At 42.9% G+C, this 144179-nt stretch overlaps 3 protein-coding genes across 4 annotated transcripts in view; 1 reads left to right on the top strand and 2 right to left on the bottom strand.

The window, feature by feature from the left end:
- HAPSTR1 (HUWE1 associated protein modifying stress responses) overlaps window positions 1–120 on the bottom strand; it is a 26690-nt gene extending 26570 nt beyond the window's left edge. Inside the window, 1 exon segment of the mRNA XM_087973115.1 lies at window positions 1–120. This exon segment is cut by the window's left edge and continues 300 nt beyond it. The gene's annotated coding sequence lies outside the window, so the exon portion shown is untranslated.
- Window positions 121–35074: 34954 nt separating this feature from the next.
- Window positions 35075–127100, top strand: USP7 (ubiquitin specific peptidase 7). The gene is given in 32 exon segments (XM_087973134.1): window positions 35075–35821; window positions 81120–81224; window positions 87815–88013; window positions 89561–89699; window positions 90690–90778; window positions 92705–92813; window positions 99402–99532; window positions 100945–100999; window positions 101912–101992; window positions 102078–102168; window positions 102976–103058; window positions 104577–104686; window positions 106481–106518; window positions 106521–106636; window positions 107213–107357; window positions 109231–109361; window positions 112357–112491; window positions 112647–112748; window positions 113313–113418; window positions 114724–114816; window positions 115171–115238; window positions 116961–117061; window positions 118649–118802; window positions 118958–119025; window positions 120037–120145; window positions 120243–120320; window positions 120917–121017; window positions 121329–121428; window positions 122981–123100; window positions 123989–124060; window positions 124647–124737; window positions 125340–127100. Coding segments are annotated over 32 exon segments (3342 nt in total). The 5' UTR covers window positions 35075–35706; the 3' UTR covers window positions 125447–127100.
- Window positions 127101–132832: 5732 nt separating this feature from the next.
- The window catches only part of LOC113424210 (lipopolysaccharide-induced tumor necrosis factor-alpha factor homolog), a 13497-nt gene continuing 2150 nt past the window's right edge, over window positions 132833–144179 (bottom strand). The window contains exons 2-5 of one of the 2 annotated variants that reach the window (XM_087973114.1): window positions 139700–140022; window positions 139155–139229; window positions 136587–136746; window positions 132833–134120 (exon numbers count right to left, since the gene is read on the bottom strand). In XM_087973114.1, the coding sequence (XP_087829240.1) occupies window positions 134012–134120; window positions 136587–136746; window positions 139155–139229; window positions 139700–139949 (594 nt within the window). In that variant the 5' untranslated portion in view covers window positions 139950–140022 and the 3' untranslated portion in view covers window positions 132833–134011. The remainder of the gene's footprint in view (window positions 134121–136586; window positions 136747–139154; window positions 139230–139699; window positions 140023–144179) is intronic. The other variant, XM_026685817.2, reaches the window with a different exon arrangement.

The raw sequence follows: 144179 nt of genomic DNA, 5'->3' as shown, positions 1-144179 counted from the left end.
CCGGGCCGCCTCAGCGCGGCTCCGGCTACCTCCGTCCAGCCGCGCCCGGCAGCTGCGGCGACGCCATGAAGAAGAGCCGCTGCCGCCGCCGCATCCCCGGCCGCTGCCGCCGCCCACACTGAGCCCGAGACACCGCCCCGAGCGCCCCAAAAGGCCTCACCCGAACATGCTAGGGGGAGGGGACAGAAAACGACAACCCCGCCCGCGGCAGAGCCCGCCTCCTTCCCTCCGCCGTCGCCGCTGCTGAGCGACTCTTCGGGGCCTTGCCGCGCGCCCATTGGGCGGCTGACGCGCCCATCAATGTCATAAAGGAGGAGGCGGCGAAGACGAGGTCATCAAGGTTGGTTACGCCGGCAAAATGGAAAAGAGGAAGACGGGGATGGAAGCGGTGGAGGGGTGGGGTGGGAGCAGGACCCGTCCGCGCAGGCGCGGTCGAGGAAGGAGAAAGGTATGCGCGCGCACGTCGGCCTCGCTGCGCCTCCGCGCACGCGCAGCTTCTGCGCGTTCTTGGTGCTAAGTTCGTCGCCGGGTGCGGGTCGGCTTCTCCCTTGTGGCTGTAAATCAAACACCGTTTGCAAAAAAGCAGGACAGCCCCAATGCAGAGATTTGGTGCTTTGTTAGCATCATGCATGGGCCGGGTACGTTCCTCTAGAAAACCATAGTTTAACCATGGTGCCTAGATGAAACCATGCAGTGTGCAGGATAGGCTAAGCTGCAAGAAGCTAAAACCTGGATTTTGGCTCAGTAGTCTGTAAACCCCCCCTGTGGTGCTTTCTCAACCCACCTGGTCCAGTAACAAATGCCATTGCAAAAAGTCTGCACAGATTCTCAGTCACTTGCGTCCTGGTTGTCCCAAAGGTGTGTTTTTTTTTTTTTTTTCCAGGAGGCAACTGGACTTTCTTGCTTTTTTCTTTGAAGATGTTTCACTTCTCACCCAAGAAGTTTCTTCAGCTCTGACAGGAAGGATAGTGGGGAAGGAATCCGCAAGAATAAAAAGCCTTCCATTTCCCACTATCCTGTTAGAGCTGAAGAAGCTTCTTGGATGAGAAGGAAAAAGGAAAAACGACGTCCAGTTGTCTCCTGAAGAAAAAACACCTTTGGGACAACCACGACCTGGAGGACGGAGAATCTCTACAGACTTAGCTATGCAATTTGGGATGAACACCCTTGGAATGGTGTGGGAATAAGAAATGAAACTGCAGACTACAGGAACACTACTCAGGTGACCCTGAGGACACATAAACCTCCAAGTGGCCTCAACTACCTGCTAAAAGGATGCAAATGACCAGCTGTTTGCAAGGAGTATATAAATCCTTCCACTCCCCACCATCCAGTCAGAGCTGAAGAAGCTTCTTGGATGAGAAGCAAAACATCTTCAAAATAATAAACAAGAAAGTCCACTTGCCTCCTGAAAAAAAGCACCTTTGGAAATGTCATTGCAGTACTGCATCCCTAACTCCGTTGTGGGGGGCGCTTCGACAAAAGGAAAGGAAAAGTAAGGATTGCCTGTACAGGTAGTCCTCGACTTATGACCACAATTGAGCCCAAAATTTCTGTTGCTAAGTGAAATGTTTGTGAAGTGAAACTTCTGGCCAGGGGTGGGATTCAGATTTTTTAACAATCAGTTCTGTGGGCGTGGCTTAGGTGGTGGGCACGGCTTGGTGGTGATGTGACTGGCTGGGTGTGACCAACTCAATATCACTCACATGGAGGCACGCATCTCCTCACCTGGCTTCTCATGACTGTGGGGATGCTGCAACAGTTGTAAGTGTGAAAAATGGTCTATGGGATTTGTTTTATCAATGGTTGGACAAAAAGACATGGTCATGTAATAGACTAGATAATTTTGTGATAGAAATTTAATAGACTGATAGAAGACATAATATAGACATATATAGCCATTGGTTGAAAGTATAAATTTTAAGATAAAACTTGGAACATCTTGTATAAAATGATGGAATACATAGTTTAGTCATGGATGATTAATAACTGATAAATATATAAGCATATGTTAGTTTGACAATATGAAAATTGATATAAATTGTGAGTAAATGACTACAAAAAGATAGCACAAAAGATTTGTAACCAACTGAACACTGTATGTATATAAAATGGAAGATGGTTTTATGTTTTTATGTTTTTATGTTTTGTATGTGTATGTTTTTAAAAATAAAAATTCTTTTTTTTTTTTAAAGAAAAGTGGTCATAAGTCACTTTTTTCAGTGCCTTTGTAACTTTGAGTGGTCACTCCCATTCAAAGGGAAAAAAAACCTCCAGAGAAGTTCCTGAGACAGAAAGTCTAGTCCTGCCAAGAATGTAATAAGGGTTAACGGAGAGGCAGTTTCTGTAAGCAACCCCAGCATGTTTCCTTCTTGACTTCCTTACAGGATTAGGCCAGTAATTTCTTCTAACAACCGGTTCTCCAAACTGCTTAGAATGTTAGCAACCGGTTCTAGCAAATAGGTGCGAACCGATAGAATCCCACCCCTGGCGAGGGGCGCAGGAGACACTCGTGCATGCGCAGAAGCATGTGACACACATGGGGTTGCACGTGCATGCACAGGAGCATGCAGCTCAGGTCACACAGGTCACGCACGCATGCACAGGAGACATGGGGGTCTGCGCGCATTGCCTTCTGGATGATGGCACGCGAGCACGAGCAGGCAAGCGCATGCGCAATTATTGGCATGGGAGCCCAAAAAGGTTAGCCACCAAAACCCTAGCCACAATAGAAAACCCCAGCTACAGAATTATCAGAGAAGCCATAGAGATTGAAAAAAGACCTGAAAGCATGAATAGAAGAGATGACTCCATCAGACTGTCAATTATCTGGAAGCCTGCACTCACAAACAAAAAAATCTCCACACCACAAGCCAAGCAAACACCTGGGCACAAACAGACCCCCCCCCCCATACCTCCAGCCCAAACACATCCCAACCAGGCACCCAGATGAAACCTAGCTTCCTAACTAATGATAGCCGTCCATTTACCCGGAGCCAAGCTGCACTAAAAGCCTTCAATACAGGAACACAATGTTTCCAGCCAATCAAGACAAAAAATGCTACAAAACAGACAGAAGATATTAGAAACACCAATCAAGCAGAACACAGCAAACTCCAAGACCAATAAACATAGACCAAGACTCCCAACCAATCAGGATGAAGAAAAAACCATTCTGGCACAGCAGTAGGCTAAACCTACCCCTTCTCCTAGGAAAATGAAATATTTTAGAATATACTTAAAAAGGCAGAATATTTCCCCTAAAAAGAAAAGTAAAAACTCAGAGAGGCAGAAACTCACACACACCCCTTTGCTAATGGACCATTACTCTGGCATAGGCCAGCCTATTCTACATAACAAAGATCTACCACCTTCAGGCAGAGCTATAATAGGAATTGCCCAAAGCCCTTTCATGACATCATCACCCAGCAAGGCTGAACCAAGCCTGGGACTCCAAGCCTGGGACAGCCTACAGAGTTGCCCCTGCGTGGCCCCATGGGAGTCTGACAACCAATCAGAATACAAGCTCAAATTCAAATCCCAACAGAGGGCATAAAACCCAGGGACTCTCAGCATCTCTTCTCTTTTTTTCACCCAGGAGCTCCAAGGCATGTGATCCTGTGCACCATTAAACCATCTTTCCAAGCAGTCACCATGTTTCCAGTGTCTTTCTTTCCCCACTTGGAACTGAACCCAGAAGGATATTTCTTCCAACACTCAAAGAACAAATTTATTGGGTCTGTCATGTTGGCACAGACTGGTGAAAACCGACTCTAAAGGTTCCCACGGTTTTCACCTTAATTAAAAGTAAAAGTTTGTCTCCCTTTCCCAAACAATCAGTCACATGGTCCAATCAGGGTGCTGTCTGGTTGCTTGGAAACGTTACTCCTCCTCTTTCAGCCACCTGTGGGAATGTCCTTGGTTCTCAAGGGAAACTATTTTGTTTTGGCTACAAAAGCCCCAGCTATCTCTATTCCCCCCCACCCTATCCCTCAGCACCATTGTGGCAACACTGAAGCCTCCAAGATGGCCTCACTCAGGCTAACTTCAGAGTTGACCACTGGGTTTTTGCCCATCCAGTTTAGCTGACAGTCGCTTTCCTCTAACACAGGGGTGTCCAACCTTGGCAACTTTAAGACTTGTGGACTTCAACTCCCAGAATTCCTCAGCCAGCTTTGCTGGCTGAGGAATTCTGGGAGTTGAAGTCCACAAGTCTTAAAGTTGCCAAGGTTGGACACCCTGCTCTAACATGTCATAGGCAATGCCTATTGGGAAGGAGATGGGACAGCTTGCCACAGCCAACTTGCTGCAGCCAACTCACCCTGGCTCGACTCACCGCAGGACAATTTAACAATTCTGTTTAATTATTTAAAATGAATAAAAAAAATTGTTTTGATTTTTGCCATTTCATTCTGTCCCTCCTTTTGCATCCTTTCTTTAATGATTATATTCCACCATTTCTTTGATATTAGTCTAACTCTTGTCCCACAGGGAGTTGGCCATGGTGAATTGTCATAGACCCATTGGGAATGGCTGTGGCTAAGTCACCAGGCAGAGAAAAAGGATGGAGTGAACTTGGTTTGCTTTGTACTGAAGTGTGAATTTACTTAGTTTCATGTTTTTCAAACCACAGTGCAAATTGAAACACATTCACCTTTCAAAATCTGGACTTTTTTTCCATTTTTAAGCCAGCTTTCAAATGGAAAACAGTTGCATTCCTGAAGCTTCTGCAGTTAAAAAATAGTTTCTTTTTGCGTGAAGACTGATGCAAAGAATGAATTAAGCAGCTCTGCTTTCTCCCTACTGCCTGTTACTTCCTTGCCACCTTCTCTCTTTAGGGGACCAACCGTTTCCTTGACTTTTTTTCTTGTTATTAATATGTTGAAAGAATTTTTTATTATTATCTTTGACTTGCAAGTCTTTGTTCATTCTAAGTCTTTGCCTTCCTGGCCATCTTGGCAGATTCTGGCTATCTGCTGATATTCTGTCTTAGTTATGTGTCCATCCCTCTTTCCACTTTTTTTTTTGTACTCGCCCTTTTTGTCTTTCAGTTTATCAGAGAGATCTTTGTGCAGCTATGCTGGTTCCTTCTTGAATTTCTTGTTTTTTTTTTTCAGTGATATTTGGACTGGGCTTTTATTGATCGCATTGTTGGAAGAAATATCCTTCTGGGTTCAGTTCCAAGTGAGGAAAAAGACACGGAGGCTGTTTGGAAGGTATAATGGTGGACAGGAGGACCACATGGCCTGGAGCTCTAGAGTGAAAAGGAAGGATGATCACATGCTTCAGGGTGAAGGAGGAGATCAAGAAAGGGCTGAGATGCTGAGAGTGCCTGGGTTTTATAACCTTTGTTGGGATTTGAATTGGAGCTTGTTTCTAATTGGTTGACAGACTCCCATGGGGCCATGCAGGGGCAACTCTGTAGGCTGTCCTGAGTTCCAGGCTTGGTTGAGCCTTGCTGGATGATGTACTGAAAGGGCTTTGGGCAATTGCTATAGTTTTATCTGGAGATCTTTGTTATGTAAATATTCTGGCCCAGGCCTTAATGGCCCACCCATTAACAAAGGTGGGGGTGAATTTCTGCTTCTGAGTGTCTACTCTTTTTAGAGGAAATATTCTGCCTTTTTAATATTTCCTAGGCTATTTCAATTTTCTAGGAGTGGGGTGGGTGCTAACTTCCTACAACATTTTTCAGAGTTTCTTGTTTTCCCTTTTAAGATTTTCATCCATGGAATCTTTCCTAGAGGCTCTCTCTGAGTTTGTTAAAATCAGCTCTTTTGAAGTTTAAGACACTGCTTGGATGATTTTCTATCTCTTGTGTTTGCATTATACTGAATTCCAGAATTACATGGTCACTCTCACCCAAGGTTCCAGTAACTTCAACTCCCTCCATAACTTCTTCTCTATTTAGTAAGAATTATGTCCAGTGTAGCTTTACTTCTAGTTCCCTTCTGTATCTTTCAGATGACAAAGTTGTCAGCTAGGTTGGTTAAGAATCTGTTTGATCTCCCTCTCGCTGCGGAGTTGGTCTCCCAGTTGATATCTCATTATGTCACCCACTGAATTGTATAGGAGCCATACAGGTGAATACAACACCCTGAGCTAAAATGTGTATAGTACATGATGCAAACTGGACAATTGACTTGGTTCAGTAGACAATTGTCCAGGAACAATGAGTTTGCATTTGTTCCCACAAATCTGAGAATTTCTTTCATCCAAAGAGGAGGAAAAGCAGGAAAAAAAACGTTAACATAGACTGCACTTTTCACAAGAGACCACCTTTACAACCTAAAACGAGACAAGATTGCCAATTATCTGTTAGACAGGTAATCCTCAATTTAAGACTACAATTGAGCCCAAAATGTATGTTGCTAAGTGAGAAATGTGTTAAGTGAGAAATTTGCTAATTTGCTCTTGCCACATTTGTTAAGTGAACCGCTGCAGTTGTTAAATTAGTAACACGGTTGGTAAGTGACTTTGGCTTCCTCCATTGACTTTACTTGTCAGAAGGTTCGTAAAAGGGAATCATGTGACCCCAAGACACTGCAAACCGTCATAAATGTGAGTCAATAGCCAAGCATCTGAATTCTGATCACGTGTCCATGGGGATGCGGCGATGGTCAAAAGTGTGAAAAACAGTCATAAGTCCCTTTTTTCAGTGCCGTTGTAACTTTGAACAATCACTAAGCAAACTGTTATAAGTGGAGGACTACCCGTACTCTGTGTTGAAAACAGTCCTGGCAATTCATATATTTTATTTGGGGAGGGGGGTAAATCCACTTCAGACTTTCTCATGCTTAATGCAGTGTGAATAAAATTTATAAGCATAGAACATTGCATCCTGAAACTTCCCAAAATTTTAATCCACTGCAGGATTTTTGAATCTTAGCAAGTTTAAGATGCATGGACGCCAACTCCCAGAATTCCACAGCTGGCATGCTTGATAACTATACTATTTACTTTAAACAGTTTCTTATTTGAAATCTTTCCTTGTATATATTCCTATGTTCTAAACCTAAAATCTAAATTGTATTTTTAATGTTCCCAGTGGTGATGATCTTATGGAGGTCAAAGACTAATAAAACGTGATCCTTATTAAAGCATTACTTATTATTTCCTGCAAAATTGAAAAACAGGATTAAAGACATGAAGATTTTCAGCACAGCACAGATACCCAAGCCTTTTCCCCTTTGATCAGGAATCCAGTTAGAACTGGAGAAGTTTGCATTTGAATCTTCACTTAACACTTAACGCTAAAATTTGGAATTTGGAAACAGTAAATTCCTCAGCCTATTTTCCCTTCCAGAGGTATTATTATATAGTAACATGGGGGAGAGGGAACATTTATAACTTGGAATAGGTATCTTCTCTTCTAAAAGAGAGAGACAGGGAGGGAGGGGGAGAGGGAGAGGGGGGGAGAGAGAGAGAAGATGCTGAGTTTGTCCATCAGAAAGGTCGGCCGTTCGGCGGTTCGAATCCCTAGCACCGCGTAACAGAGTGAGCTCCTGTTATTTGTCCCAGCAGCTTCTTCCAAACTAGCAGTTCGAAAGAATGTAAAAATGCAAGTAGGAAAATAGGGACCCCTTTGGTGGGAAGGTAACAGCGTTCTGTGCGCCTTCGGCATTTTGTCAGCTTTGTAACGGAGATGAGCACCACCTCAAGAAGACCAAACATCTCCATACCAGCAATCCAGCACCCAGATGAGCAGATACTAATTCCAAGATTAACATCAGACCAACAATCAAATAAACAATACCCCAAGCAAGGAACAAGCAAACAGTAAACAGCCCAACCTTATTAAGCCCTGGGGGCGCAGTGGTTAGAATGCAGCATTGCAGGCTAACTCTGCCCACTGCTAGGAGTTCGACCCTGACCGGCTCAAGGTTGACTCAGCCTGCCATCCTTCCGAGGTCGGTAGAATGAGGACCCAGATGGTTGGGGAAAAGATATTGACTCTACAAACTGCTTTGAGAGAGCTGTAAGCTGAGAAAAGTTGCAGCATTAAGACTATGGAGCAGTATATAAGTAAGTGCTATTACTATCTACTGTATTTCTATTTCTCCCTCCCTCCCTCCTCCTCTCTCTCTCTCTCTCTCTCTCTCCCAATTTCTATTTCTCTCTTTCAATTTCTCTCTCTCCCCCCCTCCCCTGCAGTGCTTAGAATGCAATATTGCAGGCTGACTCTGCCAACTGCCAGCAGTTCAATCCTAACCGGCTCAAGGTTGACTCAGCCTTCCATCCTTCCAAGGTGGGTAAAGACCCAGATTGTTGAGGGCAAGAGGCTGACTCTGTAAACCTCTTAAAGACGGCTGTAAAGCACTGTGAAGCGGTATATAAGTCTAAGCGCTCTTGCTATTCTGTGGAGTGGGTAGCCACTGCAGAAAAGCCTGCCCTACATCCTGCCCAGCATGGCAACCAGGTTGCCCAAACTCTTTGACCAACTGGGTCCACAGGTTGCCCTTTCTGCCAGATCGAGTGGGACAGGCCAGGGAAATGCAGAATTACAAAGAGATGACTGATTTTAGCAGGCAGCATAAAGTTACGTGTATGTGGTATTTATTTTACAACAAGGGTCTCCTATCTGTTAAATATCAAGCATGAAGGAAAATTCAGTGCTAGAGAATGATAAAACATTCAGTATATCCAAGTAACACCTGAAAGGTCCAACTCTTGTGCCAGACTAAGCAATGATTTGTGAATAAATCATAGTTGGCAGGGCTTAAACCAGGGCATGATTTACACACCCGAGTGGATTCACACATAGAGGCAAGTGTAGGAAGGACATAAAAAGTCACAATGACAGCCAGAAGTGTGCAATTCAAACCCTGTCCTTTTGGTACAACAAGACGCAGAAAAATAGGTGGAATTTTTGATGGCTGAATTGCCTCTTCCCTCTTGCCTTTTTTCTCTTTTTGGACACCTTCCACAGGTGTAGAGATGGGAAGGCCTGGAAAAAAACAGGAAAAATTGGGAGAGAAACAGATTTTTTTTCCTGTTTTTTTTTCCCTCAAAGCCATTTCCCTCCTGTTGGAAGAATTATCCTTCTGGGTTCAGTTCCAAATGGGGAAAAAGACACTTGAAACATTGAGGCTGTTTGGAAAGATGGTGGACAGGACCACATGGCTTGGAGCAGTGGTGGGATTCCATTTTTTTTACTACCAGTTCTGTGGGCGTGGCTTGGTGGGCGTGGCAGGGGAAGGAGACTGTAAAATCTCCAGTCAGAGGTGGGATTGGCCGGTTCTCCAAACTACTCAAAATTTCCGCTACCGGTTCTCCAGAACTGGTCAGAACCTGCTGAAGACCACCTCTGGCTTGAAGCTCCAAAGTGAAAAGAACGATCACATGCTTCAAGATGTTGGGTGAAGGGAAAAAAGGGGCTGATATGCTGAGAGTGCAATTGTTTTATACCCTCTGTTGGGATTTGAATTTGAGCTTTGTGTTCTGATTGGATATCAGACTCCCATGGGGCCACGCAGGGGCAACTCTGTAGGCTGTCCTGAGTCCCAGGCTTGGTTGAGCCTTGCTGGGTGATGATGTAATGAAAAGGCTTTGCGCAATTCCTATTATGGGTCTGCCTGAAGGTGGTAGATCTTTGTTATGTAAAATAGGCTGGCCCAGGCCAGAGTAATGGTCCATTAGCAAAGGTGGCGGGGCTGAGTTTCTGACTCTGAGTTTCTACTTTTTTTTAGGGGAAATATTCCGCCTTTTTTGTATATTCTAAAATATTTTATTTTCCTAGGAGAAGGGGTGGGTTTTAACTTAGAACACCCCTGAAAAAAAGGGGGGAAAGTGTGGAATGTGTTCTTTTCAAATGATAAATAACATATATGTAGGGGGCATGCATAAGCGCACCAATTGTGCCTACCGTCCCAGTCCTATTGTTTCTTTTTATTTTTCTTATATGTATCCATCACATGTATTCAAAGCTACGTTTATACTTATACCTGTTATCTTGTAAGCAATTGACAAATCAAATAAATAAATTATACATACATGCACACATACATACATACATACATACATACATACATACGGTATTCAGCTTTGTTTGGGTATTTTCCCACATCATTATAGTTGTGCTTTTAAAGTTGTAGCAACGTTTCGGCAGAATCTCATCTGCCATCATCAGGCTCATGTATTGGGTTCGTCTGTGAGTCAGACTTTCACAGCCGTTCCTGTTTTAAATTTGGTGCTGGCCTCATGCTTTGTTAGAATGTTTTTTTCTTCATCCTGATTGGTTGGGAGTCTTGGTCTGTGTTTATTGGTCTTGGAGTTTGCTGTGTTCTGCTTGATTGGTGTTTCTAATATCTTCTGTCTGTTTTGTAGCGTTGTTGTTTTTTTTGTCTTGATTAGCTGGCAACGTTGTGTTTCACGGCTTGGCTCCAAGTAAATGGACGGCTATCATTTATTAGGAAGCTAGGTTTCATCTGGGTGGCTGGCTGGGGTGTGTTTGGGCTGGAGGTATCGGGTGGGGGGTCTGTTTGTGCCCAGGTGTTTGCTTGGCTTGTGGTGTGGAGATTTTTTTTGTTTGTGAGTGCAGGCTTCCAGATAATTGACAGTCTGGTGACAGTCTCTTCTATTCATGCTTTCAGGTCTTTTTTCAATCTCTATGGCGTCTCAGATGATTCTGTAGCGGGGGTTTTCTATAGTGGCTAGGGTTTTGGTGCCATTGAAGTCGATGCTATGACCTGTGGCTTTCATGTGTTGGACTAGTGAGGAAGTGTGTTCCAGCTTTTTTAACTGTATTTTTGTGTTCGTCAAGGTGGGTATTTATTCTTCTATTGATCTGTCCGATGTATGTGGCAGGGCATGATGCGCAGGGGACTTCATATATGCCTTGGTTGTCCAGGTCAATTTTATCTTTGGGGTTTCTTAGGATAGCTGCTATTTTTCTGTCTGTTTTGAAGGCAGTTTTGATTAATGCCTGTGTAGTATCTTACTGATTTTTCTGTAGTACCTCTTATGTAGGGCAGGACAGCTGTTCCATGGGTCTGTTCATCTTCTAGGTCTTTATTGTGTCTCAGTGTGTTTTTGTGGATTAGACCTGTGATTTTGCTTTTGTGGAAGCCGTTGGCTGTCAGTACTTTGGTCAGGGTGCATAGTTCAGTCTTTATGTGTGTCTTGTCTGCCAAGTGTTTGATTCTGGCAATTAGTGTTTGGCCACGGAATTTATCTGTGCTGGGTGGTGGTGGGATTGGGCATTGAGGTAGCGGTTGGTGTGTGTTTCTTCTGGTGTATAGTGTGTCCTAGTGTGCCATCTGTTTTTTTGTAGATTAGTACATCTAGGAATGGTAGTTGTTTGTTTCCGTTTCCATGGTGAATTTGATTTTGGGGTGTGTGCTGTTTAAGTGTGTTAGGAAATTGTTTAGGTTTTCTTTTCCATGGGGCCAAATAACAAATGTGTCATCGATGTATCTTAACCATAGCTTGGGTTTGTGGGTGGCATTTGCCAGGGCTCTGGATTTGAATTCTTCCATGAACAGGTTTGCAATAATACACACACACACACACACACACACACACAGAGTGTTCAAACTATGTAACATGAAGACCTTAATAAAAGATTTCTGAGACTTTTGGTTAAGTATTAAATTATTGCAAGTTCTCTCAGCTGAAAACAAGCAAATCCTGAAACATAATTCAAGTAACGCTGTACTTTTCAAGGCAGTTCTTAAACAAGAGAAATATGCATTTGTGCCACTAGGGGGCACTGCAGGGAAGGCTCCAATTTAGTTTGCTTGTGTGTACAGTACCTCGGACCCGAGTAATGGTTGGTATAAGAGGAAGAAGAAATGGAAAATGACAGCAGTAGTTCAAAAAATGAGATAGAATAAATTGCATGTATACGTTGTGTCTTCTGTTTCTTTTTTTTAAAAGCATCACTCAAAAGGTAAAACTTTTGTGGAGCTGAAATGTTGAGGTGGACCTTAACTTTATTTGCTATTGGGTGCCAAGGGGCAAATCTGATTATTATTTTTTTATGTTGATGGTTTCTTGATTTTTTTTGGTTCCTTAGATGGGAAAGTGGGTTTGGTTACCTGTTTATTGCAAGCACAATACTTTTATATACATTGCATTTCACGCTATTTGTAAAAACTACTCCACACTGAATTCCCCCCCCCCCAATTTTTCCAAAAATTTCTATTTTTTCTCGAAAAAAAACAGAAGGAAAGATGGTTTTTTCTCATGGCTTCAAAATTTCCAGAAATTTTACATCTCTACACAGGCGTCACACTTCACACAGCCCACTAGGCCAAAACTATCCAAAGCATAATGTTGGACCAACATCTAAGTTCTGGGATAGAGGTCTCCAACCATGGCAACATTAAGACTTGGGGACTTCAACTCCCAGAATTCCCCAGACAGCAGAATTCTGGGAGTTGAAGTCCACAGGTCTTACTGTTGTCAAGGCTGGGGATTCTTTGGGATCATCTGTAGAAGCCTCTTTCTTCTAGCTCTACACTCATGCCCTTGCCAGCAGCCCAGCTCCCTCCGTGTGCCAACCCGGTTGCCATGCTGGGCATTCTGTTGATGGAACCGTCTCTTCCTTAGCTGCGACTCAGCCAATGGGGAGCCAGGCTGAGATCTCCACATTCCATCCCATTTGTGCAGGTTCTCCTTTTGGAACATTGATGCCTCACACCCCCGGGCACACCATGCCAATGTGCTTGGCGTGGCTCGGAGAGACCAACAAGTGAGGAACGGAGGAGTTCGTTTCCTGAAAGCCTCGTGCCAATTATAGCCCAGGTACGCCTCCAACACCAAGCCCCAACCCAAGAAGGGGCCTCAAAGATTTCGCCAGGCAGAGAAAAATGTCTCTCCTTGTTCTCATTCTGTTGAATGAAATGGTGTTTTCTTCAGAAATGTCTTCCTAAAGCAGAAGTCACCAAACTTGGCAACTGTAAAGACTTGTGGACTTCAGCTCCCAAAATTCTGGGAGTTGAAGTCCACAAGTGTTAAAGTTGCCAAGTGTGGGGACCCCTGTCCTAAAGAGACATTCAGGGACTCCTGCTGGGTACAGTAGGTTGCTCTCCCGGGGTGGGATTTAACTAGCATTACTACTGGTTTGGTGATTACATTTTACGCATAGCAGCTGAGGTTGAAAAAGCAGGAAATAAAAGTCAGGTAAGCGCCCGGGCGGGCAGGTGGGCCAAACAGCAGCAAACACAGAACCGGTTCTGTGTCTGCTGCTCTTCAGTGCTACCAGCTCTATAGAACCGGGCAGAACCGGTAGCATCCCAGCCCTGGTGCTCTCCCACTAATTAAAGGATGGTGGCCAATAAGAGATTTTGAGTGGCCATTCCTTTGTTGCATAATATTCCCTGCAGCCTCAGTGGCTTCCCACCGTTCCATGCTGGTCCCAGGTGACTCCTTCCAGAGAGTTTCTCCAGGTGTGCCATTCCTGGGTTGTCTACACTCAACACCATCCCAGTCAAAGGGTTGTCCAGTCTATTTTTGAAAACCTTCAGTAATGGAGCACCCAAAACTCCAGAAGGCAAGGCGCTCAATTGGTTAACTCTTCTCACTGTAAGGAAATTTCTCCCTATTTCTACTCAGATCTCTCTTTGATAATCTTCCACCTATTATTTCTTGTCCTGACCTCCGGGGCTTTGGAGAAGAAGTCAACCCCCTCCTTTCTGTGACAGCCCTTCAGAGGTATTGGGAAACTGCCATCATGCACCCCCTGAGCTTTCTCTTTGGTAGGGTAGACATACCTAGCTCCCTCAACCATTCATCATAGGATTTAACCTCCAGATCCCTTATCATTGTTATTGCTCTTCTCTGCACACTTTCCAGGGACTCAACTTTTTTTTGTGGTGACCAGAACTGGACACAGTATTCCAAGTGTGGCCTCACTAATACTTATGAAGTGGTATTGTCACTTCTGATGATCTTGATACTATCCATCCGTTGATGCAGCCCAAGACGGCACTGGCTTTTTTGGCGGCTGCAGAACAGTGCTGGCTCATACTTAAGTAATGGTCCCTAGGACTCCTAATCCCTCTCACAGGTACTGCTGTTGAGCCAGGTATCACCAATTCCACACCTGTGCATTTGGTTTTTCCTGCTTAAGTATAGGACCTTACTTTTTCACCACTGAATTAGTGAAATCCAACTTCATTCTAAATCGTATTTTATTCCTATTTCATTTTAAATTGTATTTTATTCGATTCCATTTTAAGAAATTTTTTATCAGATTTTAGTAATAATTTGTGTCTGGAACTCTGCACTTTGATATGGCCCAGGGGCTAACCAATAAACTAAACTAAACTAAACTAAACACCACTGAATTGCATATTGTTGGATATGGCCCAGTGCTCAAGCATTGGCATATCAAGATGTCAAAATAATATAAGTTCTCCTGCGTAAAAAGGGAGTAGGATCAGAAGACTTCCAAAGTCCCTTCCAGCTCAATTCTGATTGATTGATTGATTGATGATTGTTCTGGAGCTTAAGCCCATTTGCTAAAGCTATTCCGCTCAGTTTAGTGTCATCTGCACATTTGATCAGTTCCTCTTCTATCCCTTCATCTAAATTATTTATGATGATGTTGACAGTACTGGGCCGAAGACCGAACCTTGTGTTATACCACTGCATGCTTCCCTTCGTGTAAGTATAGAGTAGATCCATTGAGGACTATCCATAGAGTGCCATTGGACAGCCAATTGCGGATCCATCTAAGGGTGCCTACTCCATATTGTTCTACCTTACCAAGACGTAGGTTGTGCTCTACTATGTCAAATCACTTGTCCGTCTTTTCTCCTTGAGTATTTGGTGGAAATGTGACTCCAGCTATGTTCTAAAAGATTCTGCATAATCAAGGATTTCTTTGCTAGCTTCTTGGAACTTCCTGAGTGATAGCCAGAAAACTATTTGGTGTTTTCTTACCAGGATTACTTTCCTGGTTAACCCTACTGGTTACTTACTGTGTATTCCGGAGTTCCACATATCAAGTGCATCCATCATAGACTGTGGCAGGCAACAGCACCAACCAATTCATTTTAAGGCTATGAAAAATCAGAATAATTGCTGCTCCTCTTTAAACTTGATTCATTTGGGGTTTGTTTGTTTGTTTTTGCAGCAAATTTGCTTCACAGCATCATTTGGCAAAAGAGAAGAAAAAAAGCTTTATTACAAAACCACGGAGCTCTTACAACTTACACAGATTTCTTTTTGAAAAGGATGGGGTGGCCTCTGCCAGGATGCTAGCTGCTCCTAAAGGGATGAAGCCTCCTAGACCTCGGATAAAAGGCTGCCTGCCTTCGGGGATGGTTCAAACATTATGCTAAACCACAGATGGGCCTTGCACTTAAAACACTGTGGTTTATGTTTTCATGTGGCAACGAGGACACTCATTAAGTACGGTGTTCTGATTCACACATTAAAACATGAATCAGGACAGGCACAAAAACCTGTTGATAGCGGTCACGTGTGCATGCTTCATCGTATAAACAAAAATATTAGCAACAATGGCCGCAAAGAAAATATTTTGCATGTAAATATTAGAATCATAGAGCTGGCAGTGAAACCTTGTGGTTCAACCGCCTGCCCATGGCAAGAGATTTAATGTCATCCCAGACAAATGGTCACCCAAGCTTTCCTTTAAAACCTCCAGTGATAGAGAGCTTTGGGAGGCCAGCTGTCCCAACGGATTGTTCCCACTGTCAGAAAAGCAAGGTCCTGCACTTCGGCAGGAAAACCCAATGCACAGGTACAAAATAGGTGGTACCTGACTCAACAGTAGTTCCTGTGAAAGGGATATAGGCAGGGGTGGGCTTCAACGATGTTAGCAAGGGGTTCTCTGCCCAGTTGCTGGGTGGACGTGGACATAGTGGGGGTGGCCTAGTCGGCCTCTTGCACCACGGCGGGGTGGGGGGCGTGTTTTTGCCCTCCCCGGACTCCTGAGGCTTTCCTCGAGCCTCCTGGAGGGCGAAAACAACTTCCTGGGCTCCGGAGGCTTTCTGGAAGCTGGAAACAGGCCCATTTCTGGCCTTCCCGAACTTCCGGGAGACCCATTTTTCGCCCTCCCTGAGCCTCCGTGAAGGCCCTGCCCTTACCTGCATCCAAAATGGGCCCTGTGGGGACCCCTGGGAGGGGAGGGGAGGGGTGGGCAGGGCCAGCCAGGAGTGGGATTTGGGGGTTCTCCAAATTGCACAGAAACTTAGCTAGGGGCTCTCCCGAACCCCTGCGAACCCCCAGCAGCCCATTCCTGGATCTAGGTGTCCTGGTGGAACAGTACTTAGGTGTGAGCAGCAAGGGGCTAATGCAATCCTAGGCTTCATCAACAGAGAGTTAGTATCAAGGTCACACGAAGTGATAATAAGAGAATAACAGAGCTGGGAGGGACTTTGGAGGTCTACTAGTCCAACCCCCAGCTCAGGCAGGAAACGCTTTACCATATCAGACAAGTGGTTGTCCAGTCTCTTCTTAAAACATCCAGTGTTGGAACACCTGAACTGAACAAGGAGAGATTCACCCTGGAAATCAGGAGAAACTTTCTGACAGTGAGGACAATCAACCAATGGAACAGAAGTTGCCCTCGGAAGTTGTGGGAGCTTCATCCCTGGAGGCTTTCAAGAAGAGACTGGGCTGCCATCTGTCAGAAATGGTGTAGGGTCTCCCGCTTGGGTGGGTGGGGGTTGGACTAGATGACCTACAAGGTCCCTTCCAACTCTGTTAATCTGTTAAACCTACAACTTCTGAAGGCAAGCTGTTCCTCTAGTTAATTGTTCTCACTGTCAGGAAATTCCTCCTTAGTTCTAAGTTGCTTCTCTCCTTGATTAGTTTCCATCCTTTGTTTCTTCTCCTGCCTTTCGGTGCTTTGGAATTTGACTCCCTCTTCATTGTAGCAGCCCGTCAAACATTGGAAGACTGCTATCCTGTCACCCCTTCCCTCTTTTCATGCTCTGTACTGCACTAGTGAAGTTCCACAGGGAATATTGTTTTTTCCAACTTTTGTGCTAAGAAAGGCTCAGCTCCAAAATTGCCATCTTCTCTCATTAAGAACAGATAAGCCAAGATAATGATTTGTGGTACCCTTGGCCCATTGGAGCACTTACTCAAATTATTCTTCCAGTGCAAATACAGGAAGTCCTTGACTTACTACAGTTCATTTAGTGATCATTTGAAGTTACGACGGGACTGAAAAAAAGTGACTTCTGACCATTTATCACACTTATGACTGTTGCAGCATCCCCATGGTCACGTGATCAAAATTCAGATGCTTTGGCCACTGACTCGTATTTATGATAGTTGCAGTGCCCCTTTTGGGACTTTCTGACAAGCAAAGACAATGGGGAAGCCAGATTCCAATAAGACCAAGGAGAGCTTTTAGTGGACTCTAGAAGGAACAGATCAGACCTCCAGCCCTTGCTTATCAATGGAGATCGAGTGGAGCAAGAGGCAGTTTTAAGTTTCTGGGTTTTACCATAAAAGGGGACCTGACCTGGGGTGCCCACATTGCAGCCCTGGTCAAAAGGGCCCAGCAGAGATTATACTACCTGAGGCTTCTCAGAAAACAAAAACCGAATGAAAAACTGCTGGTGACCTTCTACCGCTGCACCATAGAGAGCATCTTAACTTCCTGCACCTCTGTATGGTTTGCCAATTGCACAGTGGCAGATAGGACGGTGCTCCAGAGGGTTAATGTCATTGCCCAGAGGATCATGGGTTGCCCTCTCCCCTCTTTGGACGAGCTTTTTTTTCTTTTTTTTGAAAAAAAGTTTTATTGATTTTAACAACGAACAAAAGCACATAAAACATAAAACATAAAAGCATCATCCTCCTTCATAAATTTACAGACAGTGTATCGGTTGGTTTACCACTTTTTTTGTGCATCCATTTCAGTCTCCATTGTAGTTATATTAAATAATAGCTCATATTATCAATCAACAATTATATAGCCTGATATCATTATTAAACAATCATTTGACTATAATTTTATTAATTCATACTTTAACGAGATAACTATAATTTACTTAATTTATTTTATAACAAATCATAAAGTCATACCAAGTCTATCTTGATAAAATTTTATAAAAATAGTATCAAAAAAAGAAAAAAAGAAGTATATATTCATTATTTCCTAAGTTTCTAAATATTCTATTATTATATTTTATTATCTAGCCATTGATAGAAAAGGTCCCAAACTTCATAGAATTGTTTATCTTCTTGTTCTCTAATTTCAAATGTCAATCTACTCATTTCAGCACATTCCAATATTTTCTTAATAATTTCTTCCTCTGATGGTATTTTCTCACTCTTCCCTCTTTGGAAGAGCTTTATACCTCCCGCTGCCTTAAGAAAGTTCAAAACATCCTTAAAGATCCATCTCATCCTGGGCACCCCTCCTTTTTTTTTAACTATTACCATCTGGCAGACGGTACAGGATAATAATAAAAACAAGGACAAATAGGCTGAAACACAGCCTCTATCCCAGAGCAGTAGCTCTACTGAATTCTGCTGTATAGTGCAGTGTTGGTGCGGTGTCGGGGTGGGGGGGTTGGTTCAATGCGTGGAGGGTGAAGGGTGTGTGTTTGTGTTTATTTTCATGGTCATGATGTGCACTGAGGATGGTGTTTGATTTCGTTGTACGAGGTGCAATGACAACAAACTAAACTAAACTAAACTAAACTAATTCACTTGACACTAGTGTTAGTGTTACTAACATAACAATTGCAGCAATTCACTTAACAATGGTGGGAAGAAAGGTCGTAAAATGGGGGCAAAACTCACTTAACAAATGTCTCATTTAGCAACAGAAATGTTGGATTTCAGTTGTGGTTGTAATTCAAGGACCACCTGTATGGGCAAAAAAGCACTAACACCTGCACATCAACCGCTTTTTATTTCCTTTGTTCGTGTAGACCTGGATTTTGCAAATGACATCCTTCTTAAGCAGCCAGCAATAATATAAATAATAGGAAAGAGGGAAGAATTATTGAAATATTTAAAATTAGTTCTCGTATTATTCCAAGTCAAGGCCAGTTTATTAAAAACCTTTGGTATGGAGGTCAGTCCCCCTTTAAGTGAAATTATTGTGAGTGGCCAAAAGGAAATAAATTTTGTTTAGAACTTCTTATTTTTTGTGCTAGTTCTTCTTTGTCTATTATTTCCATTTTGTGCTTTGTTAGTTTCATTTTGTTTTGTAAATCATTTCTTTGCAGATTTCTTTGAAGCTCCTTCTCCAGCTTTTTATAATCTTCTACTACTATTTTTGTGCCTGTCTTTTCTTTCTATTTTTCTTTCCTGTATATGCTATAGTAGTCCTCTAGTATAAGCTTTTGCTGTATCCCAAACATTTTGTAATGGAGTTTCCTCTTTTCTATTTTATCAAAGAAAAGTTCCAATTCTTTTTCCATCTATTTAATGTACTCCTTTACTCTTAATATTAAATTGTTCATTGTCCATCTTGACCTCTTTTTGTGTCCCTTCCATATTACTTTAATCAGATTATGATCTGCCCATTTTTTTGTTTCAATACTTATTTCTTGTATGTTGAAAATTAAATCTGTTGATACCCACATCATGTTAATCTTGGACCAGGACAAATGTCTATTCAAATAGAATGTATATTGTTTGGTTTTGGGATGTATTTCTCTCCATGCATCTTGGATTGCTAACTCTTCCGTCATCTTAAAGGAAGATTTTGGTAATGTTTTCGTATTATTTTTATTTGTCTTTTGCGTTTTATAGTCTATTGAAAACCTTTGGTATGGAGGTCAGTCCCCCTTCAAGTGAAATTATTTTGAATGGGTTAGAGAGTCAGTAGTGTCATTAGCGACCACAAAAGTGGTCAAAAGGAAATAAATTATTTGACTGCCAGCGATCATGTCACTCCTATTTCTTTCTGTTCGTTAGACTAGACATATCTGCATACTGCAATCATTAATGGTATGTTTTAACATGCAATCCCCTAATCATCTGTGTTGCTCTTCTCTATACTTTTTCTACTTTTGTGGGAAAAGGGGTGTATTGTATTGTATTGTGGTTGACCAAAACTGGGCACAGTATTCAACATGTGATCTCATCAATGCAGTAGAAAGTGGCACTAACACTTTATTTGATCTTGATGTTATTCTTCTGCCAATGCAGCCTAGGATTACATTAGCTCTTTTGGCAGCTGCAACATGCTGCTGGCTCATATTTAAGAAGTTTTTCCACTAGGAGTTCTAGATCATTTTCACAGTTGCTGTTGTTGAGCCAAATACCACATGTGCTGGGTTTTTCTTCTTGCTTTGGTATAAAACTTTACTCTTCTTACCACTGAATTGCATCTTGTAGGACAGTACTCAGGTCTGTCAAGACCCTTTTGAATCTTGCATCTATACTTCTACATACAACTGTACTTCAGGGCTCAATTATATGGCAGCTGTTAGCTGTACCAGGACAAGAAGCTCAAGTTTATAGCATTCACTGAAGTAGAAGTCTTCCTTTGCTCTAAATTTAAACCAAGAATTAAATCTAAATGAGTGCAATGGAAGACAAAGCTGCAATAACCACTAGGGAAGAAAGCTTTCTTACCTAAGTCCAATCAAACTACAGGAATATCCCTCGGGTGAAGTCCCTAGAATAATGGCCCCCAAACTCTTCAGTTCATCAACCCCTTCATGAAGTTTCAGATTGTTCACTGACTCAAAAAAAAAGTTCTATGAAAATAATGTAATAAACTTTTAAAATAATAATACTGTGTTTCCCCAAACATAAGACCCAGTCTGATTTTCTTTTGGGCCCCAAAATAAGCGCCAGGTCTTATTTTCAGGGATGTGTTTACCTGCTTACCTTAGGACCACCACAGCCAGGCCTCCCACGCCCCGACACCTATCATGCCCCTGCCCAACATATTGTGCAGCCACTGGGGCCACTTGCAGACAGACACCGCATGCTTGTCGCGCTGGTGCTGTTGCTCACAGCAAGAGGCCATGTAGTACATTGTGCTGTTGCGTGCACAAATGGCAGTATCATCGTGACGTGCCACACAGTATCCTGCTGTGAGCAGAGGCACCGGCACGATGAGCCATGTGGCCTGCCGTGAGCGGCAGCACTGGTGTATGCACCACGTGGCATCCAGCCAGGAGTGGACACAAGCGGACACAGAAGAAGTCAGGCAGCGCGGCGACAGGTGTTGAGGCTTCAGTGGTCCTAAGATAAACGGGTATGGAACACGTGGGGCAGCTCCATCCCTCCACCCTAACCCTAGCTTCATTTTTATGTATGTGCCTTGCCCCACCTCGTACAATCAGATGGTGGGCACGACTTAACTAGGGCTTATTTGGGGGCTAGGTCTTATATTAGGTGCAGGCATGAAAATTGGGCAAGGGCTTGTTTTGGGAGTAGGTCGTATTTTGGGGGAAATACAATATTATAAATAATAGTTCTTAGTAGTAATATAGTTGATAATTTACTAAAATCTGCACATAAAATTTTCCATCAACAATTATAAAAGGATTCTCACATATGTTATGGCCATATATTACTACATCCTATCTTCTTGAAAAGAACATGATGTGCATGAAGGTTAAACCCAGCTAAAAAGACTGGCAGCTGTGACTGCACCTTTTAGTGCATGTAATAAAAGAATGATCATAGGCCAGTAATGAAAACAAAACAATGTATTGAAGGTCACAAATTAAGATTTGGAAATTGAAATGGACATATTATGGAATAAACCAACTGTGTTGGTCCCGGTGGTTTGACAGTTTGGGTACCCTAACAAAAAATCCTGAACAGCACTTTACAAAATCTGTGCCTTGACAAAATTTCCATCAGACAATTACAAAAAGCCACACATTTGCTATGCTGATACATTATGACATTCTAGGTTCTTGAGAAGAATTGGATAGGTGTGAAGGCCAACATAAGAGCCGGCGGCTGTGACTTCACATTGTTTGTATGTAGAAATTCCAAACGTCTGGATACAACAAGAATCCATAATTACAATAATCCCTCAGTGAGGCACTACCCCGATGTGATTGTGGGGTTTGTGTGCTCTGAGGAAGATTAGGGTTATGCCCGAGGTTCAACCATACTGGACAGCTATCAGCAGAAGAGCCAGAGAAAGTGTGTCTCTCCATTAACAATACGGTGAGAAATTATTTACAGAAACCCCGACCAAACTGGTTATCATCCAGGCCACTAATGATTGCGCTAACTGTTGAAGTTTCTGGACATCTTGGGGCAAGTGGACTGCAGAATTCAGGAGTGTTATTACAAATCAAATCCAATGAGAAGAGGATAACTGAAAAAAAAATGCATTATTTCTGGAAAGAACAATGTTCAACCCCAGCAATAACAGAACAGAGGCTAGCAGATCAATGTCAATTTATAATACGAAATAAAAGTATTCCCAGAAGCAGAATGGGAAGAATTGCAGAGGTCTACACAGGACAAAGACATCAAAGTTTCTCAGAATATAGAGGCAAACCAGGAAGAGTCAGAAATGCAATAAGTCAGCATAGCTATTGACACATTTTTTTCCTTCCCAAATCAGGGACCTTCTCCTCTGCCCTTTCCTCAGAAACAACAAACTAACTAGAAAAGAAGAACTGAAACAAACACTAATTGAACATCTAAAACCACACAAGAACAACAGAATGGGGTTGGCTGACATGAACAGCTAGCAGAACTATTAAAAGATGCCAATATTTTAATATTAAATATAAACACTGGCTCAGTCAACTAACATAGGGCACCATTGCAGAAATAACTGGATACCTGGGATGCAAAATCAACAAAGAAGGAAAAAAGGCATACACTGCACTGCCGAGATAGAAGATAAGATCAGCATGCAAAGATTAGATGCAAGCAAGTTGGAACAGATGAAAGAGAAGAAGCTGAAGAACGAAGAACACCTGGTGAAGAAAAGTCATCTGGAAACAAGGAAGTTCAAGGCAGCACCGGAAATAATAAAGCAGCAAATGACAGGTACAGCCAAGAAGATCAGCAGATAATAAGCTCAAATTGAACTCTATGGGCAGAATCTCCAATTTCAATCCAGTCATAAATATTTCTACAAACCCATCGATGGAGAGACTGCAGAGAACCAGTTAATACTTGACCAAGAAGGCACCAGGTGAAGATGAAGTGCATAGTTTTTGGTTGAAACATCTGTCTCGTTTACACCCACTCATGGCCAAGCAATGTAACAACACATAGGCGGTCCTTGACTTATAGTCGTTTGTTTAGTGACCAAAGTTACAACGGCACTGAAAAAAGGGACCATTTTTCACACTTCCAACTGTTGTGGCATCCCTGTGGTCACCTGATCAAAATTCAGACACAACTGACTCATGTTTACAACAGTTGCAGTGTCCCAGGGTCACGTGATCAATTTTTGTGACCTTCTGACAAGCAAAGTGTCAGGGCTCTGGTAGTTACCCCCATTTAAATCATGAGTCTCTAGCCAGATTTTCAAAGCTCAAAGAAGATTTATTAGGAGAAGACATGCCGGTGCTGCCTGGGTGTAGCCAACTCTGAGACACATCATTCATTGTCACCCTTGACCCTGGTTTCCCCCCCACCCCCTGGGTGTATCGTAATTCATATTCTCCAATGGGACACCTCCATAGCCAAGAGTCATCAATCAGGCTCTCCAGTTAGAATTTTGCTCCATAGAAACTTCAGTCGCCTAGAAACTATCTATGAGAACATTTATGGAATGCAAGTTGCCGCACTGCTCCCCCCTCCCTTTCTCTAGGCAACTCTAAAAGACCGGAGAAATATTTTATGAGTTGACAAAAAGTCAATGGGGAAGCCAGATTCACTTAACAACCATGGTGTTAGCTTAACAGCTGCAATGATTCACTTAACAACTGTGACAAGAAAGGTCGTAAAATGGCGCAAAATTCACTTAATAAATGTCTCACTTATCAATTGAAATTTTGGGCCCAATTATGGTCATAAGTCGAGAATTACCTGTATTGCAAGGAGGTGGATTTGAAGAGTGGCTAACCTCGGACAAAAGGAGTAGAACCAGGCAACTGTAGGCCAATTACCTGTTTGTTAACAACTTTCAAATTTCTATCTGCTGTAGTGGCTGGTGCAGTCCAGAGGCATCTATTTCGAAATAAGCTATTCGTACCTGAGCAGAAAGTAAACTGTCCAAATGACAGAGGAACAAAAGATTGGCTCCTAACTGACAAAGATGTTTCAGATTAACAGAATTGGAAGGGATCTTGTAGGTCATCTAGTCCAACCCCCTGCCCAAGCAGGAAACCCTGCACCATTTCTGACAAATGGCAGTTCAATCTCTTTCTGTCAGAAAAGTTATCCTTATTTCCAGGTTGAATCTTTCCCTGTTCAGTTTCTATCCATTGTTCCTTGTCTGGCCTTCGGATGCCTTGGAAAATAGCCTGACCCTCTCCTCCTCTCTGTGGCAGCCCCTCAAATATTGGAAGACTGCTATCCTGTCTCCTCTGGTCCTTCTCTTCCTTAGACTAGCCATGCCCAGTTCCTATAACAAGATGATTTTGGAAAAACTGCAGGAGAAGGAAGACCAACTTGAATGAAGCTTGGATTGAATACAAGAAGGCATTCAATTATCTGCCACATGATTGGATAACCAAGTGCCTAGAAATAACAAGAGTCCGTAGAAGCATTAGAAGCTTCATGCAGAGATCAACAGCACAACAGTATCAGTAATCACTGATAGTTATTGCTATCAAACATCAAAAACGTTGGCCAGGTTAAGGAAATGGATGATCTGAAGCTGCAGGGAAAAACACCATCTGAAATAGAATCACTGCTCAAGGAGGTCCATATATATAGCAAGAATATTGCAATGGAGTTCAGACTGGACAAGTGTCCCAACTTCACCATCAAGAGGGGAAAATAGTTAAAATTGAAGGAATCAAGATGGTAATTATATCAAGAGTCACTCTGGATGAAAACTATCACTAACAAATTGCTGGGCATCTTTCAAACTGTTATCATCAAGCACATTGAAGTCAAGATCAAACAGATCAAACAGATAATCAGAGTTGGAAGGGACCTTGTAGGTCATCTAGTCCAACCTCCCACCCAAGAGGGAGACCCTACACCATTTTTGACAAATGGCAGTCCAATCTCTTCTTCAAAGCCTCCAGGGATGATGCTCCCACAACTTCCGAGGGAAACTTCTGTTCCATTGGTTGATTGTTCTCACTGTCAGAAAGTTTCTCCTTATTTCCAGGTTGAATCTCTCCTTGTTCAGTTTCCATCCATTATTCCTTGTCTGGCCTACAGGTGCTTTAGAAAATAGCTTGACCCCTTCCTCCCTGTGGCAGCCCCTCAAATATTGGAAGACTGCTATCATGTCTCTCCTGGTCCTTCTCTTTACTAGACTAGCCAAGCCCAGTTCCTGCAACCTTTCGTTGTATGTTTTAGCCTCCAGTCCCATCATCCTGGTTGCTCTTCTCTGTCCTTTTCTAGAGTCTCAACATCTTTTTTATAATGTGGTGACCAAAACTGGATGCAGTCCTCTAGGTGTGGTCTTACTAAGGCTTTATAGAGTGGTATTAGTACTTCCCTTGATCTTGATTGTATCCCTCTGTTAATACAATTTAGGATTGCATTAGCTTTTTTGGCGGCAGCTGCACACTGCTGGCTCATATTTAGCTGGTTGTCCACTAAGACTCCAAGATCCTTCTCATGGTTACTGCTGTTGAGCCTGGTTTCACCCCAGTCTATATGTGTACTTTTGGTTTTTCTTGCCTAAGTGTAAGACTTTATTTTTCTCTATATTGAATTTCATTTTATTAGATATGGTCCAGTATTCTAGTCTGTCAAGATCCATCTGGATCTTGAGCCTATCTTCTTGGGTGTTAGCTATTCCTGCCAGCTTAGTATCATTTGCAAATTTGGTAAGTTCCCCTTCTATTCCCACATCTAAGTCGTTAATGAAGATATGGAAGAGTACTGGGCCTAAGACAGAACTTTGTGGCACCCCACTGTTTACTTCCCTCCATCAAGAAGAAGGTTAGAAGAATATCATGGGAGTGAAGGAGATATTTGAAATTTAGGAGCTATGAAGAAATGTCCTAACGGTGAGAGCAATCAACACATGGAACAACTTGCCTTGAGAAGCTGTGGGTGCTCCATCACTGGAGGCTTTCAGAAAGAGACTGGACAACCATTTGTCCGAAATGGTATAAGGTCTCCTGCTTGAGCAGGGGGTTGGACTAGAAGACCTCTGAAGTCCCTTCCAACTAACCCTAACCCTTCCAACTCCTTATATTTTATTCAAAGTCCCTTCCAAATCTATTATTCTATGTTCTCTGATAAAGTCCAAACTCAGTGGAGAAAATACCATCCAGACAATGAATACCTGGGTAATGCTAGACATTTGATACACAGCTGGAATTTCTGGGCACTTCTATCTCAGAGGATCTCTTATGGACTATGAATGCTAACATGCTTGTGAAGAAGGCACAGAAGAGGCTGCCCTTCCTGAAAATGCTCAAGAAGATAAATCTATCTCAGCATCTACTTCTGTCCTGCTACTGCAGCACCATTGAGAGGGTCCTGACATATGGCATTCTTGCATGGGATGGGAGCAGCTCTGTAGCAGACAAAAAAGCTCTACAGAGAATCATTAAAACTGCCCAGAATATCATTGGGCTCCAGCTACCAGCCCTGGATGACATCTTCGCATCTCGCTGTTTAAGGAAGTCGCACAACATTCTCAGAGACTCTTCCCATCCTGCTCACAATCTTTATGAACTGTTGCCTGCTGGCAGAAGATACAGAACCATTAAAACTCGGACCACATGTTTCCTGAACAGTTTATATCCCAAAGCTATAATTGCACTTAACAATGAACTTAAGGACCATCATCAGTGAGCTGTTGGACAGGATTACTTGGTCTGTTGTGTGGAGGCTTGTGTGTGTTTTTAGGGGACGGGGAATTTTGGGGATTGTCATGTATGTGTGCATGTTGGGTCTGGTCTCTGGGTGTTATGTGAATTTCATATGTGTATACTGTGTAATATACGCACAATGACAATAAATTGTTATTGTTGTTGATAATAATAACAACAACAACAACAACAACAACAACAACAGACAGGACTCAAGTAGAATTAAATGTCCTGGATAAGTAGACCAAAAAAATTAGGATAGTGAATCATCCCAAAGGTGCTTGTTTTTTCAAAGACAACTGGTCTTAGAATAGAAAAACAGAGTTGGAAAGGATCTTGGTCATCTTCTAGTCCAACTTACTTGATTTTTCTTCCTTTGAAAATGTTTTGCTTCTTATTCAAGAAGCGTCTTCGGTTCTAACTAATAAGTAGGAAATGGAAAGATGTAGATTCTTTGCGGTCATCCTGTTCAATGTCATTGAGGTCACTTGGGGGCATATCTGTCCTCAGGGTCATCTGAGTAGTGGAAATGGGTGTGAAGTGCTGAAAGGACTGTGTTGTAGACAGGAGATAGATGATGTCATATTCTTCCCCAATCGATTGAGGGAGGGCTGTCCAATTTTAATATAGACGGCCCCTTTGACTCCTCTTTCAAACCAGCAGTCCCCTCTGTCTAGACCAGGGGTGTCCAACCTTGGCAACTTTAAGACTTGTGGACTTCAACTCCCAGAATTCCTCAGCCAGCATTGCTGGCTGAGGAATTCTGGGAGTTGAAGTCCACAAGTCTTAAAGTTGCCAAGGTTGGACACCCCTGGTCTAGAATGTGAACCTTGTCAATGCCTTCCCTAAAAATTTAAACCCCCAAATGAACACAAACGAACAATGACAATACAATGAAACTTGGGGAGAGGAGGATTTATTTTAACCTAAAAGGTTCTTCACAGCTCCCTCGACCCTTTTCTGTACCTCCCCACGGGAGATACACCTCACAGTTTGGGAAACCTTCTCTATGGGACTTTCGCCCATTTAACAGAGAATTCACATCCTAACGCCGTTTGCCTAGTTTTATTCAAGTGGTTTAAAAGCTGATTTAGGGAAGTGTGTGAGATTCAGAAAGTGCAGAGAGTCCTAAGTTATTCATCACCAATTCAGGGATACAGCAGATGGAAGGAGAACACAGCAGGTTAGGAATAAGGTAAAGGTAAAGGTTCCCCTCACACCTATGTGCCAGTTGTTTCCGGCTCTAGGGGGCGCTGCTCATCTCCGTCACAAAGCCGAAGAGACAGCGCCCTCCGTGGCCGTGTAGCCGGCATGACTAAACGCCGAAGGTGCATGGAACACTGTGACCAAAGGGGTCCGTCCCTATTTTTCTACTTGCATTTTTTTTACATGCTTTCAAACTGCTAGGCTGGGACAAGGAACGGGAGCTCACTCCGTTACGCGGCGCTAGGGATTCGAACCAACGAACTGCTGACCTTTCTGATCGACAAGCTCAGCGTTTTAGCCCCTGAGCCATCGCATCCTCTAAGGAATAGCTGCATGCAAAATCCAGTTGAAGCACCTGCAGGAAAAGCAGATAAATCTTCCTTTCTGGAAATCTGTGGAGATACTTTGTTGATCAAGTCCTATATTCAGTCCCAAACCAGCTGTTGTACCTCCAAGGCTGTGGACTGGGTTAAATATACAAAATATACCTTGGTTAAGAGCAACATCTTGTGCAAACACTGAGTAGACAATATGGAGTTCAGAAGGAGCCTTCCCTGAGTTTGCAAAGCACAGCAGCCCATGCTTTAGATGGGCATTTGATGGCAGCTTAATCCTCGGTGGCACAAAAACAGGACATTTTATGAGCTGATTTCAGGGGTGTGATGACAGGGTTGTTAAAACCGAAGGATTCCATCACCGTTAGAACATTGACTGCTAGAATGAATTCAGTGCCTGGGGTTTTTTGAGGAACACAATGCTGAGGTCCATGGCATGATCATGGCCAAATTCCAGGTTTTCTGGGTTTGGTAGAGGAAAGAGGTGAGTTTCGAATGGCACAACATGCCACTGCTGACAACTCGCCATGGCCAACCTGCCATGGGACAACTTGATGCAGCACAAGTCAATAATTCAATGTATTTATTTTAAACCATTTTTAAAAAATAACACATTTTTTTGTTATTTCACATTCATTTTGTCCCTCCTTATGGCATCTTTTTTTTTTTAATGATTCCATTCTAACCATTTCTTCGATGTTGGTGTAACTCTTGTCTCATGGCGAATTGTCCCGTGGTGAGTTGGTGGCTACAAGTGGGTCACATGAGTTGTCCTAGACCCAGTGAGTTTAGAGGGATTTGTCTTTCTTTTTCAAAACAATCATCAAGAATTAGTAAGGCTCAAATTGCATTCGGAATAGGGGCAGCGGGCAAGGGAGCCTGGTTTTCAGCACTTAGGGAGGCAGAGGCTTGGAAGTGAAGGGGGGATAAACCATGATCAAATCATGATCACTCAGTTAAAGATTATAGCCATTCCTGTTGGAACTGTGGTGGCACAGTGGTTAGAATGCAGTATTGCAGGCGGATTCTGCCCACTGCCAGGAGTTCAATCCTGACTGGCTCAAGGTTGACTCAGCCTTCCATCCTTCCGAGGTGGGAAAAATGATGAGGACCCAGATTGTTGTGGGTGACATGCTGACATTGTAAACTGCTTAGAGAGGGCTGTAAAAGCACAATGAAGCAGTATTTAAGTCTAAGTGCTATTGAGATAGATGATAGATAGATAGATAGATAGATAGATAGATAGATAGATAGATAGATAGATAGACAGACAGACAGACAGACAGACAGATTGAGTGAGCAGTCGTTAAAATACAGCATTGCAGGCTGACTGTTCACTGCCAACAGTTCAATCCTCACTGGCTCAAGGTGGACAGCCATCCATCCTTCCGAGGTGGGTCAAATGAGGACCCAGATCGTTGGGGGACAATAGGCTGACTCTGCAAACCGCTTAGAGAGGACTGGAAAGCACTGTGAAGTGGTATATAAGTCTGAATGCTATTGCTATTGGTTTTAGCCCAAAGGTATGACTTGGTTTATATTTCTAACTTTTTGCAGGAGAATCCATTCCTGGAGAATAAAGTGATACTTACTCATGTTTGGGAAGTTGATCCACACGGCTCTCTCTGCAGATGACTGGGACTTTACAAGGATACTCTCAAGTAATTCTTTCTTTAAGAAAATAGCCTGGGAAAAGTAATATATAAATTGTTATTGGAAAAGGCACTGATCTTATTATCTTTTAAATTTCAAGGATATTTTATCATATTTTTTTGCCAAAGAATCCTGGGAACTTAGTCTAACAATTAGACTAATCCCCAACCAATCAAAGTTCATAATCTGGTTTTGCTTCATGTTTTGTGTGCCCGCCCACACTGTGGTTTATTTATCAGGGTTTGTAATTTAACATGTATGATTAGACTTAGAACATCATAGCAACCCAAGAAGTTACAAAGGGAAAAACTGATTTCAGAAAATCGACTGGCTTGTGAAATATCAGACTTTTCAGGTTTGGAAAAAAAAAAAACACCTTTATCTCTGGTTCCACTTACACTTATAACAAGCATTGCAGAACTGACAACTATTTCAGTTCAAATGATTGTTTGAGGAACAGGTGTTTAAGCAACAAAAATGCTCCACTTTCAAGCCATGTAGACTTCAACTCCCAGAATTCCTCAGCCAGCATGGCCAAAACATGGCTGACTAGGGAATTCTGGGAGTTGAAGTCCACACGTCTTAAAATTGTCCGGGTTGAGAAACACTGCTCTAGTCTAGACAATATAATGGAGAGAAGAAGGTTTTGGAATGCGACTAGGAAGACAACAGGTTTATTTACTCTATTTATTTTGATTTACTAGATTTATATCCAACCTTTATTCTGTACAATTCAAGGTAGCACTGATCATGTTCTCAACTCTTTTATTTTCACGATAACCATCTTGTGAGATAGATTGGGCTGAGAGACCTAGCTGCCTTCTGTCTCTGAGGGAAACTTTGACTGCATAACCTTCAGTGGGGAGACTTTTGGGGGGATCAACTTTCACAGGATGATTATTTTGGGATCCTATTGAATTGATACACACTTCTCCTGTCGACAGCCCTTGCCCTCTCAAGAGAAAATAAATAAAAACAAGCACTTTAATCCACAGATTCCCTCTTATATGTCAAATTAAGGCTTACAGACTGGCAGTACCCCCTTTTGCAGAAACAGAAATTCTCCCCTCAGATATTTGGAAGCTCGTCAAGGGAGGCAATGCATTTGGGGGTTCATTAGAACATAGAATAACACAGGGACCTTGGAGGTCATCTAGTCTGATCCCCTGCTCAAGTAGGAGAGTCTATACCATTCCAGACAAATGCCATCTAGCCTCTTCTTGAAAGCTTCCAGTGATAAAGCCCCCACAACTTCCGAAGGCAAGCTATTCCACTGGTTTATTGCTCTTACTGTCAGGAAATTTCTCCTAGGCTGGTTCTCTCCTTAATTTCCATCCATTATTTCTCTTCTTTCTTTTTGGTGCTTTGGATAATAATTTGCCCCTCTTCTTTGTGGCAGCCCCACAAATATTAGAAAACTGCTGTGCTATCATGTCACCCCCTAATCCAGGGGTCCCCAAACTTGGCAACTTTTAAGACTTGTGGACTTCAACTCCCAGAATGCTCCAACTGGCTGGAGAATTCTGGGAGTTGAAGTCCACAAGTCTTCAAGTCGCCAAGTTTGGAGACCTCTGCCCTTGTCCTTCTTTTCGTTAGACTACACATACCCAATTCTTGTAACTGTTCATGTTTTAGCCTCCAGCCCTCTAATCATCTTTGTTGCTCTTCTCTGCACTTTTTTTTTTTCAGAGTCTCAACATCTTATTTATATTCTGGTGCCCAAAACTGGATAGTGCATTCCAAGTGTGATCTTACTAAGGTTTTGTAAAGGGGTCCTAATACTTCACATGGTCTTGATTCTGTCCCTCTGTTAATGCAGCCTAAGATTGTTATCAGCTCTGCCCTCCAATGAATGAATTCAACACCTGCCTTTTAATAGATTCATTTTAACTGGATTTACCTTTGGCCAATTTTTCAGTATAACCATATCTCATTGCTGTGAGATCAAGTGAATCAGTCAGAGCTAACACACCATGTAGATATGTGTGCATGTAAAACTGTGTTATTTTTAAACTGTGTTAACAATACAGGTAGTCCTCATTTACATTTAATGGCTTTTCAGTTACAACATGGGAAAAAGTGACTTGGGACCATTTTTCCCGACTTACAACCGTTGCAGCATCCCTGTGGTCACGTGATCCAAATTCAGAGGCTCGGCAACTGGTTTCATATTTATGACAGGTGCGATGTCCCAGGGTCACACGATTCCCTTTTGCGACTGTCTGACAAGCAAAGTCCATGGGGAAGCCAGGTTCACTTAACAGTTGTGCCACCAACTTAACTGCTGTTATGATTCACTTAACAACTGTGGCAAGAAAAGTTGCAAAATGAGTCAAAAACCACAACTTAACAGAAATTTTGGGCTCAGTTGTGGCCGTAAGTTGAGGGCTCCCTGTAAGGCACCAGCTTGATTTATTGAAATGACCAACCTGCCTTGGGTTCATACAGCAAGCTGCCCAGTAAACAAATTATCTTGACTACTTGGCCTCCTTCAGGCATGAAAGCCCACTGGGTGACTTGGCCCAACAATCACTAGGAGACAGGGAGTTCTAGTTCCACTTTAGGCATGAATGACGGCTGGGGGATTTGGGGCCATTCCCCCTCTCAGCCTAACCCACTTCACAGGGTTCTTGTTGTTGGGAAAATACGAGGAAGGAAGAGTATTAGATATGTTCGCTGCCAGAGTTGATTGTCTTTCTGCAAATAAATAAAAGGTGGAATAAAAATCTCGGAACTTTAACACAGCACCTGATCTGCACAGAGCCCTTTCGCTCTGTCCTCCCCCACCCCACAATCCTTATCAGCACCCTCAAATTGCTTATCTTCTTGTACTTCTCCAATTACATGTTTTCTTGATTTCCCCTCCCCCACAACTCCTCCTCTCCTGGATCCCTGCCTCCTTCCCATGGAAAAGTCCTGCAAAGTGCTGCTTTAATGCATCTCCACAATATAAGTTGTGCCAAACACAGCATCTAAGAAAAAGCATGAAGAAAGTCTTGATGATCACTGCTTAAAAAATAATACAAACTCTGTATCTTTATAAGCAGGTAATTGTTTTCTGCTGAGTAATTATTATAAGGGCAAATGAAAAATGTGCCATGCAGCATTCTCAGAATAGGCATCTCCGTAGCAGAGAACAATAAATCCAAAGATGATTCCCATCTCCACATCCCCAATATTTACATAAGAGGTGCAAAAAATCTTTTAACAGCTATAGATGCTAAAGAGGTGGATAAGTCAATGCTTAGATCTACACCGTTGCAGAGGCTGGAAAGGTTTGTTCTCTTATATTTGGGTTACTCAGTTTTTTGCAGAGCTCAGCAACGTACCAATGAGTCATTTGTCAATGTACATTAGTGATGGCTGATTATAGTGAATTTTGGTTTATTATTCATTGAAACCTTTAGCTAGAATGTTTATATATGTACTGTATCCATATGTCCAGTTTTTCTTTCTTTGTAACTCTGGGTGCTAGTTTTCTTTCTTATTGTTTCTTGTGTTCAAGTAAGGAGTTGTCATCTTCCAGTAGAAAAAGGAGTACCAGATTTCAGCTGCAAAAATTCCAGATGATTATTAAAAGGCAGTGATTAAGTTTTGGAACGTAGTGCAGATTTTTGCAGCCCAATTCGGAGAGCCCATTATTGCTTTCTGAAAGTATCACCTAAGTTTTTTGCTCCTTTGGCCTAAACATGGCTGGCTGGGAAATTCTGGGAGTTGAATTCCAACATCTTATAGTTGCTAAAGTTGAGAAACCCACTGCTCAGGCAAGGTGTTTCTCAATCTCACTGGTTAAATTCTCAGAACCAGCCCCTCCAAAATATACGGTACCCATCTCCAGATTAAGCCAGCTTTATGGGTGTGTTGCAAACAGTCTATGTGTACTGTATTTGCGTATGCACACATGCAAGGTGATAACAGGTTTTGAAGTGGATTTGGGTGAGAAAACAATTGAAGAGTAATTGGTGAGGTGCAAAGGACGGTTTAAACCTGATTGAAGATGACTGGACAGGGAAATTCATGTGCTTTCTCTTTGTAACCCAGCAATTCATTTTATATTGGTACCATGTTTTGCATTACATAAATTAGTGGAGTTCTCACTCCAATGTTTCCCCCTCTCAAAAAAAAAACAACTGCAAGGGAGAATGACTTACAACAGTTCATTTAGTGACTGTTTGAAGTTACATTACTGAAAACAGTGACTTATTTTTCACACTTACGACCATAGCAGCATCCCCATGGTCATGTGATGCAAATTCAGATACTTGGCAACTAACTCATATTTATGACGTTGCAGTGTCCGGGGGATCACGGGATCCCCCTTTTGCGACCTTCTGACAAGCAAAGTCAATGAGGAAGCCAGATTCAGACTAACAAGTCACGTTGCTAACTTAACAAGTGCAGTGATTCCCTTTAACAACAGTGCCAAGAAAGATCGTAAAACGGAGCAGACCCACTTAGCAACAGAAATCTGGGGCTCAATTGTAAGTCGTTGTAAGTTGAGGACTGCTTGTAGTTCTGTCCTGAAGACCAGCAACCCAGGAAGAGGGCAGGAGACGGTGTGGGGTGGAATGGGGTGCCCACTCACCCACCCTCCGTTCTTCCCCCCCCCCCCAATCCGCTTCTCACCAAACCCTACACCATCCTGCTTGCCCTCCTTCTGTGCCCATCTGCGGGGGTCGCACTTATTGGGGGGGGGAAGCAAAGGGGGGTGGGCAATCCTCCCCATCACGCCCTGTACTAGCCAGCCCAGCTATTCTTCCCCCTCCCCCCAATTTTGTCACGCTGGGGGGGTATGCCAGGGCACTCCTGAGGGACCCCTCCTCTTGCCCTTGCAGGCCCTCTTAGGGGGAGGGCGCCAATCCCCCTGGCCCCATGCCACCCACCCACCCACATCCCAGAGAGGCTGAAGGGGGTTGTGAAGACCCTCTCCCAGTCCGGGCGCGGGGCGCGCGCGCAGGCGGGAGGAGGGGTTGCCCGCCTCGCCCATGCTCCCCTCACGGGGCGCGCACCGCCCTCCCCTCGGCTCCTCCTCCTCCTCCTCCTCCTCCTCGGCGGCGGCGGCGGCAGCAGCAGCGGCGGCGGCGTCGGTTGCTGTTCCCGGGGCGGCCGCGGCGCTGCTGCTGCTGCTCCTCCTTCCTGGCTGCTCCCTCCGCGCCTTCTCCACTCCCGCTGCTGCCCAGCGACCCGGCCGGCCGAGAAGCAGGCAGGCAGGCAGGCAAAAGCCCAAGCAGGCCGGCAAGGCGGCAAGCGATTCCGGCGGCGCGGCGGAGGCCCGGGGCCCGAGGGCCGGCGGGCCTCCCTTGACTGTCGTGGCGGCGTTGGCGCGGGCCCGGCCCGGCTCGGCCGGGGCGCCCATGCGGATGTGACACTCGGCGGCGTCGGCCATTTTGAGAGCGCGAGGAGGAGGAGGAGGAGGAGGCGGAGGAGCCGCGGCCGAGCCAGGCGGGCGCGCAGAGGGCCGCTCTCCCGCCGGAGCCGGCAGCCCTCGCCGGGTGGGCCTCGGCCTCCCTCGGCTTCGCCCGCCGCCATTGGGCGCATCGCCAGCAAATACGTGCGCGTCTCCCTGCCGCCGCCGCCGCCGCCGCCGCCCCTCCTGCCCGCTGAGGAAGGCCGCGAGGAAGCCCCCGCCCCGCCCGCCGCCCCGCAGCGCCCCCGCCCGAGGGGCCCCGGCGCCCGCCATGAACCACCACCACCACCCGCCGCCGCCCCCGCAGCAGCAGCCGCCGCCGCCGCCGCCGCCGCAGAAGCCGGGCGAGCAGCAGCTCAGCGAGCCGGAGGACATGGAGATGGAAGGTAGGCGGAAAAAAAAAAAACCCGCGCCCCGCCTCTCCCCGCCGGGGGACCCCCAATACACCCCCTCGAATCGGCCTCCCGCTGCCGGAATCGGCCTCCCGCGCGCCTCCACCTGCGCAGGTGAAGCGGGGCGCCTCCCCCCCCCTCCCCTTCTTGCTTTCGCACCCCGCATCCCTGGCGCTGCTCCGACGCGCCCCCCAACTAAGCGCTTGATCGCCCTAATCTGGAGCCGCTCCAGCTCTCCAGCATCGCCCGCCGCGCCGCTCGGGGCTGCAGCCCCTCCTGGCTGCTGGGAGAGGGGTGGGGGCTTCCGATCGCGTCCCTGGACCCCCTCCCCAGCTGTGCTGGGGGTTGCCCTGTCCCCCACCCCCTCCTCCTCCCCCCCTTTGCCCCGATCCTCCTGAGCCCCCTCCCCTCCTTGGAAGGGGGAAGAGCAGCCCCTCCGCAGCAACGGGCCCCGGGCTTGTTCCCCGCTGCGTGCGTCGTCCGTCCCCCTCCGATCCCCGAAGCCCCTCCTGGGCCACGTGCGGCTGGGCTTGGCGGAGGTGGGGAAGGGTCTCTCCGGGCAGAGCCGCCAGCCCCGTGCGCGGCATCTGGGAAGACCTTCCCGAGCGCCCCCCTTCCGGGGGGAGGCGCCTGCCGTCTCGCGCGAGGCCGAAGTTTAAAAGTTTGGCAGCGCTGGGGGCGGAGGCTTCCCCGCTTGGGCGGGCGGCGGAGGGGGTCCCCGGAGGCGTCTTCCAAGCAGGGGTGGGTGGGTGGGTGGGTGGCAGGGATCGCCGCCTGCAAAGGGGAATTATTGCGTTGGGTGGGTGGGTGGGTGGGGGCGGGGGAGAAGGAGGCTGCCCCTGCAGGAATGCGCGGCCGCTGGGCCCCGCGGAGGCGCCGGCAACCCGCTCGGCCTTGGCCGGGGGGTTTTCTTTTAAAAAGCCTCCTCCGGCCCCCTTCCCCATTGTAGCTTGCACGCAGCCAGCCACGCGAGATGCTCGCCATTTTTAATTGGGGCGCCGCTGCTGCTGCTGCCAATGCTGCACGGAGGGGTTATTTACAGAGAGCGCCCCGGCTTTCGGGGCGGGGAAGCCAGCCAGCCAGCCAGCGGGCGGAAGGAAGCAAGCAAGGCTGGCGCTGCGCTGCGCTGCTCGCCCGGAGCCAGCAGGCCCCTGTCCTTGCTCAGTCATGCCGGCTGGGGGAGGAGGGGGGTTGGTTGGAGAGGAGGAAGCCTTCCCCCCAGGAAGATGCTGCTCCTGACCTCCCAGATCCGATCTCTTTCGGTGCTGCTGTCCTCTTTCCATCCATTAGAATAGATCTGGAAGGGACCTTGGAGGTCTTCTAGTCCAGCCCCTCTGCTCAAGCAGGAGAGACTACGCCATTCGGGATCAATGGCACTCCAGTCTCTTCTTGAAAGCCTCCAGTGATGGAGCACCCACAAACTTCTGCAGGCAACCGGTTCCACGGGTGAATTGTTCCCACTGTTAAAGAGAACAAGCGGGATGGTAAAAGGTCCCTATTTATATGGCCCAGTGACAAGGTTGCGTGCTTTCAGAAACCAGAACCATCTGTTTCTAAAGAAAGTAAGTGGTGGGGAATCTTATGGCCTTAAAATGATAGATGAATGTTTGGGCTACTTTGGATGGTGTGGTGTACAACACGCCTAGTTTTCTGTGCATAGGAACCTAGCTCCACATGAGAAGAAGTAGGGTTGTCTGTGGATGAGGAAGTGGTCAGTCATGCAGTCAAAAAGCATACAGTTCAGACATGCAGGATTAGGATTTCAGCAAAGACTAGAGTTGTGTTACTTTGTGACAGCTGAGAAAGGCGCAAGTTGTGGAGTGTAAAACGCGTCCTGACCTGCATGTCATGGTGCACGAACTTTGCTGCTTCATCTCGGTTCCTCATTTTAAGACTTGCTTAAACCTCAGTGGGTCATTCTTATTTCCTTCCCATTTATGTAAAACTTAAGGATCATTCTCCTTGACATCCTAGTTATTATTTCAATATTTAAGGAACTGAGTACTTCTTGTAAAATGAAATGAATTTGGATATAATTCAGCTTAGTTTTCCCCCAGCGTAGCTTACAGGTCTTCTGTCCAAACTGTTCTCACCTATTATGTTGTCCAGTTAAACAACAGTAACCATGAGGTACGTCGGGATCTTCTCTGTTTATTTTGCTTCAGATGAATTAAAAACTATTTTAAACTCTTAGCTTTTTTGTGTAATCACCATAAGCAGTTTGCTGAATGTAAAGTAACATTTTCTAAAGTAACACTTTCTTTGAAGTCCCAGAGGTGCTTTTTTCCCAAGAGGCAACTGGACTTTCTGGTTTTTTCTTTGAAGATGTTTCGCTTCTTATCCAAGAAGCTTCTTCAGCTGTCTCTGAGGCTTCTTGCATGAGAATCGAAACATCTTCAAAGAAAAACCAGAATGTCCAGTTGCCTCTTGGGAAAAAAGCACCTTTGAGACAACCATGACCTGGAGGACAGAGAATCTCCATTGACTTTCTTAGAAGAATATGTATTTTAAGAAGATAACATATTTAGAAAGTCAGTTATTTCACCATCCCTGAACTGAAATAATAATAGAAAAGTACAGTATTTTGAGATTTTGTCTGGGCTTTTCTTTCTTTATCCCAACGCCAACAAAATCCATCTTCACCTGTTCCTAGTACATGATGCCTCTAGGACAGTGTTGGCGAACATGGAAGCGCGCAAGAAACCTGGAAGAGTAAGGGGCGACGGCTGGCATGCCCGGAGAGATGGCTCTGCGTGCCACTTTCGGCATGCATGCCATAGGTTCGTCATCACGGCCTCTAGGACGTGCAATGAAAGTGGCAGGGGCTCCTTAGTCTTCGTTTGCATAACCCAGTATTCAGTGGTATACTGCGACTGTCCATGGAGGCCTCTGTATAGATCTTTAATGACTGTAATAGCCATGGATAAACCTATTTGCCAGGAATTTACCTAATCCTTTTTCAAAGCTGCCTAAGCTAGTGGATTTTATGCATGGTGATGAATTTATTGCTTGTTAATGTGTACCCTGTCTCTCTTGAGCCCGGCAACAATAAGTTGTATATTTTGAGAAAACTCTTGGCTTATCCGCTGTCTCCGTGCTGTTTATTCCTTCCCTTATTTATCCTCCTATGAGTTGCCTTACAAACCAAGAACAGGTTGGAGTTGTCGGGTTTATTTGTGGGATGATCACACAAATATAAATAGGATGGTTGAGCTCTACTTAATGAAACGGGGGTATATGAAAGTTGTTGTGTTGGTGTTTTTGGTTACTTTAAAAAAACATTTTTGGGCAGCAAATCTTTCATACGAGAAAAAAAAATGAACAAAATTCTCATGTTCATACAGTAAATAAAAAGGGTTGTTTCAAGTTTATTTAGTAAATAATATTTTGTTGGCTTCCATTCTGCATAATTACAACTTCAGTGGCAGTTAGATGATGATGACAGCAACAACAACAGCACTTAGCCTTATATACTGCTCCCATAGTACTGTACAGCCCTCTCTAAGCAGTTTACAGAGTCAGCATTTCTGGGTCCTCATTTTACTGACCTCGGAAGGATGGAAGGCCGAGTCAAGGATGATGAAGGGGGATGATATCCATTCAGTCGTGTCCTGCTCTTGATGATTCTTTGGGCCAGGTCTCCCCACATCTTCTGCTCTTTCTCTGACTGGGGTCAGCTTTGATAGCGTCCAGCCACTGTATTCCTTCATTGCCTGGTTTCCTTTTGCTGCTAACTCATCCATACATAATTGCTTTCAGTGAATTCCCCTGCATGACATGGCCAAAATAAATGATATGTATGACATTGGACCATTTTCATGCCTTGTTCTTTGAAGGGAACCCTAATCTGGATTCCTGGTGTGAAGGTAACAGTTCATTTATCCCACATACCATTTGGGTGCGGTTGTACTTAGCTTGCTGCCAGTTAAAGCCAACCATATACCCCACATTTTTATAACGAATGATATTGATAGTCCCGGACATACAACCACAATTGCACTCAAAAGTTGTTAAATAAATCATTGCAGTTGTTAACATCAGGGTTGTTAAGTGGATCTGGCTTCCCACTGACTTTTCTTGCCAGAAGGTTGCAAAAAGTGATCACATGGCCCTGGGACACTGCAACCGTCACAAGTGCGATTCAGTTGCTGAGCGTCTGAATTTTGATCATGTGGCCATGGGGATGCAGCGACGCCCGTAAGTGTGAGAAGTGGTCATAAGTCATTTTTTTTCAGTGCTGTTGTAACTTCGGTCACTATATGAGCTGTTGTAAGGTGAGGACTACCTGTACATGCTTATCCAAAAGGATTCACGGTTCAGTGGGAGGAACCGATTTAAGCAAAGGCAGAGTGAGGAGGAGAAAATTGTGGACTTACTTCAGTTATATAAACTTTAGGTTAATTACAGTAAGAGATGAAGGGTTGCAGGGTAATTTTGTTTTGCTTTTGCCAAAGGCTCCACATTAAATTTAGATTTGAGGAGGCATTTTAAAGGTAAGAAGTGGATGAGGCAATTCCAGCCATCTAGGACAGCAGGAGAAAGAGGGAGAATTGAGGAAGTAGAAGAAGTTTGCATAATTGGAAGTGGAGAAACTGGATAGGCGATGGGGCAGGAGAAGAAGACGTCCACTGAGTATCGTGAAAAGGAAAGAAGGATAAACAGGAAGGGAGTTTAAACAGATGCCTTGTAGTCTGACTGAAGGCAGGTGTGATGAATACATCTGGGTAGAGAATTTTGAATGGAGAGTGTGAGGTTTTTTAAAACAGATAAGTTGAGAGATGTCCAGGATGTGGAGCTCCTTATTTAGGCTAAAGGAAAGATAGATTTTGCAATGTTATCAAAGGAGAAAATATGTGATTTGAAAATAAGGAGTAGTAAATTCCGTCGGATTTGGGATTATCAGGGCGGTAGATGGGATACTGGAAACTGAGCTGAGCCAGAAACACTGTGTGGAAAAAGGAATGATGGCAGTTCAAGAACAATGTCTGGAAGACATCCCCACAAGGACAAAACAGCTTGGAGGCCAGATTATCCATTTTGAGTCCTGAGGGTCATGAGTGGAGTTATCCACATGACCGACCAGATTTTATGATTTTTTTTTGAGATGGTCATTAAGTGATGGATGGCAGTCGTAAAGTGAACACTCCACTCGTAAAGTGAGTCAGTGGGTGGGTTTTTTTTTTTTTTTTTTTTTTGACAAACTGGTCCCAAAGGCTGGAAACCAGCAAAAAATACATCATAAATCGGGATCAGGTGACTGTGGATTGCTGCAATTGGCTGTAAAATTGTATAATCCCCAGTCTCCAAAATGGGATCATGTGATGGGGGCATATTTTCATGAGAATTCTGGAACAGGATGGTAAGGTCTTTTTGGGGAAGGGTCTGTCACAACCTCACTTGGCTGCTAAGTGGCCAGTCATTAAGCAAGGGCCACTAGTCATAGATGAAAGTTCTTGCTTCAAGTTTTGGAAACAATGAGCAGAGAGGCAGGAAGAAAGTAAACCTGAGAGTAAATTACAAGGATGTGTAGCAAAACGCAAACGCAAAGCAGGAGAGCAATCAGTTGTATAGAGATTAAAGAGGAAAAACTGCAGTAGACTGTCAAAAACACCAGCATTCTGAACTTGAACTGTGTTACAGAGGTACCAATTGTGATTGTATTACATATAAATATAAATTCTTGTGCTGACATTCTAACCAGTATAATAAATGAAAATGCTGAGATAATTTTCCAGCAGATACTGCTTGAAGGCTAAGTGGATATTTTCTTTTCCTTCAGTTCTGAGAATGTGAGCAATACATTTTTTTTAAAGCTTTGGTCAGGTGTCCATTCCAGCATTTCTGGAAGGGTGTTTTTCATTTTGCTGCGGACACTCATGTTAACTTGTACCTTGATTAACTCATGTTAATCAAAGTACAAGTCAAATCCTTGATTGCTTCAATTTTGTCCTTAATTCCTGCTCTTTGAAGTAAACCAGTTTAGAAAACAAATCCACCTATGTGCAGTGTAGCTATTTGGTTTTACCACATACTTTTCCATTTCTTAGACTTCGATTCTTGAAGAATAAATAACTTTGAACCTGTAGCATCAGACTGATTTCTAATGAAACTCTAGATTTTTTTTGTTTTTGTGAGTTGGTCAGAGGCAGGATTTGGGTTCATAAAACCAAAATCGTTTAAATAAAAGGGTAAATTTGTTGCTGATGTGAGAGGAACAAAGCAACCTAAATTGCACAAAGTGAAAAAAAGTAGAATTTTTGCATTGCTCGAACAGATCAGAAAGATGTCAGTGAGAAATAGTCTCAATTTTTTCCAGGGACTAAAATATATGGTAATTTCTCTGAGATGAAACTATTCACAAGACTAATTTAACTGAAATTCAACCTTTTTGACATCATGTAAGAATACCAGAGATGCTGCTCCATCATATAGATCAGGGGTGTCTAACCTTGGTAAGTTTAAGACTTGTGGACTTCAACTCCCAGAATTGCTAGCTGGGGAATTCTACAAGCTAAAGTCCACAAGTCTTAAAATTGCCATGATTGGACACCCTGATGTAGATGCTGATTATAGCCTTTTACTCCTGGACTGTTTGCACCTTGGAAATGGACCAGACAGAATGCAGGACATCACAAACATTCTGTTTGGTTCTTGACAAACCACATTATCAAACCAAAACTGAGTTGATTATTGATGTGAAAATACTGGAAAAGGGTTGGGATTTTGTTCCTGTTTCTGCTTTTATTCATTAGTGAATGAGGTACAGTACTTAGGGCAGAAGTGGGGGCTTGCTTTATTAATTTTTCAGGTGTTTAAATTGTAGGTTCTGAACATGAAGTAAAATCTCAATAGGTTTTAGTTTATTTTACAGTTCAGCAGGTTTAATTGAGATTGTTGAAAGTGTCAATTCCTTTCCTATTTCTACTAAACCTCATTTCCCATTCATGTTATTGTCCTCCAAATAATAATAATGGACAGAATCACCATTAGTCAATTGCAAAAGGCAGTTTGACTTGGAACAGCTTAAATCCCGTGGTGATTTTTTTAATGCCATCAAACAACAACATCTGCCTGTCCCAGGTCCTTTGGAAAGACTCAGTAGGTGGATAAAAATGCCAAATCCTGTCTAAACATCTGTCTGACTGTGACCAACTATAATTGTCAATCAGAAAGACAAAAAAGTCTGGAAAACAGGTGTGTCAGTACCTGGAGACTGTCAGAAGAGAAAAGAAAGAACTGGGGTGGGGATCACAAAACACAAAGAGCAGCAAATAGAAATGGAATGATTGTGCCAGAAGAAAGCAAAGATAGTCCCAATAGTAATAGGTGCAATCCCAAAACATCTGGAGCACCACTTGAACACCATCAACATGGACAAAATCCCTACCAGTCAATTGCAAAAGGCAATTTGACTTGGAACAACTTACATCCTACACGGATATCTTTAATACCATCATAACATTTGCCTACCCCAAGTCTTGGGAAGGTTTCAATCGGTTGATAAAAATGCCAAATTCTGTCTAAACATCTTTGTGATGAACCATAATAAATTCTTTGATAGTTAAGAGCCCATCACTTGAGGATTTAATGTGTCTTTTCTATTTTTAGCTTTTCCTGCTATTTCTGAACTTTAAAAAATTGGTTGATGTTAAGAGTAACTTACAGCATTTCGCAAAACAAAGCATGTTTGGTTCAGGCACAAATAGGTTCTTAATAAAATGTTTTGTGTGTTTGATCTGTGGTGGTATATTTTTTTAAATAAATGAACTGACTTCTTTCCTACATTTCAAGATTGGCTTATTATATCATAGGTTAACTAGCCATAGTTTGTGCACATATGAGTAGACTAAAATTCATTGAAATGGAAGCTGTTGACTCCTGAAATTGCCTCCGAAGAGACTGAGCCTGAGGCTCAGGATATTTGATAACCCTTCAAGGATATGAACCCGACCACCGTATTGTGGCTGCAAGTAAGTTTCGTTGGGTGTCATAACGAGTCATTGCTAAATCTGAACAAACCTTGTCCTCCTTTTCGGGAGGAACCATTAAGGAGGATGAGTGTCTCTGAATCTCCCACGTAGATAAACAGAAAGTGGCCAAGCATTTCCATTAATAAGATGCTCTTGCTTGGGCTTACATAACATCTATTTAAGTAGTTTGTTTCATGTTAACATTTGTGCTGGTGTATATTTTGATTATGACCATTGTTTGGTACAAAGCTGGGAAACCTTATCATTATTGTGTCCTTTCTCTGGCTTTTATCTTCTCTGCATTAACTCAGGGCAAAGGAAACAGAATAGCTATTTCTTTTTCATAACATGTCGTGGACTTGATTAGCCCAATTATGTACTTGTATCTATGTAACCAGCGGAAGACCGAAAGCCAACACGGTTATCAGACTTGTGTATGGCAACGGGCATCTCATAGGACCAACTGCCAGCTGGTTATAAGGACGTGAGCATACTGTGTTAAATTCCTGTCTGTTGGGGAACTATTTTGGGAGAGGGGGTGAAGGTACTGGCTAGAAGAAACCGGGGGGAAGGAGAGAAGTTTCTTCCCTGCAGTTTCTTGGGCCACTAACTGTAATCACTCCCCTGGCAGAATGGAGAATGCAGATCTTGTAGGAAAATGGGTGTCTGAGGAAATACTTCATATGAAAGAGCTCGTCCTGAGAAGAAGTGGGGCATTCCTTCAGGAGATGGAAAGCTTATTTAATGGCTTATTTAATCATTAGAAATTGTTACTTGCAACAGGTGGAGCCTGCCCGGAAATGGCCTGCCTAGGGAATGCTGGGGTGGAGACTAGTTATGACTCTTGTTGCCACCAATGACATGAGGAAATGTGAGGTCCTGGATTCCAGTTGGTTGCTTGGAGGTGGTTGAGAGCTAGGATCTTCTGTCTCTGGAATTCTTTCTTCCACATGAAAACATCAGGTAGACGAAACTAAGGGTCTTAATGGTAGCATAAAGGGAATGGGGTTTAAATTATTTGGGGGAGGGGGATTGGATTCATTGTGGGCCACACAGGACCTGCGTGAAAGGGCATATAAGGACGAAGCAGGAACTGAATGGGATGGGTTCGTGTTGATATTGGAGGAGACAAAATGGTAAGCTAAAAGCCTGAGAATGTCACTTTTCAGCAACATCACTTTATGCTAGCATAAATGCTAAGTCTGAAAGGTAATTTTGGTACTAAGACACGTTATACTGACCCACCAAATTATTCGGCAAAATATTTAAAGGCGAATGAAGTCAGAAACTTCTGTAGTAAAAGGATAGTAATGGTTTTCTTAATTTATTGTTCCGTATACTGGATAAATGTGTGTTACAAATAAATGACATGTTTAGATAATTTGAACTAGAATAGCTCATGAAACTGAACAGAGGAGCGTGAAATCTAGCACTGGCTACTATTGGCTTTCAATAGTAGGTGTCATCAAATGTTAAGTGAAAAACTGCCAAGGAAACGCAAAACAAAAACAAAAAAATAGAAATCCTTTAACCTCATTTTCAAATGAAGGCATTGGGAGCATCTTTCAGAACATCTAGAAATGATTGAAGAACATATTTTGGAGGGTGTCTGGTTTGGATTACCTGCAGACATCTAGAATAAAGTTCTGAATTAAAAATTATGTGGAACAATCCAACATGGCTTTTTAATGATCTGAACCAGAAGCAAGAGATACATATTATTTGGGGAAGGGGGGGAATTAAGCCAGTGCATGTGGAAAAATAGGGATGGTGGTCACCTTGCTTTTCCAGTAGAAGATATCTGGGTGAGTGCGCTCCATATGTAGACTGTATAATTATCCTTTTCAAATGACCTCATGTAAGTAGTACTTTATTTGATGTTAGAACAGTACTGTAGTGTTGTAATATTTTCAGGATATTGGACAAAGATGTAACAATTATATTGAAGCATTCTCAAGATGGCTTAGTTGAAATAACTTTCAGGTTGTTATCCCAGGAAAATGATGCTGTGTATATAAAGTGCAGAAGAGAAACCAGTTGGACCTGTACTGCTTTGAATGTCAAAACAATGTTTGGAAGTGGCTGCAAAGGTGTGGAGGCAGAAGTCACTTGGTGATGAGTTCCAACTTGCCCCAAATCCTTGGATTGTTACAGGTTCATAAAGATAATCGTTAGGAAAATGGGGACAAGGACAACAACCTTGTGAAGCCTCGTAGCTGGTCTGCCAGTGCCGGAGACTTGTACAATGGAATTAAAGGAATTAAAAACATTGAAAGAATTTCCCAAGGCGCATCTCTTCCCTCACTGAAATTTTACTGGTACTTCTATTGAGCATGCCAAATTCTCAACTCCGTTTATGTTTTGACCAGAACAACAGTGGCAAGTTGTGCATAATGTTAATTTATTAGTTTTACTCTCATCATCAAGATAGAAATCAGCCAGGTTCCCAGTTCATTTGTTTATTTATTCATGGCCCTTTTGGTGTTTATTTGTTTAGAGACCCATCAACTCTGGATGGCTTACGTGGTAAAAGACAAAAGAAGGGGGGGAAATCCTGAACAGTTGAAGGGATAAATAAAATAACCTAAAGAAAACTGACAGGCACTTAACAGCTGACGTTCCCCAAACCTGGAGCAAAGCCAAACTTTCAGTGACTTGTGGAAAACCTTCGGATTGGGAACCATGGGATATCTGAGGAAGAAATGCTTCCTGGGTGACGCTGTGCATTTGCAGCCCCAGAATCCCATCTTAGTGGACAGGCAGACAGTATTGGAGATCAGCTGTCCCTCAACTAGTTAGGCCATTTCCCATGAAGGGCTTTAGAGGTGATAACCTACACCTTGAGGTGCATCCAGAAGGCAACTGGTAACCAACATAAATAATAAAAAAAGGACTGAAACATGGGCATACTATGGTATATGTAACTGTAAGCCACCCAGAGTTATCCAATGTCAGAATAGCACAGCATAGCATAGCATAACAGAGTTGGAAGGGACCTTGGAGATCTTCTAGTCCAACCCCCTGCTTAGGCAGGAAATAGCAAATGGTTATTCAGTCTCTTCTTTAAAGCTTCCGGCATTGGAGCAACTACAACTTATGAGGCAAGTTGTTCCACTGATCAACTGTTCTCACCGTCAGGAAATTCCTCCTTATTTCTAGGTTGCTTCTCTCCTTGATTAGTTTCCATCCATTGCTTCTTGTCCTGCCTTCAGGGGCTTTGGAGAATAGCTTGAATCCCCTCCTCTCTGTGGAAGCCCCTCAAATATTGGAAGACTGCTCTTATGTCTCCCCTGGTCCTTCTCTTCACTAGACTAGCCAGGCCCAGCTCCTGCAACCGTTTGTTGTATGTTTTAGCCTCCAGTCCCCTCATCATCCTGGTTGCTCTTATCTGCACTTTTTCTAAGATGGTAAGATAGGCGGCCAATGAATTAAAATAAATAAGTAAATGCATGCATGCATGCATACATAAATGCTCGCTTCCATATTCTGGACCAGCTGTCACTTCTAACTGATCTTTAAGAACAGCTTTATGTCTAGCACGTTGCAGTAATCCACTCATCAGGTGAACCAAAAATGCCACCTTTTTTATAATCTGAGGGCAACATTTGTATGGGACAACAACTGTAAATTTAATGTGGGCTTTATTTATACAATTAAATTAGGAGGTTTTCCCCCCCTATTGTGTCTGAATCCTGAAGACTACCTGGCCAAGTCCTTGCAGACTTCTTTGGCAAGATTTTCCAGGAGTACTTCCTCATTGCTTCCTTCCCAGGGCTGGAGAGAGAATGGCCAAAATCACTGGGCTGGCTTTGTGCTCAAGGCAAGATCAGAACTCACGGTCTCCCTGTTTCTTTCTAGCTGGATGCCTTCACCTGTTGAAGCTTTTGTTTGGTGTGATTTTCAATGACACTATTTGATTTGGATTTGGATGTGCAATCAAACCAGAATTAGTCATAACAAAGTTTTGATTTGGTACAATGTTGAACTATGCGTATTTTCTCAAATATGCATTTTACTGTCTTTGAATAGTGCAATTAATATGCATTGAAATTCTCATTCTATCTCAGTATGCTTGCATTTATACAAAGAGGGCACAATCTGTCCTTTTCTACTTGTTTGATTAAAATGGTGTATGGAACATATTCTCAAAGGTTTTTAGATTATGCTGGAAGTGATATGAAAAGGCTCACTTATGTTTATTTTCATTAATAGTTATTTACTATGTTCAGATAATGTACAGGTGAAACTCAAAAAATTAGAATATTGTGCAAAAGTTCATTTATTTCAGTAATGCAACTTAAAAGATGAAACTAATATATGAGATAGACTCATTACATGCAAAGCAAGATAGTTCAAGCCATGATTTGTCATAATTGTGATTATTATGGCTTACAGCTCATGAAAACCCCAAATCCACAATCTCAGAAAATTAGAATATTACATGCAATCAATAAAACAAGGATTGTCCATAGAACAATATCAGACCTCTGAAAAGTATAAGCATGCATATGTACTCAGTACTTGGTTTGGGCCCCTTTTGCAGCAATTATAGCCTCAATGCGGCATGGTATGGAAGCTATCAGCCTGTGGCACTGCTGAGGTGTTATGGGAGACCAGGATGCTTCAATAGCGGCCTTCAGCTCTTCTGCATTATGTGGTCTCATGTCTCTCATCTTTCTCTTGGCAATGCCCCATAGATTCTCTATGGGGTTCAGGTCAGGCGAGTTTGCTGGCCAATCAAGCACAGTAATCCCACAGTCATTGAACCAGGTTTTGGTGCTTTTGGCAGTGTGGGCAGTTGCCAAGTCTAGCTGGAAAATGAAGTCAGCATCCCCATAAAGCTTGTCTGTGGAAGGAAGCATGAAGTGCTTAAAATCTCCTGGTAGACGGTTGCGTTGACCCTGGACTTAATGAAGCACAGTAGACCTGGCATGACATGGCTCCCCAAATCAACACAGATTGTGGAAACTTCACACTGGACTTCAAGCATCTTGCAGTGTGTGCCTCTCCATTCTTCCTCCAGACTCTGGGTCCTTGGTTTCCAAATGAGATGCAAAAGTTGCTCTCATCAGAAAAGAGGACTTTGGACCACTGAGCAACAGATCAGTTCTGTTTTCCTTTAGCCCAGGTAAGATGCTTCTGATGTTTGTTGTTCAGGAGTGACTTGACAAGAGGAATACAACATTTGAAGCTCATGTCCAGGATCCGTCTGTGTGTGGTGGCTCTTGATGCACTGACTGCAGCCTCAGTCCACTCCTTGTGAAAGTCCCCAACACTTTTGAATGGCCTTTTCCTGACACTCCTCTCCAGGTTGTGGTCATCCCTGCTGCTTGTGCACCTTTTTCTTCCACACTTTTCCCTTGCACATAACTTTCTATCAATGTGCTTTGATACAGCACTTTGGGAACATCCAGCTTCTTTTGCAATTACCTTTTGAGGCTTTCCCTCCTTATGGAGGGTGTCAGTGATGGTTTTCTGCACAACTGTCAGGTCAGCAGTCTTTCCCATGATTGTGATTCCTACTGGACTAGACTGAGAGACCATTTAAAGGCTCAGGAACCCTTTGCAGGTGGTTATGGCTTAATTAGCTGATTAGAGTGGGACACTTTGAGCCTAGAATATTGAACCTTTTCACAATATTCTAATTTTCTGAGATTATGGATTTGGGGTTTTCATGAGCTGCAAGCAATAATCATCTCAATTATGTCAAATCACGGCTTGAACTATCTTGCTTTGCATGTAATGAGTCTATCTCATATATTAGGTTCACCTTTTAAGTTGCATTACTGAAATAAATGAACTTTTGCATGATATTCTAATTTTTCGAGTTTCACCTATAGACATTTCAGAAAGAAATTTTAAATACGCTGGTAGCAGGCCATGAAAGCAGGAGACTGGGAATTCAAGTCCTGCCTTAGCCATGAAATCCAGCTGTTGGGCCAGCCAATCTATCTTAAAGGGTTGTTTTTATGGGGAAAATAGGAAGAGAAAGGTGCATTGGATATGTTCGCTGCCTTGAGTTATTTGTAGAATTAATAAAGCCGGAAATAAACAAATAAATAAATATATTTTAATGGGTTTGAATCAATTCCCTCTGTATCCAATCATATCTGTATGTCTAAAAGAGCTTTTTAGATACTGGGATAATTTTGAAGGTTAGGTGTGAAGGGTTGAAAGTTTCAAGAATAGTTTTTACTATATTACAGAATAGTGGTGCCATTATTTAATTTATTAAAACCCCAGAGGTCATAGGCAAGCTTTTAGCTGTACCTACGGAAATGTTTTAGATTTCCATGAGCACCTGTTGGTCTGCTATTGATATTGTCTACAAGAGAGCAGATAATTGCATGGCTAATAAAAAGAAAATACTTTTATAAATCAAAGTGAGGTAGACCACTGGCTAGATGACTGGAATTGTAATTGAGCGACACACTCTTGCTCACATCTATTATATAGTCTGCTCACTAGGTAAATTATTTTTATTCTTAGACAACTCCATTGACGAAAAATAAAAGAAGGAACTGAAACTGAAGGTCTGACCTATTTAACTTTGTTATCGCAGCTAAAAAGATCACAACATTGATAAAGACTGAGGTTTGAGATAAGAGCTCTTTACCAACCATCAAGAAACTCAAACAGTGGGAGGCATTGTGTAGGGCTTGGTTAAGTCTGTGCTTTGGGCATAATATATCCAATTCATTTTGGCCATGGATGGTACGCTGATTAAAAAAAATATATAGGTTGAGTAAATGGATCTTCCATTCTTGTTTACCCTGAATCCTAAACTCCATTTAGAGCTGCATGGGTTTCTTCCTGCAGTAATTAATATCAGGCAGTGTAGCCAGGAACAAACAAACCCAAAACATTGGAGGTGGTTTTGGTATGTTCATCCTGCTATGCTGGCTGATAAGGGGAAAAAATCCACACAACTCTAAATGGAGTTTAGGATTCCAGGTAAACAAGAATGGAAGATCCAGTCACTCCCCTGTTTTTAAAAAAATGCTCTGGGTTCTGGGAGATACAAGCTGAAATTCTGAATTGGGTACTGTGAGTAAAATAGATATTAGCCATTCTATTCCTCCATCATTACTGAGATCTATAGGAAATTCTGTCAATTAAAATAAACCAGAGCTAATCTGAAAAGAGTGTACTTTCCTTTTTTTCAATTTCCTGAAAGCAGAATTATCAAAATAATAGTTAATCACAAGATAATCTTAAGACGCGTTATTGATTTTTCTCCTGATCAGATAACTATAAAATTATCAGATCGGATAATGTTATAATCAATTAAATTATTACACTTAAGAAGTCTTACCCAGTGTTCAAAATGCATCAGTGCATTTTCTTTTTTGCCCTTGTTTCTGCACTAGAGAGGACATAAATGCATTTTACTATTATTAGATTTTAACGAAGAGGGTTGTCAGTTTTTGTGGCGCTGTGATACCCTAAAATGATAAATGAATTTATATGACCCCTTTATGAGTAACTTTGATGGCTTTATTACAGGCAGCCTTTAGCAAGATGTAAATATAAATTTTTAGTATCACTGAGGTTCTCAAACAACGGCTGCAAAACCCAGAGAATGGCAGTTATGCTGGTTTGCTTTCGAAAGCCTGATCAAAATTAAGGAAGCTGCCCCCTCCTCCCCAAATTGCTCATGACTCCTCATTGCTTATCATAACCCTCAACTTAAGATCTTATGCTTTAAACTAAAGGAGCGTATTTTACTCATGAACTAGTCCCATTTAATACAATAGGACCTATTTTTGAAAAATGTGTAGGAGTATACTGTAAAGTAGGGGTATCAAACTGGGATGCGTCACGCGCAGGCCACGCACACCTCCGTGAAGGGGGAAAATGTCACGATACGTCACATGACGGCAACATGACAAGGCGAGTTCGACACCCGTGCTGTAAAGCATTCATTTATTTATACATTTATTAAATTACATTTATATGCTGCCCATCTCACTTTCTAACAACTCAAGCAGCTTATAGTATTATAGACAATTAAAATAGACAATAATAAAGACAATTAAAAAGTTAGAAAATATTTAAGCATTAAGCACTAAAATGAAAACATCAACATTAAACTAGAAAATAGGATCGCTATGTAGGGGTAAAGATCAGATCTCATCTGGTAGCCACCTCCAAAATGGAGACACCCCCCCAATTTGGACCCCAGGCCAGAGTCAGGTTTTCAGGCCCTTTCAGAAGGCCCAGGGAGTGGGAGAGGATCTCACCTCAAGGAAGAAGGGGCATGATGTTCCGGGGGAGGGGGCCCATGGCAGAAGAGGCTCTTTTCTTGGCTCTCCCCCCCCCCCAGTTGAAATTCCCTGACTGGCGGGGTCTGCAGCGTAGCCTCCTCAGCCAGAATGAGTGATGTGGGCCAATCCCATTGGACTGGGTCCTCACAGCCCATGATCGGCTTATATGGAATTACGATTCAGTGAACAAATGATTGGATTCTGAATAGCCTGCATTTAGCTAAGGCACTTGGGAAAGATTTGCCTTACAATGGCCAACTCAAAATATTCCTATAATTACGGAAACACCCTCTGCATTTTTAATAAAAATGTGGGACAGTTCAACTTGATCAATAAGGCTTGATCAATAAGGAAATTTAGGTTAAGAGCATGTAATGTTAAAACTAAGATTTCATAAGGAAGCATAACTGATGCATCTCGTTCAGTTATCCCCTGAGTGTTTTTCTCTCCTTTTGAAAAAAAAAAAATTGGGAGAAAAGCAAGAAATTCTTAATGATAATTTGGGAGGGCTTCTACTGAATTATATACCTGCACCAGCTCTTATCCATTCCTCCTTTCTATAGTGTTGTGTTTGTCCATTATAATACCTCATGGATAATGTGTGAAAATGATCATTTCAGAAAAGCTTGTCCAGTCTAACACTATAAATAATTATCCTTTATCTGATACACTTGGGATTGACTTTGTAGGGCAGGCATACTTTTTTTCTGCAATTGTTCTTTTTTTCTTCGTCTTTTTTTTTCGGCCCATAGAGTGGTAGCATCACCATAATAGGCAGGGGGGAAGCCTTTTAAATATAATATTGAGGTGGCTTTAGAATTAAGGCGTCCTTTGTGATTCTTATTTAAGGGAAGAAGTTGAAACAAAAATATGCTGTTGAAAATTAGCTTTTTTTTGCCACTGGGAGATGTTTTAATGTTTTAAAACAAGTGCTGAAAGGTACATTTGACCCTTGATATGCCCCTATATAACTAGGGCAGGATTAAAAATAAGTCAACCACAACAATGGCAGTATAGACTTATAGATGTCATAAATTATGACATATCCCTTTACAATGGAAGGGTTTTTATTACTTATAGATAGCTGATCATTTGCATCCTGTTTAGGGAATCATTAAGGCCACTTTGAGGTTTATCTGTGACCTCAAGATCACCTGAGTGGTGCTCCTGGTTCCTGTAGTCTGCAGTTTTTTCGTGTCAATCATGATCTGGATGACTGAGAATCTAAGACTGTGGGAGAGGAGGTTTCCAGGAAAAAGCTGTTTAGCGCCTTAGACAAGATAAACCCCAATTTGGGATGAAAACCGCTTTGAAAGGTGTAGCAGTTAGAGCTGAAGGAGTTCAGATGAGGGGAAAACTTAAAAGAAAACAGAAGTGCAGTTGCTACAGGAAAAAAAGCACCTTGGGACAGGAGATAGACCATTCACAATACAATTTGGGATGACACCCTTGGAATGGTGGGGGTAGGAGTGGAGGACAGAGATAAACCCCCAAGTGGCCTCAACAACCCTCTAAAAGGATGCAAATGACCAGCTGTCTGCAAGGAGTATAAATCCTTCCATTCCCCACCATCCAGTCAGAGCTGAAGAAGCTTCTTGGATGAGAAGTGAAATGTCTTCAAAAGCAAAAAGCAAAAAAGTCCAGTTGCCTCCTAAATAAGCACTTTTGGGACAACCATGATCTGGATGACGGAGAATCTCTACAGACTAATCTAGTTTGTGCAAGTCACTGTGAAAAGTCCGAGCATAGATCTAATCTGTCTCCCTCATCTGAGGCATACCTCGGAGTCGCGTGGTTGAGATGGGCGGCCATAGGAATAAATGCCATTTTCTTCTGAGTAATGTTGCAAGGCTGCCTTGCAGAAGTTAGACTGCGCCTTTTGTATGGCATGTCCTTTGGTGTGCTGTTCTCCTCAGCCTATGAGCTGCTCAGAAGGGGAGGGGGGGCGAAAGAGTGTTGGGTTTTACCTGACTGAAAAACAGAGGTTAGAATAACATTTTCTGAAGCTTGATTTTATTGCAATAGCTTGAGACCATGGTAGAAGCCGTCTCTTAATTTATGGACCATTATTATCATTGTACTTTGTTTCTTAAACTGTTGAGGGTGTTAGTTAATCAGTTGTGAAGGGTGTGTGCCTTATTACCAGCCACTCAACCGTTCAAAATTATGATGGATTCAAAAAAAACAGATGGTGCAGTTATATTTCAGAACAAACGGCATCTTATTTGAAGTTGGAGGACATTGTACATATTTTTGTCCTAAGCAGATAGTTTCTTGATCCACTACTGAGTTCCAGAAGAGGGTTAGAACCAAGACATTCCACCTTGGTTACCCAGTTCCATGGAAGACACCACACCACAACCTACAGTGATCTCTGGAATAGCAATACAGTATCACTTAAACTTACATATTGCTTCCCAGTGCTTTTACAACCCTCTCTAAGCAGTTTACAGAGTCGGCCTCTCACCCCCAACAATCTGGCTCCTCATTTTACCCGCCTCGGAAGGATGGAAGGCTGAGTCAACCTTGAGCCAGTCACGATCAAACTGCTGGCAGTCGGCAGAGTTAGCCTGCAATACTGCATTCTAACCACTGCGCACCATGGAAGGAAGGAAGGAAGGAAGGAAGGAAAGAAAGACGGACGGACAATAGCATTTTGACTTATATACCATTTCACAGTGCTTTACAGTTTACAGAATAAGCCTCTCGCCCCCCAACAATCTGGGTCCTCATTTTACCCATTTCAGAAGGATGGAAGGCTGAGTCAACGTTGAGCCGGTCAGGAATGCAGAACAAGTTACGGTTTTCGAGTGAGATTCTCCCAAAATAGCATCTACTGTTAACAAACCCAAAGAATCTCTATGGTTTACTAGAAACTCCCAAGAAAGGAAGCGTTGATGCATGGAACGATAGTGGCAGAAGGCAAGGGGTAGCCACAGGTGCCTGAAGAGTCTACACACCTTTCTGCCCATATTGCCACAACAAGAGGTTATCCAGCAGATGTATTCAGGGTCATTTGTTCCTTTCTGCGGAAGGAGAAGCTGAAAGGCCGTGAAGAGTTCTTTCAGCGCTTTACGCTGCTGTGGCTGGTTGGCTGTCTTATTTTACTTGGCTGAATTGCAAAGGAAATTACGGGATTACCGTCCTGCACAGTAACCCCTCAAATGCTTATGAGTTTGTGGATCGTGATGAAGCAGAGAGCTTCCTCTGCAGCATCCGCTCAACTGCTTCCAAACCAGCACTTGGCTCCACTTGGCTCCTTTGAGCAGCCAGACAATGCGGGCGAGGGGCTGAGCTTCGAAAGGAAATCAATGCATCATTGAGGGAGGAGGGAGCAGTGATGTGCAGCTGCTTGAAGGGGCTCTTTCTGGATCCAGCTGTGTTAAAAAAAAAAACCTCTGTCACCCCGTGCCCAACCTTCCTTTTTAGGGAATATTTTATAGGAGAGGGTTGGCCTGCGGTTTCATAGAAAGCCGATGGTTCGCGGTGGTCAGAGAGGGGGGTCCAGATGCGGCATTGGTTTCCCTTAGTCCTAGTTAGAACAGAGATGGGAGGGACCTTGGAGGTCTTCTAGTCCAACCCACTGCTCGAGCAGGAGGCCTGTTCCATTCCAGACAAATGGCTGTCCAGTCTCTTCTTAAAAGCCTCCAGTGATGAAGCATCCACTTTTTGAAGGGAAGCCGTTCCACTGGTTGATTGTTCGCACTGTTCGGAAGTTTCTCCTCAATTCCAGGTTGCTTCTCTCCTTGTTTAGTTTCCATCCATTGTTTCTTGTGTTGCCTTCTGGAGCTTTGGAAAATAGGTTGCCCCCCGCTCCTCTTTGTGGCATCCCCTCAAAATATTGGAAGACCCTAGTCCTTCATGTCACCCCTAGTCCTTCTTTTCTTTAGACTGGCCATACCCAAATCCTGCAACCGTTCTTCACCCTAGTTGCTCTTCTCTGCACTTTTTTTCTCCCCTTTGAAATCATCTTGTGGGTTATTTCTGTGCAGGATGGAGGGGAAGAGGAGTTTCTTCTGGTCCTTTTAGTTGTCTCAGCACATTTGATGGTTTCAACTGATATTCTTTATTATAGACCAGGGTTGGGGTCTGGCACTCGTCTTCAGTGATTCTGGTGCTTTTTAAGAGGGCACTTCCAGTGAATAGTAGTGGAGAACCACTATAGAAGCCTCTGGCCATTCCACAGGGGTCATCATTCTCGTGTTTTTTACCATCTGATGAAACCACTGAGAACGGTCACCCATCAGTTAGAAATCAAGCAAGCCAGGTTTTCAAATAATCTGCTTCTCTAATGGCCCCTAATGCTTTCTTTGGATGGGATAGTTATGGGTCAAGGTCAGGGGTGAAATTCAACCACCTTGGCCCACCTTGGGAGCGGTGGTAGGGACGATTTGAATCTGTAAAAAATCACCCCAATTGCCCCTGGTTGCTATTACTATAATACCAAGCCATGGCCCCAACCATGCCCACAGAAGCTGGTAGGGGAAAAGATTGAATTTCACCCCCGGAGTAGGTCCATGACTCTTAGAGGTTCATCACTGCTTCAGTCACTAATTTAGTCTGCCCAGATTCTTGACTTTGAATTAATACAGGCTTGGCAGGTTTCAATTTTAGAAATTAAAGGACTGCAATGTCATGAAAGGGAGGGATCCAGAGTTTGCCATTTTCACACGGGGATCAACAAAATGCGGAAGATACAGAGAGCCTTACAGCTTCTCCAGGGATTGAAAGGACCAAATGTGTTTAGTAACCTCTAATAATACGTTGCTTATATAATTACCCAGAATTCTCTGAAATTCTGGTTTACTGCAGCAAAAGAATTAATTAATGTATTAATTTCAGGGTGTCTGGATTTATAACTTTGCACGGAAAGATGTAAAAGATAAGTGCTGGTATTATTAAAAATAAATAGAATAAAATTCTTCTAAGCTCTTTTCTCTGATATAATACTTTTGAAGAACGTTATCCTTTAATTCCTGTTAGGAACTTTGAAATAGTACATAACAAATATATAATTGATTGATTTGCATTCATTGCATGGTTTTTAATTTCTTTAAATTGGATAGAATGATACTCAATGCTTGAAACTGGACAGAGATTGAATCTATTCAGCTGTGGTTTGTTAGACTTGTATTCTATTTCTTAATATTTACATTATGGAGTTGCAAAGTTCCGATGAGGTGACACTTTCTTTACTAGGTTGTGCTAAACTGCAAGCAAAAGTGATGGCTGGGGCTCCCCAGCAGCTGTTTATTACTAGGCTTACTGTGAGGGTCTTAGGGTTAAATGATAGCACAGAACAACCTACTCTCTAATAAACAATTTGGTTTCAGAAAAAAACTATCCTGCAATCTGCAACTCTTACACTGCAAAAACATATGGACTACACAACTCGATCAGGGCAAAGCAATAGACGCAATCTACATAGACTTCTGTAAAGCCTTTGATTCAGTGGTACATGACAAACTACTCCTAAAACTAAAATCTTATGGTTTCTCTGGATACCTGCATAGCTGGTTAGAAGCATTCCTGTCAAACAGACAACAAATGGTCAAAATTGGGAGCGTCCTATCAAATTCTGTACCCGTCAAGGCAGTGTTTTAGGACCAAGTCTCTTCATACTCTACATAAATGACCTCTGTGATCATATTAAGAGCAACTGCATTCTCTTCACTGACGATGTAAAGCTATTCAACACCACCGACAATACTGCTACCCTTCAAAAAGACCGTGACTATGTATCAGAATGGTCAATCAAATGGCAACTTCAAATCTCAAAAATAAATGCTCTGTCTTACATATTGGCAAAAAAAATAAGAAAATAAAATACAGGCTGAATAGTCAAGACCTTGTTGATGATCCAAACCCTGCCAAGGATCTTGGAGTACTTATCTCTAATGATCTAAGTTCTAGAGCCCACTGTAACTACTTAGCCAAAAAGGCATTAAGAGTTGTTAATCTCATCCTGCGTAGCTTCTTCTCTGGTAATATCACACTATTAACTAGAGCATACAAAACATTTGCTAGACCTATGCTTGAATACAACTCATCAGTCTGGAACCCATACCATGTATCTGATATTAACACAATTGAAAAACTCCATTAATATTTCACAAGAAGAGTTCTCCGCTCCTCTACTTATTGCAGAATACCTTATGCCACCAGACTTGAAACCCTAGACCTAGAAAATCTAGAACTACGCTGCCTCCGGTCCGATCTAAATATAGTATATAAAATCATACATTGCAATGTCCTACCTGTCAATGAGTACTTCAGCTTCAATCATATCAATACAAGAGCACACAATAGATACAAACTCAAGGTAAACCACACCAAACTTGACTGCAGAAAATACGACTTCAGCAGCAGAGTGGTCAATGTCTGGAATACTCTACCTGACTCTGTGGTTTCTTCCCCAAACCCCAAAAACTTTAACCTTAGACTGTCTACTATTGACCTCACCCGCTTCCTAAGAGGCCTGTAGGAGGCGTGCATAAGCGCACCAATCGTGCCTACCGTCCCTGTCCTATTGTTTTTTATTTTTCTTATAAGTTTCTATCTCATGCATTCAAAACTATATTTATTCTTATACCTGTATCTTGTAAGCGATTGACAAATCAAATCAAATGTAAATGTAGAATAAGAAACTGTAGATAAAAGGATGGAACAAATATGATGCTTTTATCAAGAGCCTAGATCAGGGAATGGATCGGCCAGCGGGGTGTTTAGATCTGGCCCACAGAGCCGCCTTGGGAACAGCGAAGGACCGGGCCGAGGTGCCTCAGAGAAAAGAGCTTGGGAGCTCAGTTTTTGGCTGCGACAGCCTCCTGCAAGCGAAAACGGTGCTCGGGAGGGCTGTGAGCTCCGTTTTCGCTGGCAGAGCACTTGGGCCACCACAGGCATCCCCAACACAAGTGACGTTGAGCTGGACATGCCTATCCTGGCCACACACACACACACACACACCCCTCGCCCTCCTGAGGTGAAACACAGCCCTGACATGGCCTTCAATGAAATTGAGTTTGACACCCCTGGCCTAGATTGTCTTGCTTATTTAGCTTCTGGATGTCTGGAAATCTTGAAGATGGATCGGAAGAAACCAACTTAATGGTAGTAAACTAATCTCTGAGTGAAGCCACTGTGAAGATCCGGGAGTCTGCTAATATAGTCACCCCAGTACCACATTTTTTTTTTAAAAAAAAAGTTTTATTTAAAGAATTTATAATAGAAAAACTCTAGGAAGAAAACAATGCAAAATAAAAACAGTATGATGCAGTTGAATTGTGTAGGAAAATTCTTCCATAATGCATCATAAAGCATCTCAACATCGCTCCAATAACATCCTAGCCCTAAAGCTTGAGGGGAAGAAAACAGGCCTTCAGTGCCTTCCAAAAGCTGAGAGGGTTGTGGCCATTCAGATCTCAGGCTGTTCTAAAAGACGGGTGCCATAGCAACGAAGGCCCACCTCCGGGATCCCATTAGATGATCCTGTTTCACAGGAGGAAGACAGAACAAAATGCCGCCTCTTCCAGATCTGGTAAGATGAGTGGAAACCACCAGAGATAGATGGCCTCACAGGAAGCGTGGATGTTACCATGCAGGGTCTTGTAGACATCACCCAATACCTGATATGGCATCCAGAGATCTACTGGGAGTTAATGCAATTGCAACAGCACTTAGACTTATATACCGCTTCACAGTGCTTCACAGCCCTCTCTAAGCGGTTTACAGAGTCAGCTTCTTGCCCCCAACAATCTGGGTCCTCATTTGACTCACCTTGGAAGGATGGAAGGCCAAGTCAACCTTGAGCCTGGTGAGATTTGAACTGCCAAATTTCAGGCAGCAGAAGTAGCCTGCAGTACTGGACTCTTAACTACTGCATCACCACAGCTCAATGATATTAATGCTTCCATGTTCTCTTCAAGACAACTCTTACATTGAGCACATTGCACCATCCAACTGGGAGATAATGCATGAGTAAATGCAAGTACAGGTGGTCCTTGGTTAAGGACCACTCGTTCAGTGACCATTCACTTAAGATGGCGTTAAATGAATGGTACTTAGCATTGGTTCTTGTGGTGGCAGCACCCACATGGTTGTGTGCTTGGAGCCTGAGTGCTTGGCAACCGGCCCAGATTTCCAGCCCCCATGGTCATGGGTTCATCATTTGTCACTTTCCGTGCTGATTTCCCATAAAGTCAGTGGGGAAGCCGGAAGGTAGTCGGAGTTGTAGTCACATGAGGTCCTGGCTTAATGACCTGCAGTGATTTGTTTAGCAATCGTAACCAGGATCTGCCAGAACTGCTGTCAGTAATTGTAATGCTTTCCACCCCATCGCTTAGCAATGGAAATTCTGGTCCCAGGTATCATTTTTAAGCACGAGTCATCCAGTCCAGGAATGGGCACAATTGGTACACCAGGATGATTTTCTGTAAGGGCCATCCTGCCCATAACGGCCATGTGGTTCCTGAAATAGGAATTCTGAGTCCAAGAGGAGCTCCAGTTGTGCACCGATTCTGCTTGTAGGAGTAGCACCTCCTCTGGAATCAGCAACAGGAAATATCCAGATTCTACAACTGCAAGTAATCCTCGACTTACAACAGTTTGTCGAGTGACTTTGAAGTTACAACAGCACTGAAAAAAAGTGACTCAGGACCGTTTTTCACACTTAACGACTGTTGCAGCGCCCCCGTCGTCACATGATCACAATTCAGACCCTTTGGCAACTGATTCCTATTTGTGACGTTCTGCAGTGTCCTGGCGTCGCGTGACCCGTTTTGGCGACCTCCTTGACAGGCCAAGTCAACGCAGGAACCAGATTCACTTAACAACCGGGTTAGTAGCTTAACCCCTGCAGCAATTCGCTTAACAAGCATGCCATGAAATGTCACAAACGAGGCAAAACCCCACTTAACAGACGTTTCCCTTACAACATAAATTTTGGACTCAACAGTGGTCTTTGTAGGGTTGAGTCCTTCTGTGATGACCCGGGACATGGCACAAAGGCAACACAGTCAGATAATGAGTAAGAGTCCCTTTATTAGCTCCAACTTTGCCCCCAGTGTCCAGGTTACCTTCTGGCTGGAGAAAAACTCTCCCAGGAACAGCCTTTGGCTGCAGAGAATTAAGTCCAAAACGTGGTAAAAAAAAAACAACCTGTAACTTAAAGACCAAACAAGCCAAACTGAAGTAATTAGTTTGGTAGGGCAGGAGCAAGAATTCCAGACTTGAAGGCACGGCAAAACTCACACGGTTGGGAAGAAGCCAGGAACACAGATAAGCCACAACGATACAAGATAAAGTCATGTTTGCTCCCAACAGCCTGCCGCATGCAGCCTGCCTTTCTTATCAACTGTCTTCTCAGCTGTGGCTAATGAAGGGAATCAGGGCCCTTTCCTCCCCCTAAGCCACACACCCCACATTGCTCCCTTCTCCGTTCCTGCCTGCGTGCCCTAGGATGGAGAGGGGGTGGGCATGGGTCTTCCTCTGAACTCCCTCTCCCTTGTTTCCCCTGCTCTGCCCAACTGGACTTTGCCCTTCCAGTTTCCTCTACAGCCAACGTAGCCACACTCCCATTCCCTGTCAGCTGTTCGGCTTCCTCCTTGGATTCAGACTCCGACGGGCATGACACCTTCCTTCTTGGTTCATCCTTCATCCAAGGACCACCTCAGCAGAACTACTTGGAAAGGCCGGGGCAGATACGTCCAGCTGTTACTCAGCGTGCAGCTGATCTTTTCCTCCCGTGCCAATGAATGACCTCACCCAGCAGCTTCGTGTAGATGTTAAATAGGAGCGGGGAGAAAGTAGAGTCCTGAGGCAGACTGCAGTGGAGGAGTTGAGCTGGAGCCCTCTCTCCTCTCCTTTCCTCTCCTCTACCAACACTAATTGGAACCAGCCTCAGAGGAGAAAGAACCACAGTGAAACCCTGCCCCCCCACCCTCAACTCCTCACCACCTAAGTTATCCAGGAGCTCATCCATTGCTGTCATTCGTTAGATTTTAATTTTTTTAAAAGCAATGCAACGATACGTTGCAAAGGAGGCAAAAGAGCTCAATCAACACCAGATTGAACTCTCCTTCACCTCTCCAGTTCGATCCCTAAGGATTTCCACTCCAGGTGGAACTCCCGTGTATTTGTCATTCATGTTGCTAAAGCAGGGGGGGGGCAGCTGTTTGGGATGTGCCTAGGTGTCTTTTTGACACTTCTCTCCCCTTCCCTTTGGCCAAGGCAGTTTCTGTGCTTCACAACAAACCTCTCGGTAGCCGACACAGACACGGTGAACCTGCCTTCGCTTCTAAGAACAGGGGTCTCCGAACCATGGCAACTTTAAGACTTGTGGACTTCAACTCCCAGAGTTCCTCAGCCAGCTTTGCTCAGAGTTCCTCAGCCAGCTTTGCATTGAGCTTTGCTGGTCGAGGAACTCTGGGAGTTGAAGTCCACATGTCTTAAAGTTGCCACTGTTGGAGACCCCTGTCTTAGAAGGTTCTCAGGGAAACTGTAGGAACAGCTGGCCTCCCAAGGATGGGTCTGGAGGTATGTGCTGGCTGAAGTTTAGGTGATAAACAAGCTCTCACATTTGTCAGACCCTGCCTGACTGAAGAGTGCGTTGTATGCACCACAGTGGTGTTCTTTTCCAGTGGGAAGTTTGTGGTTGCTGAAGTGGCTCAGGTTCAGGAAAGGCGATTAGGAGTAGCGGGCTGAGCTGTATAGCAAATACTGTGTCTCAGGTAATCCCAGGGAACTGCAAAGCCAGCAGATAAATGCAGTTAGAATATATTTCCACACTCATGCTTGCACCTAATGTGCTTCATATACAAATGCTACCAATTTTGCTGAAGTTAACAGAAGTTTAAATGCAAAGAGCCACTACAGGGCTAATGTTTTAATTGGGTTTCTGAACTTCACACACTCCTGTTTGTAGTCTTATGTTTTTGGTAGATGTAAACCAAACGGGGAGAAGATCCTTGCTCTGGGTTCCCGTTGTTTTCCTAAACCAAAAACCTTTGAACTGTTTTGAGTGTTGATCCATCAGAGCTCAGCCATCCCGAAACATTCCGAAGGCCTGTTTTTTCCAGAACCACAAAATAAAGCATCTTTCTTGTTTTTGCACATACAAAATAATATCTCTTTTGTGGTGATAGAAATTGTGTGTCCAAATGAGTAAATGATTTTGCTGGTGGAAGGACCACACTTGTCTTTCTTATGCTGTTATTTGTACCTTGCACCAAAATCAAATAGCCCTTCCTATATACCCCAGATAAAAATGTAAAAACAGTTCTGAGGTGTTTTTTTTGTTCCTCCCTTTGCTATCTCCTTGCAAGTTACTCAGAGATTTTGTAGGCTAATAAGTATGGATTCATAAACATGTTCATCTTTATTTTGCCTTTCCATTTTCATCAAAGTATGGATGCAAATACAAATACTATATTGGATATACCAAAAGTTGTAAATGTAATGGGTGTATGGAGTAATCTTGCCTTGTGATACTGAGAAATGGGAAGAGACAAGACTCGGAAACTACAGATAGATTAACTTAATGTCTGTATTGCACAAGAGATTAGAATGAGTGCATGTCTCTGAGAATTTCAAAAACAATCCTGTTGTTCAGGAGCAAGTGTGGCTTTGATAAGGACAAATCATGTCAGACTCACCTTATCTCCTTTATTACAGAATGATTTCTTTGATAGACCAAGGGAATGCTAAGAATGTGGTCTATCTTGAATGTAGCATTTGAAAAGGTCTCTCATTCTCCCATGAGCTGTTCAGAGCATCCAGTAGTGGGAGGTGCTTCAGTCTCTGCATGTCTAGGCTGGGCTTAATTTGTGGAATGCTCCTCCTCCTCCACGGTACTCCTCCCCAGCATTCCCCAGTTTTGGCTCAGCCTCGTGAGAGATAGGCAGTGCTTGTGATTCTTCCTTGGCTGAAACAGGAAAAATTCTTTCCTTGTTAGCAGGTTTGAAAGTTAATCAGCTTGTCTTTAGAATCCTTTAGCCTTCTAATCGCGTTGCGATCTCTCGACGTTGGCTCGCATTACAGAGATGACTCGCATTACAGGGAAGCGCCAATTCGCACCCCAAAGGGGCGGGAGGCTTCGGCGCTGTTCCACGCCCCCTCCCCACAACCGATCTTTCTACCCCTGCCATTCCGACAGATTGCCGCAGAGTTTCTTTTACCCGAACAGCGGCGTGAGCTCTTTACTCCCAACAGAGTCGTATCGCTTTCCTTCCCCCTCTGAACGCCACTTGGGGTGGCGGATTCAAATGCTTAGTGCCTTCCACCCTTCCCCGCCGCTTAGCCTTATAGGAAAAGCCATCGGAGGCTATTCCTTCACACGGCGGGAGTTTGCTGCTGGGGAGCGCGCCAAAAGATTAACAGCCGGAGGCCATCTTTTCTTACAAGACCTCGTGGCCGCGCGCCTTTATTCCATTTTGTGCTGTGTGAGGTAACTCTGTTCCGAGCAGAGGTTCCCTTCAGGAACACTGGGGACCATTATACCCTCATCTTGGTTTTTTTCTACATTCGAGGCTATTCTTACAGTTAAATTGTTGGCTTAACCCCCACAGCCCAATCAACTCAGCGGCACAACAGCGAGCACCTAGGCCTGTGTCCGCCTGTGCAGGGAAGCTGTTGAAGGCCTCTACTCTTATCAATCTGGGCCTTTAGGTGTTCTCAATTTGGCTGCTTGGTTTCTCAGCACGTAACATCGTGCCACTTAATTAATATTCATTATCTATATCTATATCTATATCTATATCTATCTATCTATCTATCTATCTCTCTCTCTCTCTCTCTCTCTCTCTTATATATATATATATATATATATAGTTATATATAGTTATATAATACAATAATAATAATTAATAATAATAATTAATAATAATATTCTCTTCGGTATAATATTTTAATATCAATAAAATATTATTACTGAGATACGACTCATTATAGATAGGTATTATTCAAAAAAAAAAAAGAGGAAAGAGGGCAATAAAAACATCATCAGGGCAACCGGTCTGTCCTCAGATCAGGCACCTGGGCGTGCCAACCACCTTTGCATTGTATAACAAGCATACTGCAATTCCAACTTCAATCAAATGGCAGACGGTAGTAGCTCTCAGACCTCATCCTTGAAGGTCAAAGCCAAATCTCAGCACAAACCTAAGCAGGCTAAAGGGAATTCTAAAACTTCAGAAAGGGATGCCATCAGGCACCATAAAGCTTTACAAAAACAGATAGATAAGCGCACATGGGAGGCGCACAAGGTCTCACAGGACTTCACCTCCTCCAGTCCAGGTCCGTCTACCTCTTCCCACCCTCCTCCTCCCCTAGATCTCTCCCTCTCATCCAGGCGCAGCTTGGCTCCCCAAGGCCAACAGGCCCAAGTATCTGGGACACCGACCACGCAAAGGGCTCCCGAAGCTACATTCACTCCGACGGCTGCCAGTCTTCGTCAGGACGACATTCTTCCAGAAGAAGTTCCAGAGAGGATGAAGGCCTGGATGGAGCTGGCAATCCGCCAGGGAATCGCAGCAGGTCTTCAACACGCAGTTATGACCAGGGAATATCCTGTGATCACTGATCATGATTCCCAATCGCTGAGGTTGTTGACCAGGTTGGAGCAGCACTATACCCAGGTACATTTACAAGGGAGGTCCCCCTCCAAGGGCCGACAGAGGAGGAGGAGGAGGAAGAAGAAGAAGTGGATCAAATTGATCAAATGGAAGAGATTGAATCAGGATCAATACATGACAGCGAGCCCCTGTCAGAAGCAGACCCCTTAGAAAGGGGAATGTCTGAGGATGAGGGCCTTGTTCCTGACCAACCTGTTTTTACAGGCTTATTCCGCCCACAACTTTTTAGATCTCTCTTGTTTAAGGCAAAAAATATTGCATGCCTAAACAAGTCGACCCCTTCTACCACTCCAACTCCTTCGGAAGAGGGACCAGAAGATCTAATTTTCAACCAACCAGTAGTCAAAGCAGAGGTGATCCCAGTTCCTCCCATGTTTTCGGACCTGGTACAGAAACAGTGGGCCTCTGCAGCAGTGTACCCAGCCCCCACTGGATATGACAAGAAATATTTCAGTTTGGCCCCTGATTTCTCAAAATTATTGAATACTCCTGAGGTAGATGAACCTATAGTAGGATTAGTGTCCTCCATTCCCAGTGATGCGCTGGAGGCAATAAAGCCGGAGGAAAAATGGGCTGAGCTAGCCCTACGCAGAGCCCATCAGTCTGACGCGTGGGCCATCAGAGCAGCCACGGCCACCTCCTTCTTCACCCGTTCTTCTCTCAGATGGCTCCGCCTCTTAGGGGAACATGTCCCTAATTCCAACCTTAGAGCGCACCAAGATATTGCTAAACTTATAGCAGCTGCTGAATTCTCAGCTGACGCAACTTATCATGGAGTCAAGTTTTCAGCCAGGGCCATTACTTCACATGTCACAGCGCGACGCTTACTATGGTTAAAACATTGGCAAGCGGACTTTAAGCACAAATACAAGCTGGCTTCATCCCCAATTGTGGGAGACAGACTGTTTGGCCCTTCCCTTGATCCGCTACTAATTGAAACCCAAAACAAAAAGAAAATTCTTCCTTCCCTTTTTTGGAAGTCAGATTCTAGAAACCCTCAGTCCTTTCGGAGGAGATCCTTTCGGCCCTTTTACCAGGGATCCTTTTCACCCAGATACCAGAGACCTCCATCATTCAGACCAGACAGGGGGGCACACAGTCGAAACATGCGAGAAGCAGAGCGCTTGTGTCGTTGGGCGGAGAGCAACCTACTTTCCATCAGAGCAGAGCACATTTCAGGTCTGTCGAATACACAGGCAAACTGGCTGAGCAGGGCCACGATCGATCAATCGGAGTGGCGCCTTCATCTGACCCTGTTTCAAGAGGCAGTCAGGACATTTGAACAGCCGGTGGTGGACCTGTTCGCTTCCCCCCTCAACGCTCAGCTCCTGAGATTTTTTTCCAGGTACCCCATGCAAGGAGCGGAGAACTTCAATTCGCTCCGCTGTCGTTGGCCCCCGGGACTTCTGTATGCATTCCCCCCACTTCCACTGGTTCCCAAGGTCATCCAGAAACTGCTAGACGAGAGGGTGGAACTACTTCTAGTAGCTCCTTACTGGCCCAGACAGCCGTGGTTTGCAGACCTCCGCAGTCTATCCGTATCAACACCATGGAGAATTCCACCAGCCAGGGTCTCGCTAACCCGGGGACCCCTTCAACATCCGGACCCTCAATGGTTGCACCTGACCGTCTGGAGGTTGAGCGGAGTTGTCTGAAGAGCGAAAAGTTTTCCAACAGAGTTATCGCCACTATCCAAGCTGCCAGATGCCCCTCAACAACTCGCATTTACAATGCCACATGGTCCAGTTTCTGCAAATGTTGTACCGAGTCTCGAATTGATCCCATCTCTCCATTTGTGGCTCAAATCCTAGAGTTCTTGCAAGAGGGACTTGACAAGGGATTATCACCTAATACGTTGAAAAGACAGGTGGAGGCCTTGGCATCAGTTCTCACTTGTGAAGGTCTACTATCTCTTTCCCATCATCCACGCATATGGAATTTCCTTCGAGGAGCCACAAATTTATGCCCTCCAGCGGTACACCGTTATCCCACCTGGGACCTTAACAAGGATCTCGTCGCACTCACTAAGGGTCCTTTCGAACCCTTGAAATCATCAAGTCTCCAATTTCTGACGTATAAAGTAGTTTTCCTTGTAGCGATCACTTCTGCTCGTCGTATTTCGGTGATTGCAGCTTTGTCTATCAGACAAGATCTTTGTGTTTTCCATTCTGACCGGGTGGTTCTTCATCCTGATCCTACATTTATACCCAAAATTCACTTGTTTTTTCATAGGGCACAAGAGCTGATACTTCCTAATTTTTGTCCCAGACCATCCCAAGGGTTGGAACTACAATGGCATAGGCTTGATGTGAGGCGAGCATTGCAAATATATATCAACCGCACAGCGGTTTTCAGAAAAACGGAAGCCTTATTTGTGCCTTTTCAGCCCAACACTCAGGGATGCAAGGTCTCACCTTCTACAATAGACCGTTGGCTACGGGCCGCGATAGCGAAAACCTATCAGACTCAATCCCTTCAGGTGCCCAGGGGCATAACAGCTCATTCAACAAGGAGCGCCGCAACATTGGCAGCGTGGGCCACACAGGCACCAATAACTGAAATTTGTCGAGCTGTATCCTGGGCCTCTCCATCACCATTCATTAGGCATTATAAAATAGATGTGTTTGCATCTGCTGAGGCCTCCTTTGGCAGAAGAGTTCTGCAACGGGTCCACAGGGACCAGGAGGAGATTCCAGGCCAGACGGAGCCCCTCCCGTAGGACAGGCCAAGCTTTGGTATGTCCCACTACTGGATGCTCTGAACAGCTCATGGGAGAAAGGGCGTTGGTACTTACCTGACACGCCTGTTCTCTTTGAGCTGTGAAGAGCATCCAGCCCCACCCTTTTTTCCATCTGGTGGGGTCCTGTTTCGGCCAACGAATTGTTAGGGCATTGAGGACGAGGGCGGTTATTTCTCTCGTCTTTGCCAAAACTGGGGAATGCTGGGTAGGAGTACCATGGAGGAGGAGGAGCATTCCCCAAATTAAGCCCAGCCTAGACATGCAGAGACTGAAGCACCTCCCACTACTGGATGCTCTTCACAGCTCAAAGAGAACGGGCGTGTCAGGTAAGTACCAACGCCCTATCTCCCTGAGTCTAAGACAGAGATATGTTAACTGGTTGGTTCTGTGATACAGTTGAACCACATTGAAGGTTGTTCATAAATGGTTTTACGTCATCCGGTCAGGCTGTTTCAAATGGAGACCAGTCCTATTCAGCATGAGGTACAAGATACATTGGTTTAACTGCAAGACCAAATCACACTGCAAATGAAGCTTGAACATTGGGTCAGATCCAAAGCAGAGGTGGTGATTCAGCAGGCTCTGACCAGTTATGGAGAACCGGTAGTGGAAAATTTGAGTAGTTCGGAGAACTGGCAAACCCTATCTCTGACTGGCCCCGCCAACCCCATCTCTTCTCTGCCTCCCATTGAGTCCCAGCTGATCGGCTGGGTCTCCTTTGGTTGCCCTGCCCAGGAGAACGGAGCTGGAAAGCAGGTTAGTGGGCTGGGGAGGGAATGGGGAATTTGCAGTATCCTTCCCCTGCCACGCCCACCAAGCCACACCCATCAAGTCATGCCCATCAAGCCACTCCCACAGAACTGCTAGTAAAAGTTTTTGAAACCCACTACAGATCCAAAGACAAGAATTCAGCGGTGAAAACATTTTGTTCATTTTACCTGTGAAGAAAGTATCAAATTCAGGTTTCAGGTTGCAGAATGTAAGATAGATAGTGGTGTATGTGATCAGGATCTATGACTCCCAGTGGCCCACAATCTGAATTTAATAAGCAAACATCTGAAAGTTTCCGCGCAGTCAAACTGCTTTAACAGAAGAACGTATGGAAACCATAGGTTGCATTGTCCCCTGTGCTGGCTAGCTTGTACTTAGAATACTGAGCTTAGTTGTGGACGATACAGTTCAAAGGGCAGAAGTGAAGTGGGTTCAGAGGAGACAAGAGTGTTAACTGGGAGCCAAGCCCTGTATGCAACAGTTCAAAGAGCAGTGAAAGATTGGTGGGAGACAAATACTTTAAAAGATTGCTGTGTGCAAGAGAGGGGCATAAGCCGTGTTATGTGTTGAAAGCGATAGAAGGCTAAAAGATGGAAACTGATATAGATTCAGACAGCATTTTAGGAAGAATTTCCTGACAGTATGGACTGCTAAGCAGAGGAATTGTCTGACTACTGGTCTCTCCCCCCCATGCACATCTGCTGGTTTTTGCTGGAACATTTTTAGAGCAGCAGCCCCCAACCTCTTGGGCATCGGGGATTGGGTCCAGTGGTGGGATTCAAAAAAAATTACTACCGGTTCTGTGGGCATGGCTTGGTGGGCATGGCAGGGGAAGGATACTGTAAAATCTCCAGTCAGAGGTGGGATTTGCCCATTCTCCAAACTACTCAAATTTTCCGCTACTGGTTCTCCAGAGCTGGTCAGAACCTGCTGAATACCACCTCTGATTGGGTCCGTAGAGAAAAGGTTTTCCACGGACCGGAAAAACCTCCTGCTGCATCCCACAGATGGGGTTTCATTTGTTTGCTCAACCTGGTTGCTGGCATCCACGGCAGGAGTTGGGGACCCCTGTTGTAGAGTTTAGAAAAGTGGAATATAAAACATTTTTAAATAAATCCTGGCAGAAGTAAGAGGTTGGAATTTACCTAAATTTTATTTTTTATCCCAGATTAAAGAAAAATGTTCCCAATGTTGCTGATGAAGGTAAAATCACATGCCATAAAACATGATACTGAAGTGCGATAATCAAACTTCAATAAATGCAGCAAACACCAACAGTTCAAACTTCTTTCCACAATAGTTAAGACCAGAGCATTAAAACTCAAGGGAAGTTGTGATCAAATTAATAGGCTTATAAAAAGGCAAATATTTATATTTTACACTTTTAAAAGCTCTGCTATACCCTTAAATCATCTGCATAGGATGTTTTTAAGTCTGAGATTTGCTGACTTAACTCAATTTTGATATGCTCAAATTAAGGAACTCATAACCTTGGCTTGTAAAAACCCACCTGGTGATTATCAGCTTTTTAAAATAGCATCACATTGAAACACACCACTTTTTATTTCAGTTTCCATTTAAATTTCAACTCGCTAAGGAGGAGACAAATTACATGATGTTTAATAAGGACTGTTTATTACATGCCACTGCCTTGTTTTGTTCCCAGAAGTTATTTTGGGGGTTGTTTTTCTCCCATTCTCTCTTTCCTGTCCATGTGGACAAAGCAAGGAACCTCCAGAATTGTCTGCAATTGTAATAATTATGAAGGTGGTGGCAGCTTCTGAATCAGCGGCAATGGAATGTAAGGGATGGTTTGCATTTGGTAATGGCACTTTGTAGGATGTGGAGTAGAATATAGGGTTTGGTTGCATAGGAAGGGCATTGAGGAAAGCTGCTTCCTCTGCCCCAGCCATGTTGGAGCAACGCCTTTGCCTGACTTCGACCCGCATCCAAAGAATCTGCATTGGCAGGATACAGGGCTGGTTGTGGCAGCTCTCCTGCCTCTGGATGAATGCAAAGTAAGGCATGCTTGTGTAATGACGATAAGGACAGCTTGAAGGCCTTTCTGCGCATAATGTTCAAACAACTCTAATTCATGTTTGCTGCTTGCCTAGTGAGGGAAGTATTTAAAATTGACTTCAAAGCTCTTAGTCATCTACGGTGTAGAAGAAGACTTGGTAACCCAGGGTGCATGGCTGTGGGTGCTTCTTCCGGGGAATACTTTAAACATGGATCATTGCTTCTGTTTGCTTCGAGCTCCTGACATCATCACAATCAGTGGCTTTTCTTTAAACTGTGCCCATCATACCTGATCCAATGAAAGGTACTCGCCTCCTTTAGAGTAGTTATACCAGATGTACAACTTTTAATGTGAGTAGTTTGTGCAGTTCATTGAAATTATGACTTAAGGAATTAGCTTTTGTAGTCAGTATTTGGCTCCTGCTTGTTTCTGGATAGAAATGTCTTCTAATGTTTTATTGCACAATTTTATATATTGCCCATTTCCGTTGAAACTCGAGGTGGTTTTCAAAACAAAACAAAAACGATGTACAATTAAAATCTCCAAAGGCAACGATTGCATAACTAAAAGGCAACCATGCACCAAGAGGTACAGATATTTGGTACAATGGCTAAGTTTTCAATGGTTTATAAAAAAGCAGAGAGATTGACATGCCCTGTTTCTCAAGAAGTTATGTGTTCCATTGCACGGGGGCGGGGGAGGGCAGTTACAGAGAAGATACACTAGGGCCCCCATTCCTTTGACTTCCTGGGGTGGGACCCTCATGACCACCAAACTCGTAATTTTAAATCCCTCGGACCAGACCCTGGGAAAATCCCAAAAATCTGCAGGAAAATTCCCCACCCCGTTGGGATCGCAGGATACCGTCTCCAGCTCCATTCTCGCGTGGGGGTGGGGGGAGAGAGACTTTTGGCTTCATGCAAGGAAAGCAACAGAAGCAGCAGAAGTCTTTCTTTCTCTCCCCCAAATTCTGCCAGAAATGAGTCTTTGTGAGATTTGTCATGCTGGCGCAGCCTCTTGGAGCAGAATGCCTTGCAGGGTCCCAAAGACTCATTTCTGGTGGAGTTTGGGGGAGAAAGAAAGACTTTTGCTGCTTTCCTTGCGTGCAGCCAAAAGCAGAAGAAGAAAGAAGCAGAAAGAAGCAGCCCAGTGGCCAGGCGAGGCACGTGGGGTGAGTAGGGCAAATTCTCCCCCTCTGCCCTTTCCCCCCTCCCCTCACTACCTCGTGTTATTCGCAATGCAAGTGACGCAAGCCTTGCGTTCCCATGGTCCATGTGGGCAGCGCAGCCTTGTGTTCCCGTGCAGCCTGGATTAATTGCTTTCTCTGCAGACCACCAAAATTTTCTTGCCGACCACCAGTGGTCCCAGCTCACTGGTTGGCGACCCCCTGCTCTAGATCAAGGGTGTCAAACTCTTTCCCACTCTGGCCCATGGGGTGCTTAGATCCGGCCTGGAAACAGTGAAGGACCTGCCTGCGGTGCCTCTGCCAGTGAAAACGGAGTTTAGGAGGGCCACACACAGCCCTCTTGAGCTGTTTCCACTGGCAGAGGGTTGCAGGAGGCCATCGCAGCCAAAAACGGAGCTTGGGAGCCCATTTTTGCTGGCCGAGCACTCGGCCTGCACAGGTGCCCCCAACAAGAGTGACATCAAGCTGGCCACACCCACCTGGGCCCCAGAGGTCAAACACAACCCTGATGCGGCCCTCAGTGAAATGGAGTTTGACACCCCTGGACTAGATCAAGTGGTCCAGCTCTTAAAAGAGAGGGAAGGCCCTGTCCATATTAGAAGCCAAAGTCCCAGGGCTTCCAATTGGAACCCAAATAATTCAGCAGTCCTACGATGAGCAGTGTTCTGGCCCTCCAAATATTCTGGACATGTGCTGGTAGATTCATTTTTTCTAAGAGGCTGGCTCTGGCTCTTGAATCAACCCATATCTCCTGGGGGGAACGGGAAGACGAACAAACCTGCAAAAGAACAACAACAACAACCATGGAACAGGACTTCCAATAATGTATTTCTGCTGCCCAACCTTTTAGCAGTTGCTGTCTCTTCTTTGTAGCACAGTACATTTCTGTAGGCAGTCTCTACTATTCAACATCTTTATGGGATTAATCCAGGATATACGTGTGTGTGTGTGTGTGTGTGTGTGTGTGAGAGATCACGCAGGCAGATCCTGGAACAAGCCTCATTTAATTCAGTGGGACTTTTCACTAAACAGACACGTGCAAAAGGGCTATGAATATAACTGTATCTTGTCTTCACTGTTTGATGCAGACAGGATACTAAATTAGATTGTGTTTTCTTCCCCTTAGAGAGTAAACCGTTGCATAATATATCAAAGCTGGAAAAGCACTGTTTTCCAGTGAACATTTGGATGTTTTGATTATTCTTTTTCTGTTTTGTTTTTTTTTAAATTTACTGCAGATAAGAGCTTTCTTTTTTTTTTTTGGTTGGATACCTGGTCTTCAGCCATTGGCTGATGCAAATATTCAGCTACAGCAACTGCCATGGAATTCTGAGTCTCAGCATTCTGCTTTTCCCCCACGAAAGGATTTTGCATAGCAGCTATCCTGCCTTTCTTTCCCTCAACATAAAGCAAAACAAAACTAGTTACTTTCAGCAGGCTAAGGGGAACCGGAAGGTTACCATTTATAAAATCAAACCTAAGTTGTAAGATCCGTAACATGTCACAGAATGAGAAAGTGTGAACCTTTTTTCCTTGTGTTGCTCCATAGATAGGATCAGCTCAAGTAACTCCGGTTTCATATTGTCTTGGATTCAAGTTTGGTCGGGTATAATCATGGAAATCCTAGATATAAATAAATCAAAACAGTGAAGGTTACATTGATTTTTAGCAGGTCTATGCATGAGTTAAATCTGTAGTTTTGAGTTCTTTTTTGAGGGTTCTTGTATTTTATTTTCAGTTGCAGTAACTTGCAAACAAGTTTGGAATGATTGTTTTGAAAAATGCCAAAATAAACAGCAACCGTATTACTAATCGATATTTCCCCCTGTCATATTGCCCTCCTTTAGATTACTTATTTGGCTTATTCAGAATTGGACAAAAGTTTCCTTTTGTAATAGGAATTATTTCTAGATTTGGTAATTAGGCTGCTACATTTTTTCCAATAATTGCATTCTTCACTTGTAGCAACCATGTAAATGTATTCAACATAATCTCTGTATTACATGACAAAGGTGTATTATTTTAGGGAGGGGAGAAATACTAATCAATTGACTTGAGAGATGTAAAATCCCCCCTTCTTTCCTTTTAATTAACAATAATTTTCCCTTAGGCCAGCTAAATCTCCCCCCCAAAAAAAAAAAAAACCTCAGCATCTCACAGAAGGGTCTTATAGAACAGTCATACAGCTAAAGTTACTAAGAGCCATTTTCAGGATCATACCAGCTGTTAGGTAGTAATGCCGCCCAGTATATTGTTGACATAAAATTGCTTGTTGGGTTTTTCTCCTTGTCTTAACTTTTGCAGCTGCTGGCTGTTAACTAAAAGACAGAGTGGGTCAGTCACAAATATATCCCCACGGCACTCTTTACTTTGCTTGCCTTAGCCAAACGGTTTCTTGGAAGGTCCTTTGGTTCCTTCTAGCTGAACAGCCAGTCAAGACTGAAAGAAATTAATGGTTGAAGCACTTCTGCATTGTATTCGTCAGCGGGCCAAAACTTACGCTCCCCAATTGACAAAGATGTTTGTGCTTTGTATAGGTTCTTGCGTAGGAAGAACCTTATCTTGTATCTTGAGAACCACTGGAAGGTGCCCGGGTGGGTTAATCACTTCTCTTGCAACTCTCTAGGTGATGTAACTGATCTTCAAGCTGGTTGGACACACTAGATAGATGTTAGGCCACCCTTTACATTTCTGCACTGGTAGGAAGGACTTCCACCTGGCGCCATTTTTAAATCAACATGAGCCTGCTTGAACTCTATGTCTTCAACCCAGGTGAGATCTTAAAATCGGGGCTAAGCTTCACTCATGAATCAGATATTTCTCAACGTTCACAGAAATATTGGTCAAATGCAGTTGCCTGCTGATGCTGTTTCCTTCAGAATCCTCAGCTCTGGAATAAGGTTAATCACCAATTGCACCCCATGCTGTTTCCTCCCGTGAGCAGCTGGAGATGCGGTGCTTGCAACCATAGGCAACATTCAGACTGGTTGACTGTGAATATCATGGGCTGTGACTTCCAGCAGATTGATTTAATCTTCTGCTTGTACCACGCTCATCCAGTTGACCGAGTAGTGGTTGTCACAGAAGATTGGCTTTGTGTTTATCAAATCCGTTTTTCAGCAAATAAGGAAGATTTTATTTTTATTAAAATGTCAGTCAATCTCACTGGAAAACATAGTTTTCATTCTTCGACAGGAGCAGATCTTTATAGGCTGAGATTGATCAGGGATGGGTTTTGATTTTAGCCATATTAGAGACCTGCTTCAGGAGTGTGTGTGTGTGTGTTGATTTGTTTTTCTGCCAGAAAAATCTGAACTCTTTTTTTTCTACTGTTACTCCTCTCATAACTATGTTTGTACTTAAGGCAGCTATTTTTGAGATGTTGCAAATTTATTCGGAGGTGTTAACAAACATGTTTGTGGAAGTTTGCCTTGATGTGGCTATATTTACTACTTCTATTAAGCAACTTTATGCAAATTAAATGGACCTTAATTATTTTATTGAACCATCTGAAATAAGAAAAACGTACCTTTTACATAGGTGCAGATTGCAACAACTATAGGTTGTCAGTCTGTGAATGATCTGGAGATTTTATTTTCTCAATATATTGCTCTTCTAAGGTCCTACTGTCAAGATTTCAACCTCCCAAATCACTGAATTTTAGGTATCTCAAGAGATTTCTGTAAATAAATTCTACATAAAAGGACTTTCCTTGTGCCAGATCAAATGTGAAATAAGCACTCTTTTAAAGTTACCTTTGGATCCTACTCCCCTTGGTTTTTGAAAACATGTTGCGTCTTTTAACCTTAGTTCTTGAAACTGTTATCTAATTGTGTAGATTGTGGAGTCCTGCAATCATTTTGTTGCTTTCATTTTATGTATTGTTTTTTATTTTTATTTTATTTATTTGTTTATTTTGTCAAACGCTTACAATACAATAGAAATAAGAATAAACCTAAGTTTAAATGTAAGAAATTGGAACTAATAATTGGGGACAATAGGACAGGGACGGTAGGCACGATGGTGCGCTTATGCACGTTTTATTTTCATTTATTGAGTAGTACTGTAGATTAAATGCAGAAGGCATTGCTTTTTTGGACAGTGAGTTTGAAGTTGTAGTCCAATGAATGTTTATTTAGTTGACAACATAAAACTGTAATGAATAGCTAATACCTTAAGATTTTAAAAAAGTAATAAACTTGGGAAATGGGCTAAAAGTGACAGAATGAGTTTAATTGAGGCAATGAAGCGTTCTCACTTAGGTTAGGGGTATTACATTTTGGTGGCTGTGTTCCACTTACATTTTGGAGAACTTGGATTACCGTAACTAGGGTTGTGATTTATAGCTTTGGTGTTTGGGGTGGAGGGGGAGATTATTATTATTACACTTTATTAGGCCTAGTGTGACATTTCACTAACATCTTGGGTTTTTTTTTATCTCAAAGTTAGGAAATAAAGGAAAGTTAAATGTGCCAGCACTTTTTAGTTATAAAGGCCAGAATAAAGTCCAGAGGCTACATGCTGCCTTTAGGAAAAAGAAATAACAGTTTTAATTACAGAGCGTGAAGTACCTGGCTTGCTAATAACATGGGCCAAAAGAATGTTGAAAAAGCAACTGATGACTGTGGCAAAGAGTGCATTAGAATGGTTAGAATGCATTTGAAAGGGAGGGATTCCACAAAAGGAAAAAAAACAATGCAAGAGAGAGAGAAAACAAGATAAAGTTATGATTATGTGAAAGGGTACTTGGACAAGAAAGAAAGAGAAGAAGTAAATAATCAATTTAGGCATTTTTAACAGACTATATTCACTCCGTTGAACTGCCTTGGCAAAGCAACAGGTTAATTTTTCAGGCCAGTCTTCAGAGGCATTCATATTTTTCAGCAGTGACGTTGGCAGCTCTCTGCTAATTTGTCTTTTCCTCTCATCAATGTAAGGTGACTTCTCCCCCAATTATTTGGGAAGGGGAAAACATTGCATCTTCCCACATGAGATGCTCTTTTCATCACATTTTGCATGGAGCTCTGGATACTGCATTTTACGAAGGATTGTGACAAACTAGACTGGATTGTAAAGATGACTAACAAGGATGGGCAAAAAGACTGGATCTAAGAAATCCACTTGGTTCGGGAATGGACTATTTTCCATCCCCGAGACAGTTTGGCGTTTTCCAGAGCTGGCACAAATTTGTGTAAAATCTGTGAATTATTTTTTTTTAAAGGAAATGCCTGTGCCACTGATTAAATTCCCAATGTATCTTTTTTTTTCAAAATAATAATGGAAAAAGTCTTCTGATTTGTGTTTTTAGTACTAAAAGGGATGTTAAATTTCCCTCTTTGAAAGGAAACCTGTTTTCTGTTGTTTCAGACAGCAAGTATGAAAAGGTATTTTTATTTTACAGGATGGTTAATGTTGTAAGCTGCCCAGAGTCACTTTGTGGATGAAGGAAGGAAGGAAGGAAGGCCCAAAGTTAGGAAAATATTCATTAAAAAAAAATACCTTGAAAGTGGAACAAGTACGGATTACTCAGTGTTGGTATCTTCACTGAATGTGTTTCAGCAAAGCTAGAAAATCATCCGGCATGGATGCTTTAATTCAGGGGTCGCCAACCTTTTGGACCTCAGGGACCACCAAACTCATCATTTTAAATCCCGCAAACTACAGACCCTGGGAAAATCCCCCAAAAAGTCTGCAGGAAAATTCCCCACCCCTTTTTCCTACTGATTGATCCATTCTTTATTTGGGATCGCAGGATACCATCTCCAGCTCCATTCTCAGGGGGAGAGAGAGAGAGACTTGGCTTCATGCAAGGAAAGCAGCAGAAGCAGCAGAAGTCTTTATTTCTCTCCCCCAAACTCCACCAGAAATGAGTCTTTGCCGGCACAACCTCTTGGAGCAGGAGGCCTTGCAGGGTCCCAAAGACTCATTTCTGGCGGAGTTTGGGGGAGAGAAAGAAAGACTTTTGCTGCTTTCCTTGCGTGCAGCCAAAAGCAGAATAAAAAAGAAGTGGAAAGAAGCAGCCCGGGGGCCAGGCGAGGCACATGGGGTGAGTGGGGCAAGTTCCCCCCCTTTGCCCTTCGCCCCCTTCCCTCACTACCTCATGTTGCTCGCAATGCAAGCGACGCAAGCCTTGTGTTCCCGCAGGCCATGTGGTCACAGCCTGGATTAATTGCTTTGGGGGTGACATTTCTCGGCGGACCACCAAAATTTTCTCGCTGACCACCGATGGTCCCTGGCCCACTGGTTGGCAACCCCTGCTTTAATTCATTGTCATCATTGATGATGTTACCTGGTTTGAGTCATGAACCATCTGCAAGAAAACCAAGCTCAAGAGAGTCCCATGGACCCGTGGGTTCAATCCTGACCTATAAATATTCTCTTCTATTGAATGCTTTAATTTGGAGTCTTAATTGGACTTGATAGACTGAGTGCCCCCTTCCTACAGTGTTGATTATTTGAAATCCGCAGGGCACCAGGTTGGGAAAGAATTTCTCTATATAATCATATCATATGAACGAGGCATGCCACTGAGCAGGAAAAGTTTTTAATCAGATTTGAACAGACTGTGTCCAACTAAGTCGTTTAGGTATGATGTTTCAATTTATGGTGCAATGTGGATATTTTATAGAAGCCTGGAAGTAAAAGCTCCTTAAACTCTATTTTGATTTGGTAAAAACTGTAACACACCCAGTCACATTTAAAACAAAAACAAACAAAACCCCACCCATCCCATAATTTTTAGACTATTTTAACCAGTCTCAGTTTGTCCAATAGTTTAAATCAAGAAGGTATAACTAGTTATAGACCACAAAGTATCTAGTTCATAAGTTGTGTGTTGGCAATTTAGATAGCCCTCAACTGACAAAGCTCATTTAGTTCATTTGATCAAGTGATCAAATTCAGTTTTTTGGCAACCGATTCATATTTACGATGCTTGCATTGTCTCTGGGTCTTGTAATCACTTTTTGCGCCCCTTTGACAAGCAAGGTCAATGTGGAAACCAGATTCATGTAACAACTATATTACTAACTGAACAACTGCAGTGATTCACTTAACAAATGTGGCAAAAAGGTCGTAAAATGAGGCAAAATTCGCTTAACAAATGTCTTGCTTAGGAATAGAAATTTTGAGGTTAATTGCAATCATAAGTCAAAGACTACATGTAATAATAAACTAGCTTTAAATAAAAGAGCCTTTCCTAGTAACCTCCAGGTACGGTGGGCAATTTCTATGACAGCTTGGGAGGATTGAGAGTTGTAGTGAAATACCCACACGGCTGGAAATCCTATCCTAAACAAAAGGGCATTCCTTTGTAAGGATAATGAAAAATTAGTTGCTGCCTAACAATAAGTTGTGAATTAAAAATGCAATCCTTTACTTCCATTACTGCAAGCAAAATAAGACTTTGCATTTTGGAGATACTACCTTAAATAATAAAATGTTATAGCATTACCAAGTAACTTGGAAAACTTTTCAAAGCAGGAAAAAACAGTAGGTCAGTAGTAGAAAACAGAATATTAATGATACAATTCCAGAGTATTAAAGGGCCAAACTATATTTTAGGTACAGCTGGCTCTACTATTTTTCTGACTTTGAGGGGGGATAACTGTTAATCTGGCAACACTAAGGTATGAATGGTTTAATTCTTTATGCACTTTTCCTGTAAATATGACTCTTTTGTGCTAGTTAGCATGTTTGACTGTAGGGATAATGAAGGATTCTACATTATTACAATTAAGAGGCCTCAACTGTGTCTTGCATTTTCCAACTCATTTTAAATGCGTAAAATAATGCGCTTAGCAAATTTTACAGTTTTCCCATAAGACAAAGCACACTTTCTGAAGCCAACTTTTGTTTTTTGGAATTTCTTACACTCAGCACTGTGTTTTTCCCTAAGATCACTGAAGTCAGCACCTGTAGTGATATAACTTTGGTGGTAAATTCTGTGCAATGAAGGCCAATGAAGCTCTGTCCTGGGTGCTGAATCGCCTTTTGAAGGCCAGATGCTTCACTTGTAATGGGGGGAAAAAAGAACATACTAGTTTTACATCAATTTGCCAGATCACACTGTGAGTGAAAAGTGGTGTAAACCTATGATTCGACAACTTTTAACATGAATAATAATTCTGAGTAGTTTTTGCAAGAATAAGCTGGGGTTACTGTAGAAAGAAAATTAGAAGCAACAGGCTGTCATCAAACCATTGTGACAATATTTATTATTTTTCTTATTTGGGATTACTTTCCAGAAAAATGAGCTGAAGTATTTTATTAATACAAACGTTCTTTGGGGTGGGGGAGTGTGTGTGTGTGAGAGATGATAAAGTTAGAAGTGTAATTTGCAAAGCTAGAAGGGCAATATTTTCAAACATTATTTATCTGCTGATAAATTGTTCTGTTTGCCATCTTTTATGTACAGGAAGAGACAGTTCAAGTGTACTAGTAAGGTGAATATTGATGGCGTGTTACAGTTGTGTGGCTGTTTAATGCTCTTTTTTGTTTTTTGAATTTATATATAAAATTTCCCTACTGTTGCCCTCTGCCCTGCTCCTCATCCCATTCCCAACATGGTAACATGAGGACTGCCAACCCAACAAAGCAGAATGTTGCCATATTGAGACAAAACTCTTTATCCATTCCTTCGCTATATTGGTCCACACTGCTGGCACAGCCCCATTTATTGATGTGCTTCTGTTTTCTTTGTCCTCAAAAGCTGGAGATGCCGATGATCCACCAAGAATTACCCCAAATCCAGTCATCAATGGGAATGTAGCCATGGCTGATGGTCACAATAACACAGAAGAAGACATGGAAGATGGTGAGTAAACCGGCTCTCAGGTTGGTGGTGATGTGGAAAGCTGGCTTTGTTTTCTTCAGCAAGTAGTCCCCAAGGGTTTGATATGCTAGTTATGGAGACCTATCTAGGGAAGAAAACTTCTGAAACATTTGAGGTGAAGCTTGTAGCGGATAAAACGGATAAAGAACATTTTCTTCCTCTTTCATAACCAGAATTATTAAATTAAATTAATGGGATACAGGACAGAGAAAGCAAAATAATTCCCTACATGATGGATAAACAAGTAGTAGGATTCATTGCTAGTTGGACATGCTAATTGTCATGCACTATGTGGAGAATTGCTTCATTTTAATTTGTTCTGAATCTCTCACTATTTATCTTCAATGGATGAACCCAGAATCTAGGAATTGGAAGGAAAAGACTGTCTTTCTAACCCCCTCTATAGAGAGTGTTATTTTAGACAGTTCTGTCAGTGGTTTTCTCTGCCAAATCATGTTTTCTTGAATCTGGGTTAGAGCAACATGTGGATTCTCTTGTTGTAAATTGTAGCTTAGGGTGCAGTGTAGTTGAAGAGAAGAATCAGGGGAGACATGATATCAGTCTTCCAATATTTGAGGGGATGCCACAGAGAGGAGGAAGGGGGTCATGCTGTTTTCCAAGACACCCAAAGGCCAGATAAGGAATAATGGATGGAAACTGATCAAGGAGAGATTCGACCTGGAAATAAGGAGACTGCAACCATCATAAGTATGAGCCAGTTACCAAGTGTCCAAATTTTGATCGTGTGACCATGGGGGTGTTGCAACAGTTGTAAGTGTGAAAAACGGTCATAAACCACTTTTTTTCAGTGCCGTTGTAATTTTGAATGGTCACTAAATGAACTGTTATAAGTTGAGGACTATATATATACAGAGAGAGGGAGGGAGAGACAGACAGAGAGAAAAGTAGGAGACGCCTCTATTACAACTTTACAACTTGTAGGTTTTTATCCTGCTGCGTCATTGCAGACATTATAAGCTTAAACTGGTGATTTTAATAAGGCATGCTTAGACTGTATTTCCCGAATTTATTCAGTATGTGACATGTGCCACCAGGGGAAACAACACATTTTATCATGTGTCTTCTAATGTAAAACATGCATATAAAGCAGTGTCCCTTCCACATCTGGGACTTTCAGATCATTTATCACTGTTCCTTATACCGGCATACACCCCCCCCAGAAGGAAAACTAACCCTTAAATCAAACTCATCAAGATCTGGCCGGAGGGAGCACTTGACCAGCTGCAGGATTGTTTCTCAAATACTAATTGGAATTTATTTGAACAAGAGGATTTGGAGGAATATACAAAAACTGTCCTGTTTTACATCTTGACCTGCGTGGATACGGTTACTGTGAATAAGCGCATCCGGATTTTTCCAAACCAGAAGCCCTGGATGAACAAGGACGTGCAATTACTTCTCAAGACACGTGATATGGCATTCAGGTCTGAGGACACATTTTGGCATAACAAGGCAAGAGCGGAACTGAGGTGGGGCATCAAGGAGGCAAAAAAGGACTATAAAAGGAAGATTGAGGACTACTTCACAAATAATGATGGCAGGGAATCAAACACATCACTAATTAGAGGGGCATCAACCCCATATCGATCAATAAGGACGCATCACTGGCAGAAGAATTGAAGTGCTTCTTTGCCCAATTCGAACTGAATAGGTCTTCGAACACACTGCCTCTACAAACCACCGGTACTCAACTGTTCACAGTACAAGAGTATGATGTGAAGCAGGTGCTTAGAGCAGTGAATGTGAAAAAGGCTGCTGGCCCTGATGGGGTACCTGGGAAGGTACTCAAAGCATGGGCTGACCAGCTCGCAGGTGTGTTTGCAAATAGTTTTAACCTTTCTCTTACACAAGTCATTGTTCCATCTTGTCTTAACACTTCCATTATTATTCCAGTTCCCCAAAAGCCCTCTCCTGATACTTTAAATGACTATAGCCCGGTAGCTCTCACACCCATAATTATGAAGTGTTTTGGAAGACTGGTCTTAAAATATATACAGGATTGCCTCCCATTGACTCTTGACCCATACCAGTTTGCCTATCGGAGTAACAGATACCCATACCTTGACCCATACCAGTTTGCCTATCGGAGTAACAGATCCACAGAGGATGCTATTGTCATGTTTCTCCACATTGCATTGAACCATCTGGAGCATAGTGGGAGCTATGTAAGGATGCTTTTTGTTGATTACAGCTCGGCTTTTAATACCATCATTCCAGATATACTGATTAAGAAGTTGCTAGAAATGGGCCTCTCCTCTCACATCTGCTGTTGGATAAAGGACTTTCTTACTAACAGACCCCAAACTGTTAGGATTGGCAGCTATTTTTCCTCCACTCTTGTTCTCAGCACTGGCTCTCCACAGGGTTGTGTGCTGAGCCCCCTTTTGCATTCACTCTACACCTACGACTGCACTCCCTCTTGTCCCACTAACTCTATAATAAAATTTGCAGACGACACCACGTTGGTGGGACTCGTATCAGGAGAAGACAAAACAGCCTATAGGTCAGAGGTTCTCAGACTGGTCTTGTGGTGCAAGAGTCATAACCTCGCCCTGAACATCAAAAAGACAAAAGAATTGATTATAGACTTCAGACGATGCAAAGCAGAGCCTCTCCCACTATATATCAATGGAGACTGTGTGGAAAGAGTTCGTAGTTTTAAATTTCTAGGAACTCAGATTTCTAACAACCTTACTTGGTCAGTCCACACTATGGCCACTGCAAAGAAGGCCCAACAGCGCCTGCACTTTCTGAGGCTGCTGAAAAAGAGTGGTCTGGGTGAGAAGTTGCTGGTCACTTTTTACCGTTCTACCATCGAGAGCATTCTGGCATACTGTGTAACGGTGTGGTATGCTGGATGCTCTGCAGTGGATAAGAAGATACTCCAGGGAGTTATAAACACAGCACAAAAAATCATCGGTTGCTCTCTTTCTTCTTTGGAAGAGATTGCGAAGACAAGACTCCTCTCTAGAGGACTAAAAATCTCCACAGACCATTCTCAACCTGGACATTCATATTTTGAATTGTTGCCATCAGGGAGATGTTATAGGTGTCTTAAAATGAGGACTAATAGACTGAGAAAACAGTTTCTTTTCCAAGGCAATAATTGTCTTGAATCAAACAATGCATATGTGATTTAGCCCTATGTATATAGTGGCGTTTTTAAACTATCTAACTTACTATATGTTTTCGATAGGTTTTAGACTAGGTTTTTAATTTATTATTTGAATTATTTAATTTTTAAATACTCTGTAGTGTGATTGTGAAGTGGTGTTTGGGACACTGCTGGAGTAACTTTCAAATTTCATTGTATTTGTAGAATGCAATGACAATAAAGGTATTCTATTCTATTCTTACTAAGATAAATGCAATTTTAAAAAAATAATATACACTTGTACAGTAATACAGCTGCTAGCTCAAATCTTCTTTCCTGCCAGGATTCATGTTCACTCACGCCAAGGCTACCAAAAACTCCAGCAAATTAGAAGGTGGGAGGACATGAGTCAGCTTCACATCCAAAACATCATTCACATTTTTTTAGGAAAATCCTGAGTCATGTTGACTTGAACTCAGTGGCACTTCCTTAAGAAATACAGGATGTGGCCATAAAGCAAACTTCAATAAACATATTGACAGCTAATTCAGTTTCTTATTGAGATATTTTGCCAAAAGATGTTAAGCCACTTTGCTGTAGTACAGTAGTCCTTGACTTAACAACGTTCCCTTTAGTGACAACTGGAAATAAAGTGACATGGCCATTTTTTCACACTTACGGCCGTTGCAGCATTCCCCAGGATCACATGATCAAAATTCAGGCATTTGGCAACTGGCTCATATTCGTGGTGATTGCAGCATCCTGGGGTCACGTGATCCCCTTTTGCGACCTTCTGACAACGGGGAAACCAGATTCACTTACCAACCATGTTCCCAACTTATTAACCGCAGTGATTCACTTAACAATGATGACAAGAAAGGTTGTAAAGTGGGGGCAAGATTCACTCACATGTCTCACTTAGCAACAGAAATGTTGAGCTGGATTGCGGTCATAGCGTACAAGAGCCCAGGCTAGAAACTGGGAGGCTGCGAGTTCTAGTCCTGCCTTACACACAAAGCCTGTTGGATGACTTGACAGCCATGCTCTCCACCCTAGGAAGAGCCTCTTTCAAAATATTGCCAAGAAAACTACTTGGGACCTATCTGGGTAGTTGGTAGGAGTTGAAACTGACTCATTTTAAGGCACATAATGCACACAGAAAAGGTTCACAGTGCATCTCCATTTCTCAGCTTAAATTCACAGGCTAAGAATTCACCATGCTAGGCAAATTTTGATTTAACGGTGTTCTGTTGGACAAGCCAGGCTCACACTTAATATTAGATTAGGTTAGGTTAGGTTAGGTTAGGTTAGATTAGATTAGATTAGATTAGATTAGATTAGATTAGATTAGATTAACAGAGTTGGAAGGGACCTTGTAGGTCACCTAGTCCAACCCTCTGCCCAAGCAGGAGATCCTTCATTTCTGATAGAGGGCAGTCCAATCTCTTCTTGAAAGCCTCCAGTGATGAAGCTCCCACAACTTCTGTTCCATGGGTTGATTGTTCTCACTGTCAGAAAAGTTATCCTTCATTCCAGGTTGAACCCCTCCTTGTTCAGTTTCCATCCATTATTCCTTGTCTGGCCTTTGGATGCCTTGGAAAATAGCCTGACCCCCTTCCTCCTCTCTTTGGCAGCCCCTCAAATATTGGAAGACTGCTCTCTTGTCTCCTCTGGTCCTTCTCTTCCCTAGACCAGCCATGCCCAGTTCCTGCAACCGTTCATCACAAGTTTTAGCCTCCAGTCCCCTCATCATCCTGGTTGCTCTTCTTCTCTGCACTTTTTCTACAGTCTCAACATCTTTTTTATAGTGTAGTGACCAAAACTAGATGCAGTACTCTAGGTGTGGTCTTACTAAGGCTTTATAGAGTGGTAGTAGTACCTCACTTGATCTTGACTGTATCCCTCTGTTAGTGCAACTTAGTGTCTGTGCCAAAGTGAGACTCTGCTGGTTAGTTGAGATCCAGCATCTCTCAGCCCTGAGAAATCAACCTAGTGCTCCCTGTATCCATAGAATTGGGTGAAAGGTGGGGAAGGAAAGCTGAAAATCACTGAGAGGATGAGGCACCCGACTCTGAATAGCCAGACAACTGATTCTGATGGTGATATGTTGATATTGAACCATATGGGGATTAGATGGATTTTTTTTTTTGAAAAGTTGAGGAGATGCCCAACACCTTCTGAATTCTGTAGCCAACTTCTAAAGTTCACTTTTATTTTGGGAAATGGAAATGGAGCAGAAAATCGGTCACCACAGCCTAATTGAAAACTTCACCATAGGGCACTGATTGATTGATTGATTGGTAAAATTTATAGGCTGCCCATCTTACCTCAGGTAGCTCTGGGCATCTTACAATCATGCTTGAAAACCATTGTGAAACAATTCATTTTACAATTGTTTTGCGATAGGGATCCTTATTTGAACAAGTGTTCATCAGTGGAATCGAGCCAAGGAGAAGGCAGTCCCCCCCAAACCATGTGTTATGGGTCTCTTTTTCTGTACAGACTTAGCATTGGGTATCCGATGACTGACCTCATTTTTATGACATTTTTTGCAATGGTAGTTAATTGAATCACCATGGTAAATTCCCAGTCATTAAGCCAACCCATTGTCTGCAGTAGACATTTTGTGCTGGGAAACGGAAGCAATCACTGTTTTTTTCCTCCCCCCCCAAAAAAAAAACATTGTAAACCACTACCACATGACCACTGGATGTGGCAAATGGCTGCTATGAAAGTAGGCCAGTTGTTGGGTGCCCAAAATGCGATCATGTGACTGCTGGGGACCCCAGCCATTAGAACTTTGGATCCCAGTTATAGCAAGAGTACTTGGACTTATATTCCGCTTCACAGTGCTTTACAGCCCTCTCTAAGTGGTTTACAGAAGCAGCCTCTTGCCCCCAACAACCTGGGTTCTCATTTGACCCACCTCGGAAGGATGAAAGGATGAGTCCACCTTGAGCCGGTCAGGATCGAACTGCTGGCAGTGAGCAGAGTCAGCCTGCAATACTGCATTCTAACCACTGAACCACCACAGCGAGAGAGATAGAGAGAGAGAGATGGATGGATGGATGGGTGTTAGATAAATAACAATAGCACTTAGACTTATATACTGTTCCATAGTGCTTTCCAGCCCTCTCTAAGCGGTTTAGAGAGGCCACCTGTAGCCCCCAACAATCTTGGTCCTCATTTTACCGACCTTGGAAGGGTGGAAGGCCAAGTCCACCTTGAGCCAGTCAGAATCAAACTTCTGGCAGTCAGCAGAATTAGCCTGCAGTACTGCCTTCTAACCACTGTGTCACCACGGCTCATTATAGATGCCTTTTTATTGTAACTTTGGATGATCACAAATGTCAAATCATAATTCGGGGACTACTGAACCAGTGATGTAAAATCTCTCGTTGGGAGACCCACGGAGAAGGCTGCAGACTCTCGGAATGGTTGTTTCCTTATTTTGCAGACACGAGCTGGCGGTCAGAAGCGACGTTTCAGTTCACGGTTGAGCGTTTCAACCGGCTGAGTGAATCGGTCCTAAGCCCACCCTGCTTTGTGCGGAACCTGCCCTGGAAGATCATGGTGATGCCACGGCTTTACCCAGACAGGCCACACCAAAAGAGCGTAGGATTCTTTCTTCAGTGCAACGCAGAGTCTGATTCCACGTAAGTCCCATTATGAATGGATATGCAGCACTTCTGTCATGCCCCTGTCAGAGTCTGAATCTGAGGAGGAAGTCGAACAGCTGACAGGGAATGGGAATGTGGCTCCGTTGGCTGTGGAGGAAACTGGGAAGGGCACAGTCCGGTTGGGCAGAGCAGGGAAGAGGTAAAACAAGGGAGAGGGGGTTCAGAGGAAGACCCATGCCCACCCCCTCTTCATCCTAGGGCACGCAGGAAGGAACGGAGAAGGGAGCAATGTGGGGTGTGTCGCTTAGGGGGGAGGAAAGGGCCCTGATTCCCTTCATTAGCCACAGCTGAGAAGACAGTTGATAAGAAAGGCAGGCTGTGTGCGGCAGCTGTTGGGAGCAAACGTGACTTTATCTTACGTTGTCGTTGCTTATCTGTGTTCCGGGTATCTTCCCAACTGTGTTGAGTTATTGTCGTGCCTTCAAGTCTGGAATTCTTGCTCCTGCCTGGCCAAACTAATTACTGCAGTTTGGCTTGTTTGGATTTAAAGTTACAGTTTTTGTTGACCATGTTTTGGACTTGATTCTCTGCAGCCAAAGGCTGTTCCTGGGAGAGTTTTTTTCCAACCCAGAAGGTAACAGGGCATTGGTGGCAAAGTTGGAGCTAATAAAGGGACTCTTATTGATTATCTGACTGTGTTGCCTTTGTGCCACACCCCAGGTCATCCCAACCTCTCTTGAATGCAGAGCCATAAAATTTTCTGCATGTGGAAATGTTGCCTGATAGGAGATAATGCATCCAGCATTATCATCAGCAGGGAGAGGCCAAACAGGAACAGTACAGTAGATGTGTGTGTGTGTGTGTGTGTATATATATATATATATATATATTCAGAGGACTTACATCAATGAAGATCCTCAATCATCCAGGTAGAGTTGTCTGGAAGTTGAGTCATGGCAACCAGAGATCTTTTCTATTTGGTTTGAAACGTTTCCCTCCTTATCCAAGTAGATCCAAGAAGAAGCTACTTTGATCAGCCGTGAAACATTTCCAACCAAAAAGAAATCCAGTTGCCATGACTCAACTTCTAGGCACACCTGCAGAGGACTCATTTGTCACTTCTGAAAATTGGGTGTTGGCTACAGGGTTGGTAGCCTCAGAGAACATAATGAGAACAGTGACTTGTTTTAGTCCAGGCTGGTATTTCAACCTTTGGCAACTTGCAGGGGTGTAGACTTCAACTCCCAGAATTCCCCAGCCAGTTTTCGAAAGTTTTTGAGGAGTTATGTTACTGCTTGAAAGGAGTAACATTTTTAACCTTCTGTAGAAGAAAATAATCAAATGAAATGGAAAATTTATGTGGGAAGTAGCATTTTTTTTAAAAAAAACTTTGTTTAAAGGTGAAGCGGTTCATAAATTGCTTCCAGGATATTAATAATGGCTACCACTTCTGGGTGGTTACCAAAAGAAACTTTTAAATCCAGGAGTGACAAGAAATGAAGAGGCTTGCTCAGTAAAATGTAATTTATGAGTGGCTTTTCTGCAACACAGTGTGTCAAGTGTTATCTCTCTAATTATCGCAGGTCATGGTCTTGTCATGCGCAGGCAGTCCTCAAGATAATAAATTACAAGGACGATGAGAAATCTTTCAGTCGCCGCATCAGCCACTTATTCTTTCATAAGGAAAACGATTGGGGCTTTTCCAATTTTATGTCTTGGAGTGTAAGTAACTGCTTGCCACTGGGGATGGGGGGGAGGCAGGCGTGGCATGTTGCATGGGGTCTAGGACAGTTTGCCATAGCCAACTTGCTACGGCCAACTTGCCATGGGGACAAGGGTTGTAATATCAAAGAAATGGTAGAATAGAATCACTATTTAATCATTAAAAAAAGGATGCCAAAGAAGGGACAAAATGAAACGTGAATGACAACAATTAAAATATTTTTTTAAATTATTTTAATTAAATTTGAATAATTAATTTGAATTGTTCCGGGGCGGCTTGTCTGTGGCGAGTTGTCCCATTCCGTGTTGGATGGAGTCTCCAACCTTGGCAACTTTAACACTTGGGGACTTCACCTCCCAGAATTCCTCAGCAGCAGAGTCCGTAAGTCTTAAAGTTGCCAAGGTTGGAAACCCCCGGACACATCACAAGCCAGGTTGAAGTGGAGTTGTGGGTAGCTTGGCCACCTTATCTTCTCTCCTTCCCCTCTTAGCTTAAAGTAATTTTTTCAGAAACTTCTTTGTGGAGTGAAGCCTTCGTCATCTGAAATCCTTGGCGTCAAATTGCAGGACAACCAAGCGGAGTCTCATTAAAGCATCCTGAGATGCAGAGCTCTCAAAAACTAACTTTGTGTTCACAAATACCTTCTCAGCAGCTCTCTAAGATCAGGAACAGACAAGAAGCAACTTCTATAATAGAAGAAGTGGCTCTGCACCGCACCCCCCAGTCCCCTTTGCCTCCCAGTTAATTGTGTTTGCAATTGTCAAGCTGTCAGTGGCTTCTATTGATTTCTCGAAACGGCCATCTGTTGACAGCTTGAGACATCCCCATATCATTTGAGCTCAGTGATAAAAATTGATGTGTGTTTATATTGACTTGAGCCGCAGATTGAAACATGACCTTTCAGGAACGGAAGAGCCCAAAAGATTATTGCGTCTGGTTTTGATGTTCTTGGTTCAATCCTTTCCTTCTCTCGTTTTCTTTTTTGATAGGAAGTTACTGATCCAGATAAAGGCTACATAGAAGATGACAAAGTCACTTTTGAAGTTTATGTTCAGGCTGATGCTCCGCATGGTGTGGCGTAAGTAGCCTTTGCTCTTTTTTTCTTTCTTGGAGGGGGAAAAATAACTTGCTTAACTTTTTCCTTTGCAGGTTTTTTTCCGTTTTCAGACTTATGAGCTATTTTTAAGAAACATTACATTTTTTTTAAATGGTGGGGTTAAGAGAGGGAAAACTCATATTTTTCTATCTTAAATCTCTTTCACCAAGTCAAAGACTTACTCCTTCTCACCTTCTCACATGTAATCCTTGCCTAATTAATACATTAGTTAACAAGTTTAACAAACAATCCCTACCATGTTTTCAATTTTCTTCTAAGGAACTGACATAAAATGGAAGAAGGAGGGATTGTAATTACAGGATCTTCCTTCAAATGGAGCTGGTTTCTTGGAAAGACCTTCAAGTTCTTCTAGGACGGACGGACGGGGACACACGCACACACACACACACACACACACACCAGTGAAGGAATCCTCATACCACCTAGACAAATGGCTGTTCAGTGTTTTCCTGAAAACCTCCAGTGGTGAAACACTCCCAACTTCAGAAGTCAGGTTTTCTTGAGAGATTCCCCAGCTTGGTCCATCTCTCACAAGGTCCTTTGTTCATCTTGGAGGAAAGGATTGTCTTCAGAAAGTAGAAAGTCCTTTCCTTAATTGCTTTCAAAAATCAAGAAATGAACACCGTTTCGATCCTTCCCAGGGTTTTAGTGAACAGGGTATTGGAAACAGGCCCGTTTCGTCACTTCCTGTATTTCTGGAAATACCGGAAGTGATGAAATGGGCCCATTTTTCGGCCTCCAAAGGCTGCAGAGGCTTCCCTCGAGCCTCTGGGAGGCCGAAAAAGGCCTCAAACGGGCCGAAAATCAGCTGGGAGGCACGCAGTGCAGGTAAGAGGGCAGGGTAGTCTTCTGGGTGCTGGCATGCGAGCGCACACGCAATTTTCAGCATAGGAGCCCAAAAAGGTTATCCACCACTGGTCTACACAGTAATCCTCCTCTCTCCACAGGACATGGAGAGTCCTTGACTTACAACAGTTATTTAGTGACGGAAATTACTTCGACATTGAAAAAAGTGACTTATGACCATTTTTCATAGCAATAACATTAAGCACTTAGAGACTTATATACCACTTCACAGTGCTTTACAGCCCTCTCTAAGCGGTTTACAGTCTCTTGCCCCTAATAATCTGGGTCCTCATTTTACCCACTTCGGAAGGATGGAAGACTGAGTCAACCTTGAGCTTGAACTGCAGAAGTAGCTGGCAGGACCACATTCTAACCACTGTGGCACTTAAGACCATTGCAGCATCCCCCAGGGTCATGTGATCAAAATGCAGATGGCTTGGCAACTGGTTCATATTTATGACAGTTGCCGTGCCCCAGTGATCCTTTTTTGCAACCTTCTGGCGAGCAAAGTCCATGGGGGAGGCCAGATTCATTTTACAACAATGTGACTAACTTGACAACTGCAGTGATTCACTTAACAAACGTCTCACTTAGCAGCAGAAATTTTGGCTCAATTGTGGTCGAAAGTCAGGGACTACCCATATTGTAGAATCAGTATAGACTCTGTTGCTTATAAATTTTAGCATTATGGTCAATAATTCAGTTTCGAACAAATCATTTCACAGGGGCAAAGCTTCTAAGCAGCTTTCATTTTTCAGACACGTGACTTTTTCTTTGCAAATTGCTGCATCTTTGTTTTTAATTTCTCTTTTTGGTATTGTTGCTTTGTTCGAAGTCTTGAAAAGACTTCAGAATTCTGAACATGTGTACTGTTATCCTAATTGCTTCATAACAGATGCGCGATTTGCTGACTGTTAAATTTGAACCAGCCGGATTTCGTTGATGAAAACCAAGCTTCTAGCTTGGTTTCAGTGGTGTGTGTGTGTGTGTGTAAACGTGTGTATGCCCAATTCTTATATCCCAATTCTTTGAATATTCCAGATGGGACTCAAAGAAGCACACAGGTTATGTGGGGCTGAAGAACCAAGGTGCAACCTGCTACATGAACAGTTTGTTACAGACATTATTTTTCACAAACCAACTACGAAAGGTAAATAAATATGTATTTGAAATGGACTGTGGTTAATATATATGTTTGTATGTATAGCATATGAATCAATCAATCTACAGTATTATATCTTCTTACTATACACACACACACACACATATACACATGCACACACACCACGCACATATATACTTTTGAGAGCGGGCATCAGAATGTCTTTTTTAACATGTGCCAGTGTGTACAAGAAATGTGCTGCTGACCAATATTGGTATATATTGCATTGGAGAAGAAAACATTACGGCCACTCCCCTGGGTTTATTTCAGTGTTTGAATTTACCTGTGATATTTGCAAGATGCAATATTTGTGGTTACCTCCCATTGGAATCTTAATTTGCTGCTCCTGTTGTGTTTTGTGCTGGAGTATTTCCCCCCCCCCAACCAATAGCGGTCTCTTTATGTAACGGAGACAGCCCTGCTATTAAAGAGGAGGCGATTGTGCACAGTCATCATAGATTAAGTCTTGTGACTCGTGCGCCCAAGCAAGGCTTTCCAAGCACCGCGAAGAAGCAGCGTTTAGCAGCAGCAGAGCTAATGGAGATTCACATAAGTGAAAGGAAGAGGGCAGTGCCATTTTATCCCTGATTGCCAATTATAAAACGGCATCTCAGAACTACCCACTGCCATTGTCGTCACGAGCTCCCATGTTCCCTATTCAGAAAAAAACAGGGTTAAGTGGACTGCGGTTTGCATTTTGTTCCATTGTGAATTTTGTCGTTAGGTTTCTTCCGTGAGCAAAAAGTCTCTTCCAGAGTTTTTCCTGCTCAGTGTTTTAAGTTTTCATCAGACTTTACAGAAAGGATAAATGCGAATGGCTGGGAACAGCCATCTTTTCTCGTAAAAACCTGTCTTTTTTTTTCTGCGAAGAACTCCTGAAAGGGATGTTTTCTGTCCCACCCACTGCTTACAGTTGGTCCTCGGGTTACAATTGAGCCCAACGTTTCTGTTGCTAAGTGAGACATTTGTTAAATGAGTGTCATGCCCTTGTTAGAGTTGGACTCTGAGGGAGAAGAGGAACAGCCGACAGGGGGTGGAAGTGTGGCTCAGGAGGTTGTGGAGGAGGCTGGGAAAGGGAAGAGGCCGGCTGGGCAGTCAGAGGAGGACCCAGGCACATCCCCTCTTCATCCTAGGACACACAGGGAGGGACGGAGAAGGAAACAACTTGGCTTACGAGAGAGGAAGCGGCCATGATTCCCCTCATTGGTTGCTGCTGGGGAGAATAATATATCAGAGAGACACGTAAAACACAGCGTTGCCAGAAGCAAAGCGTCTGTTATTTTGGGCTGAAGTTATCTTGTTTGGCGTCCTTCCAACAGACTGTGCCTTGTTATCTCTTGAAGTTGGTAATTACTTATCTTGGTCCGTTGTGGAAATTCCTTCATTGTAGTTTGTTTTGGGTTTTTTTATTTCACCTCTATCTGCTCATTAAGTTTGCTTAAGTATTGCTTTCTTCTGAAGACTATTTTTGAATACGTTTTATCTCCAACTGAGAATTATTGAACAGTGGGGCCAAGTTGGAGGCATTATAAAGGACATTTATTTACGTTTTGGATTTTGTTACGTTTGAGTTACACACCAGGTCATCACAAGTGGTCACTAAACAAACAAATATGTAAGTTGAGAGTTACCTGTATGTTGGAGATGAGAAGGACATTTTCATGTTGTTGATCACTTTTTCCCCCTACGCCAGAGGTGGTATTCAGCCAGTTCTGACTAGTTCTGGAGAACCTGTAGCGGAAATTTTGAGTAGTTGGGAGAACCGGCCAACCCCACCTCTGACTGGCCTCGCCAACCCCATCTTTTCCCTGCCCCCCATTGAGTTCCAGCTGATCGGCTGGGTCTCCTTTGGTTGCCCTGCCCAGGAGAACGGAGCTGGAAAGCAGGCTAGTGGGGTGGGGAAGGAATGGGGATTTTGCAGTAACTTTCCCCTGCCACGCCCACCAAGACCCGCCCACAGAACCTGTAGTAACAAAATTTGAATCCCACCACTCCCCTATCTATTATGCTCCTACCCCATCCATGCTCCCATGATTGAGTTTGCTAAGTTACCGTGACAAACGCAGTAAGATCTCCACATTTGAAAGAAAAGAGGTAATGGAGCACAGGAAAAGTGCAGACGAGATTATCATTATCAGGGAGCTAAAAGAGTCTCTCTATGAGGTAAGGCTAGAAAATTTATAGGTTGTCCTCAACATACGACCATGACAGAGCCCCAAAATGTATGTTGCTAAGTGAGTTTTGCCCCATTTCACGACTTGTCTCGCCACATCTGTTAAGTGAATCCCTGCCGTTCTTCAATTAGTAATACGGTTGGCTGCAACTAATGTGATCGAAGCATTTTAAAATTCACTCCTCGCGGCGTAAAGAAAGTGGGCAGACAGAGGTCCTTTTTGGACCTTTCCAGACAGTAGAACCAAAACCTGACTCCGGTGGAAGAAGTGGCGTAGATAAAAGAAAGCACACAAACTCCACGCAGACTCTTTCATCCCGTGAGACGCTTCACCACCAATCGTGGCCATTAGCTCAGGTGGCTTTTAAACCTATTGGAATAAATTTTACGGAGGATGAGTCTTTGAGGGCTTTTGATCTCGAAGACACCCCCCCACCCCACCCCCGTGAATGTCGGAGGTAGCAGGAAACGCCGTCACAAACCAATTTCAGCAACTTCCAAGGATGCTTTCAGTCCGAGAGGCTTTGATCCTTCAGAAGCACAATAAGCAGGAATGCTTGGATTTTCATGGTTGCTCCACTCCATACACTTGAGGAAAGCGAGCAGGTTAAATTATTTTCTCCCACTCCGCTATCCTATTTCCTTACGTCTAGTTCAGGGGTGTCAACCTTGGCAACTTTAAGACTTGTGGACTTCAACTCCCAGAATTCCTCAGCCAGCTGGCTGAGGAATTCTGGGAGTTGAAGTCCACAAGTCTTAAAGTTGCCAAGGTTGGACACCCCTGGTCTAGTTGCTTTAGTTGAGCAAAGAATACGTTTTTCTTGGGTTTTGATGGCCCTAAAAAGTGCCAAACTACCTTGCCCTTTTTAAAAATGTGTCCACAGTTTTGTTTGTTTTTTAAACCGGAAAGCTTCATATTTTGGTTTGTTATCATCTTTCTGGTTAATAACGAGGGTCCTTCATTGCTTAGGCATTGTGCCAAAAGAGAGCCACCTGCCCCGATATTTTTGCTTCTCATTTTTAGAGCTCTTTATTTCCCATCTCTAGTTCTTTGATCTTAGATAGGGAACCGCAAAGCCAACTTTTGCAAATTAATTCCCCCCCCCCCCCCAGATAATTTGGCCTTTTTGTCTGGGGAGGTTGGAACTAGAGTCCGATACTTTGAAAGTGTCCAATGGCAGACAGCAGTTCCCCAAAATCAGGAAGAATATCAGCCTGGAATTCCTGGGACCTTTGTTGGGGGGGGGGCAGGGGGGGAAATGAGTGGGGTGTTTTGTTTTGTTTTTCAAAATCTGACCAATCAAAAGCTTAGGGTCACTTCCATTTCACCTCTTAAGCACAGCATCTGTTTGTCAGGTAGGACTTCAGTGAGAAAGACATTCAATATGTTTGAATATTAGTAGCTCGGGTTATTCAGTAAATATATTCAGTAATAAATGTGGTTTGCTTAGTTTTCTATATTTTTCCCATTCCCCCCGGCCTTAAATCTATTAAAGGAGTAATGTCATATTGCTTGAAACTGCTCTGCAAGCGTGATGGGTGGTACAGAAATTTAGTAAAAAAAAAAAAAGATTTAAAAGCAAAATCTCTCTTTCCCCGATCCTATGCTGCTTGACTGCTCCCACCCTTGTCTTTCAGGTCTCTGTAGATGTAGATGTGCCTATCCACGTACCCCAATAAGCAGTTTTTAAATACCAACCCAAGGTTATAAAAAGGGGGAGGTTTTTTTTAATTTTATTTGCTGGAAGAAGTATTTTGTTCAACAGTCAAACTTAAGCCTGGTTGATCTTCTCTTCACCTCTTTAGACTTATTTAGATTGCATAGCAGGTTCTTTATGATGCTATGGTCAGAATTACTAGGTTCTGTTCTCCCGTTCATCCATTTTAAGTCCATCGTAATTTTGCTTTTTGCAGTCTCACCTTTTAATCTCCTTAGGGCCCTTGACTGGTGGGTCATGGTTGTTCTCATCGCTTCCCGGAACTGTTGATGACGTCTGTCAGTAGACTTTCACAATCCTTTCTACCTTACATCGCAGGTTCACAAATGGAATCAGGGCTGTCCAGTATACAGAGCAAGTGGTCAGCCACCAGGGTGGATAAAACTTGATGGTTTCTTTTTTTTTTTTTTTAAATTGGATTTTTAAATTTTAAATTGGATTTTTTTAAAATTTAAATCGGATTTTTTTTTTAATTTTTATCAAATTTATTTTAATAAAATGTTTTCGGAGTAAACATCTATCTAAAGATAGTTTTCCATTTAAGATACATTAATAATTTAGTTTATTCAGCATGAAATGGAGCTTAGTTATGCAGCATGAGGCCGTATATTTTGCAATATTGGGACTATCGGTGAGTCAACAGCAGGACAGAGGAGGAGCCGCTGCAGGACAGAGATTACAGTTGCTCTTCAAAAATTATGATTTAAATCGAGTTGATTTAAATCCAGCCTTTTTACTAGTGATTTAAATTGTGATTTAAATCACCTTGATTTAAATCAAATCCACTCTGTCAGTCACTGAGCTCCATTCATTCTCCAAAGTTGACTCACAGTGTTTGTTGAAACCAGGTCAATAAAATACAATTCTGGGAAATAAACATCTCCTACTTCTGCAGCAGCTCCAGAAACCTTGACTATCGAATTCTTGCAGACAGAAATTTTCCATTTTATTTTGCGGAGCACAGTTAGAAGATTGCAACACATACTTATCCTACTCATAATACCTTGTATTGCCTTATGTAAGAGGGAAGAAGGAAAGCATAATCTATTGCAAACATTATCCTAAATTTTGACCCAATTCAACCTGCTATATAAAGCAAAATGTGAGTGTGATCGGATAAAAGGGCACATTGGCCAGTGTGAGAACAAGTGCTGCCCTGGATTTTACTTTCACACAGACTTGAAAGGGCGTCCCATAGAAATCAGCATACTTCTACAAGCATTTGACCAAGAGCTTGGGGTGGTGTGTGTGTGTGTGTGTGTGTGTGTGTTTATCTGTCTGTCTGTGAGTTTGGTATTCAGAATTGTTCTAGAGAGATGGGTTAGAAGCTGGACAGCTCCCAGGATCAAATTTTTCTTGACAGGGGAGTTAGTACCAAAAGAAGCAGCTCTGTGGAACAGATAGAATAGGTCTATCAAGTGCTTCGAACTGCAGGAGCCCTGCCTGAGGCACTGCCTCAGCTGGAATATGGCACAGCTCTATTTCTTGATGTCCTTCAGATGCATCTGGACTCCTCCACTAGGAGGGCAGCGCGGTGACTCAGGGGTTAAGAGGCTGGGCTTTTTGGCTGGAAAGCCGGCAACCCAGGTTCGAGATTCGAGTGCCACATGAAGGGGTGCGCTCTCGTCTCGCTCCAGCTCCTGGCAGTTCACAAGCATGCAAATGCAAGTAGATAAATAGGTACCACTTCGGTGGGAAAGTAGCAGCATTCCATGACATCATGCTTGGCCAGACAACTGTGGAAATGTCTTCAGACAAAGTTGGCTCAGTGGCCTTGAAACGGAGATGAGCATAACCCTCTAGAGTCAGCAGTGACTAGCGGAGTAAAATCTGCAGAGTCTCCTTTACCTTTTACTACAGCTCTGCAGTTGAGAGAGTTTTATGGCCCTAGGGGAACTGAGCATCCTCACTCGAGCTGAGAAATGTGCACTTCTCTCTGGTTTTGGGGAGAGTGACTTGTGGCGGGGGGGGGGAGAACATCGGATGGCCAGTTTTGTTTAACAGTGGACCTTGGTCCTGTTTGAAATTTACGAACCTCTCTTTATAACAATATCCCAGGATCATGCATATGTGAGAGTAAAGACTGGGTATAAGTCAACAGTAAAGCAATATGAAATGCAGTCTTGTTTAGAGACTCTTTTCTCCACTCCCCCATTCCTAATCCCATGTCATATATGGTAAGTACTGAGCGAAATCTTAAAGCGCCACTTTCCCAGACTCAAACAAGGGGCTGGTTTGGTGGTAGTTTAGGACTCCAAAGACCAACCTATTGCCTAAATGTAAACAACCTTTCACTGTCAGCAGCCTGGGTTGCTGTTGGATATCGCAAAGCAGGTTGTTCAGGAGTGAATTTAACTGAATTGGCCAGCAAATCACCACAGGGAACCAGGCATTAGATGAAAAAACAAAACATCTATGGAGATTCTCTGTCATCCAGGTCGTAGTTGTCCCAAAAGGCAAACTGGACTTCGTTTTTCCTTGAAGACGTTTCACTTCTCATCCAAGAAGCTTCTTCAGTTCTGAGTCAGTTTTTGGATGAGAAGCGAAACATCTTCAAGAAAAAGAAAAAAAACGAAGTCCAGTTGCCGTTTGGAAAAAAAAAACACCTTTTGGGACCCGACATTAAAAACAAAAGGACTGGGACCTGTTTCCAGAATTTAAACTCAACTTACCTGTGCTTTTTAGGCTGTATATATGATGCCTACCGAAGGAGACGACTCTTCAAAAAGTGTTCCTTTAGCGTTGCAGAGAGTCTTCTATGAACTTCAACATAGCGACAAACCAGTAGGAACTAAGAAGCTAACAAAATCTTTTGGGTAAGTGCTGGAAAGGTTTCCAAGAGCTCTTCAACCGCTAAGCGATTAGCAGAAGTTTCTGGGGCTTTTCAGAAGTGTTTTTTTTTTCTGATCTCTTAAATCGTGTACCTTTTGTGAGTGCAGATGGTACCTTATTAGGGCTGCAGCAAAATTAAAGTGTGTTCAATTGATTAACCCCACAAATCTTAATCTGTGTATTGATTGAACTTGCATATGGGCAGAAACAATGTCTTTAAAATAAAATAAAAAGCTTGCTGGCATAATTAGGAGGCATGTGCACGTGCAAGAATTAAACCTCTTTTAATCAATTAAACATTGCAGCACTACTTAGCTGTAGCACCTAGCGCACTCTGGCACTGAATAAATATGGCTGGGGCTGGGGCCGGTGAGTAATTTAAGGTAGTTTTGTTGCATCTTAAAATAGTGCCTACATCAATGAAAACCCCTCACTCGAAGTCCTTAATAGCCTGCTACCAATATCCTGTCATTCTTAAGCATCACTTGAAGGAAGAAAGTAGCAGGCCTGGTTCTCAGGGGGAAGAAATTGGCATTCATTACTTTAAAGCAGGAGATGGCCGTTTTATGACCTGTACACTTCAACTCCCAGAATTCCTGATCCAGCCATGCTGACTCAGGAATTCTGGAAAATTAAAGTCCACAAATCATAAAAAGTCCATGATTCCCCACCCGCTGCTTTAAACTAACAGTGAACTTGAGGCTTAGGACATTCTTACAGCCAAGGGATTGTAGCCTTTCCCCCTTGGCTGTGGATGATCTTGCTTGATAGAAGAGATCCCAACACCATATGTGAGACCTCTTGTTGAAGACAGGACGTTTCTCCAGAACTTCTTGGAGAAAATTCCTTCATCAGCATTGTCTTGATTCTTAAACCAAACCAGTCTGTAACACATGAAGTCAAAGGAGATGGTGCTAAATGTTTTCATGCGGAATATTCACAAGATTAATAATACAGAGTCTTGCTTGTGCTCCACTGTTTATGTTCCTTCAATTTTATTTATCGTCATAGATCAGTCTTTGCCCCCCATTTTTTTAACTTGTCTTTGTTGCAGCACTCTTTTACTAGATAACGTTCTTCTATCATATAACACCCCATTGGGGCAGCTGCCCGGCCTCCTTGGTGTAAGGTTAAGCTACCGTTGTGATTTTCTTTCCAACAGAAAGAAAAGTGTGTGTACACGTGACCAGCAGCCATTCAGAAGAGAGCAAAATGCAGCCTTTGATGATTCATTAAGAGATTAACTGAATTCCCAAATGCTTCAAAGCTAATCTCATTTTAATATGTCCTGTTTTGTTTGTGCACCGAATCAGATGTATTTGATGCTTGTGTGGTTGCTTTCAAATGTTAGCATTTTATAAGAGGCCCTTTTTGTTTTGTTTTGTTTTTAATAAAGATGGGAGACTTTAGACAGCTTCATGCAACATGATGTTCAGGAATTATGTCGAGTGGTACGTATTGTTTCTCTTTTCTTTTCACTCAGCAGCATTCAAACTGAGATTCCTGTCCTTTGTTTATGCAGCCTCTGCATAAGGAACAATCACATTAAGTGCATGCTTTTAATAATGGCACTTAATTCCAGTTCCGTTGGATTGATTGATTTTAAATTTTGTCTCGGCCCCTTCCATTTTCTTACCCTGGCTTCACCTTCTTTTTAAGGTGTAGATTCCAGCATGTCACTCAAAAGCAAAAGTGGTCCCAATGCCTGAAAAACGGGGCCTTTTGTTGGTTTGCAGAGTTTGATGAGCCTAAAGCCTTCACCGGGGCTGAGCTCAGATTCTTACAATCACAGCAGATGATAGCCTTTCCCTTGATCCCAAGAAGCTTAAGTTAATATTTGGATGAGAGACCCCTGAGATATACAGGTTAGACCGGGAAAAGAATGATTCCCCACCCCTGAAAAAAGGCAATGGCAAGACATTTCCATATTGTTACCAAGGGAACTATAGGGAAATGGTTATGAGGTCACTTGGAGTGCAGTTTGGCTCCGAGGAAGCTTTTCTTTGACAAGTGGGGAACCTATTTGATGAGCGGAAGAACTGAAGGGTTGTGTAAATTTGTTTTCCTGCTGGTAATGGCCGTCTCCACCTTTCTTAAGATGAGAAGATGCCATTTTGAAGTCTTCAGAACCTGCAATCAGACTTAAGAAGAAAACCAAATAATTACCTGGCTGGGCTGCATGAGAGATAGCTGAGCATCTCTCTCTCTCCCTCTCCCTCCCTCCCTCCCTCCCTCTCTCTCCCCCTCCCTCCCTCTCCCTCTCTCTCTCTCTCTCCCTCTCCCTCTCTCTCCCCAGAGTTGTCCGAGATAAAATCCTAATGGCTGCTCATTATTAATTCAGGCGTTCTGTTTTTGTTCTTCAGTTGCTTGATAATGTCGAAAACAAAATGAAAGGCACCTGCGTCGAAGGCACCATCCCTAAATTGTTCAGAGGGAAGATGGTGGTATGTATTGGACTTGTGGGGTGGAGGACAAACGGTTGCATTGTTCACCTGTCTCGATGTCCCAATGCCTTGTTTTTATTTGCAGTCCTATATCCAGTGCAAACACGTAGACTATCGATCTGAACGAATAGAGGATTACTATGATATTCAACTTAGTATAAAGGGAAAGAAAAGTAGTAAGTATGTGTGTTCTCTTAAGTAAGAATTCATGTGCCTCAGATAAGCCCTTCTTTAGATTAAGATTAGATTAACAGAGTTGGAAGGGACCTTGCGGGTCATCTAGTCTAACCCCCCGCCCAAGCAGGAGACTCTACACAATTTTTGACAGATGGCTGTCCAATCTCTTCTTGAAAGTCTCAAGTGATGAAGCTCCCATAACTTCTGTTCCATTGGTTGATTGTTCTCATGTCAGAAAATTCTCCTTATTTCCAGGTTGAATGTCTCCTTGTTCAGTTTCCATCCATTATTCCTTGTCTGGCCTTCAGTTGCCTTGGAAAATAGCTTGACCCCCCCCCCCTCCTCTCTGTGACAACCCCTCAAATATTGAAAGCTTGCTATCCTGTCTCCCCTGGTCCTTCTCTTCACTAGATTAGCCATGCCCAGTTCCTGCAACTGTTCTTGAACAGAAGAAAATAATAGGGTTGAACTGTGAAGTCCCTGATGTTCTCTGAGCTTGGTTGTTTCCTTGCAGACATTTCATTACCCAACTAGGTGACATCATCAGTGTAGAAGGGAGTGGGGTTTACTCCCTATCTGCAAGCAAACAACCAAGCCCAGAGAGCACCAAGGACTCCTAAACCATTCTTCTATTAAATTCAGTGTCTGATTTGTATTATTGGAAATTAGCCCCCTGCTCTATTTAGTTCCGAAATATCTTGGTCTAGTTTGGGGGGGGGGGGGAGAGTTGTGCCCACTGAAATATTTCATGCATTTTTAATATGAAGTATATACATAAAACTTTTCTTCTCTCTTGTCTCTTTCAGTCTTTGAGTCTTTCATAGATTATGTTGCAGTGGAGCAGCTGGATGGAGACAATAAATACGATGCAGGGGAACATGGCTTGCAGGTACTTAGCCCTCAGCTGGGTCTGTGGAATTGCAAAAGATGCCAGAGAAACATAGCTTGCCCAAACAGCATGTTTATTTATTGAAGTGTGTTTGTTTATTAACTATGCTCCCCAGTGGTGCCATTCAACGAGTTCGGTGAGTGCGCGCCCAGCATTTAGAAAAGACCATTTTTAGCTATAATACTTACCTTCTGCTGCAGCCCCAGTGAGTTAAACAGCAGATGCATGAAAAAACAAGGAAATAAATCACAGGAAAAGGGCAGTCTCCCCTCCCAATCATCACCACAACTGAGCCCAAAATGTCTGTTGCTAAGTGAGACAGTCGTTAAGTGAATTTTACCCCATCTTAACAACCTTTCTTGCCACACTTGTTAAGGGAATCTGGCTGCCCCACTGACTTTGCTGCTCGGAAGGTCACAAGAGGGGATCACGTGGCCCCTGGGACACAGCAACAGTCATAAATAAGAACCAGTGACCTTGGGAAGGCTGCAATGGTCTCAAGTGTGAAGAACAGTCATAAGTCCACTGTTTTCAGTGCCGTTGCTAACTTTGGATTCTCGAGCCAAACTTCAAATAACTTCGAAGGATTAATTGCCCTGTATGAAGCCAACTCTGGCCTATGTAATTTACAGTCCCCTGTGACCATGTTCCCCCCCTCCATCCCCCCTGGGTGTCTCATAAACCAGATTCTCCAATTGAGCACGTTCAGGGGCTGGATGTCATCATTCACGTTCTCCAATTAAATATATTCACAGGCAAAAGCTCTGGTAGTTTAGTTACAATCTTTTAAAGATAAGAGTTGGAATGTACTTTTGCTTTCAACCTGCTGCACTGCTCTTCCAGATTTCCCTCCCCCCCTTTTTTATTTATTTATTTTTTAAATTTTTATTGGTTTTTAAGACGAACATAGACAAACAAAACATAAAAACATCAAGCCTTCTTCCATGTATATACATACAGTGTGTCGGTTGGTTTACAGATTGTTTTGTGCTTCCATTTCGTAGTCTTCAATTACAATTACATTGTATATATTCTCATATTTTCAATCAAGTATTAGTATCATTGTTAATCATTTGACTATACTTTTATTCATTCATGTTTTACGAAATAATCATATTTTACTTAATTTGTTTTATGACAGTTCATATTATCATCTCAAATCTATCCTACAATCATTTTGTACATATAATAAGAAAAGAATGCATCTTTATATATTTATTATTTTCTAAGAATCTACATATTTCATTACCGTGTTTTATTGTCTAACCATTGATAGAATAGATCCCAATTTTTTATAAAATTGTTTATCATCTTGTTCTCCCCACCCCCTTTTTTTTAAATGGCAACTACTAAAACAGGCATAGGAATGTTTTATGAGTTGACACAGTTGTAAGTCGAGGATTGCCTGTTTTATGCCACGCTGGGCCCCACTTCTCCATTCTGGTTGAAAACCGGTTTTTCAGCGGATGAAGCATAACTCAATTGTGCGTTTACGTATCCGTCTGTTTGACCCAACAGGAGGCAGAAAAAGGGGTAAAGTTCCTAACATTGCCACCTGTGCTGCACCTACAGCTCATGCGTTTCATGTACGATCCCCAGACGGACCAGAACATCAAAATAAACGACAGGTAACAATACATTTATGAGTGACGCTCAGGATTCTAACAGGGGGTTTCCATTGCTGCTGAGTAGATGATGGTCATTTTATAGCTAGTCGCTGCATGTCAGAGGCAGTGCCCCTGGATGTTCAGGGAGCGATGCATAACACTGAAAAAGTTCGCTTTCAGCAAATAGCAATAGCACTTAGACTTACAGCATATACGCTTTACAGTGCTTTCCAGCCCTCTCTAAGGGGTTTACAGAGTCAGCCTCTTGCCCCCAACAATCTGGCTCCTCATTTGACCCACCTCGGAAGGATGGAAGGCTGAGTCAACCTTGAGCCTGGTGGGATTTGGACTGCCAAATTGCAGGTAGCTGGCAACCAGCAGAAGTAGCCCTGCAGTACTGCACTCTAACCACTGCGCCGCAGAGGCCCCTTGGAATGGGAGACACTAGCTGGAATCCTGGGATCTTGCTTACATTAGAACAAGCCTCAGGTCCCTGTGGGGATTCTCAGGTCCCAGTTGTCCCAAAGGTAGCTTTTTTCAAGAAGCAACTGGACTCTCTGGTTTTTCTTTGAACACTCTTCGCTTCTCATCCAAGAAGCTTCTTCAGCTCTTACTGGATGGTCGAGAATGGAAGGATTTGTACTCCTTGCAGACAGAGCTGGTTATCTGCATACTTTTAGTGTGTCGTTAAGGTCACCTGGAGGTTTGTCTGTGTCCTCAGGGTCACCTGAGTGGTATAAATGGGTGTGGAAAAGAATGCAAGTGACCAGCTGTCTGCAAGGAGTATAAATCTTTCCATTCCCCATCATCCTGTGTCAGAGCTGAAGAAGTTTCTTGGATGAGAAGTGAAACATCTTCAAAAGAAAAAATAGGACGTCCAGTTGCCTCTTGAAAAAAGCACCTTTGGGACAACAAACCTCATAGCCTTCAGAGCTGCTGTATCTTGAGCTCTTTGCACCAGCAGGAAACTTCAGGGAAGGGACTGCTGTCTCTCCCCCCACCCAACCCAACCCAGTTTTTAAGAAGAGCCCTCATCCTTTCCAGAAATGCTTTTGGTAATAAATAGATGGTCTCTATCTTCACCAAGTAGAGTTGGGGGAACCATGGGCAATTTATTTTAAAACAAAAAAAACAGGTGGGGTGAATTGGCAGAAGGCCATTCCTCTCTGTGTTCTGTCCTTTCGGTAAATTATGTAGAAATACTCAGCTTCATTTGTGGACTCTAGCTTTTGCAACAAGACTAAAATTGATGAGGTAGCTGCAGATACATCCTAACCTCGGTTTTCATGGAATTAGGAAGATGGGGAAAAACTGAAATGTTTCTGTGTTTGGTGGGCTGATTTCAGAACCTGCAACAGGAAAACTTGTAGTAATTCTCTCTCTCTCACCCACATTCTCCCTTCCTTCCCTCCCTTCCTCTCTCTCTCTCTTTCCTTCCTTTCTCCTTCCGTCTTTCCCTCTCTCCCTCCTTCTCTCCCTCTTTCCTTCCCTCCTTTTCTTTCTCCTTCCCTTCCTCCTTCCCTCTCTCCTTCCTTCCCTCATTCTCTCCCTCCCTCTTTCTTCCTTTCTTGCTCCTTCCCTCCATCTTTCCTCCTTTACAATTCCAGGCACTTAACAAACAATCATAGACAGCCCAAAAATTCTGCAGTAAAGTGATAAAAATTTATGGTACCTATACTTAATAAGAAACCTAGCAATACAAGTGATACAACAAAGATGATGGATGCGCTTATCTGATGATGCACTTGATTACTGCATGCATTTCTAAACCACGTGTAACTCTTATCTCCCCCCCACTTACTATTTTTGTAAAAGGTTTGAATTTCCTGATCAGTTGCCTCTGGATGAATTCTTGCAAAAACTGATCCTAAAGATGCTGCAAATTATATTCTTCACGCAGTGCTCGTACACAGTGGTGACAACCATGGGGGGCATTATGTTGTTTACTTGAACCCAAAGGGGGATGGAAAAGTAAGTCAGAAAAACCATCAGGTATTAAACTGAAAGTCCTTTAAATAAGCACTTATTAACAATTTTAGCATCAGGAATGATATGTATTTTCCTCACATATAATGTCTTGGAAATTGTTGGAAGGTTAATTAAGATTTTAGAAAAGTTATCAGTCTGTTTTATCAGATGTCTGGGGGGGACGGGGACTGTTTGCATAACTTGAATAATCTATAGTTTCTATTTAAATGCTGCTAGATATTAAGTTTTTTTTAAAAAAAGAAATAGCCATGCAATCTTCTTTCTGTATGCTATGTTTAACATGCAAAAGGAATTTGAAACAATTCCAGTATGAAGGAACAAGCAAGGAGAAACTGGATCAGTTCTGGGAATTTCCTTGGCTTGCACAGTCTAGAATCAGCCCTAGCAACTCAGCTCCATGGTCAAACTTGAGACTTGTCAGTTCTGAACTGGTCTGCTTGCTACAGGGCAGTTTGCTTAGAACAAAATTAGAATTCTAAGTTTAAGTTTCTAAAATTTAGAACATGAATGTTTTATTGAATACTTGCCGTTTTTAAATTCATTGCTTTATTTTCACAGTGGTGTAAATTTGATGATGACGTTGTATCTAGATGTACAAAAGAAGAAGCAATTGAGCATAACTATGGAGGCCATGATGATGACCTATCTGTGCGACACTGTACCAACGCATACATGTTGGTTTATATCAGGGAGTCAAAGCTAAGTAGGTGCACCAGTCATCTGTTGAAATGTAAAACAGGCCTGAATGTTGACTTTCTCCATGCTGTATTTAAGGACTGTCTCACACGTTGCACTTCTGAGACCACACTTGCAAAACTGATGCTAACACGAAGGGAAGGCAATTGAGGTTTACAACTACAAGGAGAGTGTTGTTTCTCTCATTACTTAAAAGTATGTACTTTAAGGTGGTATCTGCCAGGTTTCTTGTTGTGAAAAAGGAAGAAACCTAAGTATTTAAGAAACCTGATTCATGGACACTCACTTTCAAAAAGGGATTGGGGGGATAAAAAAGCTAGATACCACATGGTCTCCATCTGGAGGATGATATTGAACATGTTTTCTATAGCAAATCCTACAGTTTGGAATATTTCATAATACAAGGGCTTGACATTTAAAATTTGGCCATTGCCCTCCATTTTAGAGCAGTTAAAAAAGCCAAAAAACAAAATAATCTGCTTCTAAGCAATAAATAAATACAAGGCTTCGGCTATTGGCAGCTCAAGGATCCAGAATGAACTTATCTGAAGCTCTGCTTGTTGTTTTAAATTTATCTCTCTTTCTTCAAATGAAGACATGCACAACTAATGCATGTGGTATGCTGAGTACAGAAACATTTCTAAAATCCTGCTGAAGAAAATGCCGACCTTCAGAGGTGCAATAATTTGTATCCTCTGTTTTAAAAAAGGATGACGTGTGCTTAACAGTCATCCTGATGTCAGTTTGGGCAGTGTACTTAGTGGAATCTGCAATCCAGACAGCTGTTAAGAAATTGTGTTAAGAAGCTTAACATTACAAAGGAATGTTGTGTCGTAGTGTTTAAAAGATTGCTAACTGTATAAATAAATAGTCTAAATGGAAGAGTGAAATTTCAAATACTAAAGTTCTTTCTAGCAGTTCACCAATGCAAATGAGTTCATCACTTCTGATAGAAAACTGACTCTGTGAAGGATTGTTGACAATCCCTCTGTTGAGGTAGTTTGTATTATGAGAGAGAGGTTAATAAATTCCGCCGTCTTGTAGAATGTGCAAATGTAGCTTAGGCAGGAATCCGGTCCATTGTTCACCTAATTAATTAATCTCTGTACACCCAGCTCACTAATACAGCAAGGCCGGGCAACTTACAATATAATAAACAGTGTTAAAAGCTTTAAAAACAATTAAAAGTTAAGAACCAAGATGATGGACAGCCTGGGGTGAGAATCTTCTCCACCCATCATCCACCCCCAATGTAGCAGGCCCCTGTCAGGGCCCAGACTAAGTAACAGAGCCAAGATTTTAGGCTCTTCCAGAAGCCCGGGGGAGGGGGGGGTTCACTTCTGCTGAGAGAATATTCCAGAGGATGGGTGCTGGAGCAGAAGAGGTCTCCTGTGTCCCATCAGATGACATTCCTTCTTGGACAATGCCCTCCACATTCAGAATAACAAAATAAAAGAGTTGGAAGGGACCTTGGAGGTCTTCTAGTCCAACCCCCTGCCCAAGTAGAAGACTTATGGACAAATGGCTCTCCAGTCCCTTCTTGTAAACCCCAAGTGTTGGGGCAACTACAGCTTCTGAAGGCAACCCATTCCACTGGTTAATTGTTTTCACTGTTAGGAAATTTCTCCTTAATTTTAGCTTGCTTCTTTCCTTGATTAGTTTCCATCCATTGTTTCTTGTTTTGCCTTCTGGTTCTTTGGAAAACAGGTTGACCAGCTCTTCCCAACTTGATGGGATGGGTAGATATGTTTGGTGAGAGGCAGTCCTTCAAATACCTGGATGGATGGACGGACGGACAGACCAAATGACCATCCTCAAGTCATTGGCTGCTTTGTTTTGCCTTTAAAACTCTCCTAGTGCCAATGTTGTATTTCTTGCAGGTGAGGTTTTGCAAGCAGTCACAGATCATGATATTCCTCAGCAGCTGGTGGAACGATTGCAGGAAGAAAAAAGAATAGAGGCCCAAAAGAGAAAGGAGAGGCAAGAAGCCCACCTCTATATGCAAGTACAGGTGAGCTTGGAGAAGGAGCTGCCTTGGGTTTTCTGTGTCATTTCTGCTCATTTTCCCTTCGTTGGTCCTCTTTCTCACCCCCTTCCATCTGGATGCAGGTCATTGTAACTTGTGCTAAAAGTAGAACTGTGAATCAGTCAAGGATAAAAGTTCATTGCTAACTCTAGTTGAGTTTGTGGCTCAGTAGACTCTCTTGTCATTCCAAGCCCAAATCTTTGTGATGACGGGCAAGTTCTCCCCGTAAGCCTTGAGTATAACCCATGGAAGTTGATTTGATGTACAGTGGTGACTCGGTGCTCATCATTAATTGGTTCTGGGAGGTTTGATGAGTACCAAACAAATTTTCCCCACAAGGAATAACGTAGTGAGTCATAAGGCAGCCAATGCTGACAAGTTCTAGCTCGTGTATTGACTACCAAAACAAATGATGGACAAAATGTTCATGTCAAAATGTGTTGAGTACCAAATTCAATAAGTTTCAAAGCAGTTGAGTATCAAATGGACAGGTAGTCTATGACTTAACGATAGTTCATTTAGTGACAGTTCAAACAGCACTGAAAAGAGTGACGTATGGTTTTTCACACAAACCATTGCGGCACCCCTGCAGTCACATGATCAAAATTTACATGCTCGACAACAGGTTCGTACTTATGACGGTTGCAGTGTCCCGAGGATCATGTGAGCCCTTTTTTGCGATCTTCTGACAAGCTAGGTCAATGAGGAATCCAGTCACCATGTCACTAACTTTAACAAATGCAATGATTCACTTAACAATTTTGTCAAGAAAGATCGTAAAATGGGGCAAAATTCACTTAGCAAATGCCTCACTTAGCGACAGAAATTTGGGGCACAATTGTGGTCGTAACTCAAGGACTACCAACTGTATCTTTATTCACGCTGGTATTCCACAACTTTCCTTCTCTCCAGCTGGCATATGGAGACCAGCAAATCTAAAGGCAGATTATATGCAGTTTGATCGCTATCTTCTCTTCCATGGTATCTAATCAGTTGAATATTTTTCAGCAGTGCTTCTTGTGGTCGAAACTAAGCAACTTGGCTTTATTGTTTTTCTTTATATTTACAGTATTTCAGAATTTAGTTATTTATTATAGTCATAGATCAGAGACCAGAACAAATAAAAAACACTCAATAAATATACAATTAAAAGTTCTAGAATAAAATAATAAATAACAGATAAAATCTGCAATAAAATCCAGCCTGTCAATTGTACATGGTTCTAACTACACTTAAAATCACAATCCATAAATCCTTAAAATCACAATCCATAAAATCACAATCCATGGCTCCTAGTCAGTTTATTACTAAAAAGGAAAGGAAAAAAGCAGTGCAAAGGATTGGCCGCATTTGTTGTATATAATCCGTAGGGTGTTTCCAACGAATCCCCAGTGCTGCTGTGTAGAATCTAGCCACCTGCAGTGTAATTTTGGACTGTTTGTCCTTAAGCAGCCACTGGAGATAAGCAGTGTCGGAACAGCCAGGATATCTAGCAATTATTCCCCCCCCCCCCCCATAATCTCTGTAAAAGGAACACCGAAGGAGTATGTACCCACAGGAACAGAAAAGTATATTTACATTTGTAAATTACCCTTAATACATTTTTTCCCAACTTCTCCAAGTAACTCCCCTCCACTTGCATTTGGTACTTAGAGGGACATAGTTAATAATAGAACTAAGACCCAGTCACCTGGGAGAGTTAAAACTACCTGATGAGTTTCAATCAAAACTTGACAGGTGATAGTAAAGTTCCTCTCATTTGTAGATACTGTAGGAGGAGAGCAAGGTTCGCCAACGATGGCCTAATGTCAAGAGGAGACAGGAAAGTCTCGTGCCAATTAATTCTGAAAGGGGTTTTAGTTTTAGTAAAGTGGATGTATTCTGCACGAAATGTATTTTTGCTGTGCATTCATGCAGAATCCTTTTCCTTTCCATTTATGGAGGGTGATGGCAGTTGGACTTGAACCACAAGAGTCCACCTTCCTTTCTTTCTGCCTGCTTCAGTGAGCCCTCTTGTGTCCAGATGTTGCAAGCATCTGCAAAGGGCAGCCCCACTTCATTTGCACCTGCCTTATTCTGCAACAGCCAGGCAGTTTTGAGAGATTACAACCACCGTTGAGGCCCAACATTTGTGTTGCTAAGCGAGACATGTCTTAAGTGAGATTTGCCCCCATTTTACGACCTTTCTTGCCACATCTGTTAAGTGAATCACTGCAGTTGTGAAGTGAGTAAGTTAAGTGAATCTGGCCTCCCCGTTGATTTTGCCAGTCAAAAGAAGTTTGCATGATCCCGGGAGACTGCAACGGTCATAAATATGAACCAGTTGCCTAGCACCTGAATTCTGATCACGTGACCTTGGGGATGCTGCAACGGTCGTAAGTATGAAAAATGGTCATAAGTCATAACCTGGTTTCAGTCAATTTTGCTGAATGTAACTGAAGTTACATGCCTGTTTAATTAAGCCATCATAAGCAATCTTTTAAGAACATATATTTCAAACACACTTGATCAGCACACTGTCAGCACACTTTCTTTCAATTTGATATCAGCTGTTTTCTTAAAAACTGATACCATGTAGTAATATAGTGTGCTGATCAATTGCATTTGAAAAAAAATATGTCCTTAAGGGTTGTTTATGATGGATTAATTAAACATGTAACTCAGTTACATTCAGCAGAATTGACAATCATAAGTCACTTGTACCGTTGTAATTTGAATGTTCACTAAACAAACTTTTGTAACTCAAGGACTATCTGTATGTCCCAATGGCAGAAGTTAACACAAGGTGTTAGCTCTGTAATAGGTCTGAATCTGAGTTATATTTTAGTATTCCACCAACCACCACCCCCCAAAAGTTGAGAGAAACTAGAAGCTAGAACATGAATGTTCAACTTCTAAGGTGTCCATCATTGTGGAAATAGAGAAGACTTCCGTTGTGATCCACATTTGTTTCAATAACCCAATGCTTGTGTAATTTCAGATAGTAACAGAGGACCAGTTCTGTGGCCATCAAGGCAATGACATGTACGATGAAGAAAAAGTGAAGTACACAGTGTTCAAAGTCTTGAAGAGTTCCACACTGGGAGAATTTGTTCAAAACCTTTCCCAAACAATGGTGAGCGCCAACAGGAGGAGGTAGCGATTTAGTCCCTGACTTTTTTTGCGTAGAATAATTTCATCACTTGGGCATTAAAAACCTGACACTGGTCTCGTAATGGCTTATCTTTTTCTAGTCAGCATGTACATTTGCTTTTTTTCAAAACCTTGTAGGGCTTCCCGCAAGATCAGATACGGTTGTGGCCGATGCAAGCACGAAGCAATGGGACAAAAAGACCAGCCATGTTAGACAACGAAGCTGATGGCAGTAAAACTGTGAGTGCACATCAGGGAGGAAATATCACTTCTGAAGTCTTGCCCAATTCCAAATGAGTTAATTTCACCTATTCTCCTTTGTTTCTCCACAGTTGTCTAAGATAAAAAATGCATAACATTTTGCACATGTAAAATTCTGTTGTATTGAAAAGTACATGACAAAAAATTGTTATTTTTTTCAAAGGAACCTAAATAATATTTTAAATTTGCATATGCCCTAGATTGGCCAGTATAGCTATGACACCAGTCTAGTCCTGTCTTAGGTGTAAAATTATCTGGGCCTAGGAAGAATGCCAAGATTTAAATACATTTAAAATGTATTTAACACATTTAAAAGCAAAAATTCAAAAACCAGAGCCCTAGATTACACCAGCTGATCAAGGTTATCCTCCCCCAGGTTATAGCAAAATTTTGAGTCCAGGTTTTCTTCTAATCCAATGCAACATTGAATTATTAAAAATACTTTAAATGCTTTTCTTCACTGATGAAGCCGTAATATTACCTGTTCCTTCCTCAGACTATTTTGCACTTATTGCTTCTTTCCCTCTCCTTTATCACTCACAGATGATTGAGCTCAGCGACAATGAAAACCCGTGGACAATATTCCTTGAAACAGTAGATCCAGAAATGGCTGCTACAGGGGCAACGTTACCCAAGTTCGACAAAGACCGTAAGTCCCATGGCCTGCGAGTTTCATGCCGAAGGGAATAATATGGTCGTCTTCCTTTCCATAGAATGAAGTCAACATTTTGGATTGTAGGATATTGAAGCTGTTTGTATTGACGAAATGGGGATTTCCTTGTTAGCACTGTATGAATTGTTTCTTCCCGAACTACGAAGAACAAGGTTATCTGGAAGTCCTCTCACCTAATAAAAAAAAGTTGGTCAATCCATTGAAGTCCTGGGAAATCTAAAGCAGCATTTCTTAACCTTGGCAACTTTAAAATGCTTGGACTTCAACTCCCAGAATTCCCCAGTCAGCCATGCTGGAAGTCGATACATCCTTAATTTGGCTGGGGAATTCCGGGAATTGAAGTCTGCACATTTTAAAGCTGCCATGGTTGAGAAATACTGGTCAAAAGGAACCTTGTGGATTGGCCCCTTTTGACCCCCAGTTCCAAGTTGGTAGCCTCTGAAGCCCCCCAAAAAAAAAAAAAATACCAGTATGTAAATACCAGTGGTAAAGCAGTTCATTGACACCTTCATGAAGTTTGAAATTGTTCATCTCCAAACCATTCAAGGCTGCTCTTACTGGTAACTGTGCAATGCAGCCCTGGGTGATACTATCTCACCGTGCTGGATGGGGAATTCTGGGAGTTGTAGTTGCCATTAGGCACGTCACCTTCAGGACTAGGGGATGGTGCAGAGCTCTATCCAGAGACCCTCTAATTGACACCGCATGGCTTTTCATCATTTTGATCATTGGCCATTTATCAACCCCAGAATTCCCCAGTCAGAGTTTCCTGCTGACCCTTGGGGAACCCTGAAGTAGATTAATAGTGTGGTGCAAACCCTAAAAATGAGCTTAAGTAAGTTTTATTTTCCTTTTAAGATGAGAGATTGAAAAGAGAAAAGAAGGGACATTCCTCAATTGATTCTTTAACTGCATGATAGTATCTAGACTGATGAACTGGAAACAGTTCAGAAAAAAGAAGGGATATTAAAAGTTAGATTTTGATCAGTCGATGGACTAGTCCTGGCTCTTGTTTCCATAACTTGCTTTAAAAAAAATTGTTTTAAGATTGAGTAAATTCACTGTACTTTGATTGAAAGTACAATCAAGATTGGCTGTATCGTTGATTTATCAATCATTTGAGAAGGATAAAACTATAATCCACATCATTAAATACCAAACATTTTTCTTACTATATTTTTACACTACACCAAATATAATTGGTTGAGATATATACAAAAACAGCTCAGGCACAATTGGATATTTTGTTCTTCTTTGAAAATCATTTTTGCTGTTTTGTAGACGATGTAATGCTGTTTCTGAAAATGTATGATCCAAAGACACGAAGTTTGAATTATTGTGGACATATCTACACACCTATATCCTGCAAAATACGTGAGTTTTTGACGTTTTTGTTGCTCATAAAGAGCCCCTTAAGAATTGTGTTAAGCCAAAAGAAAAAAAATATTCCACCCCACATATTATGCTTTGCATAATAAAATTCTGTAGTTTCAGATCATATATTTGTCAGAACTCTTTAAATATAGGATAGCAAAGTTCATCTCTAACTGTTGAATCTGTGAGAGAAGCTAATTTTGAGCTATAGTTTTGATTTCTGAGGTAAACCATAACATTAGATAATTAAAATAATTATTAGATTATTAAAATGCTTTGTAGACACAATATTTTTCCACAGAAGCAGAAGTTGCAATATGTATATTTTTCCCCTGTTCTGTTCTTCCTCCCAAGGTGACTTACTGCCAGTTATGTGTGAAAGAGCAGGATTTCCCCAAGAATCTAATCTTATCCTCTATGAGGTTTGGGCCATTTATTTACTTTTTCCTTAAAAGTAGAATTATTCTTTGAGACATTTATCTGGCGGGGGGGGGGGTGTCTGAATGTTATGAAATATTGTCAGAGTGAATAAATGTCTTTACAGCACAATAAACTTTAAGCACTCCAAATATGAACACATTTCTTTTAAACGTGTCTTCTTTTTAACAAATAGTTGGAACAAATTGCAAAGTTTGGCAGTTTTTCCAAATTACGTTCCAAGCAACGATTTAAATTTTTTACAAGGAGAGTTTAAAAAAAAAAAAAACATGTTTTCCTGAAATCGTACAATTATTGTGTGAACTTAGGAAAACATGTAAACTTAGGAAAGTGTCCCCATCCAGCAACATCAGCAGAAGGGAACATGTTGGAAAGGGGGTAAGAGGGAGCACGGAGCAATTTTAGATGCAGCAGTGAATTAGGAATTGCATTCAATGTTGCTGGATCCAATCTGGGTCGGTCACTGGGACCAGAGGTTTCATCTTCTGACATTTTTGGAGCCCATCATCAGAAACTTCTTTCTCACCAGAACGTGTGGACAGAAAGAGAAGTTCCCTCAAGATGGCTTCCAGCAGGAGGCCAAAATCTCAGAAGACTAAACCTCTGGTTCTGATGACTGACCCAGATTGGATCCTGCAACATTATCCGGGGACACGTAGATTTGCCTTCTATACGTCATTCAATGTCCTCACATAGATTGTGGCCCAGGGAAAAGCTTAACAAATTCTTAATATTGCACACAATACAGGCAGCCCTTGACTTACAGCCACTATTGAGATTAGAATTTCTTGCAAAGTTTGTTCTAAATTATTGTGGCTGTAATAATGATTATTATTTTTTTTTGCAACAACTTTTACTTCAGTCATAAGTCGAGTCACCGTCGTTCTTAAGCGAATCACATGGTTGTAATTTAAACATTACAACCTCCGTTGTAATGTTTGCCTCAGCAAGTATGTATAATTAAAGTTCTGCCTTAGCTTTTTGGAGTGTTTTCACCCAAGAATGATCCCTTTGAAAACAGATAGATAATATTTGACAGTATTTTCATCAGAAAAAAGTCATGCCATAACGAATTTATCAGTGGTATAAGAGCCCTAGTTGGTTCTAATGAAGCAGAACAAAGGTAAACCTCTAAAAATGAATCACCCGCAATAGGTACTTAGAACTCAAAATAAAAATAGTCAAGTCTTCCTTTATCAGATATATTGAAAGGGAAAGAGGAATTGAGTTATCGAAATTTTGGTAACTACCTTTGCTTTAGTACCTATTTTAAGTTCATTATACCAGAAGATCTTCTGTGCTTGTAACCCTGCACAAACTCCCATTTCTTTTTCTAGGCTGAGAAGCCTATCATAAAATATTATTAAAAGAGAATTGCAGAACCGCAGAGGCTAATCTTTTTATTTTTATTTTGTTCTTTCCAAAATAGAAATCAGATAGATCCCTAAGAGCTAATGCCAGAATACATTTGTTAGTGTTTATAACTGAAAAGTTATCTTCAGGGCATGGCTTTGAGTACATTTTTATCCTGAAGGAATAGTGGTTAGATGTACTGTAGGACGCTGAATACTTACGTATGTGTACTGTGGCTACCTATACAAAAATATATACAATTTTTATTTAGGATTGAAAATGAACTATTTCTCCTTAATTATGACTTCTGATAACTAACCCCTTAATTTCTTGTGGGGTTCTTTTTTCCCCAGGAAGTTAAACCGAATTTAACAGAGAGAATTCAAGACTATGATGTTTCCCTCGACAAAGCTCTTGACGAACTCATGGACGGTGACATCATTGTGTTTCAAAAGTAGGCTTGCAACCATTTTTGTGCAAGGGCTTTGAAAATTTCAATCCCAGGTTCTCCCAGTAGAACGTCCCTTGGATGTGTCAGCTTCCATAACCCCCAGCAGCCCAAATCAATACGGGTTCCAACACATCTGGTTCCACCATTAGTTTAAAAGATAACTGGGTTAAATCTGTGATGAGATAGGCAAAATGTTTTTCAATTGAAACCTTTTAAGTTCAAAACAACCATTTTCCAGGCCAGGGACAGACAGACAGGATACCTGTGGTTTAGAATGTTCCATTGGAGGGGGGGGGGAAGGATACCAGATAGAAGCTTTTATTCCCCCCCCCCCTTTTTTTTGTTGCAAGACAAATGTAGGCTCTGTGTGAGTGCTGCCTCATCCAATGTAATTTCTTAAGGCAAACAGTGGAAACAACAGTTAAAGAAGCATAGGGCTGGAAGAGACCTTGGCGGTCTTCTAGTCCAACCCAGGGGTGGGATTCAACCGGTGTTACTACCGGTTTGGTAACTTTCGATGATGCTGTGCGCGCGTGTAAAAAGACCTTAAGCTGCGCCACCCAGAGAGCTGAAAAACGCAGTGCGCAGGTGCACAGCATTTGAAAAGCTTCTTTTTTTACTGCTTTTTCAACCTCAGCTGTGCCGCGCAAAGCAGCTGAGGTTGAAAAAGCAGGAAATAAAGGATAGGTAAGAGCCTGGGCAGGCGGGTGGGCCAAACAGCAGCAAACACAGAACCAGTTTGGTGTCTGCTGCTCTTCAGAGCTACCAGTTCTATAAAGCCGGGCAGAACCAGTAGCATCCCACCAATGGTCCAACCCCCGTACTCAAGACAGGAGACCTGATACCCTCCCAGTCAAATGATGGTCCAATCTTTTCTTGAAAACCTCAGCAATGGAGCACCCACAACTCAGGGAGGAAAGCTGTTCCATTGGTTAATTGTTCTCTCTGTCAGGAAGTTTCTTAGACCCAGATTTGATCTCTCTCTTTAACCATTTAGGCATGGTTTGTTTGTTTGTTTTGCCCCCCTGCCTATTCAAAGTTTAATAACATTTAAAAATGATCTCCATTGTTGATTTTTTGATACTTAAGTGATGGACTCAGGAAGGGTAAACTACTACTGCTTTTAATATTGTGACCTCAGTACAGAAACTGAAGGAGTAATGGAATTGTTTCAGATTCTTACTTACTATGTAGTGAAACACTCCATCGTTTCTCAAATTTTATTCCAGTGGGTTGCAGTTGACTTGAAATCCTCTGGTAGAGCATTCTAAGCGAGGTCTTTACTTAAAACAAAATGCTCAGCCCCATTTTGCTTATAATCTGTTGGAGTTTTAGTTGAGTAATCTGCTGTGTTGGCTGGCTACAATTTGTGATTGCAATGAGTTTTTGTGAAATTCTTTCAAAAACAGTTTCATTTTTGCTCTTTGGCATGTGTGCATTATTTTAGTAGTTCGTTGTTAGAAGTTAGGGTTCGCTCTTGTTCACTTGGACGAAATAATTTCTAAAGGTTTACCAAGAGCTACAGATTTTGATCATCTTTTCAATGTTTCAGCAATTTTTGTGTAATTATAATTTTTTCCTGCTTACAAGGGATGACCCTGAAAACGACAACAGTGAATTAGCAACAGCAAAAGAGTACTTTCGAGATCTCTACTACCGAGTTGACGTCATCTTTTGTGATAAAACTATCCCCAATGATCCTGGTTTTGTTGTCACATTGTCCAACAGAATGAATTATTTTCAGGTATTTACTCTCTTCTCAGCACCTCTGTTGGATTCAAATAATGTGGTATGGAGTAAAATCATAATTTTTAAACCCACAACTCTGGAAGGGAAGCTGTTCCATTGTTTACCAGAATTCAGCTCACTTTCTATTCTTTTTTAAAAAAATATTTTCAGGTTGCAAAGACAGTGGCTCAGAGGCTTAATACGGATCCTATGCTGTTGCAGTTCTTCAAGTCCCAAGGGTAAGAGATGTTGATCAAATATATCATCTGGTTCATGTTGTAATGTAGATGCTGAAAACTACAAATGTGAGAGAATGACACCTCATGTATATTCCTGATGCCAAAAATCTCCAGGAATCCTGGAGAAGAATCCTGAATTTGGGGAGGGAAAGCCAATTGTGCACAGAAGATAAATTGCAACGTTTGGCACAGTTGGAAATTTCCTTTCAGATTCACTAGATTGGATTGGATCCTAGTTAAGGCAGTTATTTTTCTCTCTGGAGAAATGAGACTATATCTGCTGAACAAAACTCCGCATTGGCGTCAGGAAGGGCATCCAGCCAGTAAACACTCTGCGAACTCCATTCAGTTGCCCAGACTCCACTCCGCAAGGGATTATGGGGTCATTAAACGAAGATGATGATGATGATTCATTGGATTTTGGTTCACGCTGCACATAAATCTGTGTTTTAGATCCTGGTGCAATTGATGTTCTGGTTAAATATTCTTTCCAAGTTGGTCATCTTTATTGTGAATCAACGTGCATACTTTTTAAGTAGCAGGATTATTTAAAATATGTTTCCCACAAGATGGCAAACCTCTGTAGATTCTATAAAACCTATATATGGCAATAGCACTTTGACTTATATACCGCTTTATAGTGCTTTCCAGTCCTTTCTAAGCAGTTTACAGAGTCAGCCTCTTCCCCCCCCCAAAATCTGGATCCTCATTTTACCCACTTCAGAAGGCCGAGTCAACCTTGAGCCAGTCAGGATCGAACTCCTGGCAGTCGGCAGAGTCACCCTGCAATCCTGCATTCTAACCACTGTGCCACCAGGGCTCCCTCTCTTTATTCTAAAGGCAGGGAAAAATCATAGTGGATATCAAACAGAGTATATAAAATATTAAAGACTGATTACATAAAAAAAATCCAATTGAAATGCTGTGCAGAAAGTATTTCAAAGTAAGATTTCTTTTCTTTTTTTCCCCCTTGTCTCTGTCTGTCTGTCTGTCTGTGCCTCTGGTTTTTAGTTACAGGGATGGTCCTGGTAACCCTCTTAGGCATAATTATGATGGAACTTTAAGAGATCTCCTGCAATTCTTCAAACCCAGACAACCTAAGAAACTTTATTATCAGCAGGTAGGGGCTTCGGTTACTTCTGCAAGAAGGAACAATTGGCTTGTTTTTCAGTATGATTAAACTGGTGTCTTTCCCCCCCCCCCCCAACTCTCCATAGCTTAAAATGAAAATCACAGACTTTGAAAACAGGAGAAGTTTTAAGTGCATATGGCTAAACAGCCAATTTAGGGAAGAGGTAAGCCCTTTCATTTGTTGTGATGTTCAGAATGATCAAATAGGAAGTGTATTCATGTTACTCACCTATTTGTCCTACAAAATGTTTACTAATTCTAAAATTCCAGTAATAGTAAAGTATTTGAGGAACAAATTTTTATCTATGGGTAGGGATTTGCTGTTGTTCCTTAACTTTTCAGCTCCATACATGAACTAACTGAATAATTGCTCAGTAGTGTTCTAATTTCACAAGTCTCTTTATTTGCACAAAGGTGCAATCAATTAACAAACTGTTTGCTTGTTTGTTAAATTTATATGCTGCCCATCTTACTATCCAAAGAGCTTCCTTTTTTGATTCAACATTTTTTTTCCTGCAAACCCTATTGCATACATAGAACATTATTTGTATGCAATATAGCCTCCTTTCATATTAGTGATTCTTTTGTAGTATCAAATAAACTTGGTAGGTTTTAGCATTTGTACACAACTCAAGAGCTTGTTCCTTCTAACTTTAATTTCCTTTTGCATCTTACAGCAGTTAATTATTGGCTTCTGCTTTTCTCTCTCTCTTTTCCTCTCTCTTTCTCTTCCCAACCCTCCCCTTAACTTTTTTTTTAGGAAATAACACTATATCCAGATAAACATGGATGTGTGCGAGACTTACTAGATGAATGTAAAAAAGCTGTAGAACTTGCTGAAAGAGGTTCAGGGAAATTAAGGCAAGTGTTTTCTTTACTTAATTAAAAGTTTTTTCCCCCCACCCCTAGACATCTACTGAAACTAAAAAGTATACTTAAACAAATTAGGAAAGCCAAACCTTAATTTGATTACCAATTTGAAATGTTTTTATTCCTTATGTTTACTGGGCTCCATTTATCCATTGTGAAAATGTATGTTAAGCCAGATTTGAATGCATATTCTTAAAAGTCATCTCACCTTCTGCGCTAAGTTCTGTCAAAAGGAACAGGACTTCCTCAGGAGTTCAGTTGTGAGTTTTCGAGTATTCTTACACCATCTTTCTCTTGTTAAGGCTGCTAGAAATCGTAAGCTACAAAATCATTGGTGTCCATCAGGAGGATGAATTATTAGAGTGCTTATCGCCAGCAACCAGTCGGACATTTCGAATAGAGGTCAGTGTTGAAACAATGTTCAAACATGACTTATCTGAGTGCCATCAGACCCTTGATGGGGTTATGGGCCCAAGCAGCTTTCATGACTGAATTCCTCCTTTGAATTCAGTCACAATGTGCTTTGTTTGATGCTTGGTTTGATGCAAAATCCAGGTGATTATGGCTCGTTCAATAAACCATAGTTAGGTGCATCACCCATTTCACTTGAGGAAAAAAATCCATTAATTCCCAATGGGTCTTACTACATTTATGGGGTTCTGAGGCCCATGTATGCAAAGAGGCAAGATGGGAAATTACTTTTAATAGGTAACGTTGGGACTTGGTTGAGGTGTAGGATATACCTCACAAAGATCTTCTCCACAGGCCTCAGTGAAGTGACCAGCCGTTATTAAACTGCTTTAGGAGAATTGTTGTCAGATCTGTGCTTCTTAACCTCAGTTTCAGGATGTATGGACCTCAACATCCAGAATTCCCATCCAGTCCACCATGATGGCTGGGGGAATTCTGGGAGTTGTAGTTCGTACACCTATGTGTTTTGTATCGGTTTGGTTTCAGGAGCAGGGGCTTGTTTAGTTTATCTGCCTGAAGGACCCAAAATCCTTAGATATCCAGATCTGAACTGATCCAATAGATCTGACATTGCAACACAGGAGCCCTTTAAGGAAAATAGGAGGACTTTCCCCTCTTCAAAGAAGGGTGGGGAGGAGGAGGAAATATGCTGGCAATTTTTCCCCCAGAAGACAACCATCCCCAAACTGTAGTAGAATCGCTCTCTCCAGTCCATTTGATTGATTGGATGAGGCGAGCAAGTTTTCGATACCATCATCTTCACCAGGCTAGGGATTGCCAGACTTAATAAATATTGTAAAGGCTGGGGATAAAAAAAGGAGATTTGAAGCCTATCAGAAACCCCAGATCAGTTGCTCATAATGGGCAAATTATGGGAACAAAGATCTATTTTGCAGACTTGACAAAGCTAGGGCACACAGGGGAGCCTTACAGTTTGATTTTTATCCCCATCACAATTCCCAACCTCTTCTTTACCTTTAAAGGTTGACAAAATACTGATAAAAGGAAATTTGTAGCTCAGGGCTGAACCGACGGGTCCTTGGTGCTCTCTGAGCTTGGTGGGTTTTCTTGCAGACGTTTCAATACCAGCACTGATGGTGTTACTTAGCTTGGGTCACAAAACGTCTGCAAGAAAACCACCGAGCTCAGAGAGCACCAGGGGCTGATGAAGTGTCCAAAGGGGCTTTAGCTCTGCTCACCTTGAGATCCAGGAGCTCAGGGGTGTCTGGCCCGTGGGGCCGCCCTGGAAATAGCAAAAGGACCGGTCCGTGGTGCCTCTACCAGTGAAAACGGAGCTTTGTTTTCACTGGCAGAGGGCCCCACCCCTGCTGTGGCTGCTTCCTAATCAGATGTCGGTGTCTTGGGTTACTTCCTCTTTCAGAAGATCTGATTCCACGACTGCCATACTTTTCAGCTGTCCTGCTGATGCTGCTGGTGGACAATCTTCCTAATCCGCATCTCGCGTTGATCTTTTTATCTGTAGGAAATTCCTTTGGACCAGGTAGAGCTCGATAAGGAGAATGAGATGCTAATTACAGTGGCTCATTTCCAGAAAGAGGTTTTTGGAACATTTGGCACCCCTTTCTTGCTAAGGATACACCAGGTGGGTTCTGTATAAACTGCTGTTGCGTTGAGTCTGTGCTACCGAAAGAGAAATTTTGTTGGAGACTGGAGACCAAAAGCTTGATGGATGGTCTTCCCAAACGAGTGACTATCCAGTCTCATCAATTTCATATTATTGTTCATTCCAAGCCACTCATCACAACTTTTGGTCAACATTCTTGGGTGGTAAACTTAATCAGTGTGCAAGCATGGGTGTGCATAAATGTTTATAAATGTGTACACACTGCTGTTCAACTTTAATATGCGCACAAAACAGGCTTTTAGCACCGTCAAGCATCATCTCAGATGTACAAAATAGACCTGAAACTAAAGTTTACTAGAATAATATATGCCTGATAGACTTTAACGTGCTAGTGCAGTGGTGGCTAACCTTTCGGGGCTCCTGTGCTAAAAATTGTGCGCACGCTTGCGCGCCAGCACCCAGAAGGCAATGTGTCCCCCCACGCCCCCTGCGCATGCGCACGCAATCCCCCCTTCCTACCCTCTTATCTGCACTGCACCTCCCAGCTGATTATCAGCCCGTTTGAGGCCTTTCTTGGCCTCCCAGAAGCTTGGTGAAAGCCTCTGCAGCCCGAAAAATAGGCCCATTTTGTCACTTCTGGTATATCCAGAAATACAGGAAGTGAGGAAACGGGCCTATTTTTGGGGGCTGCAGAGGCTTTCCTCAAGCCTCTGGGAGGCCGAGAAAGGCCTCAAACAGGCCAAAAATCAGCTGTGAGGTGCGCACATGCGCAGTGAGGTAAGTTTGCCTGCGGCTTGTGTGCCGGCACAAATGGCTCTGCGTGCCACCTGTGGCACGTATGCCATAGGTTTGCCATCAGGGTGCTAGAGTTAATATCCTGTATTTCTGGAATTCTGATGCTTCTAGGGCGAACATTTTCGAGAAGTGATGAAGAGGATTCAGACAGTTCTGGACATCCAAGAGAAGGAATTTGAAAAGGTATTGATGTGAAGTAGAATATCTGTTACTCTGCAAAGGGTGGTGGGTGTTAGAATTGGCATGAGAGAAGTAGAAGAAAGGGGTCTTCCTTCTTTTGATTTACCATTCGTCATTAAATCTGTAAGGACCTGACCTTCCTTCCCCCACAAAGTTCTCACTTACAATCTTCTGAATAAAACTGCCTAGAATTGCTTTGTAAATGTAAATACTTCAGATACTCTATATTTCAAACGTTGGATTTTATATTTGAGGTGTAAAATACAATCAGGTTCAATACAGAGGAAAGCATGGATAGAAGCCAGAATTATAACCATAAGTCATTGTGATTGTAAATTGAGGTATATCAGGATATACCTAGGTTCGAGACCCCAGCGCCACACAATGGGGTGAGCTCCCGTCCTCGCCTCCGCTTTTTTAGGTTGTTCTATTCTCTATCCATTGATAAAACATATTCCATACCATGTAATATTAATCTTTCTAAAGGTTTATCCTTTTCTCTCGCCTTGTCCTCGTGCCCAATTTTCGTTGCAGTCACTGAAGTGCGATAAAGAAATATTCTATTGTTGTTGTTTTTTTCTCTTTGAAGTTTAAGTTTGCTATTGTAATGATGGGCCGGCACCAGTATCTTAATGAAGACGAATATGAAGTGAACTTGAAAGATTTTGAGCCCCAACCCGGTGAGGATCCATTTATTTTCATTTGGGGGCTGGGTGGGGCAGGGTGTGTGTGAGGGGGTGGGGTTTCTTCAAAGTAAGTGGGAGCCAGCATGGATAAAAATTGATTCTAAAAAATCAGATTTTTTTTTAAAAAAATAAACTTGATTTATTTTATTTTGATCAAATTTATTTTAATAAAATGCTTTGGGAGTAGTAAAAATCTATTTAAAGGTAGTTTTCCATTTAAAATACATTAATAATTTAGTTTATTCAACATGAAATGGAGCTTAATTATGAAGCATGAGGCTGTAGGTTCTGCAATATTGGGACTGTCGGTGGGTCAGCAACAGGTCAGAGGAGGAGCTGCTGCGGAACAGAGATGACAGTTGCTGTTTATAAAAATTACAATTTAAAATGAGTTGATTTAGATCAAGCCTTTTTACTAGTGATTTAAATCGTGGTTTAAATCAACTTGACTTAAATCAATTCCACCCTGGAGGGAGATAACTTCAGGTTGAAGGCGGGTTGTGGGTTCTAGGTGTCACAATGCTTCGGGGCTTGTCGAGTGTCGCAGCAAACCCTCCAGAAACGGTCTCACCCTTTCTCTTCCTCTCTCCCTCCAGGCAACATGTCTCATCCCAGGCCATGGCTCGGGCTCGATCATTTCAACAAAGCCCCAAAGAGAAGCCGCTACACGTACCTTGAAAAAGCTATTAAAATCCATAACTGACTTACCCTCTCCAGTTTGTTCGAGGCAAAAGGGGCAACAATAAGTGTGTGTGTGTGTGCGTGCGTTTGCGTGCGTGTGTGTGTGTGTGTGTGTGTGTGTGCGTGCACCTTTTTAACAACTGTAGGACTTTTGGTACACGTGCACTTGAGATCGGGAGTGTCCAGCAAGACAATTTGCTGCTGATTTATTAACTTTATTTTGAGGCTGTTCAGTTTGGCTTCTCTGTATATCTTATTATTGACTGCCCTCTATTTTTTTTTTTTTTTTTTGAGCAAAAAAAAAAAAATGAAGGTGTTTTATAAAAAAAAATAATAATAATAAAGATCGGGTGCCAATGAGAGTTTTTATGGGAAACGTAAACCAAGGAAGATGGTCAGCATAAAAGAAGGGAAGGGTCAAATAGGACAAGTTGACATTGGCGAACTCTTTGTCTGTAGTACCTTTAAGGGGGCAGTCTGTGCGGGCTGCCCTCCCCCTCCCTCCTTTCTCCTCCCCCCCCCCCGGCCCGATCTCCTCTCCCCCCCTCTTCCCCCCCTGATGCGTGGTACCTGCCATCACTGCAGCTAGCTGGCACTGTGGTTAGGGTCACGTTTGATTTCTTTCCTTCAGTTATATACTTTAAATGAAATTTTTGTGCATTTGTAAATGCAAAGAAAAACTCACATCATCAATAAATAGCAATCTCTACTTCATTGTGTACACTGTTGGCACTTATTCGGGGGAGAAACGTCTTTTCAATCAGCCTAGGAATTCTCTTTTTATTCTTATTATTCTATTATTATTGTTGTTGTTTTTAAATAAAAGACTTTTTGAGTCAGAGCCCCCTCCCCTCCACTACTTCCCGCCATCACTTTTGGCCAAGAAAGACTCAAAAAACTCCTCGAAAGAGCCGCGGCGTCTTTATATTCCTTTTAGAAACCGCTCAGAAGGAAGAAGGGTTTGGGTTAATGAAATGATGTCCCGAGTACGGCAGCTGGCATCTCAGTGGGATTGCAGAAAAGGGGGGTTGGGGGAAGGAAAATCACCTGAATTATACTGAATTTTAGCTGATCTGGGAAGACAGACGAGCAAACTCGCTTTTTCTTCGCACTGAGGGCACGTTCGCTAGCATTTAGGAAGCTGTTGACTTTGTAAAAAGGGGCAGGGAGCTTGGGAGGGGGCAAAAATAAAATAAAAAAACCTGGAATTGTATATTTAACAAAGGAACAACATGTACAATTTAACACTTGGAGATTTCTCTTTTTTTGGTGGGGGGGGGGCGCGCAGAGGGAGTCTGCCAGCGAATTCCTCAGATGTCAATATTCATTGTGTGTAGTTTTATTTCTGTCCCAGCCTCCTTTCCTGTTTTAGTTTGGAGTTAATGGAAACCTTTGTGGAATATCTACTTTTTTCTTACTTTTTGAGTGAGTAAAACTAGAATCTGCCATTTACACTCCCTTCACTTTTTTTTTTTCTCCTTTAATTTCGTATTCTTTATCTTCACCCCTTCCTCCGTTCTTATCTCCTCTCCCTTTTCTTTTCCCCCCTTCCCTTGTTTTTTGTTTTGTTTTGTTTTGTTTCTGTAGCTACAGTGTGCAATGATTCTTCCTGTATATTGCCTTTTTGGCTGGAAAAAAATGTTGTATGTTGAATAAAAATTTTCTATAAAATTTGACTTCAGTGAGTCAAAGACGACTTCTCCTTACAAGTATAGTTTGGGGAGATGTTACTTAAGACGGAATTTTTGTTTTATCAAAGAGCAAAGTTTTTGAAATTGACTTCATTGAAGAATAAGGTAAAGTGATTTCTCTTGGCTTGAATTTTATAAAACGAGATGTTGATATCAATAGAAGAAAATATATATGTAGAGTTGCAATTGCAGCACAAAAGTACATAAGTACAGCTAAGTGCAGCAAAGATTGGAATAGGTCTTAATTCCAAGGAGTTTGTGAGATTGATATGATACAATTTTTCCTACAGCAACCCAAATAATAATATTTAATTTCTGTTCTACTTCACTTCGGGCAAGAGCAATCAACATTTTTCCATAAAGGTGCACTTTCTCCAAATGTGTATTAATTCCCAATTAAAAATTGGTCCTAAAAGCTTAACCAGTTAGCTTTTTCAGGGACACCCTTTATAGAAAGTTTGAGGGGAAACATAACTACCTTACCAAATAAACTGGATTTACACAACCTAAACCATGATGCTGTTGTGGTAGGTTGGTTTTTGGCTTCTTGCATTAGTGAACTGTAAGTCATGGTTTATAATTTCTTCTGGTTCAATGTGGCTACTTTTTCAGCAAACGGTGATTAATCCTGCCTTAGTGCAAGACAGGGGAGGCTACCTGAATCTTTCCTGTACACCCCTGAAGATACGGGTGCATCCTGAACAGAATTAAACTGGAGATCTGTGGATCTTATAAAGTGCTTGTCCATCCTCTTTCACACATTTACAAAGGCATCCTTCCCTCACATCTTCCTTCCAAAATCTATCCTGGTTCTCCACTGAAATCAAGACAGTCCTTTTCCCTGGCCCCCAACTGCCATTAGAAGTGTTTCATTCTTTGGATGTCTATCAAGCTGATTTTTTTTTAGTTGGGGTGTTGTATATATGTCACCATTTAGTGTGTTGCCCTGCCTTCTACATTCCATCTTCAGCATTTCTAAAAGCGCGTAGAAGCTTTGCTATGTGATGGACCAACCGTCATGCCACCTTCCAGTATAGAACATAGATGGTAGAATAACAATTGGAAAGGATCTTGGAGGTCTTCTAGTCCAACCCCTTGTTCGAGCAGGAGACCTATGCTATTCTGGACAAATGGTTGTCTTAACCCAGGAGTCACCAACCTTTTGGACCTCGGGGACCACCAAACTCATAATTTTAAATCTCTGGGACCACTAACCGGTTCTGTGGGCATGGCCTTATTTGTGGGTGTGGCTTGGTGGTCATGTGACTGGCTAGGCATGGCTTGCATGTAAATATTACAAATATTTATATAAATATTGAATTTATTAAAAAAAAGCAACTTTTACCCCAAAGCAGGCAGGCAGATTGAGTTGCTCACAGAGTCACTTAGAGATCTGTGTTTCTGCCATCCGCTATCTGAATCTGCACTGCTTCAGTCCTAAGGAAGGTTCAGCTCCACTTAACAGAGCCGAAGATCTAAAGATTAGCTAGAAAACAAGAAATCCAACGATTTCCTGCTTTCTAGCTAATCTAAAATTTCCAGGCACAGCAGAACAGCTGATGGTCGGAAAAAGGAAAAATAGCAACTTAGCAGGCAAGTTTACCAGGTAAGGAGTGAGTTGGCAGGGAGGGTTCCCGCGGGCCATGTGGGCGGCACAGGCTTGTGTTTCTGCGCAGCCTGGATTGCTTTGGCAAGGTGCTCTGCGGGTGACATTTCTCTGCAGCCCACCAAAATTTTCTTGCGGACCACCGTTTGGCAACCACTAGTCTAACCTGGAAAACCTCTAGTGAAGGAGCACCCACGATTTCTGAAAGCAAGTGGTTCCACTGATCAATAGCAATAGCTCTTAGACTTATATACCGCTTCACAGCCCTCTCTAGGTGGTTTATTACAGAGTCAGCCTCTTGCCCTCAACAATCTGGGTTCTCATATTACTGACCTCGGAAGGATGGGTCAACCTTGATCATTTCTTGATAATTCTCACTGTCAGGGAATTCCTTCTTAATTCTAGGTTGGATCTTTCTTTAATGACTTTGCCACCCATTACTCCTTGTTCTGCCCTCAGGTGTTTTGGAGAAAAGCTTGACCCAATCTTCTCTGTGGCATCTTTACTGGAAGACTGCTATCATGACACACACACACACACACACACACACCCAAAAAAATCATCTTTAGAGATACCTTTTCCCCACAACATTCATTGTACAATTTAGTTTCCAGATCACTCGTCATCATTGTTCTTCTCTTTATCTAGAGTTTCTTTATCTAGAGTCTCGGCATCTTGTTTGTATTGTGAGCAGAACTGGACGCCATCTTCCAAGTGCGGCCTTACTGTCCAGTATATAGCAGCAGCAGAGGTGGCATTCAGCCGGTTCTGACCAGTTCCGGAGAACCAGAAGTGGACCATTTTGAGTAGTTGGGAGAACCGGCCAATCCCACCTCTGACTGGCCCCACCAACCCCATCTCTTCTCTGCCTCCCATTGAGTCCCAGCTGATCGGCTGGGTCTTCTTTGGTTGCCCTGCAGAGTAGAACGGGGTTGGAAAGCAGGTTAGTGGGGTGGGGAGGGAAGGGGGATTTTGCAGTATATCCTTCCCCTGCCACGCCCACAGAACCAGTAGTAAAAAAAACTTGCATCCCACCACTGAGCAGCACTATCACATCATTGCAATCTTGAAGCTGTCCCTCTGCTGATGGAAGACCAGGACTGCATTGGCTTTTTGTCTTGCCAGCCTGCCTTTCTGAGGGCGGACATTTCTGAACCATGGCAGCTTTAAGATGGGTGGACTTCAACTCCCAGAGGTTTTGTTTTTTTCAAAAAAAATGTGTCCATTTGGCACGAGGAGTTATTATTCCACAATTTTTGAATGGAGGTGGTGGTGGTAGGGAGGTAGTCCTTGGTTTACAACAGTAATTGGGACCGAGATTCCATCGCTAAGCAACCCAGTCATAAAGTGTGGCATCACATGACTATGCTGACTTACAGTGGCAGTGACGACAGTTCCAGTTGCCATTATTACGTGAATCCCATGAGGTTGTAGTTCCCCACAGTCAGTAATAGTCATCTACCATCTCCTGCTGGCTCGTCCATGGGGATGATGTGGGAATGGCCCGGGGGTGGAGGTGGGTGGAACAGAGATGAATTACAGATTAACAGAGTTGGAAGAGATTTTATAGGTCATCCAGTCCAACCCCACCCACCCACCCAAGCAGGAGACCCTGCACCATTTTTGACAGATGGCAGTCCAGTCTCTTCTTGAAAGCCTCCAGGGATGAAGCTCCCACAACTTCTGAAGGCAATTTCTGTCCAATTGGTTGATTGTTCTCACTGGGAGAAAATGTCCTCCTTATTTCCAGGTTGAATCTCTTCTCCTTGTTTAGTTTCCATCCATTGTTCCTTGTCTGGCCTTTGGGTGTTAGACTTCAACCGCTGTGCGACCAGGGCTCCAATTAATTTAACCACTGCGCCAAGCAGCCTGATTAATTATGGATGTCCTTTGTGAATGTTCCGCTTTTATTAAATTGTAGCCTTCTGAATCTGTTCCTCTGTCCTACCTTTTGGAGGCATGGCTGATCTACCTTTTATTTTACATTTTAGAAGCTACTAAGAAACTCCCTTCTTAGCTGATCCTCAGAGTTCTTCCACTTTCTTTCTCAACCTCCTCCCGATGTCTCACAGGGCGCGGTGGTGGGATCCAAAATTGTTTACTACCAGTTTCTGTGAGCGTGGTTTGGTGGGCATGGCAGGGGAAGGATACTTCAAAAACTCCATTCCCTTCCCACTCCTGGGAGAAGGTTACTATAAAATCCCCATTCTCTCCCCACCCCACTAACCTGCTTTCCAGCTCCGTTCTCCTGTGCAGGGCAACCAAAGGAGACCCGGCCGATCAGCTGGGACTCGATGGGAGGCAGAGAAGAGATGGGGTTGGAGGGCCCAGTCAGAGGTGGAATTGGCCGGTTCTCCGAACGACTCAAAATTTCTGCGACCGGTTCTCCAGAACTGCTCAGAACCAGCTGAATACCCACCTCTGAACCTCAGGAACAAGGAGTAGCAGAAGTGGGAGAAGAACCAGGGCCTGAAACAGGAACTAGAGAGGATTGGAAAGTACGGGCCAAAGTGTCCCCAGGGATGGTAGGAGTACTCAAGAGTTGTGATTCCTAAGCTAGGAAAGTGACTCCAACAGATCCCAGGAAGAACATAGGAGTTCTTTGTCCAAAAGAGAGCAATTCTAGGAACAGCGAAGATTTTGTGTGGAAACCTCAGCCTTCCAGGCTTCTGGTAGAGAACCCAAGATTGAGGAAGGCACAGGCCACCCCATAGGGTGGGATGGGATTTTATACATCTTACTTAACATGCATTTTAAAATTATTCAATTTATATGGCCACCATCTCTGTACACGTGGTTGAATCAGTTGAGTTTGGTAGGGGCAGGAAAACCTTTTTCTTCAGATGCTGCTTGCTAAAGTACTAAGACATCAATTTACAGCAAGATTTTGGTCTATCTTTAGCTCCAACTGACGGGTGAGTTGCTAAACTCATAACTTTAAAACCAGCTGGAAGACTTCGAAATATAAACTCTGAATTACGTGGCCGTTGACTCAGCATTTCCATCCCTCTTGCCTAACCTTCCCATACAATAACATTTGTAATCGTTCTTTCAATCTGGACTTTGAGCTTTGACTCACTTGTTTTGATGAATGGGTTTGTACATCCTTTCAAGTTTAGCTCTGAAAAAGATGCGTCAAACCAGACTGGCTTGTAAGTGGCTGCGGGCTCACTGTGTACTGCACAGCCAATCATTTGAGATGTAATCAGTAAATTCTGGCTCAGCTCAACTAAACAAAATTAACCAAATGGAAATCATTAAAAATGACCACCATGCAGTATCTAAAAACAACTTCTGGGGAAATTAGAACAACAAATGATGGTTACTCCACATATACATACCAGTTCAACTGGTGGTGTGTTTAAGTCCCTGATTTTACTTAGGGGGAGAAAAGGTCCAGGCCAGGACTCCCATGGAGGCCCTGGTACCATGATGTGGCATTCAACCGATGGCAGAGACTTGGGTTGCTATTCTACATGCAAGGATTTCAAATTCTATGGTGTGTTTGAAGACAGGTCCTTAAATACATATGAGATCTCACCTGGGTTGAGAAACAAGTCTGGCATGGTCATGTCTTCTTCAAAATCTGGTTCAGAGGACTGTTTATTTGTTTATTTTGTCATTAGCGTTTTTCAGTCTTGGCAACTTTAAGATGTGTGAACTTCGATTTCCTTCGAGTTCTGTAGACTTCGGCTTCCAGAATTCCCTGGCCAATTTTAGTATGTGTGGACTTCAACTCCCAGAATTCCCTAGCCAACTTTAAATTGTTTGGATTTAAACTTCCAGAATTCCCTAGCTAATTTTAAGATATATGCTTTTTTGACTCCCAGAATTCCTCTGCCAGCATACTGAATTCTGAAGTCCACATGTCTTAAGCTGCTGAAGTCAAGAAATAGGGACCAAGGATCACCATCCTTCCTCCTTTGCTCTTTTTCTTCCTCCCACCTTCAGCTGCCCGTGTCCTCCATCTTCCTTACCAAAGGAAATAAAACATTAGGGAACAACACAGGAACCATTTCTTTAACCAGTGCAACAAAATAAGAGCATCATCCAAGGAACGTGTCCTGCTCTCCCATCCAATGAGAAAGCTTTGTCATTACCCTGTCCACATAAAGAATCAAAATCATAACAATTAATCCCCTAAAACAAGAGCTGGAACAAACAGCTTTTCCAAATTCTGTATCAAATATCGGGGCAGGAAGGATAATCTACATGGAGATAGTCCCAAAAAGTCAAGATGACAACCACCACCATGCAACCAAAGCCCCACCCTCTTTTTAAATGCATATTAAAAATGGATGTGGCTCTGATGGCCTGGCCTTGGACTCCATTTTCACTGTTTGGGGACCCCTTCAGGCCAAGGAATGGAGAGATTTCTCTGAAGTTTCTTTATCCAACCAAATGAAAATTGGGTCAGGAGAAAAATGAAGGATTTGATCAGTCCAGCATGAAGTAAAAAGCATGTAAAAGTGGCCTCCAGCAAATTAGCAAGCCAGAAGATGCTTGGTAGGACATAAATGGTGCATTGTTGACATGGTCCTTAGAGGAGATATGTGGTGGAGATGGATTTAAGCTGCCTTGAGAAGGAAGCGTACCAAAGGATTCACAAAAGAAAAACCAAAAACAGACTTAATGTCAGGGTTCCGGTAGTTACCCCCATTTAAATCATGAGACTAGCTGAATTTTCAAAATTTAAAGAAGATTTATTAGGAGTTAACATGTCCAGCACTGCCTGGGTGTAGCTGACTCTGAGACACATCATTCACTATCACCCTTGACCCTGGTTTCCCCCCACCCCCTGGGTGTATCATAATTCATATTCTCCAATTGGACACATTCATAGCCCAGAGTCATCAATCATACTCTCCAGTTAGAATTTTGTGTGGCAGAAACTTTGGTCACCTAGAAACTACCTTGGAAAACATTTATGGAATGCAAGTTGCCCACTGCTCCTCCCTCCCATTCTGTTGGCAACTCTAAAAAGACCATAGACATATTTTATGAGTTGACAGTTAATCCACAAACCTCAAATACCAGGGAAGTAATACAGAAAATCCTAGAGCAGATCCTTAACCAGCTGAAAGCCGCTTCCCTGCTTAGGAGGCTGAAGGCCAGTGCTGACCGGAGCCCAGCCAGTTTCACCACAGACCAGGGAGCACATCCTGCACAGTGCAATCCAGTTCCAAACATAAGAACAGTCCAGGACGGAATATGTGAATCCATCCAAGTTGGAAACCCCTTTGCTCCCATTTGATTTCCAAGGAGACAGCTGGGCCATTCTTCCAAGCAGCTAGATCCTTTTATACCGGTAGATGTGATATCGGCAACAGGGACAATAATGATCGACGTCCTTACAGCATTTGGACATGAAGGGGATAAGACAGCAGCCCAGGCAGCACCTGGAAGCCATGTAAGAAAATAAAAAGACAGACCATGGCTTGAAAAGGGTTTTCTTATGGGTTGACAATATGCCATGAAATTATTACACCAAGAAATCCATTTCAAAATTGTATAGACCAACCATCATCCATTCTGGTTCAGGCAGTTCCCAATGACCCAGCAGTATGAGAGTGGAAAATACCCCCAAAAATGTCAAACTAAAAATACAGAATTATTGCCCTTCAACCAACCCCAGCAACTCGAGACCAAAGCTCTCCAAACTTGGCAACTTTCTTGTGAACTTCAACTCCCAGAATTCCTCAACCAGCCATGCTGACTATGGAATTCTGGGAGTTGAAGTCCACAAGTCTTAAAGTTACCACGCTTGGAAGAGCCCTGCTCGAGACCTTAGACAGCCTAATACAGGTCAGTGAACTCTCAAGATTCCAAGTTTCCAGTCTTCGATTGCAGTCCCAGTTCTGGTTGGAGAAGGCAACCTGAGATTTTATTGAAACTTAAGTCAAAATATGTCCCTCTTGAAGAACTACCTACTTTGCTAGCTTTATCCCTTATAGGTCAATATTTCTCAGCCTTGAAAATGTTACAATAGGTGGACTTCAACTCCCAGAATTCCCCAGCTAGCATGGCTGGCTAAGGAATTCTGGGAGTTGGAGTCCCCTTATCTTAATGTCGCCAAGTTTGAGGAACGCTGCTATAGATCAGGGGTCCCCAAACTTGGCAACTTCTCCAACCAGTTCTGGGAGTTGAAGTCCACAAGTCTTAAAAGTTGCCAAGTTTGGAGATCTCTGCTAAGAGATGGTAAGCTTCTTACAGCAGGAGTTTCTGTAAGGTTACACAAGAGCAAAAAGTGTTTCTCAACCTCAGTCAATTCCCAGAATTACCCAGCCAACTTTAAGATGTTGGAAAAAGTTCAAAGAGGAGCAACTAAGATGACCAAAGGCCTGGAGACTGAAACAGATGAAGAGCGGTTGCAGGATCAGTTTGGCTAGTCTAGAGAAAAGAAGGACTCGGGGCGACATGATAACAGTATTTGAGGGGCTTCCACAAAGAAGAGGGGATCAAATTATTCTCCAAAACACCAGAGGGCAGAACAAGAAACAATGGTTGGAAACTGATCAAGGAGAGAAGCAACCTGGAATTGAGAAACTTCTTAACAGTGAGGACGATTAACCAGTGGAACAACTTGCATTCAGACATTGTCATCACTGGAAGTTTTTAAGAAGAGACTGGACAGCCACTTGTCTGGAATGGTATAGTCTCCTGCTTGAGCAGGGGGCTGGAGTAGAAGACCTCCAAGATCCCTTCCAGCTCATTCATTCTAAAGGTATGTATGGACTGAGTGGCTGAGACGGAGAAACACTGGGCCAGGAGGACTGAATTCGGACCAAAGACACCTCCAGGATCCGGAGGTTTCTTCAACAGGGCCAAAGCAGCTCCACCCCCTTTGTAACTATATGCAAATGTCACTGTGCAGGTTCCAAGGGGGTGGAGCTTGCCTCAAAATGGCGCACCGTTCCTTTCTTTTGCACTCCTGTAAAACCCTCTGGGTTACCTGCAATGAGGCCCCTACAAACCCCCCAAAGCCAAAAGAAAGTCCCAAGTCTATCCCACTGTGCCAGCCCCCCCACCCATGGCATCCCTGGGTTTCCTCCCAAAGGAACTTCAGGATAACACTCAGCTCCCAAAATGTTCCCGTCTCTGGCCTGAGGCCTCCGTTTTTCATCCCTGAAGCCTTTTCTCAAGGCTGGAGGGGATTTAAATATATATATATATAGGGGGAAGCCAGCATGATAGAGGTGAAAAGGAGTGGGGCTGAGGGCATGGACATCCATCTTGAGTGTTTTGACCCTCTAGAACAGGGGTGTCCAACCTTGGTAACGTTACGCCTGGAGGACTTCAACTCCCAGAATTCCCCAGCCAGCTTTGCTGGCTGGGGAATTCTGGGAGTTGAAGTCCTCCAGGCGTAACGTTACCAAGGTTGGACACCCCTGCTCTAGAACCTCTCTTCTAACTCAACGGGGGAAAACGTTGTGTCTGAGTTTGTCTACCTGGTTGCTGGGTGGGTGTGGCCATGGTGGGCGTGGCCTACCGGAACTTGCAGTAGGGCCATTTTTCGCCTTCCCCAGGGTCCGGAAGCTTCCCTCGGGCCTCTGAGAGGGTGAAAATGGTCTCCTCCGGGCTACGGAAGCCCTCCGGAAGCCAGAAACAGGCTCATCTCCAGACTTCCGGAAGGCCCATTTGACCCCTTCCCAGAACCTCCGCGCAGACCCTGCAATTACCTGCATCCAAAACAGGCTGCGTAGAGACTCCTGGGAGGGGAGGGGAGGGCAGAGCCAGGCGGTCAGTTCAACTACCACTTCGGCAAACCAGATGTAAATTTAACGTCCGAACCAGTAGAATCCCACCCCTGAACTCCATGAAAGTGTCGGAAGACAACTATAAAGTTACAAAGCATGGACACTCACCCCACCAGACACAGGCAGGTCGAGAGGGCATAGGTGAGGCACCCCACACGGAAGACCACCTCAGTGGTGATGATCTGTCGGCAACAGGGGCAGATGGTGGACGCAGGTTTACTGGAGAAGATCCCAGCCACCACAACAGGTGGGGATGAGTCCATGCAGACTGTGGGGCGGAGAGGGGAGAGACATCAATGTGCATTTCATCTCTAACATCCAGAGCTTTTCAGCTGTCTCTTCTGGACAGCTGGCTGCCTGCAGTTTGGCACTTCCAATCTCACCAGGCTCAAGGTTGACTCAGCCTTCCGTCCTTCTGAGGTGGGTAAAATGAGGACCCAGATTGTTGGGGGCAACAGGCTGACTCTGTAAACCGCTTAGAGAGGGCTGGAAAAGCACTGTGAAGCGATATATAAGTCTAAGTGCTATTGCTATTTTCCTTCCTTCCTTCCTTCCTTCCTTCCTTCCTTCCTTCCTTCCTTCCTTCCTTCCTTCCTTCCTTCCTTCCTTCCTTCCTTCCTTCCTTCCTTCCATGGTGCACAGTGGTTAAAATGCATATTGCAGGCTGACTCAGCAAACTGCCAGCAGTTCAATTCTGACCGACTCAAGGTTGACTCAGCCTTTCATCCTTCGAGGTGGGTACAATGAGGACCCTGATTGTTAGGGGCAAGAGGCTGACTCTGTAAACTGCTTAGAGAGGACTGTAGAGCACTGTCTAAGTCTAAGTGCTTATTGCTATTGTCTGAAATGGTCTAGGGTCTCCTGCTTGAGCAGGGGGTTGGACTAGAAGACCTCCAAGGTCCCTTCTGCTTTTTCAGACTGGGAAGGCTGGGCAACTGGTGAAATTTTCAAACATTGGAAGCAAATATCCCGAAAACAACAGCAGGTCTTCCCACCAGCCCGTGAATCGAGGAAGCTCAGCAAACTCCAGGAGGCATTTTAAAAAAGCAAAAAGCTTTGAAAGATTTTCCCAGGAAAGAGGTTGAAAGCTTCTTTTTTTCCTGGGAAAGATGGCTTTGTGAAAAGATCTCCTGGGAAGAAGCTTTTCCCACATCCCTTTCCCCATCTTTTCTCTTAGGTAAAGGTAAAGGTTCGCCTCACACATCTGTGCTAGTCGTTTCTGGCTCTAGGGGGGTGATGCTCATCTCTGTTTCAAAGCCGAAGAGCCAGCGCTGTCCGAAGACGTCTCCGTGGTCCTGTGGCTGGCATGACTAAACGCCGAAGGCACATGGAGGAACGCTGTTCCCTTCCCACCAAAGGAGTCCCTATTTTTCTACTTGCATTGTTTACGTGCTTTCGAACTGATAGGTTAGCAGAAGCTGGGACAAATAACGGGAGCTCGCTCCGTCACACGGCGCTAGGGATTCGAACCGCCGAACTGCTGACCTTTCTGATCGACTATCTCAGCGTCTTAAGCCACTGAGCCACCGCATCCCTTCTTTTATCTTAGTCGGGCAATTTAAACCCATCTCTATCCTTGGGACCTGACGTTGTCCATCTCTCAAGCTGTTCCACATAGACGCTGTGCTGTATCTGCCCTTAAATACTGTACTTTCATAAAAGGCTTTTGATTAAAAAGAGCAAGTGTGAGGCATCGCTTCTATTTGCACAAATGCTTCTGGGCCTCCCAGAGACTCCGCCAGCAGTCTTCAAACAGAAACACCTTGAAGGGGTTCAGTTCAGGAGGTTTCTTGGAACACCAATAAAGAGAAAAATCTTGTCTCATACGTGTCCTTCTAATTAAATGGGCGCCCTGTCATTTGCCACACTCCTATCGCTTAACATTTGCCGAGACTCTTCCTGGTCCTTGAAAAACCTTCTTAAGAACCTTAAGCAGGAAATTCAGGGACCGTGGGCGTTGTTCTCCCCAGGTATCGGTCTAGTGTGAGGTCTTAGGTGTCCAGAATAAGTCACAACTGCATCATAAACTTAGATGTGAATAGTGTACTAACAATCCACTTTGTCTATCTGCAAATGGCCATAAATGAGACATCTTGTATTTCCAGTATTCTGGACTATCCCTCTGTCAATCTGTGTCTCTGTCTCTTTCTTTCTTTCTTTCTTTCTTTCTTTCTTTCTTTCTTTCTTTCTTTCTTTCTTTCTTTCTTTCTTTCTTTCTTTCTTTCTTTCTTTCTTTCTTTCTTTCTTTCTTTCTTTCTTTCTTTCTTTCTTTCTTTCTTTCTTTCTTTCTTTCTTTCTTTCTTTCTTTCTTTCTTTCTTTTGTCTGTATCTGTCTGTCTGTATCTCTCTCTATATATATATATATCCATCTTCTTCCCCCTCTCTTACCTACCTGTCTCTCTATGTCTGTCTGTTTATCTATCTATTTATCTATCTATGCCTCAAATCACATAACTTGGGATGCTGCAACCTCTGTAAATACATGGCAGTTGCCAAGTGCCCAAATTTGAATCACAAGAACTTGAGAATGGTACAGCGGTCATATGTATGACGACTGGTCATAAGTCACTTTTTTCAGTGCCGTTGTAAGTTTGAACAGTCCCTAAATGAATAGTTGTAGGCCAAGGACTGCCTGTATAAGCATCAATCTTCAGCATATAAGTTTCTGCTGCATACCTGGTCCTAATGTGTCACAAGGCACTTCTTCACAGCTATACGGAGGCGGAGATGAAACTTCGTAACAGCAAGCATCTGCATCAAGGAGGAAGGAAAGAAGCATTGCAGAGGGTTTGAATCAAGCCTCAAACCCAACCCTCTTTTGATCCAGAACCAGTGGTGGTATTCAATTGGTTCGGCCCGGTTCTGCTGAGCCGGTAGCACCGATGAGCAGCAGAGACCAAACTGGTTCTTTCTGCCGCTCTGCTGTTGGGCCCACCCGCACATCTGGGCTCCCTTGCTCACCTTTATCCTCTGAATTTGAAGTGCAGCTGCTTTGCATGGCACAACAGAGTGCTGCACGGCAGCTGCTGAAGTGACCAGGACAGTGCGGTCTTGCAGGAGGTGAGTTGGAATGCCTCTGTGTCTTCACAAAGTGCGCGTTTGATGCACACGCAAAGTGTGTGCAAATGCGCAAAGCATGCCCACCGAACCGGTGGTAAAACCTTTTGAATCCCACCACCGATCCAGACCTCCTCACCCTTGGAAAGGCACCTGGCACATACCTGTCACGCGATAATGCTCGATCTCCGAATGGTTGGGGGCGCATGGATCTGACGCGTATTGTTTATAGCTTTGTGGCTCTGAGCAGTAGGGTTGCGGGCCATACATTTGTGGATTGTAGGGCTGCGACGTGTAGGCCTCCGGGGTGTACGAAGCAGAATATCCCACAGCATAAGGTTCCTGGGGCACAGACAACGTCACCATGGGAACGGAGACCTTCTCCTTCTGCTGGGACATCTTTATTCCAGACATCTGAGGGTGAAGGGCGGATCAAGAATATGAGGGACGGGGGGACAGATAAGCAAAGAAACCAATAAATCTCTTCCTACAAAAGAGAGCAAGCAGGTCAGAGAGCAAACGTCTCGTTTTCCACCTGTTAGCCGTCTCTGGTGTTGGAAGCAACACAAGCCACAGGGTTAAGGTTGCATTTTAACTCTCCTGTCCTTGCACAGTTTCATCGGAGGTATCTCTAGCAAATTACTGAAGAAGCTAAAGCACTTAAAATAGTGTTCGAATGTAGCTGTCCATGCATAAAACATTTCTTGCTCCAAACCAAGCTGCAAAGATCAATCCAACTGGCTGGTGTAGGAGCATGTTTTCCAGGCCAGGCCTCACAAACTCTTTGCCTTGTTAAACAAAGTTCATTCCACTTTATAAAGCCTTAGTAGCATCCTAGGAAATCTCCATCCAGTTTTGGTCACCATATTACAAAAAGACGTTGAGACTTTGGAAAAAGTTCAGAGAAGAGCAACTAAGATGATTACAGAGCTGGAGACTAAAACATATGAAGAACGGCTGCAAGAACTGGATAGGTCTTCTCTAAAGAAAAGAAGAATTAGGGGAGACGTGATAGCAGTCTTCCAGTACTTGAGGGGCTGCCATAAAGAAGAGGGGGTCAATTTATTGTCCAAAGCATCAGAAGGCAAGACAAGAAACAAGGGACAGCAACTAATCAAGGAGAGAAGCCACCTAGAACTAAGGAGGAATTTCCTAACAGCGAGAACAATTAACCAGTGGAAGGACTTGCGGCTGCTCCATTAGTGGAGGCTTTTAAGAAGAGATGGACAGCCAATTGTCTCAAATTGTATGGGGTCTCCTGCTTGAGCAGGAGGGGGCTGGACTAGAAGACCTCCAAGGTCCCTTCCAGCTCTATTCTGATTGATTGAGACCCAACTCTTCCCTGATGCTGCCACAGACTCTGTCAAACATGATCAATTATGTTTTCCCTAAATAGAGACTCTAAGCTTCTTTGCGCCCGAGATTTATCAAAATCTATCTCAAATCAAATGAGCAATATATTGGGAAATATTCTCATTTTCACTACCAGCACTTTAAAAAAAACCAAGGCATTGGTAGAGTTGAATGAAGGGAGGTAATTTTGCTTCAATTAGGTCAGGCACTGTGCTGTAGACTAGCATTTGGTCCAACAGCCATGGAGGCTTTGGCCAATATCCAGGTGTGGTAGTATACAAGGACCAGAATACCACAGTGCAAGCCATGTTTTTTCTTCTGGTGACACTCTATGGAAGAGAAAGTTGGACCTTGAAGATGTAGGATAGGAAGGCCCAAAGGTGCTTTTTTCCAGGAAGCAACTGGACTTTCTGTTTTTTTTTATTTGAAGACATTTCGCTTCTCATCCAAGAAGCTTCTTTAGCTCTGACAGGATGGTGGGGAAGGGAAGGATTTATACTCCTTGCAGACAGCTGATCATTTGCCTCCTTCTAGCTCAGTGGTGTCAAACTGACATTGTCACAGCAGCATCATGTGACGTATCAGGGCTTCCCCCGCCTTCACTAAACCAGGCATGGGAATGGTCAGCACGTGACACATCCAGCCGGGAGTTTGACAGCCCTTTTTTTAGAGGGTTGTTGAAACACTTGAAAGCACTTGAAGAAGCTTCTTGGATGAGAAGCGAAACATCTTCAAAAGAAAAAACAAGGAAGTTCAGTTGCCTCCTGAAAAAGCAGCTTTGGGACAACCATGACCTGGATGACTGAGAACATAGATTAATAGTGGTTTGTTTTATTGAACAAGCCACTATTAGTCTATGTTCTCAGTAATAGCTTAGTTCTTCAGTTCTTCAGTTCTTCAGTTCCGGTGGAATTATCCACCATTCATTCAGAAGCTGAAGAAGCTTCTTGGGTGAGAAGTGAAACATCTTCAAAAGAAAAAAACAAGGAAGTTCAGTTGCCTCCTTTTGGGATAACCATGACCTGGATGATGGAGAATCTTTACAGACTTTTAGCATAGCAAGAGTATTTTGGAGCCTTTGGGTGTTGGAGAAGATTCCTGAAACCACCATGAAAGAAAACATAGAAGTGAAGCATTAGGCAATTAACTTAAGAGTTCTCACTCGAGGCCCAAATGACCAGGTTCAAATTATTCTACTTTTATGTTATGCAAAGATGCAGCTCTCTGGAGAGGTAGCTGGAGCATGCTGGGTCACGAGGTTAGAATGCTGGGCTGAGATCGGCAGACTCATGTTCGAGTCCCGTTGCCATAGGGGTGAGCTCCCATCACATGCTCCAGCTCCAGCTCCAACTAACCCAGGAGTTCGAAAGTGGGTAACTCTGACCAGATTAATGGATACCACTTTGATGGGCAACTTTGCAGGGACAGTAAAGGATTTCACAACTGGGAGTCACCGGCAAATCCTTTCATCATGGAAGCACCCCAAAAAAAAAACCCATGGGGAAAGGTGAAAGGAAAGAGAAGAGGATAACCAGCAGCCAGGTGGATGGACTCAGTTACAGTGGCGATGAATACACCCCGAGAAGCCCTGAAAGGCAAATTTGGGGACAGATTGTCTTGGAGAAAATCCATTTATGTGTCCCTGGGAGTCAAAAATGCCTTGATTGCACATAATCAAATCACCTTCAGGCCACACAGATCTCCACGTCAGGGATCAAAACACGTTTGCTACTATTTCCCTTTGTCAGAAATGGATTTTTGAAGACTTGCACAGCCCTTGTAATTAGATTAGAAAGCTTTGTATTCTGCGTCACATAAACATAAGTGCAGAGTCATATGTAAATATAACGACGCCCATAAATGTAAATCTAATGCTTTGTTTCTCGGGCTTCTTTACAAAATGTTTTAGTAACGTCTCTAGATAATGCATTAAAATAGAACAATCCTGTTTAACTTATTGGATAATAATTTATTTGCTGTTTTACATCGATCAGATGCTTTTTCTCATTGTCGATAGAATCTTATCGTTCAAATTCAAATTCCAAATACCCTTGGTTCCTGTCCTTCTAATGAGTATCGTGATTAAAGGAGAGGCAGGGTTTTTCTTTCAATCAAAACATAACTTGGCACCTCCCTTTTTCTGATTGATTGATTTATTTAGCATATGGCAAATACATGGACATAGTGGTTAGAATAGAATAGAATAGAGTAGAGTAGAGTAGAGTAGAGTAGAGTAGAGTAGAGTAGAATAGAATAGAATAGAATAGAATAGAATAGCAGAGTTGAAAGGGATCTTAGAGGTCTTCTAGTCTAACCCCCTGCTTAGGCAGGAAATCCTACAGTACCATTTCAGACAAATGGTTATCCACTTTGTTAAAACTTCCAGTGTTGGAGCCTTCACAACTTCAAGTGACTTGTTAATGTCTAGTCCACCCAGCCAGGACAGGGTGGCCTATGTTGAAAAAAAAATCAGACATTGAGCCGGTGTAAGCTCTTGATGGACATTAGGACACAATGTGATGGATATTTTTTGTTGAGGAGCACCACAGTCACGCTGAGGGATACAGGCAAGACCCCACTTGTCTTTTTCTGAAATTCCCCTTTTAAGCCTAGCTACTCTGTGTGCTTTGTTTTGTTTTTAATTAACGTGGATTCTTATTTGTAGCTAGCCTGGCATTTCCCCATTGAGCTCTTTGTTTCATTCTCTCCTCCAGCTATTCACCTAATTTACACCTTTGTGATTTTAAGTTCCTTGGTTGCCCTCCTTGACAGTGGTGAGATACAATTTTTTTTTACTACCGGGTCTATGGACGTGGCTTGGTGGGCATGGCTTGGTGGGCATGGCAGGGGAAGGATGCTGCAAAATCCCCTTTCCCTCCCCACCCCAATGACCTACTTTCCAGCTCTGTTTCTCCTGTGCAGGGCAACCAAAGAAGACCCAGCCGATCAGCTGGGACTCAATGGGAGGCAGAGAAGAGATGGGGTTGGCGGAACCAGTCAGAGGTCGCATTGGCCAGTTCTCCAAACTACTCAAAATTTCCACTACTGGTTCTCCAGAACTGGTCAGAACTGGCTGAATGCCACCTCTGCTCCTTGAGTGTCATTGAGGTAGCCTTCTGAAGGGCTCAACATACAGACAGTAACTGGCCTGGATGCCCAGAAGGGAATGGGGCCTTCCAGAGGACCAAGAGTCAACCCTGTTCAGATAGCTTGTGTGAGAGAAAGAGGGTGAAGACAGCAACTCCCTAACAGTTCCCAGAGCGTATGCTTCATGTAAGGCGGGGGTGGTGG

Source organism: Notechis scutatus, chromosome 12 (assembly GCF_049901735.1).
Source record: "Notechis scutatus isolate UNSWTSFEM ecotype Mainland chromosome 12, rNotScu1.2, whole genome shotgun sequence".
Lineage (NCBI taxonomy): Eukaryota > Metazoa > Chordata > Lepidosauria > Squamata > Elapidae > Notechis > Notechis scutatus.
Note: the sequence above shows the minus strand (reverse complement) of the source record. Positions and strands in the feature narration are given on the sequence as shown.